At 37.7% G+C, this 121,896-nt stretch overlaps 6 protein-coding genes and 2 long non-coding RNA genes across 12 annotated transcripts; 2 read left to right on the top strand and 6 right to left on the bottom strand.

Annotated features, from left to right (window-relative positions):
• Nucleotides 1-652: 652 nt before the first annotated feature.
• LOC119792717 (alpha-internexin-like) lies at nucleotides 653-8,269 on the top strand. The gene is made up of 5 exons (XM_038299471.1): nucleotides 653-992; nucleotides 3,270-3,500; nucleotides 3,606-4,133; nucleotides 5,603-5,727; nucleotides 7,378-8,269. The coding sequence occupies exons 1-5, from the start codon at nucleotides 699-701 to the stop codon at nucleotides 7,568-7,570; spliced, it is 1,371 nt and encodes a 456-aa protein (XP_038155399.1). The 5' UTR covers nucleotides 653-698; the 3' UTR covers nucleotides 7,571-8,269.
• A 3,549-nt stretch (nucleotides 8,270-11,818) lies between these two features.
• On the bottom strand, nucleotides 11,819-21,329 carry pcgf6 (polycomb group ring finger 6). Of its 2 annotated transcripts, none has more exons than XM_038299479.1 (11): nucleotides 21,087-21,329; nucleotides 20,921-20,974; nucleotides 20,713-20,812; nucleotides 16,068-16,164; nucleotides 15,890-15,945; nucleotides 15,738-15,797; nucleotides 15,534-15,651; nucleotides 14,758-14,785; nucleotides 14,406-14,504; nucleotides 12,656-12,742; nucleotides 11,819-12,579 (listed from the first exon to the last, which is right to left on the bottom strand). In XM_038299479.1, exons 2-11 carry the CDS (start codon nucleotides 20,969-20,971, stop codon nucleotides 12,529-12,531), a joined length of 747 nt encoding a protein of 248 aa, XP_038155407.1. In that variant the 5' UTR covers nucleotides 20,972-20,974; nucleotides 21,087-21,329; the 3' UTR covers nucleotides 11,819-12,528. The 2 variants fall into 2 exon arrangements, with proteins under 2 accessions (XP_038155407.1, XP_038155406.1); XM_038299478.1 differs by having other exon boundaries at nucleotides 21,112-21,328.
• A 7,318-nt stretch (nucleotides 21,330-28,647) lies between these two features.
• Nucleotides 28,648-45,594, bottom strand: LOC119792723 (RING finger protein 122-like). 2 transcript variants are annotated; one of them, XM_038299481.1, is made up of 7 exons: nucleotides 45,435-45,567; nucleotides 35,936-35,972; nucleotides 33,008-33,164; nucleotides 30,949-30,991; nucleotides 30,613-30,654; nucleotides 29,371-29,453; nucleotides 28,648-28,799 (listed from the first exon to the last, which is right to left on the bottom strand). In XM_038299481.1, the coding sequence occupies exons 2-7, from the start codon at nucleotides 35,955-35,957 to the stop codon at nucleotides 28,679-28,681; spliced, it is 468 nt and encodes a 155-aa protein (XP_038155409.1). In that variant the 5' UTR covers nucleotides 35,958-35,972; nucleotides 45,435-45,567; the 3' UTR covers nucleotides 28,648-28,678. The 2 variants fall into 2 exon arrangements, with proteins under 2 accessions (XP_038155409.1, XP_038155408.1); XM_038299480.1 differs by lacking the exon at nucleotides 35,936-35,972 and having other exon boundaries at nucleotides 45,435-45,594.
• LOC119792725 lies at nucleotides 37,312-37,884 on the bottom strand. The gene is made up of 2 exons (XR_005282022.1): nucleotides 37,704-37,884; nucleotides 37,312-37,405 (listed from the first exon to the last, which is right to left on the bottom strand). It is a non-coding gene; the product is annotated as an uncharacterized LOC119792725 (long non-coding RNA).
• Nucleotides 45,595-45,861: 267 nt separating the features above from the next.
• On the bottom strand, nucleotides 45,862-46,344 carry LOC119792726. Its single transcript, XR_005282023.1, has 2 exons — nucleotides 46,187-46,344; nucleotides 45,862-46,088 (listed from the first exon to the last, which is right to left on the bottom strand). It is a non-coding gene; the product is annotated as an uncharacterized LOC119792726 (long non-coding RNA).
• A 13,107-nt stretch (nucleotides 46,345-59,451) lies between these two features.
• xpo1b (exportin 1 (CRM1 homolog, yeast) b) lies at nucleotides 59,452-88,621 on the top strand. Of its 3 annotated transcripts, none has more exons than XM_038299463.1 (25): nucleotides 59,452-59,837; nucleotides 61,269-61,400; nucleotides 61,555-61,656; nucleotides 67,961-68,033; nucleotides 69,478-69,539; nucleotides 72,558-72,602; nucleotides 74,023-74,204; nucleotides 75,432-75,480; nucleotides 75,589-75,708; nucleotides 75,802-75,930; nucleotides 76,015-76,173; nucleotides 76,269-76,466; nucleotides 78,265-78,403; nucleotides 79,310-79,491; nucleotides 81,580-81,736; nucleotides 81,827-81,990; nucleotides 82,079-82,213; nucleotides 82,299-82,482; nucleotides 83,233-83,339; nucleotides 84,009-84,203; nucleotides 84,464-84,632; nucleotides 85,071-85,205; nucleotides 85,318-85,477; nucleotides 85,567-85,663; nucleotides 87,213-87,359. In XM_038299463.1, the coding sequence occupies exons 2-25, from the start codon at nucleotides 61,275-61,277 to the stop codon at nucleotides 87,357-87,359; spliced, it is 3,216 nt and encodes a 1,071-aa protein (XP_038155391.1). In that variant the 5' UTR covers nucleotides 59,452-59,837; nucleotides 61,269-61,274. The 3 variants fall into 3 exon arrangements, with proteins under 3 accessions (XP_038155391.1, XP_038155392.1, XP_038155394.1); XM_038299466.1 differs by lacking the exon at nucleotides 59,452-59,837 and adding an exon at nucleotides 68,932-68,980 and having other exon boundaries at nucleotides 61,363-61,400; nucleotides 87,213-88,621; XM_038299464.1 differs by lacking the exon at nucleotides 59,452-59,837 and having other exon boundaries at nucleotides 61,275-61,400; nucleotides 87,213-88,621.
• A 2,341-nt stretch (nucleotides 88,622-90,962) lies between these two features.
• Nucleotides 90,963-113,310, bottom strand: kiaa1841 (KIAA1841 ortholog). The gene is made up of 22 exons (XM_038299469.1): nucleotides 112,814-113,310; nucleotides 112,749-112,783; nucleotides 106,083-106,234; nucleotides 105,755-105,929; nucleotides 104,115-104,211; nucleotides 103,767-104,005; nucleotides 103,507-103,565; nucleotides 101,791-101,951; nucleotides 101,299-101,385; nucleotides 101,092-101,202; nucleotides 98,093-98,216; nucleotides 97,851-98,003; nucleotides 96,470-96,612; nucleotides 96,294-96,390; nucleotides 96,175-96,207; nucleotides 96,000-96,099; nucleotides 92,998-93,083; nucleotides 92,803-92,831; nucleotides 92,641-92,714; nucleotides 92,425-92,513; nucleotides 92,262-92,344; nucleotides 90,963-91,477 (listed from the first exon to the last, which is right to left on the bottom strand). Exons 3-22 carry the CDS (start codon nucleotides 106,230-106,232, stop codon nucleotides 91,441-91,443), a joined length of 2,127 nt encoding a protein of 708 aa, XP_038155397.1. The 5' UTR covers nucleotides 106,233-106,234; nucleotides 112,749-112,783; nucleotides 112,814-113,310; the 3' UTR covers nucleotides 90,963-91,440.
• A 408-nt stretch (nucleotides 113,311-113,718) lies between these two features.
• On the bottom strand, nucleotides 113,719-118,106 carry pex13 (peroxisomal biogenesis factor 13). Its single transcript, XM_038299472.1, has 4 exons — nucleotides 117,933-118,106; nucleotides 116,120-116,829; nucleotides 114,730-114,852; nucleotides 113,719-114,592 (listed from the first exon to the last, which is right to left on the bottom strand). Exons 1-4 carry the CDS (start codon nucleotides 118,004-118,006, stop codon nucleotides 114,249-114,251), a joined length of 1,251 nt encoding a protein of 416 aa, XP_038155400.1. The 5' UTR covers nucleotides 118,007-118,106; the 3' UTR covers nucleotides 113,719-114,248.
• Nucleotides 118,107-121,896: the final 3,790 nt, after the last annotated feature.

The raw sequence follows: 121,896 nt of genomic DNA, 5'->3' as shown, positions 1-121,896 counted from the left end.
TCTACACTTTGTGCAGAATTATTAGGCAAGTTGTATTTTTGAGGATTATTTTTGTTATTGGGCCACAATTGTGTTCTCAATCAACCCAAAAGACTCCTTAATATCTGAGTTTCATATTTTTGGAAGTTGATGTGTTTTTTATTTATTTTTTATTTTTTTAGATTTGGCTATTTTATGAGGATGTCTGTGTGTGCAGGTAAATATTACTGTGCAGAGTTATTAGGCAACGTAATAAACAAATATATACCCATCTGACTTGTTTATTTTCACCAGATAAACCAATAAAACAACTCAAGATCTGTGTTATTTACTTTGTGGTTGCCTTTTTGGAAACAGGAAGGAGCAATAAGCTAAGTGAACTTAGTACTTGGGAAAAATCTTTTATTCCTTTTGATACAGCATGAAAAGTCAGCTGAGTACAAAACATAGAGAGGAAAACAACAAGAAATGGGACAAGAGAGGGGAAAAAAACATAGAACAAATAATGTCTATTCTATTAAAACTTATGTGTCTCTATATTGGGTCTATTTTATGTGTTGTCTTCTCAGTTCAGAGGGCCCCCTGCCTGTCTTTGCCCAGGGCCCCAAATGTCCTGAATCCGCCCCTGCTGAGCTGTTAAGGTTGGCTCCACCTGCTGCCCTCTAAACTAAATCAAAGCTCCTTAAGTCCAGCAGTTCTGCTTCTTCATCTCAGCCAGGATGAGCTTCGGAGACCGCTACACCGTGTCATCCTACCGCAAGATCTTCGGAGATTCTCCCAGATTCTCCTCCTCTGCCTCCCGCATGGGCAGCGCGCCTCCTCGCTCCATCCCGGGGCTCAGAGCCATGGCTGCGCCGCGCCACGGCGCGTCCTCAGTGGGGATGTACAGGCGGACCGGACGGTCCTCTGCTGCCTCCTCTCTGGTTCCCACCGGCTCTCTTGATCTAAGCCAAACCTCTGTGGTCAACAGCGAGTTCAAAGTGATCAGAACCAACGAGAAGGAGCAGCTGCAGGTATGTGAGACTAAAACCAACAGGAGAAAAGGTTGGAAACACTCTTAAACCTGTTCTTAAAACAGTTTTGGTTAATAATCTAAAAATCTAGAGCCCAAGGTGCTGACTAGTTTGTGTATGAAATGCTTTCAGTTTTGACCTTTAATTCACAGGACTTTTATATTATTAAATAATTATATTATATAATATTATTATTATAATACTGAAATAACTATTTAGTATAAATAGAAGTTGTCAAATTCAACTGTGAAATGATTTAAAGTTTGTGTACCATACACACACACATATATACAACAAACCTCACAAGATAAAATAAATATATACACATATAACTCTAAATTATATATACTTGATATATAGAATTATATCTATCTATCTATCTATCTATCTATCTATCTATCTATCTATCTATCTATATATATATATATATATATATATATATATATATATATATATATATATATATATATATATATAGATATAGATATATATATAAATATATACCTAGAGTGGACCTTTGGGACTCTTAATCTATATTAAAAAAATGTATACAGTATACTAGCTGTATTTATTTCTATATTTGGTAAGTAATCAAACATGTGGAATGATGTTTTAATATATTTTATAAGCTGCCACTTTTCCTCCCAAATATTTATTAATCAGGGACATATTCCACATATATTGGAATAGGGAGTATGTTGACATTTAATCCAAAGCTTACTGCTCATGTCTCTTTAATTTCACTACTTTCAGGGGGGAAACTAAATGCACCCATTGGTGTCCATATCGGACAAAATCCCAAAATGAAACAATTGCAATGACCTTGCATATTGTTTCATACCAACTACAAAGCACGGTAGAGGAGGAATGATGATTTAGGTTGATCTGACGTTACATTACCTTTAATCTGCCTCCTCTGCATGCCATGACAAGGAGGAGCTAAAACCTGACTGGGTCATCAATCGCATAATTATCCAAAACACAACATGAGATCTAAACCAGAATGCAAAATAATCCAGGTTTAGCGATGGTCCAGACCTCATCGTCTTTAAAGGAGAAGTGTGGTCAGCAAGGAATAATCAATGGATCATTATTTATACCTAAAAACTAATACATTCACTGTGATTTAATGAATTTAGCGTTAATCAGTAAAACAATAAAAACAATAATTTTCGTTGCAATCACTGAGTCTTGGAGCAGCCATTTTTTGCGCAAATATAGTAACACCTCAATCCTGACATCTAACGGGAGTGACGTCAAGGTGCGGTAAGCTAGTAAATCACGGGAGCTACTAGACACATCTGCAATCAACAAAAATTATTTAAGATTGCCAGAGGACTTCAGCATTGAAATTTGTGAGAGCTATAGTTAAACTGACAATGCCCACATGCATGGCAGTTGGATGTTGTAATACATCGGGTTAAAGTGAGAAAAAATTTGTTATTACACCTTTCCGATTAATGGTCCTCCACGGGTTCCTCGTTGGATTGATAAACTCGAAGAGGGAGGATTTGCCTTGAACTTCTGACCAGAGAAAAAACACGTCATATGTAGCAAACAAATTCAAAGAATTTTTTTTTCAAGATTATCTGTATAATAGCACGTTGTGAAAAACACCAGATACAGCATTGGGACTTGCTCAACAGCCGATACCGCACTGTGACGTCACAAACTGGTAGGTGGCAGTAGTGTTCTTTGAAACAGGGATCTCCGTTTATGTCTCCAGTAAAGTCTCAGGTAAAGCACATTCATATGAAAATTACTCTTAATCAAAACACTTATCATTTATTGAACAGTATGTAATAATTTCATATTTAAAGTACTTTTAAAAGTTCGAATTCTGAATATGACCGGACTTTTCCTATAAAATACCATGGTGGGAATACCAGAGAAGTGTGCAGTAAAAGTGTCTAAACATCTAAATAAGCTAAAGTAACATAACAACGATCAAATTTCCTTTGATTGAGCACCTCACTGATAGATTGATTATTATATCAGAAGTCACTGCAAAGCTGAAGCTGATGTCAGCCTTTAAAATTAAGGCAGCATGAAACAGTCAGTCCTGAAGTTTAGCCTACAGTGTCTAAGAATGTTCCCAGAGATAATACAGGAGGCTCAGTAATCCGGTCTCATTTTATCTCCTGGCAAAGTGAATTAACCTGTTCCCGTAACGTCCTTTGTCTCAGTTAACATCATGACACAAACACCATTTTTTATTTATTTATTGAAGAAGTAAAATGTTTTTGATTATGAACAAGTATTTGTTTCCCCATGCAGGGTTTGAATGACCGCTTCGCTATGTTCATTGATAAAGTCCGGCTGCTAGAGCAGCAGAATAAGGTTCTGGAGTCGGAGCTGGTGAGCCTTCGGCAGAAACATGGCGAGCCCTCCCGCATTGGTCTTCTCTACCAGCAGGAGATGAGAGACCTGCGCTCCCAGCTGGAAGAGCTGAACAGGGACAAGAACCATATACTGATTGAAAGGAACAACATGGAGGACGAGCTGCAGGTAATACTAAACTCTCTGTTCTGTTTTATGTACATTTAAACCAGTGCAGAAACTATAGTTTCCAAATCATCCTTTGTCCTGTCTGGCATCTCTTTCGGACCTCAGAAGCTCAGTGTGAAGTATGATGAGGAGGTGAGGGCACGGGAGGAGGCAGAGCAGACACTGAGGTCTTTCAGGAAGGATGTGGATGATGCAGCAGCTGTTCGCTTGGACCTGGAGAGGCGCCTGGAGTCGCTAACGGATGAGATCTCCTTCCTAAAGAAGGTGCATGAGGAGGAAATGGAGGAGCTCAGTACCATGATGGAGGCGCAGCAAGTCTCTGTGGAGCTTGAGCTCGCCAAACCTGACCTAACCTCTGCACTGAAGGAGATCCGCAGCCAGTACGAGTCCATCGCCTCCAAAAACCTGCAGTCGGCAGAAGAGTGGTTCAAGAGCAAGTTTGCAAGCCTTAGCGAGCAAGCAACCAGGAGTAACGAGGCCATGAGGGCGAGCAGGGAGGAAATCAACGAGTTCAGGAGGCAGCTGCAGTCTAAGACTGTCGAGATAGAGACCCTGAGGGGTGCCAACGAGTCTCTAGAGAGACAGATCACCGAGATGGAGGACACGCACAATGCTGAGGTCACAGCCATGCAGGCAAGTATCCAGTTTTCTCTTAATCTTCTTGAATTGTCATTATTCCAACAAGTTCATTTCATTAAAGAAACAGGCTTCATGTTAGAGTTCAATTCGCATTTACTTAAATACTAAAGTTTGCTTTCATTTTGTGGCGTAAATATCCAAAATGGGTATCTCCCTGTTGGGAACGTTTTCAGCTCAGCCAGAAACGTCTGGACCAGTTAACCTTTGACCTGAAGTCAGATCAGCAGGTCCAGCAGATTCTGCAACAGTTCTTCCCCACTGTCATCAGACTTCTGAACCGTTGAAAAAAACTAAAAATCATTTCACAGACTCTGCATCACACTGATAACACCAAACCAAAACTTCCATATCATTTTTTTGCATGTTTTTTTCTCCAAGACCGTTTACATTTGATCAGTGCTGCACTTTATGGAATTGAAATGTTCATTTACTGTCTAAAAAGCTGTACTAAACAAAATTCCGTTTTATATACACTCAGTGTATACAAAATGACAATAAAAGTTGTCTAAGTCTAAATCTAAGATCAGAAAAACACAACAGAAAACTCCTCTTTGTGCAGCTTTACAGCTGTAAATGGGAATCTCAACATTAAGACCCGGGAAGCACTATTTTAAGTAATAATATTACTTTGCACACCTTGAAATGGTTCTTAAATACATTATACATAATAGGAAAAAAAACAAAAACAACCCTAAATTACATGACTTGCATTCGTTAGTAATAAACCTGAAAGTAAAAAACTCCCATTTCATGAGTCTAGATCAACGTGGCAGGTAATTTGTCACAAAAAAGAACAAATCTTAAATAACTGATGCAGTATTTAATCAAATTATTTTCCTCCTGATTTGTTCTGAGTTTTGAAGGCGATGAATAAATGAGATAAACTTCTGACAGAAATGTCTGATTCAAGTTCAAGGTGAGGTCAAGATTCAACCGTCAGTGTTCGAAGGATTGTGTGACTGTGAGACGACTGAAGTGAAGCTTCATGTCTATTGGATTAATCTCCGACCTGCTATATATGGAAAAGCCATCTGGCTTTCGCTGCCTTCTTACAGAAGGACAAAGTTAAGCCTTGGAGGCTTTGGAAGACAAAAAGGAAATCCTCTAATAAACTTTAGAAGGCTCCTTTAAAAGCATCACAATACAATTCAAAGCATCAACTGTTGTGAGGTTGAAGGTTCCCCTTCCAGCAAGAGAAGGAGTCTGAACACATAGCCAGAGCTACAATGGAACGGTTTCAATCAGAAATAGTCATGTGTTGAAACAGCCCAAAATCCAGACCTACCGTAAATCTAATTGAGATTCAACATCAAGTCCTAAAAAATGATGTGCTTGTAACAATAAAGTACTTCAAAGGGGAGTGAATACTTTTCCAGGGTATCTTATGATACAGAAAAGCCTAAAATATCAACACCAAGGAATGATTTTGCAAACAGATTAAACTACTCTCTCATTATCTACAGGATACCATCAGCCACCTGGATACTGAGCTGAGGAACCTGAAGGGGGAGATGGCTCAGCACCTGAGGGAGTACCAAGACCTCCTTAATGTCAAGATGGCTCTGGATATCGAGATAGCTGCTTACAGGTGCCAATTTAAGAAAATACTTGTTTTTCACCTGCTGAAAAACAGAGGAAATTTGTTAATTCTTGTTTAAAAGTTTAGCTGAGGCATTTCACATCATTCAGCAGGAGTTATTCAGAGTAATGTCTATAAGATATATAAGTCTAAACTTTCCTTTGCATTTATTGGTCTGTTATAAGCTAAGTACCCAGTTGCTATTACTGAATTAAGGAGGGAAAGTAGGCAGCAGGAGAGACTGATAAAAGCACTTGGTCCAATCATCATCAGTGGGACGACCTCTATTAGAGCAGGAGATGGTTAAACACCATAAAGTCCTCACCCACTTGGGACGCTTGATCCTAACAAGCTTAGCCATTCCTGCCAGGGGAATATGCAAACAATAGGTCAATTCAACGATTAATCAAAAGTGTTAAAATCAACCGTTTAGATAGAATCAACCGTCTAAAAGAAACAATTTCTTAGCTGACTAATTGCAGTCAGACTAATTAAATTTCCCAGAAACTAACTCAACCAAATTGAAGTGGAATTTTTCTAACATAATGGAATATACAAGCTACCTATTATAGATAATTGTCGAATATATGTTCACTTTTCCTTTTTTTTAAAAGGACACATGATGTTTGCAGCTTTAAACAAGTTTTTATTAGCAGGACTGAAGACATATATATTTTTTTTCAATGTAAAAAATTACTTGACATAATAAAAAAATATGTTTTGACCATTTTATGAGGGGAATTAAAACAGAATTTAACAAACAATATTAACAATCTATAGAAAATGTATTCCTTTGCTTTTTTGCACGTTTTTTTTTATTTTTTTTAGATTAAAACCTAAAATTTGAAATGTTATTTAAAACGTATAAATCTCCTGTGCTAGTAGATAATATCTTGATGATATAATTGTGATATAATTTTTGTGGTTTCAAACTGTTTTTTTTTTATCTGGAAGGAACTTAAAAATGGGTCTTTATGTTATAAGAGTTGCAGACCCCTGGTTTAGATGGAAGGGAATATTACATTTTCTGTCTATTTGAGCATTTGCTCAGGTGGCATTACCTGTTAAGGTGGATGATTTGGGCAGGTTGTCCAATCCCTTGGCTACAAGAAGTACTATCCTGAACACAGCAGCAGATCAAAGGATATTGCAACAGTGCAGACAAAGTCCAGACCTCAGTCTGTTGTGTAGGGACCTTAAGACAGCTGAGAGGCAGCAGATGTCTTAAAAGACTTTCAGAAGCAAAATTGTAAAAGAAGTGGAGCAAAATCCCTTCCTTAGGAAGTGAGGGACTGATAAAATCAGACAGGAAGTAACTGCAGAGAGTTTCTGCTGCTGAAGGAGGTTCCACAAGCTGCTGAGTCATGGGATGTATTTTCCTCAAACCACATCTTTGTATTCTGAATTTAATAATTTGGTAGAGAATCGTTGCTTGTCTGATTGCTGTTTTAAAATATTTTTTCTATTTAGGTGATGATTTTTTTTTTACAGAAAGTGAGAAAGTAACTACTATTAAGGAGCAAGCTGAACGTCTGGTTCTTAAACCTGTAATACAGAACTAGTTAGTTGTAAAAGGCAGATGTTATTATAAGAAAATCTGCTTTTTATATCACTGTTTTCATGTTGTTATTTTATTACATGTTTTCTTTATGTTTTTAGAAAATTACTGGAGGGGGAGGAGACTCACTTTAACTCTGGGATGTCATTCAGCTCTTCAAGCTATGGCTACCAAACCAGAGGTGCTACCGAATCGTTCAAAAGCAGCCAAAGAGAGAAAGGAGGAGCCGCAAAGGAAAGCTTCAAGGACATCAGCGAAGACAAAGAAGAGGCTGACATTAATTCCAATAACTGAACATCTGGAGGGAGAGCAGATTTGCTCTGTATCAACAGCTCCAGTCAGTTTACACCAACTCATGAGCCTCAATGCTACAGTTCATCTTTAAATCAATAGTTTGGTGCAGATGTTTGAATTTATTGAATGTCTCTTAGCATGTTTAATCACATCAGCACTATTTCTGTAGCCATTAGCAAACTTCTGGCATAGTTCTGATGGATGTGTTTGGTTGTACTGACTTAGAGAGAGACGGAAAAACCTTCAAGCTTGTCTAAATGTGAAACGTCCTTCGTGGACGAGCCAAATGTCCTCTGGAGAAATGTTTCAGACAAAGACCTAAGTTACTGGCCACACTCACAAGATCAGATTGAGCACAGACAAGCCTAACATCTGTCCAGCACGGTAGTGGCTGCATCATGGTGTAGGGTCAGTTTACTCCCAGTGCTATGCAAAGATAGAAACTAACTAATTGAACTGAATATATTGAACTTTGCTGCTAACCAACAGTTAGATGGGTGAATGTTGATGGTATGGTATCATAATTGTTTTTTTTTGTTATTCAAGTTTTTTATTTTCCTTTAAACAATCAAACAAGTATGATACAAAGCTTGCATGGCATAGTATACAAAAAATAACAGCTTACAACACATGGTCAGACAATTAACATAACTATAAGGATAAAAGCAAAAATAGACGGTGTTCCTGGATGATGAAGGGAAAAAAAACAAATAATAATAATTAACGAATAAATAGGTGAAAAAGATAAAATAAAAAAGGGTTGCTACTGCGAAGTCAGGTAGACTTGAAAGAAATACCAATTATTTAACCCCACTGGTATCATGATTGTTACAAGCTCTGTCCTCCATCCGGAAGATGTTTCAAAAATACACAGCAAACCTGGTTTTGGAATTAACCAACCAGGCTGGTATTATCTAAATGATTCAGAACAACTGAACAGCAATTGCATTCATAAGCAGATGTGTAAACTTTACACTGGAACCATACTGGGACATAAAAAAAATAAATAAAAAAAAATCTGAACGTTAGGCCAAAATAATTTTATGTTGACATGTACCCTGCACTGCATGATACATAATGATAGATAATGATCAATATTCTGCATGACTCTCTTCTCCTTCTCCATAGCCAGAGGGCTCAGCTCTCTGGTTGCTCACAGTGAAGGAACGTAGAATAAAAGCGCAACATGCAGATAAAATAGGCAGATATAGAGAATGCTCTTCAGTTTATTACTGTAGCACCAGTTAACAACAAACATGGTCTCAGGGTTTTTTGCAAAGAAAGGACAATTTAAACCAATCAGCAGACGAATTCAGTCAGGTACATACATTCCCATCGACCATCATTATCAAACTATGCAGTCAAGTCCAATTTATTAATAGTTTTATTTCATTTGTATTTATTTGACAGTTAATTCAAAGTTTTCTGTCTAAGGAAACACATGAGATTGTGTTTAGTCAGACTTGCAATATTCACTCCTCCTGGGTGAGCTTTTAGCAGCATTAGACAGTCGCTTGTGTCGACTTTGCAATTATTGCTCATTCCAAACATGCATGTAGCGACAGTGGAGAGGAAAACTGATCTTCAATAGGAAGAAAGGTTCAGCAAAACCAGGCTTAGTATGAACAGCCATCTGCGATGGCCAACTAGAGTTCTAAAACACAGAAGCAATGACCTAGGAGTACATATTAAAGAGTTAACTGTTAGCTAATTGTTGCTCCTTCATCTAGCATATAAGTACAGCTAGGCAGGTAAGCATTGAGTCAGTTTTTAAGTCTACTGGATAATAGAGCACATGGTCTCATTAGCTATTACTGTGAGACATACCAATGGGATTACATTTTATTTTTTTTTAACCCATTCTCAAAATAAATAAAAATTGGATGATAACTATTCTTGAATCGTGACTTATTCTGAAAGGCTTCATTGGGACTCATGAGAAATTCTAAATTTTGGACTTATGTTTGTTTCTTTTACAGCTTTCAGGTTAAAATGTTAACTGATGTTTCCTTGCTCATAAATGATCATTTTACACTTACATTTCTGCCTTTGAAAAGATAATTCAAACCTTTCTATATATGGATTTGTTTTTCTCCAGACGGCAAACTGCAGGTCGTCCTGATAGATGCTTGTCAGGTGAACCAACAGGTTCAAAAGGACTGAAGAATAATTGATGAAAAATGACACATTTTACCCACTTTAATCTGGCTTTTAAAACTACTTCAGACAAATTAATTTTACTTTGTCAATTTAAATGAAGAGCATTTGTGGGCTCAAAGGTGGGGCAGGTGTTAGTGCTCCTGTGCTCTTCCAAGAAGGTTGTGGGTTTTGAATCCTTGGGTTCCTTTTTCTATGTAATGGTGGGGAGATTCCACCAATCCATGCATCGGCGGGATCTCTCCACATACCGCATCACAAATCAAAAACACGAGTGCAACTTTAATCGACTGCCCAAAATTTTCAAAAGTCTGTGGTTTTGTATCCCTGGGCTGTCCTGTGGTGGACTGGTTCAACACACACAAAAAATACACTTCAACTGGCATTCTAAAGCAAAAAGTACAAATGCAAATCTTGCTGCAAATAAAACGCCATCTAGTGGGCAAATCTTAAAAACGCTATTTCATGTTTGCACATAATTATACATAAACCTTTCATTCATACAGTAACATAGATGTCCTTTAGTGGGTTCCTAAATTGTCTTAACATCAGACTCATTTGGACTCGAGCTGAAAATCGTCCTACGCAAAGAAAAAAAAAGAAAAAATAAGGAAGTAACCCCAGAGGACATGTGTCTGAACAAAAAACAGACCAGTAGATGACAATGGAGAAAACTGTTTTCTCCACCAGTAACAGAATATAGCACATCGATGAATCAAATTTCATGAGATTTTGTCAAGATTATTGCATGAACAAATTACTTTAGTCCAGAAGGGATGTTGCTGAAAAGCAATCTCAGACTTGCTGAAACATAGCCTAAAGTTTTTACATGGCAATCTATGATATCATCTGTCCAATATGCATCTTTAAATGTTGAATTAATGATGGTGATTAAGATCCTTCAAATAACTTACCAACAAACAAAAAGCAGATTAAATAGAAGTGGTAGAATTTTAAAAGCAACAAATGAGGTCAGCATGTTAAATGCTGTAGTGATAGGAATGATTAAAAATGGTCCAAGAACTGAGCCCTGGAAAAAACAGACAGCCATTATGGCTGGGATGATATTTTGTGAAATCAGTTTTAGCCCTTTTGATTAAACTTGGCAGAATTCAAAAGCTTTAAGTCAAAATGGCTTAAATCGCTTAGGGTTCAAAAAAATCTCAAATAAAAAACCATTTAACCATTTCTAAAATAAAGAAAACTTGAGGCATTTTTTTAATACTTAAATTTATATGACAAACATAAAAAAGGGATTTACCTGAAACAGGTGATCACAGGCGAGTTCAAGCACTCATTTTAAACAAACGGAATGGTTCCATCAAATAATCAATCCATCAGCTAATCAAAAAATAGATCTAATCACCAGATATAAAAAACAGCATTTGGTCATAGCTCTCACTTAGCTTGCAGCCCTTTACACCAATATTAGCTTTACAGATCAAGACCAAAAAAAGTTTATTAATCAAACTAGAAAGATCTGCTTTTCTTGTTCATTTAGAGATACAAACAGTTAAAAACTAGTTTTATCAAAAGCAGCAGCTAAACTTTGTGGACTAAATGTCTGTATAAGAGAAGCTGGAAACAAAAAAAAGTGTTAATATTGTTTAATTTGTTTAAAGCTACAGTGTGTAATAATTACAGGGATATGCAGTCAGAAATTTAATATATTATACATAACTATGTTATTTATCATCATCTACGAGCTCAGCCTCTTAAACTTAATATTCGCGTTGCCTTAGAATTCGTTATTTATAATTACATAGGAGCGGGTCTCGCAGCCATGGAGGCAGACATCTTTGCGCTACGGCAGCGCAGAGCCAACAAACTTGCGACTGCGAGATCGCCCATTACGCTCGAAAGTAACTACGACAAGTTGAGAGAGATAAACTGAGACGGTACTGAACAATAGATGGCAGTATTATGCATTGAGAATACTATCTTTAAAATTATCTATGTAAACAAACCTCATCACTTGAGAAGGTAGGTGATGCGGACGTTGTGGAAGACATTTTGTCCCGTAACGCTCGCCGTTCTGCTGGGGGGGGGGGAGATGTTCATGTTGCTGCGGTCTGCAGTCTGGACGTTAGATGTCGCTAAAAATTACACACTGTAGCTTTAAAAAAAAAAACAACAATCAAGTCTCTATAGTGTTTTATTCACATTTTAAGTAGACAGAGGCTTTCCTGAACAACACAGATGTTTACTTCCACTCATACACAGCAGCTAGATTTGTGAAAAAAAGAAGAAAATTTTTTAGTTATTCCCTCTCATTCAGTCAAAATCATACATACAGACTCATAAATAAACATACAGATTTAGTAGTAGTGGTTGTATTTCCTTTAGCAATGTGTTTCCCTTGAGCTTGCTTTATGTCTTTTGGGATCTTTCTGTTGAAACGCTAATTCCAAACTTCAACTATTAATACAGAGGGAACCACTCTTAAAGGGTCATTCAAGCTCAACTCTGATCTGCAACAGCTGAACAAACTTTTCTAAAGTTCTATGGTGTGATGAGACAGCGATAAAGCAACTTGAGCATAAAGCAAAAATTGTATTTTGAGAAAATGAGGTAAGGCCTCTAAAGGGAATGTGAAGCAACCATGTTACAGTCTGTCAAACACGGTGGTGGCAGCATAATACTGTGGATTGTAGCACATTCTAACATTCTTGATTTAGTACAAAACAGCCGATTTGAAACCTAAATCACACCCTCTGAAGCTCTAAGGTTGACTGATTTCTTAGGCAATTTTTTGTGCCTCACTTTTGAGTAGTGCAGCTAACCAGTAAGAATCTTCCTGCTCAAGACTGCTGGGGTAGCACTAAGCCGAAGTGAAGCACCAACAGACCATCCTGCAAATGAGAGGTAAGTGTCAATTGAAAGGTTAGATACTGCAACTTTTATATGATCCGACAGTGGGTGTTTTACCTGAAATGCTTCGTTACCCACAAACTCCTTTATCTCTTTTAGTGACTGCTGTTGATCTAGGAGGTGATCGCCACAGACCAGATCTACCTGCAGGAGATGCATAAATATTTTAGACAAAGATGCAAGTAAAATAAAAAAAGGTAATGATAGTTTCTCTTTTTCTATGGAAACTGTGACATTCAGGTTTGTTTAGCCTGGACCAAGAAGGGCAGCTCTAAGACTAGATCCAATAAAGAAATCTCTTCTTTTGATTACAGATGGAGAGTTTTTTTTTATGAACATAGAACACCTCTGACTGTAAGCCTTATAGCTGTAATGATCAATCATCCAGTGCCAATAAAACTATGTGGAATAACTTCAGTAACATTACATGAGGATTAAGGTTTTACTATGATTTTTATTTTTACTTAACATGAACAAGAACAGAATAAAAGGTTGTTGCTTCGGGGACACTGTTCCATAACCCTTAGTTTAGTCTGATTTATCCATTCTGAAACAAATAGTCCCATTTAAAAACATCCTTTGATTTTCTAATTCTACTCTTGACAAAAATTGAGCTAAATGATTCAGGCATTAATCTCATTTTCAAGAGAGACCAGTTTTGAATCAACAACAAAAAAAGTCTAAAATTAAGCACAGCCTTTCATTTTGCTCTAGACCAACGCCCTTAAGCCTGGGTCATGCCGGTTGTGAAAGTTTTTTTTAATCTCCGATCCGATTTTTTTCCATGTCACAATGAGTATAGAGTGACTCCAATTAGGCAGGGTGAGCACATCTGTGAATATATTGTTTCCACTTCCATATCTGTGCCAAACTCAAACTAAGACAATTTTCCACATTTGTCATTTTAGCAAAGCTCTTCTGCATCGTGGATAGCTTTTAGCTATGACTTTTTAGCTGCATCTGCCTCACGTTTGCTTTTCACTGCTGCAGTGGTAGAAACAACATCAGAGTAGCGGCGCAAAGTTAAGGTTTTACAGCTTTGGCTGGTAAAGCGTACGGGACCAAACATTTTAAAGATGGAGCAGCTAATTTCACCGGGGATTTAGCTTCAGCCAGTTAGGCTGACACAAAATCTTTCAGCTGCTTAGTGATATTGACGCCTGTTGGACATCAGTGGGTCCGGCATCGCTTTTGATTCGTGTTGTTATTTTTTCCAGAAGCTGATTCCTCTGTTGATACAACCATAGATTTGCGTTTTAGCCAGCATTCCATATTTGGAGTATTTTAAAGGGTAAAGAAATTAAATATGATAACCACTGGTTTGCTAGCCAAAACTAAACTGTGCTCCAAGAGAAGAAGAAAAAAGAAAAGAAACTGAGCACGCACCAGTGAGAAGCAGAGATGTTTTTCTTTGTCTGAATCCGAAAATGTTCACATTAGTAGCTACATAACGCCATGATTTTTTTAAGAGGCAATTTCCCGCATCATAAAAAACGGATTTGTGGGGATGGATCAGATAATATGCTATTCTCGCTATGAATTTTAGGCCCCGAGTTTGTTAATGTATTTAGCCAATTTTTATTTAATGTTTAATCAAAAGAAAATATGCAGAAAAGCATCCTAACTAGGTAGAAGCAATGCTGATTCAGCATAATTTCTCACCTTGTGGAAAGAGGATTTGCTATCTCTTAACACAACTATGTTTAGGTGAGAAAGCAGACCAAAGACTGTCCTCAGTACTATATTTTGAAGCCTCGTGTTTTTGGTTTTCTAAGGAAATAATCAAACAGTCAAACTGCAGACTGACCTGGCACATGGGGCTGAGCTCCATCTTCCTCCGGATGAAAAGCTCCACATGGCGAATGGTGGCCTCTCCCGACACGCAGATGTACGGCCTTTCCAACGGCTAAAAACAAAGCCATGCAGGTCCAGATAGATGACAATTTTAACAGCATAGCAAAAACCCAAACAGCAACCAGAGAGCTGATTGTAGTAGGTTAAAGAGCAGCATTTGGCAGAGGTCATAAAGTCCATGTTGGTTCCATTTAAAAGAGAACAAAGCATTAAGAAAACAAAGTGCATTAATTGTTATAAAGCACCAATCATATATGTTTATATTTTAAACATTGTTATTAATATAGAGATCTTAAATCATTTACCTTAAAATCACTGATTCCATTTTCAGCCCTGAAATCAAAGCGGAAAGTCATGAGAAATAGGATTTCCTTTACTATTTAAAAGCAATAAAAATAGGAGGACATCCTGCTGGATTATTGAACTGTTCCATACATTAATTTATTCACTGTCCATAAATAAATTAATGACACTTTCACTACAGAGTCAGGGCTACAAAAAAAAAGAGAAAAATCATCTGAAATTGAGAAAAATTGAAATTGAAAAAATGTTAATGTGTAATTAATGTATAAAATGTGTAATTAATGTATACAGCACCTCACATTTTAATGACTTGCATTACTGTTAAGGATACTAAATAAAATTATGTCTTTTTTTAAATATAATTTAACAATGACAACTAAGGTAAGATATGTTTTATTATTTATAACGAAATATTAGTTAGATATGTTTTTAAAAAATGAATATTGGAATATCTTGGCAAGCCGATAGAAACACTTTTACCTACTACTAAAGTTTATGAAACCCACTAGTTAATACATGGTTCTGTTATTCTCATACCTGTTGTTTACTATTATTCTGCTTAAGTGATATCACTTAATCAAAGTATGTATGATTCATGCCAACATGCTATCGGGTGTATAATCAAAGCTGCAGTATCGTAAATAAAAAAAGCTGTATTGGAACGTCCCTAGTTATTGTATGATAATATGCTTGGTGTGAAAAGGTTGACATTGTGAATGTATTTCTACCCCAACAGTAGCTTTAGAGGACTTTGCAGTCAGAAAGGAAGGGAACCTACCCAACAAACTCCAAGAGGATAGACATATTCAGCTCCCGGGGAATGGTGAACACAGCTTTGGGAAAGTTTTCTTTTCTTTGCCTCTTTAGCACAACTGGACTTTGAGGTGAAACAGGCACTGCAAAGATCAAACAACACAGTTCATAAATAATTCACTTGTGCTGTATATTAAAATCTGATTTTAGACAGACTGGACATCCTCACCTGGTTTTGGCGCAACAAGTCCTCTTTCTTTGTAGAACTTACACATCCTTTCTCTTTCAACTGTAAAAAAAAGTTAAAAAAAAGTAAAAAAAAAAAAAAAAAAAAGATCACAGACTCACATTTCTTTTTTTTGTGTATTTCAACATTCTTACGTTCTTCCAGGAAGGGAACCATTTTATAAACTATGTCTTGAAGCTGTCGGTCTGGCCTGTAAACATAAAGTTATTATAAGCATCTTCTTCTACAGCAGTATTTATACGAAATACCAGTCAGATGCTTGGCTGACAGCTATAGAGCATCTGCCAGGTACTATTGGATGACATAACCCACCTGATGTTGTAAAGAGGCTGTGTCTCGTGCACCAAGATGCTGCATGTTGGACATCTGTTGCTGTAGAGGAAATGCCTCACAATACAGCTTTTGCAAACTTGAAAAAGCACAACAGAAATTTATGTTATTATATGCTTAGGCTTATTTTGTCAGAGTGACGGCAGATACATTTAATAGAGCCTTGGATTTATCTGAATATTAGTCAAAGGTTTTCTGCTGGGACCCAAATATTTCTTTTGATTGTTTTTTCTTTTACATATATACACTGAAACACAGTTAAAACATATTTCATAATTTGCACATGTTTTGATCAAAAAAGTCATGACTCTATACAAACAATGGCCGTTTTCACTATTTATCATATACAAACACATATGCACACATTTATGTATATATATATATATACACATATGTACATAAATATATATATATACACATACACATTAGGGGTGGAACGGTTCACAAAATCCACGGTTCGGTTCGATTCATGGTTTCGTGGTCACGGTTTTCGGTTCGGTTCGGTATATGTTTATTGTTACACCGAAAAATAAATAAAAAATAAAAATTATAAAAATTAATGTAAAAATGAAAATTTATGAAATTAATGAAAAAAATCCAAAAAAATTAATGAATTGTAATTATTTTTAATGATCCGCAGAAACCATGGATCATTTAATCATCTCGCGCATGCCCTCTACGATCTCCAAGGAACTCAGAGCGGGCAGGACGGGAGCCACAGCGGAGGCTGTATGCTTTGTTTTGTGCAGGCGGTCTGGAGCGCAGCGGGGCGCTTATGTGGGATTTTGGGGTTAGCCTGACATGTTGGTCATGTTGCTGTTAGCATAAACAAAACGTGTTGCACAATGCTTGCACACCGTTGCACTTTTATCCACAACTTTCTTTCCGCCGTCATCGTAGGTCACTCTAAATGCAAAGTGGTCCCATACAGCAGACCTATAAAGTGCTGCTGGCGCGTCTTCCAACTCCTGTTCTTTCCCACTCGCCATACCAACACAAAACTCCACAACAACTGATTTTTTTCTGCTACACCCGGCAAAGCTGCTTCGCTTCTTCTTCTTGTTTACTACTGGCGGTTGGCTTTGGTCGCAGTACCGCCACCTTATGCTCTGGAGTGTAATCGCTTCACCTATAAGAAAAAGGAGCAGGGCATGAACCGAAAGCAAAACATGCGAACCGAACCGAGACAGTCGAACCGAATAGTTCGGACGGTTTTTTCACAAACCGTTCCATCCCTAATACACACACATATATATATACAAACACATATGCACACACATATGTATATATATACAAACACATATGCACACACATATGTATATATATATACAAACATATATACACACACATATGTATATATATACAAACATATATACAAACACATATACACACACATATGTATATATATACAAACATATATACAAACACATATACACACACATATGTATATATATACAAACATATATACAAACACATATACACACACATATGTATATATATACAAACATATATACAAACACATATGCACACACATATGTATATATATACAAACATATACAAACACATATGCACACACACATATATATATATATACAAACATATATACAAACACATATGCACACACACATATATATATATATATATATATATATATATATATATATATACACAGTGGCGGCCGGCCCATAGGGGGCGCTGGGGCACCGCCCTCCCTGATAAGAAGAGAGAAACGTAAAATATATTTTTAGAAATTAACTCATAAATGTCAGTTTTACTCTCTAGACTGTGTAACTATAAGCAAAACAAATTATATAAACTACATTTCCCTATCTACTGTCATTAATTTGTGGATTTCCACAGACAGACTCCTACCGTCTCTGTTCTGGGGGCGCTGATCAGACTGACCCACATTTGCAGAGAATCTGTCAATCATGTACTATTGCTAGGTGAATTTAATGGCCAATCAGCGTCTCGGAACTTTATGATATTGGGGCGCTGAAAATACTGCGCTTTTACAGGCTTCTGAACCCAATGCGCAGGTGCAGGCAATTAGAGGGAAGATGGCGAATGTAACAAACGAGATGCAGCTTCCACCAAATTCGGTGAGATCCTTATTTATCTACCCGTTTGCCAGAAGAACATCCCTGTTGTATGATATGAACATTTCATGTCATGGTTATTGTGACTGTGACAAATCCACCTCGTCGCTTAAAACAACCTCTCTAACTTTGCGCGCCACACACACATTCCTGTTATACTGTGTTTGTGAGGACCAATACACTCGCGCTGAGATCAGTAGCTCTATTAACTTAAAACACACAAGCTGTTCCTGGTTACCTGCTGGCGTATTGAGGGTGCACACTTAATATTTCAGTGGGGTTAGCCATGTGTGTGTGTGTGTGGGTATGTGGGGGGTGTGGGTGTTTATGCGGGGACTTGTCATCTTCAGTCTGGCTGCGTCTTTGCTGGGTTCAAACCCAGTTTGGTGTAATTGAATAAGTCAATGAAAAAAGAATTGTGTAAAAGAATTGTGTAAAAGAATTAAGTTGTAAAAATTATTTGTTTTTGTACATCAATTGTTTGTGGAGGTAATATATGGACAAAACTGATTAATGAGAAGAAATCAGAAATAAGAGAGCCTGAGGGGAGGGGCTTAAACTATTTAATGAGGGCTGTGGGGAGAAAAGCGGCAATTTTTGTTTTCTGTTTCTTTGTTACATTGCTGGTAACTGGAGGGAGGCTGAGGCCCAGAGTATCTTGTACATGTTTAGTTTCTTTTGCACCCTGTTTTGAGTTTTTGAGCACAATAAATCACCAACACTGGTAACCCGACTGAGCCTGGATTCTTGGAGGCCAAAGAACCCCGTCACAGTGACCCAAATCATCACTGTTACTGTTATTATATAGTAAATTAAATCATTACTGTTAAATTGTATGTATTGTCCAATTGTTTATTTGAATTCTTATTCCGGGTTAGTTGGAGACATACACTAGGCTATATCAGCCCCACCAAAAATATTTTTCACCAGCCGCCACTGATATATATATATATATATACATATATATATATATATATCAGTGGCGGCTGGTGAAAAATATTTTTGGTGGGGCTGATATAGCCTAGTGTATGTCTCCAACTAACCCGGAATAAGAATTCAAATAAACAATTGGACAATACATACAATTTAACAGTAATGATTTAATTTACTATATAATAACAGTAACAGTGATGATTTGGGTCACTGTGACGGGGTTCTTTGGCCTCCAAGAATCCAGGCTCAGTCGGGTTACCAGTGTTGGTGATTTATTGTGCTCAAAAACTCAAAACAGGGTGCAAAAGAAACTAAACATGTACAAGATACTCTGGGCCTCAGCCTCCCTCCAGTTACCAGCAATGTAACAAAGAAACAGAAAACAAAAATTGCCGCTTTTCTCCCCACAGCCCTCATTAAATAGTTTAAGCCCCTCCCCTCAGGCTCTCTTATTTCTGATTTCTTCTCATTAATCAGTTTTGTCCATATATTACCTCCACAAACAATTGATGTACAAAAACAAATAATTTTTACAACTTAATTCTTTTACACAATTCTTTTACACAATTCTTTTTTCATTGACTTATTCAATTACACCAAACTGGGTTTGAACCCAGCAAAGACGCAGCCAGACTGAAGATGACAAGTCCCCGCATAAACACCCACACCCCCCACATACCCACACACACACACACATGGCTAACCCCACTGAAATATTAAGTGTGCACCCTCAATACGCCAGCAGGTAACCAGGAACAGCTTGTGTGTTTTAAGTTAATAGAGCTACTGATCTCAGCGCGAGTGTATTGGTCCTCACAAACACAGTATAACAGGAATGTGTGTGTGGCGCGCAAAGTTAGAGAGGTTGTTTTAAGCGACGAGGTGGATTTGTCACAGTCACAATAACCATGACATGAAATGTTCATATCATACAACAGGGATGTTCTTCTGGCAAACGGGTAGATAAATAAGGATCTCACCGAATTTGGTGGAAGCTGCATCTCGCTCGTTACATTCGCCATCTTCCCTCTAATTGCCTGCACCTGCGCATTGGGTTCAGAAGCCTGTAAAAGCGCAGTATTTTCAGCGCCCCAATACCATAAAGTTCCGAGACGCTGATTGGCCATTAAATTCACCTAGCAATAGTACATGATTGACAGATTCTCTGCAAATGTGGGTCAGTCTGATCAGCGCCCCCAGAACAGAGACGGTAGGAGTCTGTCTGTGGAAATCCACAAATTAATGACAGTAGATAGGGAAATGTAGTTTATATAATTTGTTTTGCTTATAGTTACACAGTCTAGAGAGTAAAACTGACATTTATGAGTTAATTTCTAAAAATATATTTTACGTTTCTCTCTTCTTATCAGGGAGGGCGGTGCCCCAGCGCCCCCTATGGGCCGGCCGCCACTGATATATATATATATATATACACACATATACATACATATACTCATACATACATACATACAACTAATAAAAGTTACGTGGTTTTGTTTAAAGGTAGCCTTTACTAACATGGGCAGAGAGTATCTGTTATGTAGTGGTGTGACAGAAGCTGTTCGGTCAAAGATAAACTAAAGGTGGTAACTCACATGTGTGAAGGCATTCTGTGATAGTGGTGGCATCAATGAAGAAGCCGCAGCAAAGTGCACAGCGGATGTATGGATAGAACTGGTTGAGAGGGAGCTTAGGCTGTCAAAAAAGGGAGGAAAAACAGTAATGAACGGGACATTTGTTTGTATTTGGTAAAGCGGAAGCAAAAAAAAAAAAAAAAAAGCCTTCCGATGATAATGTACTCACTTCGTCTGAGTCGCTGGTTGTCCCATCATTACTCCAATCACCAACTGACATACTCTATACTTCCGAACCGCACAACGTTATATATTTATTAACCAACTTTAGTCAAATTCAGAATTAGTTTATATAGTAAAATTAAATAGTAGTTCTCCGTTAAAACAGTTTGCACCCGGAGCAATTGTCTCCAAACTTACCCTTAGCCTGCAAACCGCGGATAGCACGTGGCTATAAAGCTAAAGTAGCTCCTAATATAGCGGAGGAGAAAGAGCCTTTCAATTTCTATATCCACGGACTGACAGTCTGATGCGTAAAAAGGGAAAATTATAGCACTTGTTCTGCTGTACTATATTTCCTCTAACAAAAATGTTCCCTCGCGGTAGGTTTAGAACATGAATGACGTCACACTTCCCGGTCTGGATTTTTCAAAATAAAGTAGTTCTTCTGCTTATGTGTTGCTTTTGCCGGTCGGCAAACTACTTAATGGCGCATTACCGCCACCTACTAGTAAGGAGTGCGGATCCGGAATTTAATAGGCCTACTCTTTTCAAAACAATATCAATAAACTAAATGAAGATATAAATAAGTTACTTCCTATTTAATAAGAAAGTATTCAGAAGAAAATGCTAAATTAAAAGATATAATTTCTTGTACCCTAAAACTTTTGGTACACTATAAAAGCTCAAAGTAACTTTCAACCTTCATGGAATATTTTCAGAACTTTTGTGATTATATATCACAACTAGTACTTTCATCGCAAATAAGCCACTTTTAACAGGGTGGCATTAATGTCTATGAGTAGCCCTGCCACACTTTACGTTACACGGCATACATACTCCCCCTTTCCCCATTCGTTATAAAGATTGTGCCGGTTTGATATGTATATGTTTGCTGGAATCTATACGGATGTTTACTGAGAAATATATTTCTAAATAATTGGTGAGAAATGATTAAAACTAGAACCCACTAAACAATTCGGTTGCCCTTAAAAATTTGATAATCCTAACACAAATGTGTTCGAATTTACTAAAGATGATTACTGTCGATATCGTATTTATATAGTAACTGAAACCTTAAAGCAGTGGTCCCCAAAATATGGCCCGTGGGCCAGATCCGGCCCGCCTCCACATTTGGGCTGGCCCCCTGAACAATACCAGGAGGAAATTTGAATATAAGTGTATTTTTATTTATTATTTTTTTTGTATTTGATAATAAAGTTGGACATTTGCAATAAAATGTTCCTTAATTATGAAGTTTTTTCATTATTAACTATTAGTAACTATTTCATACACGCATATAACGTGACAATGTTCCACCCTTTTGGGGTCTGTGCCCCTATCTGGCAACCCCCAGCAAAAAATCTTAAAACCACCCCTCTTAAAGAAATACGGAAGAGGATTAGGGCCATTCAAAAAAATAAAAATAATAGTCTATTCAATTCTGACTTTTATCTCAGAATTCTGATTTTAATCTCAAAATTCTGATTTTTTTTTTTGGTCAGAATTCTGAGATTAAAGTCAGAATTTTGACTTTAATGATGAAAAGATTAGATAAGAGAAAAATTGATTCAGAATGCAGGGCATTTAACCTGAATTGTACAAATGATTATTTTTTTTGTTCAATGCAAAGAAAAGGCTGTCTGTCTCATCTGTCAAGAGGCAGTGGCGGTATTCAAAGAATATAACCTGCAGAGACACTATGAATCCCGTCATAAAGACAAGTATGATAGCTTGCAAGGCCAAATGCAAGCAGACAAACTCTCAAAATCACTGATAGTGATAGTGATACTGGTTGTGCTGTGTAGGTGCTGTATCACTTAGTTCAGTTTCTTAGTCTGCTTGCTTTGTGGGTTTCCGAGGGAAGTTGATGAGAGATAGAGCTGTAAACAGTGATGTCCACAAGCTATTGGAACCTACAAATAAGGAAGGAACACAAGAACTTTGAGGGCCTGCTCATATGAGACATTTAAGAAAGAGATTCTGCTCTGACAACTAAGCTGAACTTGGACCTGTTAAGATTGTGCACGGCACAACAGAAAGTTTATGTTCCATGGACTTTTTTATGTGAAGAACCCAGAGAGTGTTTTTTGGTTATTATTTATTTCATAAATAGAGTTGTAATTTATTTCCTGACTCTTGCTCTGTGAATAATCCAGAAAGGGTTATTTGATTGTGCTTTCTGGAAAACAATACATTTTTTTATGTTTAGGCACCTTGCAATCGTTACAATTTTTCTGTTACAAACTGACCCCGGCACCCCATCAGAGAAGGGAAAAGTTATGTGGCCCTCACGGGAAAAAGTTTGGGGACCCCTGCCTTAAAGGTATAGTGGAGAATGTTCTTTTTCCAGGTGGATCATCAAAATAAGTGGTCCTCCTAATTATCAATCATTCTGGTTATATGTTTACGTACATACTCATCCCCATTTTCACTTACCGGTGGTGAGTCTGACATAGTGGAAAAATTACAAATCTTCTTTTGGAAAGTGAGCTTTTATGAAAGATGCAAACAACAACTTTTAAACAGAGCAAGCATGGGGAGAAACGAAGAGGGCTTGTGCATGTTTTTTTTTACCAAAAAAAAAGAAATAAGTGTAGAGTTTGCATAATAGATGGGTGTGATACATATGAACCGAATAATTATTTTATTTTCAATGATTATCAAATTAAACCCAAATGAATTTCTAGAGCTTTTAACATACAAATGAGTTTGAGTGTTTTTTCTGAGCGTTTGGATTGAATTTCCCAGGCTGTCACCTTAAGGAAGGATTATAAATAATCTTTCTCACAGTACGTTTATGAACTTCATGCAGTTTGGAATTGGTCCTATAACCTTTCCCAAAATTATGATGAACAATAAAAGCTCATTCTTCAAATAGGGAAACCTGGTTGCTCCTTTCCATCTTCCATACTTTAAAAATATCACAAGTGTGCTTATCTTTTCCCGTGGTAAACATTTTTATTAATGCTTCAGTATCCTGACCAACAACTATTTATAACACATTTTGTTATTTTAGAATCAAAAAGTAGACAAACCCCAGGAGATGGGAAAGATGATAAAGTTTTTATACCAGTTAAGACAGAAATTGTAATTTTAGATGGATGTATGCATCACATAAATGTCTCTAGTGTCACAGTCTTGATGTTTCTTGGTTCCTTTTATTTACATGCTGTTTATTTTGTCTTTACTTTATGTGTTTATTATATTTTCTTAACAATCTTGCCATACTTTGTTGTTGATATTACCATTAAAGTTTTACCGGCAAATGTGCACAATGGTATTTGGTAGGTACTTTGTAACTTAGGCTAAGTATTTCTTTTGTGTTTAGCTTCCTGTTAGATTTATTGCTAGATTTGTTCCGGAGTTTCTTTGTTTCTGCTTTAGTCTAATTAATTAGTCTCCATTGTTCAGCTGCCCTTCTTTCACTCATTCTCAATTTCTACTAATTAATTCTGATTTGCTTTCTGGTTTGTTTACCATTTTTCCATCCCTGCCTCTATATTTAAGTTCCAATACAATTTTTATAAGTTTATCTCTTTATCATCCAAACCATAACATACACATCAGTCAGAGGCAGTGTAATGTTTAATTCATCACATCAAAATAATCCACATTAGGAAAAAACAGCACAGTTTACCGTTTCAAAATGACACTATGAAAAAAAATTATAATATTGTGTTTTTTTGCTTTTTTATTACAAAAGTTGCTTTTTTATTTACACAGTAGTTTATATACATCATTGTACAAACTGATAATGATGTTCAAGGCTTACATCTCACCAACAAGACACCAGCGTTTTATCCTTAACCTTTTTATCTCCCCATATAGACAACAAGAAGCAGTGATTTTGTCGCAATTATTAAATAACATTTTTACCTATTTTACCAGGTATCATAAAACAGTTTGACAAATAGATTACATGATTTATCATCACTTACACAACCTAGATTTTACCGAAACCCCACAATTGTAAAATGTATTAATCTTTATTAAAAAGTCACATAGGCGTTAATGTATTGGAATGAGTTCTCATTTTTTTAATTTAAAAGCTTATTTTAACTTTTAACAATACAATTCTTTTCACAGGAATTTTGAATTTAAGGTGGGTTTGCACCATTTCAGACATGGTCTAAAATATTTACACAGGCTCACATTTAGACTTACAGAGCCACAAAAATGTTCCTAAGCCAGCTACACTTTAACCATATAGTGTAGTAGCAAGTGTGGTGTAGCAATCTGAAAGATATATATTTGACGCACGTTTCTGTCAGAAAGTTAATTTCGAGTTGCTCAGCCTAATGGCACAGAGATTGCTTTCTAAGTTTTTAGGCTTCATGGTGACAATCCCAGCATTTTTCTGACACATTTTTTCACATATATTTTGGCTCGTTTTCCTCAAATCTGATCTATGTTTTAGTCAAAATTAGGGGTGTCCATTCTGTAATAATAATATAACTCTTGAAGAAGGAAAAGCTGAATTATTGATTTTTATTCTTCAACCTTTACTGTGTTCCTTTGGATTTCCCCATTTAAAATTTTTGATCCAATGAGTATTGAGAAACAAGTTCATTTTATGTCAAAAAGAAGCCACCAGTCAATCATTTTCATTTGCCCAAAGCTAATAGGCATTGACCTTGCCAAAACAAACATAGAGCCATCCTATTTTTTTCTCAGTGTAAGTTATATTATGCATACAGTATATTTGACCTTGAATGTCTAATTTTAAAAAATTCTAAATAAATCACAAAATTTTTAGAAGACCTTTAAAGTTTGATGCCAAATTCTTGCTTTGAAACCTATTATTGATATTCTATTCCACTTTGATCAAAGAGTGGTTCAAATAATTAATTCAAACTTAATATTGATAACTTTCTCCTTAAACGTATATGTTACCCTCTTACCAGATATATATTATTATTTTAGCTAAATCTTAAGCAATGATTTGCAGCTAAACAAGCATGTTTCAGCCTAGTGCCCTTTCCAAATCACTCATCGCTTTGCTATTGGTGTATCATGTAATTTAGCCTTACTGCAGGATAGGTCTGTGAACGACACAAGGCACACAACCCTTTTGTTGGTTGATCATTTTTTTTTGTGAAATGAAAAAAAAAAGGAAGGTTTGATTTCATTAAAGACAATCTGTGTATCCTTCATTTATTGTGAAGAGTTTCATGAGACTGTGGGCCTGACCTCTTTCTTATGAATCACAGTCTTCATTCTAATAAGTTCACACTTTGTTTTCAAAAGGCGGCATGACTGCGGCAAATTTATCATGCAAATATTTCTCTGAGGCAGAACTGGAGATACAAAAAAAAGGTTTTTATTCATGGGACAGCACAGATCAGATCCAGCAGACCCCAGACATACACACTCAGTGATCATTTGGATCTTCAGTCTCCACCCTGCAATGAGTCCCATTCTGTTAAATACATGGAATACTGTATATCTGTATTTACTACAGGAGTTTTAAGGTAACCGGATTAAATTTGGGTTTTGTTGTGAATTAACCGATTAATACTGTTCTGGTTTTACCTTTGATGGTTTAAGAGAAAAAACAAATGTTGCACAGCTGCTCCTATCATAATAGCAAGGTTTTTACACAATTTCATATAAGATTTAGTATCTTATGCCAAGTTATAATTATCTTTAACAGTCTTCCATCCTTTATATACATACAGCAGCTTTAAACCACCCCACTGAATTAAACCCTTATATGATTTTCAAAGATTTGACATTGATTTACTTAGCCTTTACCCCAGTGTATTAGTCTTTGCTTTTTTAGGTAATCTGCAGGCAGTATTTGGTTTCCTAGGAAATGTGCCAAAATCTTCTTTCTATAAAATCATTGTGTAGTATGGAAAACCAGGAGGAACAAATTAAATTGGGTAAATGGAAAGAGCTGTTCTACTACTCAACCTGGATATGGTTTTGTTAAGGTGCTAAAAACCAAAAATACTCCAAAGCAAACAAAAGATTTTTTTTTATCCGTGCTTCCACTGTTAAATCAAAATTACGAAAATAAAATCTGGCAAAGATTTGAGCATGCAGAAAACCTTCATATATATCTTTACATTATCTGTTAGATTCATATAAAATTTTCCAGGCTGACCCCGAAAGAGCAAATAATTTATATTTCCCTTCCAATCCTAACCATCAACACATACTCTATAGTGTTTAGGGGTTAGACCTGCAACTTCCAGGTTTAATATCCCCATAATAATACTGTACTGTTACAGTATTGAACAGTGTAACTTGATGATTTGGCATCTGATAGCAGACCACTTTGAACCAGCCGACTGAGAAATCATGGAGTAACTGGTAAAGATAAGACCACATTCACCTTTCCAGAATAAATCCTACATCAGAGGACCATAAATACCTCTGATCTGGTAAGTGTTATATCTGTTCTGTTGCCTAACGACAACTTTTAGCTTAGTTAGTTCTCATTCTTCAGAGCTCTGACTGATGTAAAGCCGCTCTTTGGGTCACACGACTCATTAAGTGTTGGATCGAATCCGCTAAAGCATGGGTTTTCCAGGCCAAGGACCCCGCAACTGATGGCGAGATGGAGCGGGGACCTCTAATTATATTGTATGAAATTGTGTTATATCAAATTGGTCCTATAGTGACTCTATTACAGATGGTTTAACGAAAGTAATTACGCCCTGGAATTATTAAAGTATTTGTGAATCTGATTCCTTGTTGATTTTACAGGTGTTGTGAATGAAACGGTGCCCAGCTTGAAAGAGCTCCTGTGTGTCGCTCAATGTGTGCATTGATGACTGAAAGACATCTTCTGCCTCCTCCACTACAGTGTGTTGAATTCATGTTAATGTGTATTCAAAGACATTTCAATTAGTGGAAAAAATTGCAGGGGGGAATATAAAAAAAAGTCTAATCAATCGAAAGTGTGGCGACCCCCATGCTGTACCTCCGTCGACCCCCTAGGATTCGAGGACCCCCTGTTGAAGACCTCTGCTCTAAAGTTACACAGACAAGTTTCAAAGGAGAAGAAGCCCTCATGGAGTGTCGATACACGCAAGTGCTGTATATTGACCTGAAAGATAATTTGATATAATTCAACTTAAGCTAATAAAAAAAGAAAAAAAACACAGTGTTGCTTTAACCTCTTTGCTGGCACTAAACGGGTTGAAATACAAAATAATTTTAATTATGCTTATATGACTTTAAGGCACTTAGTATTAGCATTAGCCCATGTACTGAGAATGTAATCGTTCTCAATATTATAAATACCTGTAACTTGACGTTGACATGTACTTCCTCAAACAAAGTTCATAATTAGTTTATAGTTTATAATAGGGTCTATTCGGTGCACCTCAGTCATTTTTAGGTTAAGGAAACCTTTCTAGAGACACTGAAACTTTAGTTTGCTTAAAATCGGTGATGTTAATTTGTTACCAATCAACCTGATCAGAAAAAAATGAGATTGCAATGAACAAACTGAGGTTGGCTATGTGTCAGGTGCAATATTGGTCCCCTTGCTGACTTATGAGGCAGTCATACTTCGACTAATTTACTCAGATTAGAGTTTTGTTAAAATGTCTTAGTATCATCTCATATGTCTAACTTTTTTTTGGGGGGGGGGGGGGGGGGGGAATGTTCTTCTAATCCTAATGAGATTCACTTAAAAATCTCTGCAAGAGCAGCTTTACCTTAAAGAAATATTTGCATTTGAGAAATAATTAATTAAAACTCTGAGTGAGTCAGTTCAGCTGAATGAAGATTGCCCATCATTGCTCCTTTATCAGACCTCCGAGAGACTCTGTGGCTGCTCTGCTGTTTGTTGGGGTTCAGTTTGGACTCGACAAACTGACTTGTTGCACATTGGACACACACTCCGGATTTCTAACCATTTTAGCAGACATCTGTAAAAAAGAAGCATAAAAGCTTGCGTAAAACTCAATAAAAAAATAGATTAAGAGCATTAGTATCAAAGCTCTTTCTGCAAGAGATATGCAAATCTAAGCTACTAAAGATTAAGTAAAGTTTAGACAGCTTAGCCCAAGAAATCTGATGTAATTTGCCAATGAAAATATAGCAAAAGCAAATAGTTCATAATACTAAAACCTTTGTGGAAACTGTTTACCTTAAAGATTTTGCGTAACTAAGTAAGAATATTTAAGGTTGAGTTACTTACATGTTTTACATCATGATGTAGATGCTGTAAAATATATAAGTACTTCAAACTTACTTACTCAAAAACTTTTATTTAATCGGTCTCCACAAACATTTAGAGTATTCTGTATCTGAACTTATTCAGGTTTTTTAGTGCAATGTGGAGTGTTTTTAGGGGTTAGTTTAGTATGCAATGGACACTTAAAAAATATGTTCAAGTTAACATTATTTAGGCATGCAAAACTCTGTATTTAAGGCTTTTAAACAGTCTTAAGTTGTCACAAAACCACAACAGTCAACAAGCATTACAACAGAACTCACTTTTTGTGAAAAGCATGTGAACATGGGCACACTCCAAGCTCTTCCCTGCAGCGAAACTCTTCCAAACATACTGCACATGTTTGCTGAGAAGAGAAAACACAAGAAAACAATTCAGTGAACAAAAATAAAAGTGAAGCGTTAATCCCCAATAAACAGAAATAATAAAAGCCTAAATTATATCTATAAAAAAATTTAAGTTGAACAATCTGCTAAATTAGTGATCCATCAAGTCCTGTATTGGTGACAGTCAAACAAAGTTAGCCGTAGAGAGGCTGAATAGGGGAATTTTTGTGGACAAGCTCGCAATTCAAAACTAGCCGTGATCAAAGGCAAAAAAGAATGAAAAACATCCAAAGCTTAAAGCGGTCAGCAAAAAATAGAAATCCAGATAAAACTCCTCAGGTCAGCAAAACAGGTGATCTTAATTATTACCGACACCAAGTAAGAAAAACTATGCCTATCCGCCACATCATGTCTTCCTAAGGTGTCCTCCTAAGACGTGAATATGTGGTGACTTTCAGGCCTATTTCTCTTTGCTACTCTTTAAAACATAAAAGACATGGAGAACTTGTCGGGAGATGGGTGTTACTCTTTGTCAGGAAATAGCTACAAGAAATTACCTACTTATCTGAATTTGCTCATAAATAAGCCTGAGAAATAACTAAAAAGTTTAGATGTGTGGTTTTTGCTTATCTAAAATTCTTTTGTACAGGCTGAGCGATGATTTGAATTTGGAGTAGGACTGAAATTCAAACATGATTGCGGGGTTAAATCACTGCAAAACAAAACAGAAAGCAACAGAAATTGTAACAGAAGATCCAAAAAAGAACAATGAGTAACAGGGAACTTCATTACAGAGGAAGTTTGAGAAATGAGATTGGATGTGGGTGTGTTAATCAGAGAATTAGGTTGAGCAGCTGAGGCAGGGGATAAGCTGGATGACTTAAGAAGGAGTACTAATTAATATAGCCTTACTGAATTGAAATGTTAGACTATTAAACCAATGGGAAAAAGTAAACAGATGTAACAGAAATGGATTAAAAGTTGGAAAGAACTGAACACAAGAATACACAAAGAACTAAAAACAGAATGATAGGCTAATATAACAACACAGGGTATCGCTATTTTTTCAACATAGATAGACTGATAGACTTGAAAATAATGAAAACACAAAGAAACACAAAAGAAACCCCAAAACTTGGAGGACTAACATTTTTAGCTTGCAACAGGAACTTAACTTACACCAAGAAGACTCAGTTTCTTTCCTGCCCCTTTCAAAACCACCTGTAAATGACAAAAGACAAATACGTAAATCCCATTAGCTTACCTTACAGAAAAGTAAAGGAACACATATGTATTTAGAGACCAGGCAAAATGGCTACAGTAATTCAGTTCAGTTTATTTATATAGAGCCAATTCACAACACATGTCATCTCAATGCAATTTACAGTTCACCAGATCATCCAGTCAAATTGATTCAAAGTTTTCTATCTAAGGAAAACCAGTTGATTCTATCGACTCATTGACTCGAATGCAATCCCTCACACTAATAACTAATAAACACTAATAACATGTTACCTCATTGTAGCCATAGTGCTCTCTCGCACCTTGTCTTCTCAGTCTGTAAAGACACAACAAAATCACAGTGCTGTTTCAAGAGTTCACAATAGTTCACTGATGGCTGGCTTGCTTTCTCATTTCATTAACATGCCTAGCTCTGCCCTGTTTCTCATCACTCCTCATCTGATTCACCTGTTTCAGCTCCTATATAAACTCCTTAGTCCCAGCTATCAGTGCCAGATTATTCTTGAGTCTTTGGTCTTGAGAGTTCTCTAGTGTTTCTAATAGTGTTCTGATTGCCTGATTATCCGTTTTTGTATTTGGACCTTTGAGCCATTCTGCTCCTGTCTGATCTGTATGCCTGGCCTGTCTTTGGACTCCTGTCGGATTCTTCTGTGGATTGAACCTGGATCTTTCTCTTGACTTTGCCCTGTGGATTGTCCTGCCTTTCTTCATCAGCTTGGATCTGATCCTCTGTCAGCTCTGCAGCCTTCAAGGCTTCAGCATCGGCAACTCTTTGGCAGCGTCCGCTGCGTCATGTCATCCTCGTTCTCTGGGCATGGACTGAATTGTCAAACCAGGTTAGTGACTCACATGTTCATAATCATCCTCCGTCAGATTATTGTAGTCACTAATCTCTGATAGACATAACTCAGACGCCCTAGCCACTGCAGCCACTACCATTGCAGATCTGTTCCGTCATTGTTTGAATAAACGCTTTTTTAATTATTCCACTGTCTGTCTTGCCTGAATTCTGGGTCCTACTTTCTGAGCCGTTACAGAAGGCAGAGAAACAGAGAGATATGGTTGATAGTTGGAGGTGAAACAGACAGAAAGAGCCTGGTAAAAAAGTATAGTTGAAGTTAACAGGAAGTTGGAAGGAAGAGCAAGGTCAGAAGTAAAGATAGAGGAGAGAAATAGCAGGAAGTAGGATGGACGGAGTCTGCATCCATAGTGGAAATTGGCAACAGGCAGGAAGGAAAGAAAATGGATTCAAACCAGATTCTTGAAAAACAAAACTCTTCGATTTGATGTTTTGGCCTGTTTTGATTCAGGTGTTCAGTCATGACGGGTTCAGAGTTTTTATTATGCAATCTGCCCTCTCCTTTAAGCTCACACAGTGCTTTCCAGTGTTTCACCTTAAAGCATTCCTGCCGTGCAAACCAGGTTACATCTCTTTACTCAGACAAGTCTTGTCAAGCTAGGTGAATCAGCTGGAGGTGTCGAGTACTTCAAGCTTTCCTGGAATTTTTACAATGTCAAATTCATGTATCAACCTGTAAGGTAATTTCCCTCAACACGACTGGGCTGCAGCTGAGTCAGGAAAGTGTTAAGGAAAGTGTCTGAATATTAGCATTATTGTTATAGGATTATAGGATTATTATAGGATCATTTATTTATTTCTGTCATGATCCTGCCCTTTGTAGAACTTTTTGGGTTCTGTTTGAGTTTCTTTTTTAGTTTTCATTTGCATTTTAGGTAATTCTGTGTTTTCCTGGTTATTGTTTCTTTTCCGTTTTGTGTTATTGCAGTTGTTTTCTAGTAGTATTTATGCAGTAAGGTTTTTTGTGTTGCTCTGATTACCCCAGTCTTTGTTCTGTCGCAAATGTATACTCTTGCTGTGCAGTTCCTGAGTGCTGGTTTCTTATCATTGCTTTGCTCCCCATGTGTGTTTCTCCCTGACGTCTCCTGGGTTTTTGGTTTTCTGTTATGTTTTGGTTTTTGGATTTGCTTCTGTTGCCATCAGAATTTAAATTAAATCTGCAAGAACTCATCTCTGTCACCTCATCTCTACATTTAGGTCTTCAATTAACTTCCACCAATCCTGACAATTTCCAAGCTTTAAACACCAGCCATAAAAAGCCATGACATGGAAATACATATATGAATAAACGGAGCTTTTTTGGTACAATATGGAACATTTGCCCAAAGTAGGAAATAGATAATGCATCCTTATTTTAGAGTTATTGATAGCAAAAGATATATAGGCTGTCAGCTGTATTAAACAGTGAAATGCAAAGCCTAACTTTGTTTGCTCAAAGAACACCAAAACTCTGACTCTTCTGTAAATCTGTACCTGAAAAAGTAGCAGCAGAAGATGAGGCTAAGCATGAGGATGAAGAGGCCAGTGCCCAGGATGATGAGGTAGATGTTTAGTGGCAGGCTGAAGAGTTTTTCAGTTGTCATCTTGCAATGGGAGGCAGCGTCCTGCAGTCCAAAGTTACATAGACACCCTAGGAATGGGGAGACATGGGTAAAAGTTATGCATTTAAAGAGATTTAAAATCCCAGCAGAGTGGTTGAAATTTTTTTTTTTTCCAGTGTGCTTTTTATGTAAGAGAATGTGCTTCATGGGCTTTGATGATTTGTAGGGAACCAAATCACAAAGGAACAATTTCCTTTTTATAATCAAAATGACTGCAGGAAGATTTATTAGCTGTGAAAATGTCATGGATAAGCAGTGGTCGGTGCTGAAACCTTTTTGCATTAAGTAAGAGTATTTTAATAAATAATCAATCTTTATTGATCTCACATTGGAGAAAATTTTCTCTGCATTTAACCCTTCCCCATTGGGAGCAGTGGGCTGGCATTGAGCAATCGGGCGTTAAAGGTATTGCTCAGAGACCCAGATTTGCAGTCTGTGGGAGTGGGTCTCAAACCCAGAATCTCAGGATTCCAAGCTCTATGCCCTACCCGCTAGGCCACCACTTGAGCTTATGCTAATAAAACCAAATGAAAAAAAATATTCACATAGTTATTCTAACTTTCCAACCCACACCCTGCTTCTGATGATGTATCAAGTGCAAAAAAAAAAAAAAGCCATAGAGCACAATTTTTTAAGCACAACCCACCAAGAACAAAAATAACCATGTGTGAAAATATATAAAAGTGTGTGGTAATTAGCTAATTCATTCTGATCTATAATGAACTCATCAACTTTAAAGCCTCAAAACACACCTACAGTACATACATTGAAATGTGACTCAATTAATCTTTTCACCCTTATTTCTAATCTTTTTCAGCTAACTCTGCTCAGCATCTGTCTGTCTGCAATTTGGTCCTGAAGAGGAGAACTTTTCTTCAGCCTACTAAACACTGTTTTCTTTGGTTCTGGTGTCAATGATGATCAATTTTGGATTATTTTCTTTGTACAATTTCTTAGTAACTTACAATCACTGACTACTATTCCTTTCCAACTGTGTTGTGTTTATTTTGTTGCGCTTTTTAATTTTCCATCTATGTTGCTTTGGGTTTTCTGACATGTAGATGTCAATTTCTTGGTCTACCGACATGTCTCTGCCCCTTATTGTGTTTTTCAACCAAGACAATGTTTGTTTTTTTACGTATTGATTTGCTCCTTTGAAGGAGTTTTATAAACGATAGCTATCTTTTTGGGTTGTGTTTTACGTCCATGAGAAATGCAATAATGCAAAAGCTCCTAAGGCCTGCAGGTAAACTGTTACCAGCAGATTAATTTGCAAAGCTAAACTTGTGCAGGTTTTAATTTTGCATAAGTTAACTTGAGGGCGATTCAATTTTGTTAAATATTTTTCCTGCTTGACCTGAGATTAACTGTTTCTTTTTGTGGATATGGTCTCAAAAGTTAGAATGTGTAGGAATATTTTAGATATTAATTTCAAATGTACCTCATATCAGCGCTTTGCTTTGTTTTTGCCATCTGAATCAGTTATGATTCCCAACCCCCATCACCCTAACATGGTGAGCACAGGTTAAAAAGAGCAACTCTACACTGGAGCTGGTCTCTGGCTCAGAAATCCCGATTTAATATGCAAAGGTCACAACAGAAAGGTACAATGCTGAGGGCTGACAGGACTGTTTGGCAGGAGGTTTAGGTTAAAGAGGAGGCAACTGTAATCTTAGCGCTTTGTTAGTAAATCATTGATTGTGAACGACCAAAAGGTAGGCCACTGTGCAAATGCTGCCTGCATGGACAAGCCTGAACCTGAGCATTGTGAGTGGATCTGATCCTGCAAAATATCAGCTGTTTCTGGTAAATTCTTCCCCTAAAATACACAGTTGTGGTTGCTTAGTTGTAAAAACCAAACAAAAAAAAACATGGCGCATAAGTTTGTTGCATCATAGCTGTTGGTAACTTCAGTTCCAAACCAGCTTGTCAGCTTTTCACTTGGGTGTGTACAACAGGATATGTGTATACGTTTTGATCAAATTGTATCTCATGATTAAAATACGAGTAGTTATTTCACACACTATTATTTTAAAAAGGCAGTAAGAAATAAATTTACCAAAGAAAAGATTGCAGCCAAAAATTGCTGAAATCTTACGACTTTGAGTATAACAGATTGAAACCTTAAGTCAACAAACTCAAACAATTAACGTCTTTGTAAAGGTAGACCGATCTCTCATTGCAAAACATTTCAGTGACCACAAAAAAAAAAAAAATTAAATCAACAGATTAATTCTATGTTGTGCTTTACCTGTGAAACGATTGCATTTTGGATTGAAACAACAGTGCCAATGTAGAATTTAATGTAATATGCATGTTAAATACTTTGTCATATTCTTTCATAGTGAATTCTAGATTACTTAATGATAAATTTAATCTATAAACCTCTTAGGTTCGTAACTAAAAAGACTAAAAAACTGGGTTAATTTTGAAAGGAGAAATTTTGAAATATTTCTTACTTGGTTTGAGTCTAAATAGCTGGTTCCTTTGGGTATCAGCTTTTTTTTTAATGGTTGTACTAAGCTGAGGTTCCAAATGAGCCTCAGGCTGACTGATTCTAGGGGATAAGTTGACAACAAAGACTGACAGACACTGATGGGTTAGTGGTTTAAGTGACAGGAGGACACTGTTGCAACTTAGCGACTTTTTTTAGACCCCTGCAATATTTTTTTTTCTACAAAACAAAAAGAGACTAGAAAAAGGATTGAACACTTTTTGAGTTTCTTGGTGATTCTCTAATCACTCAGCACTTAATTCAATGAGTACCACTGTGAGCTCCCACCACTTCCAAAGCACTTACAGGTGTCTCTCAGCAGCCTCATCGTGCAGAAAACTGCCTGCATTTAAAGCAAAGAGGAGACCAACTTTACTCAATTTCTGCATAGCAAACATTTCATGCATGAGCAAAACTAATCTCACCCTGGGTGTGATCAGCTGCAGTTTGTATACATAACAAAGTCGCTGTGACTTTTAGGAAAGCAATATTTTCAGGCCACCTTGCTGTGACAGTCGAACCCACATTAAAGAAGTAAGCCATTGTAATGATAAAAGACCCTAATTGTGTTGACTTGACAAAAACTCATTTGTGCTTTAGCAAATACTAATGGAAAACAGGCAAGACTTTTCTAATATAACATTAAAAACAGTCATCTTGAAAAAACTAACTTATTTTTAATAACCTGTAAATAAGATATATCTGAATGAATAATATCAGAGGTGCAAGCAGACGTGCCTCCAAAGGCTAGCCTGCTTGTTTTGAGCTTGTAATTTACTTGCCCTGCTGAAAAATAAATGTGCTAAGTGTACTAAAATTTAGCATACTTTTGTGTACTTGAAGGCACACTAATCATTACTATACTTTAAGTGTGTTTATGATTAGTTAACTTGAAGGATGCTATTTTGGAACAACTAATTTTGTACTAAATATATTTTAATTGTAATTAAATTGTGGACAAGCTCAACTTGAAGTGTATTTAGTGTACTTTGATGTGCTAAAGTGGAACAACTTAAAGTATATTTTGTATACTTTAAGTATATGAGTTTATATGTACTAATATATGCTTAATTAGTCAAATTAAAGTGCACTATGGTTGTATTATAACTACATTAAAAATGATTTGTTAGTGTCTTAAAAATATATAAGCTTTATACTTTTAATATACTCTTACTGTGGTAATAATATGCTTAATTATACTGTTGGCTTATTCCAATTACTAAAAAAGCATACTTTGCAGTTAATAGTAAATATACTTTATCATTACATTGCTATACTACTTTCTACCTTGCACATTCTTGCAAATGTATTAACAGTATACTAAATGCTGAAAGACTTGTGGATATACTTCCGTGCAGATGAAAAAATATACTTTAATGTATTTGAAACATGTCCAAATTATAGTACATTACAAATAATATAACTTGTACTATCTCAGAATGTATAAACATTTACATATCGACGTTAACCATTTTCATTATAAAACTTACAACACATTTTCAAATATTGGTACTTTAGTACACTTTGTAGAAATATGTCAATTTCAGGCAGCAGACCTAAACATTACAAATAAACTTTAAAGAACGCAGAGGAATACTGAACAATGAAAAACAACATTCCTTATTATTGCACCCCTAAACCCTCGCACCATACAAAAACACGCCCACCACACATTATTTTCCTTTTTTTGGCTGAACTGCTCATTGTTACATTTTCGTCTGATGGCCGTGCGCACATCAGAGACACTTGTCTACGGAAACTCCAGAAGAACAGCGTCTGTTAACCAAACAGAGAGATACTGTAAATTCATAGTATTTTTGAGCAGTACATCAGAAAAGTCTGACAAATTGTATCAGTATGATATACCAGGGTCCATAAGTGCACCAGAAAAAAAAATTGTCCATTTCAGTTGAATTTAAATAAATCTGATGCATCAAGTGGTTTTATCAGATCTGATCAAAAAAATTAAACAAAGTAACAACAAAAATTGTCAGAGATCTCAGAAAAGAAAAAAATTATGAATCCGCAGAAAGAAAGGGAAGAAAAATCCTTAAGTTTCCTTGTTTTTTCCTACCACCCTCCAGGGAACCGGATGGCATTCACATTGGGAACATTCTGCATCAACATCTCTGGTGGAGTCTAGTCCAGTCCATACAATGAACCGCTCAGCTGTAACAGCAGATTCTGCAACTATGTAAAAAAAAAAACAGCCTGCACACAAATGTGCAGAGCAATTACTTCAATTGGAAAATAAATCATGTAATCACCATAATATAAATTGGTTTTTACCACATTTATACAGACAAAAATATAAAGTAAAATTATCAATTTACATGTGGTTCACTGTCTAAGAAATCATTATGGTCAGTAGTCAATACTTGTATCTGGAAAAAACAATCCAGGACACCTATGAAGGGTTAATTTTACGTTAACCCCTTGTGGGGGTTTTACAGCAACATCACACAAGATGTAGCTAGCTTGAAAGTGCATTTTCTTTTTTAGAAGAGCACATGGGGGGTGTGTTAGCCTCCTTCTCACTGTGCTAATGCATTCAATAAATCAAAAGAGCTAGTAAAATTACATATATTACAAAACATTATATCCTGACTGGTTTTACATCTCAAAAAATTTTAAATTTCATTCACGGTTCATTGAACTCACCGGATATTCTTCAACACAATAATACAGCAAATTTTCCCTGTAACCGATTACATCCCCGTTTCTACAATAAAATATAAAAATAAAATCGCGTTTTATACAGATATTTTAAAGATTTAAAAAACCAAATGGGAATGTTTTAAAAAGTTACCTCTTCCTGCAGCCCAAGGGCCCTTTAAAAAGAAAAGCACGCTACCCTTTTTCGGGAGGAGCCGTGCTAACTGCTGTGCAGGTGTGGGCATTCAAAGTCTATGGAATTTGATATCAGTACTAAACCCAAAAACCCCCCAAGCTAAAATTCTTGGGGAGTATACTTTACGCACAAGGCCAAAAAACCCTCCACATTCACTCCTATATGCTAAAGTGTGTCAGCGACTTTTAAATATGTGCACCACAATTGGTCTTGTTTGCAGTAGCCCCTGACTTTGATCATTAAACAATACTAAACTGAAATGTTTGGTTGCTTAGTTGTAAACACAAATAAAAAAACATGAGCGCATCAAGTTGTTGCATCATAGTGTTGGTAACTTCAGTCCAACCACTTGTCACTTTTCACTTGGTGTGTACAACAGTATGTGATACTTTGTCAAATGTATCTCATAATAAAATACGGTAGTTATTTCCACACTATTATTTTAAAAGGCATAAGAATAAATTTACCAAAAAAACATTGCAGCCAAAAATTGCTGAAATCCTAGACTTGAGTATAACAGTGAAACCTTAAGTCAACAAACTCAACAATTAACGTCTTTGTAAAGGCAACCGTATCTCTCATTGCAAAACATTCAGTGACCACAAAAAAAAAAAAAATTAAATCAACAGATTAATTCTTGTTGGCTTTACACTGTGAAACGATTGCTTTTGTGTGAAACACAGTGCCAATGTAGAATTTAATGTAATTGCATGTTAATACTTTGTCATATTCTTCATAGTGAATTCTAGATTACTTAATATAATTTAATCTATACAACCTCTTAGGTTCGAACTAAAAAAGACTAAAAACTGGGTACATTTTGAAAGGACAAATTTTGCAATATATTTTACTTGGTTGAGTCTAATAGCTGTTCCTTTGTATCAGCTTTTTTTTATAATGTTGTACTAAGCTAGGTTCCAAATGAGCCTCATGCTGACCTGATTCTAGGGATACAGTTACATAACATGACTGACAGACACTGATGTTAGTGAGTTTAGTGACAGGAGGACATGTTGCAACTTACGACTTTTTTTAACCCCTGCATTTTTTTCAAAAACAAAAAAACTAAAAAAGATTGAACACTTTTTGAGTATTCTTGTGTGATTCTTAATCACTCATGCACTTATCAATGAGTACCACTGTGAGCTCACACCATCAAAGCAACTTACGGTGCTCTCAGCAGCCTCAATCGTGCAGAAACTGCTGCATTTAAGCAAAAGAACCAACTTACTCATTTCTGCATAGCAAAAACATTATCTGCATAAAACTAATCTCACCCTGGGTGTGATCAGCTGCAGTTTGTATACATAACAAAGTCGCTGTGACTTTTAGGAAAGCAATATTTTCAGGCCACCTTGCTGTGACAGTCGAACCCACATTAAAGAAGTAAGCCATTGTAATGATAAAAGACCCTAATTGTGTTGACTTGACAAAAACTCATTTGTGCTTTAGCAAATACTAATGGAAAACAGGCAAGACTTTTCTAATATAACATTAAAAACAGTCATCTTGAAAAAACTAACTTATTTTTAATAACCTGTAAATAAGATATATCTGAATGAATAATATCAGAGGTGCAAGCAGACGTGCCTCCAAAGGCTAGCCTGCTTGTTTTGAGCTTGTAATTTACTTGTGACTGCATAACAATTCAGAAGATTTGTGAATTAAGGGCTTAACCTGTTAAACAACTGTGTTTAGTAACATTTTCAGGACAACGATGATCCCAAAATGCAGCATTTACCATAGCATTCCTAGGTGCCATACTTTTTCTCAGTTTTAAGATAACTTAAAAGACCAGTTTGATGTTATACATGCTTTAACATTTTGGAATGTGGTCATTTTAAAACAGACCATAATACCACTTGAGCTTCACATTAATGCCTGCTTTGGGGAGTGGCGGCCTAGTGGTTAGGGCATTGGACTTGGAATCCTGAGGTTCTAAGTTCAAGCCCCACTCCCACGGCTGCCACTTTGGGCCCCGGGCAAGGGCGCAGATAGCGTGTACGTCAGGGGTGTTCTGACGTACACAGATTCGAATGACCCTCAATCCGTCCCCCCCACTTTTATTAAAAAAAAAAAAAAAAAAAAAAAAAAACATACGGCGAAACTCACAGAAAAGCAAAAAGCTTTTTCTAATTTACTGCTTTGCAACAACAACATAAAACAGTCAGATCATAGACGGGCAATCGTTTTGTTTAACTGCAGGCTGCCTGCGTCGTAGAGATTCTAATCTAAAAGTTATCCTGTCTCTGGCGTTTACGTCTCGAGCCTGGTTTCCATGGTTACTCAGACAGACAGTAGTGGCGGGACAGTTCCCAATTCCGGAGTCCGGACATCAACATGAGGCCAGCCAAACCGAAAAAACAGAAAACAATTGCATCCTTTTTTCGAAAAGCACCAACTGTAAGTAAACTGTTCATCATATCACTTTGCATTTTTTTGGTTGTCTGTTCGATGTCGCCGTGGAAAAAAGAGTAGAGACGGTCAGTGAGAATAGCGTGAAGAGAGGTGCCAATGTTATAAGGCGGGAGGCAGGGGGAATCGACTGGCATTTATTTATTTATAATTAAATCGACTGTTCCGACTTTTTCTGGAGTTGTTGGGGGTCTTTCAGAAATGTGTAGGCTACAGTAGGCTACTTGAATCCGTATTTATGCCAAGCCAAATGGTTTAGGTTGTTACAGGTTGAATCATGAGAAAAACAAACTTCAAAGCTAGACAAATTCCACTACACAGGGGCGGATTTAGGAAATTTGGGGCCCTAGGCAAAGACAGGCATGGGGCCCTCTGAATTGAGAAGACAACATATAGAACAGACCCATTATACAGATACAGAAATTTTAATAGAATAGAAATTTGAGGATGTCATGTATCTTCAAGTTTGTCTATGTCACTGTAACTCGGAGGAAAGAATCTCTCTCTCATATATATATATATATATATATATATATATATATATATATATGTGTGTTTGTGTGTGTGTGTGTGTATATATAAATAAATAAAAGGTGCATGTCACAGGAAAGACTAGTGATGTTACAAATATGACAATTGCTTAAACTACAGAACAGTAAATTATTTAATATATAATTAACGTGGCCCTTAGCATCCCCAGCTGTACACAATAACACACATTAAAGCAATGTTAATACAAAGCTGTAAAGTAGAGTGAGACGTTGATAATAACTTCCTTATGTTTTTTGAATGTATAAATTTAATTATAAAGGACTAAAACACCTAAAACTTATGGGTGATTTTACAACATTTAAAAGCCTGAGATTTTACTGAAACTGGGGCTACTGGGGCTCACTGGCCTTAGATGTAATGAGCGAACTGGAAGTGCTGAATACATCGCTCCAAAAAAGCACCCAGACATTGGAGGGCATTGTCTCTGCAGTCTCAGTTGTCCAAGAGAGATTACGGGACAAAAAAAGCCAGCCCACTTTGAGGCAGTCTTTAAGGAAGCAGTGGATATGGCTGAGAAGCTGTCTCTAGAGCCCATTGCTCTATCTCGAACACATAGGCCCCCAAAGAGATATTCTGGGCCAGCACCTGCACACAGGCCAGAATCTGCTGTGGAGTACCACAAAGTGGAGTTCTACAGAGTCCTTGACAAAGTAGACACACAACTTTCTTCATTTGAGGCCATTTATTGAAAAGCCATGTAAAGTACTTATTTACAAATTTGTTTTTGTATATATGTAGGCTTTGCTGTTCGTGTTTCTGTGTGTTTACAGCCTGCACTTAAAGTCAGTCCATGTTTAAATAAAACCTTTTTTTTTCACACGTCATGTGGCATGTTTGGTGTGTACTTGGTACCAATACATGTTATTTTCTTGCAATGATGGGCAATTAAGACTGATGGGTTGTCATAGCTGAGTAATAGCCCGTAATAGGGCTCGGGATCCACGTTGCATTGTGGGACGTCGCAGCCATACTGACTGCTACGCAAACGTAAGCATAGCTCTGACACAACGTTGTTGTTGAAAGAAGAGACAGAAGTAGAGAGAAAAAAGATGTTAAAATCCCGAAAAGGATCTGGAATTTACCGGGACACATTAAATAGAGAAGCCAGGGACCGGTATGGTGACAAAATCAGCATTGTTAATCATTTGGATCCATATAAAGTTCCAAACAATGAGTGGAGCACCGATGAGTGAGCGCCTATACTTCAAAACAGTTCCCAAGCTACAAGTCCTTGGAGTCTCATGTGCAGTTCATGAATGGATGGGTTCAGGAGCTGCAGATCATAAAGCCAGCAAACAGTGCGGACACAGTAATCCGTACGAAGGTAAGCTGTGATCAGACGGGCTCTGGAACCTGCTAGTTTAGCAACTGCTAACCGCTAGTGCTAACAACCACTCACGCATGTAATGCACTTTTAACTAGCTGCTATGTGTTTCAAAGATGTAGTTAGTAACGTTAACTGCCAACCCTCCGGGTTTCTCACGTATTTGAGCATTTTCCCGCTGCCGTTTTTATTATTTTCCCGTAAAAGATCCCAACTTTGAAGGAAAGAAACAAAGTAGGCTATAAAATAAAACCGTGCATCTTTAACTTACCAGAATGAAAATGCAGGGAACACACTCTCAATGACATTGGAATACTGTGGAAAGTTATGTTCGGTCGTCTTACAGCTGCGATCCAAGCTAGCCGACGACTCTTTATCTCTGATGCTTGGTCTCCATGGTTACGCCTCCAGTCAGGAAAGCGGTGGAAAGTTAACCCATTTTCTATGTTGTTCCCATGGCGATGATGTGTTGAGCTGTTACAGCCCACAATACAGCAACGGTTTACCATGGTTGAAATCAAGTTAAGGTGAAATTAATCAAATTAAAACACGGCTGAGAGGGAGTACAGTATGCGGTAGTCATAGGCAGTAGTCTGAGCCGCTTTAAAAGACGCATTCAACATGGCGGCGACGCGAAGTGCTTACGTCACGACGACCAAGCCCTATAGTAACTGTCCCCCACAGTTTCAAAAACCTATCTGTGCCCCTGGCCCCGGGTGCAGCACAATGGCATCCCACTGCTCCCCAGGGGGAAGGGTGAAATGCAGAGAGTTAATTTCATTGCTCTGTACTTGTGACAGTGTAATGACATTAAAACACTGGGAAGAATATATATATATATTTCCTGTTCACAGACATTTTTAGGTTTACTGTTCCAAACATCTCAATGTAGAGGAGGAGAGTCTCTATTCCAAGTCTCTCCCAGGTGATCAAGCTCCTCATCCTATCTCTAAGGGCGTGCCTAGCCCCCCTGGGGAGAAAGCTGATTTCAGCTGCTTGTACCAAGGATCTCCCTCTTTCGGTCATGCGTCATAGTCTATGATGATAGGTGAGGGTAGGACCAGTAAATTAAGAGCTTTACCATTTTGCATATCTCTCTCTTTACCACAAAAAACTGGTTATGGTAACTGAACACATCCCTGACCGATGGCTCCACCAGACGAACCAGCAGACCCTCACTACTCACTTGTGCCCGCTGTATCTGTCCAGATTCCTCCACTTCCAGCGTATCCAGCTGGTGATCTGTGGACAGCTCCTCCCCTATCTTAACCCGACTGTCTTAGACATGTGGCCGAAGTTCAGAAGATATGACAACAAAGTCAATCATCGACCTCTGACCTAGGGTGTCCTGGTGACAATAGCACTGATTGACGTCATAGGCCTATATATGACTGGCACAGAAGTCCAATAATACAACTTTGGGTTCAAATTTGGGGGTCCTTTCCTCTCAATCACACCCCTCCAGGTCTCCCAGTCATTTCCCATGTGGATGTTAAAGTCCCCCAGTGGTTTGATGTCCCTTGAAGGAGCACTAATCATACAGTTTGGGTATTTTATAGTCATCATAAGGGAGTTTTGAACCTTTCTTTCCTATCACCCAGAGATGTGTGCCTTAGGAAACTACCAGGGGCATTTAAGCTCCAGTCAACATAGCTTCTGGGATCATCCAGGCACTGAAACCCGTCCACCATGTTAAGATCGCGGTTCAAGGAGGGCAGTCTTACAAACTTACAATTTAATAAGTAGGATGATAGAAAATCTGTCATAGAAAACGTTGTTACTGCCTGCAAAACCTCAACCAATACCTCAAACACAGTTCTGTTTCTGCAAAACAAATGGATTTAGCATATTTTGGAGGAAAAGCAAAAGCAAGGCTTATGTTAAAGAAAATCAAAATGCACAGCTTTAATTATGTTTTCTGCCATGGAAAATATACATTTGAATCCATTACCCTGTGAGACAATGGAGGGAAAACAATGATGCAAAAGTAGCATATATTGCAGGTTTTGTAGATTTTTTTGTGTCACATTTCTTTTACATTAAGTTAAAAGTAATCTAAACTGGAGTCTCGTCCAACACTGTTATTTTTCACCTTTGAACCTAATTGAAAATAGGATTTATCTTAAAATGTCTATGATTTTCACCTTTATTTGACATACTTCTAATTTATACACCACCAACATAAAACATAAAGAACATAGAGAAAGAAATCCTGCTCTGTGGTGTACTATAAAAGCCCTAGAAGCTAAAAACTTTTTCTATTTATTTATGTATTTCATAAACAAAATAAGGGGTGAAGTGTAACTCAGTTTTTTGCATAGTAAGATAAGGAATTGCGACCCTGCTTACCATAAAACCAGTGTTGAACACAAAAACTGATTTTATATATATAAAACTTGTAAACTTTGAAATCATCCTGTTGTCAAAGCAGTTTTTAGCTGCTCATACAAAAACAAAATCTAAATCTGAGATCAGACTAAGTTACCTCAAAAAGGTTGGACTTGTTGATTTTGCTTTTTCACTACATTGTTTGAGCCTCACTCTTCTAACTTCCCCATGGTCAAACTTTAAAGGGCAGGGGACCGCTGTTTGTGTGGCACGTGTGTTGAGCATGTTTGAACAGAAAGAAAGGCTGTGCCACTGATGGTTTTTAAGACACTTACCGTAACACCACTGAACCGGATGCATCCAACATGCAAATGTGTGACAAACACTCCCTGGAAGAAAAGTTTGATGTTATTACTCTGCAGTTTCTCAGAAAGCACTGTTTGAAGAAGTTCTCGAGAACTGCAAACTAAAACCAGGTTTCCTGTACTCCAGTTTATGTGTCGATGTGCAAAGAGTTTAGAGGCCTTCAGATAACACACAACAAGATATCCACTAATTAGCCGAATGTTCTTCTGAGCTCTATTGTCTGTTGAAGATTTATCCACACAAAGCGTTATACTCCCATCGACTTTTCAAGCATCTGATACTAGCATCTGAGTAATCCTTTGTGTCTTCATGTTCGATGACAAAGAGGGAAGGAAGACATTAAATAAATTCCAGATCTCTTCTAGGATTTAACCTCTGGCTGAACAGTCACTGTTGCATTTGCTCTCCTTTCTTCTTCCTCCTGTGTGTTCTCCTCTTAGATTCTTGAGTCACTCTTCTTATCTCTGGCTTCAATAGCCTGCCGTGGAGAGACAAAGAAAAAAGACATGGATGAATTTCCCTTCAGCTCAGCCTGTTATCTGTGAAGGCAGTGAGAAGAAGGCAGTCCCCTTCGTGCTCCTGTGGAAAGCGGATCCCAACACCTCCATCTGCTTTTCTGCTCCCTATGCAGAACACACAGCATTTGGTTTGTAACACAGGAAGACAACAGCACCAATCTTAATTCTGATCCAAGCTCTCTCCTCCTCTGTTTCCCTCTCACATTTACTCTCCTCCCTCGTCTCTCTTCTCCACTTCTCATCTGCAGCTCTCAGTTTGTAAACAGATCCCTGCTCATGTGATTCGCTGTCTGCATCACAGCTCTGCTTTCGCTGCCCCCTCCTTCCTTCCTCTCTTCTTTCTCTTTCCTGCCTGCCCTCCTTTCACCCCCTCACCCCTCTGAGTTCGTCCCCTTAACTGTTCCCTCCTTCCTTTGCAGCTGCAAGCTATTATTGAAGTAGCTGCAGAGCAGATGGCAGACAGGCAGATGTGACGCCAGACATGAGGAAGAGGCTGAGCAGCATTTGGAGGACCTATTGATCACTTTCAGGCCTATGAAGGAGGAAGACATTTGTTTCTTAAACAAAGAAATGCACGGATGATGCAATTACACTGATGAACCAGTTATTATTGAAAATAGATGGAGAGAATCAGTAAGGGGTAAAATAAGGGTTTGCAGAAAACAAAAGTATATTTCCTTCCCTTAAATCAGCTTTATAAGAAACTAAACTATTGGAAGAGATGTGAAGTTAGATATATTTTTTTTACGCCTGCTTTGTTTTAGGCCCCTAATGGACTACAAGAACAAGAGCAAAGAAATAAACACTCAGTGCTTTCATTCCAGACATAATTATCAGTGATTTTTTTTTTGTTATGTAAATCTAACTTCATCTGTATTACACAGCTCACACAGTGTAGTTTATCTTTAGAAAATAAATACCCTTGCTGTTTCAGTAGTATTTCATAGGAAAAGCAGCAGCGAGGTGCTGCTAAGAAAAAATAGTGTATCAGTATGAAATGACCACATATACAAAAGCAGAACTTCTGCCTGTGTACTGGTCTGAAGCATACAAGTGTGTGTTTAAACTATGCCAAGATTGATATGAGCAATGATCTCACCAACTGCTGCTGTCCATCAATCTGAGAAGAGTTTTAAGATTCTTTCCATATGTTTTTTTTATTATTATTTCTACAGTAAAAACATAAAACTCAGCAGTAAATCTTTTCAGAAGTAGACAGCCAAACAAAATGAATTCAATTCAGTCATGTACATAGCACCAAAATGCATGTCATCTTTAAACATTTTACAGAGACAGTATAATCAAGTTGAACAGACAGACTGGGTGGTTTTATATCTAAGGAAACCCTGCTGATTGTATCCGGTTATTGACTTAACAGCATCCGCTCTACCTGGATGAGCATGTAGCAACAGTAGATATTGGCGTGCATACTGTAGCGTTGTTGACTTTACAGGAATTCCTCACACAGCTCTTTCAGCAGATCCAGGCTGACAGACAGAGGCAGATGTAGAAAAAGAACATAGAAGCACTGATCCTTGCATACTTTCTACATTAGAAAATGTAATATAAATTAGCTCTATAGTTGGCTCCGTCAAGATCCAAAAAGTTAATCGGATGAGCTCAGAGACAGTTTTCAAATCAAAAAGGGTGAACGAGAGCACATACAATCAGTCACAGTTAGAGCTGTTTGATAAGGCTGAAAAATGTCAATGCAAGGCTTTCATATCAGTTGATATCAATGATTATTGGTTAGTTATTTTTTAAACAGTTAATTTTCACCAGATGTCACTAACAACCCATGCAATCCACAAATACAGAGCAATCAAACCATAGATGTCCAGAAATTAAGATATGTGTAGTAATGTGGAATAGCACAAGGAAAATGTATTGAACATGTGAAGAAAGGGAGGAGAAAAAAATCTTCTCAGTAATTAGAAAGCAATCCTGCCCCTTTTCAGTGCAAATTAATATCAGCTGGTTCAGTCCCAAATGACTATAAAAAGGTATCTTTGGTATCACACAAGAAACATCTCATCATGGGTAAAAGTAAAAAGCTTTTTTAACCCCATCACAACCTTATTGTTGCAAATCATAATGATGGAATTGTTTGCAGAAGGATTTCTAAACTTCTGAATGTTCCATTGAGTGCTGTTGGGCCGGTAATCTGGAAGAACATAATTTCACCATAAACGATTACAACCAGGTGTTCCTCGCAAGATTTCTGACAGAGGACTGAAAATAATTATATAAGAGTTGTCCAAGAGCCAAATATCACTTGCGGAGAGCTTCAGAAAGACTTGGAATTATCAGGTGCAATTTATTCAAACAAAACAAGAAGTAATGCACTAAACCGCCATGGCCTGTATGCACGCGCACCACGCAAGACTCCACTGCTGAAGAAAAAGACAAGCCTGTGAAATACTGGGAGAATATAGTCTGGTCAGATGAGACCAAAATTTAATTATTGGATGTCATAATACATGTCATGTTTGGAGGTCAACGGCACTGCACATCACCCCATAAACATCATAGCAATAGTGAAGTTTGGTGGTGGGAATATCATGGCGTGGGGCTGTTTTTGAGCATATGCTACTGGCAAATTTTAAATAATTGAAGGAAGGATGAATGGAAAAGTGTACAAAGACAATCTTGATAAAAATCTGCTGCCATCTACCAGGATGATGAAGATGAAACATGGGTGGACATTTAAGCAAGACAATTACACAGCCAAACACACAGCCAAGGAAACTCACAATTGTTTTCAGAGAGAAAATATATAGCTGCTAGAAAGGCCCAACAAATCACCTGACATGAATCCAATAGAAAATCTATGGAAAGAACTAAAGATCAGAGTTCATAGAAGAGGTCATTGAAACCTTCTAGATTTGAAGACTGTGGAAGAATGTGCGAAAATCACACCTGAGCAATGCATGCAACGCATTTCTCCATGAAGCTGTCATTGCCAACAAAGGCTTTTGTACAAAGTATGAAATACATTTCAGTACATTTCCCCTGCCGTTTCACTTTCTTACAAATAACATAATTTCTGGTCATCTATGGTTTGATTTCTTTGTATGCCTGGATTGCATGGATTGTTACCAACATTGTGTGAAAATATCAGGTCAATAGCACCTCTAGAAATATTTTAACTGAGAAAAGTGGTGGTGTGTTCAATACTTATTTCACACCCTGTATTTAAACATAACTTTTGATTTACAAATATAGGTTGGTCCTACTAACAACCTTGCTTAGTTTGGCCTTGAGAGGTTGAGAGGCTAAACTAGTTCCTCTGCAAATATACCCTAAAATGCCCTGGGGTTCTGAATCTAAGTACAGTGGAATTATTAAAATTTAATTGGATGCATTTTCTATTGATATTTGATCATGTGTGTATACATAAATCAATATATAATGATATTCATTAATTGCTTTGTCCTAGTCTCACTAAAAGCTTAGCCAATAGCTATGTCTAGGACAGAAACAGGACTAAGAAATGGAAAAACAGGCCGAACTGTATCATCTATACCTGAGGGTAATTGAAAGCAGCAGCAGGGCTGCTGCCTCCCTCCAGGATGGTGTAACAACTACGCAGAGTGCCAGGCTTGATGTGGTTACTATGACAAGAAAAAGCAGCATAAAGTTAAAAATGTAAATAACAGATAAAGCAAAAGTAAAGAATATCAATGGAATTTCATAGAGAGGGAAAGTGGTCCCTATGTCCTCCAGCATCACAAGGGCTAGTTAATGCTTGACACATCGGACTTAGACTTAGAGATAGACAAACTTAATTGTCATTTTGTATACACAGAGTATAAACAAAACAAAATTTCGATGCAAACAGCTTCTCAACAGTGAATAAACAGCTTACAGCAGTGACCAGTGAGGTGGTGTTTACAGTCCAGTTGAGGTCGTCTGTGATGTGCACCCCCAGGAATTTGGTGCTGCTGACCACCTCTACAGCTACAGCTTTTTAAACTCTAGACTGAACTCTGCATCACACTTAAATCATGATTTTGCACTACCAATGTGCTGAACAGTTATAATCCCTTTAAATAGGACACAACTTAAATGTTCTGCTGCATTTTGCACAATATTTATTTTTGCACTGCACTGAACTTTTTCATATCAATGCCCATTATTTAAACTGTTTTCTTTTATTTCCTACATTGTGTACATTCTGATCACTGCTGCACTTTATATTGGTAATGTTTATCTAACTCCAACTGCAACCTTTTAAAATGCTGTAAGCTGTATTTAACGATATTTTGTTTTGTATACACTCTGTGCGTACAAAATGACAATAAAGTTTGTCTTAGAGGTATAGTGGAGGATTTTCGTACATTTTTGAAAAGACCCACACTCTCGAAAAATGTACATGCACAACCCTGTACCAACTCCCGAGCGGGAACACCTATTAAACGTGTGTGAGAGCACGCAGTAGCCCATTTCTCCTTGTGTTTGCTTTGTTTAAAAGTTGCTGTTTGCATCGCTAATACACAACCTTACTTCCCAAAACAGATTTGCAATTTTTCCACTTTGTCAGACTCATCTACCCAGCTACCTGGGTACGAGCACGTAGGATGTAGGATGGCCTTACGTAAAAATATCACCAGAATGATTGAAAATTGGGAGGACCACTTATTTTGATGATCAACCGAGAATAAAAACATCCTCCACCTTTAAGCAATAGTGTGCAATCCTCATAAATCTAAATCATGATAGACTCGTATGCATTCAACTTCTTTCAATGATATTGAGTCTCAGATATATATTTTTGATCAGCAAAAATTAGATGATCAGCTAGAGCGAAGACTTTCAGTTTCCAGCAAGCAGCTAGATATATTCTCCTGAGGAGCACACATCTAAATCCTGTTGCAAAAAAAGCATGATCTTCATTTGCAAGACAAACTGAAAAACCTAAACAACAGTGTGTTGCTAAGAAACACAGCAAAGTCCAAGCACAACATCAAGGAAAACAGAAAGTCTGCAAAAACTAGAATGTAATATGGCAGAATAAAGTGCTTTTTATCCTCCATCACAGAAGGATCATATAGCTTCAACACAGGAGTGAAAAGGAGCTTGAAATCACAACTTCTAAATGTTACACAGGCTTGAAAACGAGCGCATTTCTGCATATTTAATTGACTTAGTTTTGATGCATTTTGAAAACACTAACTAAAAACAATATACCTGTTTGGAAAATCTTTAGGTGGATTTGTATATGTATCATTAATTTGATCAGATGGTTTCGGTAACATAGTTAAGTAATAAACTCTAAAACTCCTGCTTGAGAACGCAGAAATACTGAAACCGATGTTTTTGCTGTTATAAGGCCCTGACATGTATGACATTTGTTTAACTATAATAATTCTACCACAGAAAAGAAAGTCATAAACATTTACGCCAGATGCAAAAACATTTTTATCACAGCTCACAGGCTTCAGCTATGTTATTTTTCACATTTTAGAATCAAAATAATCAAAGTAAGGAAACTGGTATTTTATGTGATGCACAGCATTATGCAGCACAGGATTATGAGGTGGCGGGACTTTATAAGCATATTTGTTAAAAAAAACTTAAAATTCTGGTCTACATTTGTTTTTAACTCTTATCAGACTAAGCTTTGCAGAAAAGCCCTACCTCTGCATATGGGGTTACCAGTTTTGCACATCTGGAGACTAAACCTTTGCTCCTTCTCTATTCTTAAATAGGTCAGATTGGATGGAAAGTTTCTTTAAACAGAAAGTCTGGACCCTAACCACTGATTTGGAATTGAATATAGATCTAGACTAACAAATATGCTTTAGTCTAGCCATTAAATGTTCTCTCTGGATTTAAATTTAGAGTTATCTATCAGGTATATCAAGCCCCGACCCTATCTTAAGTCACTTGCAGTCGGATACATCAGCCATAACCAGTTTCCTTCTTCCTGCTGAAGAAAAGAATCTCTGCAGCTAGATGCTGCCACCACGTTTCATGCTGGAGATGGAGTGTTCAATTCAGAGTTAATTTTCCTCCACACTTTTTTTTTTTTTTTTTTTTGCATCTAGGCAAAAAGGTTACATTTTGCTCTGGACTTTTGGGCATTCTAGAAAAAATGGCTTTCCAAACACTAATTTCTGAATAGAAGAAAGTTTTCTGAGTAATGTTTTCTGCAGCTCATCAAACTTTGCAATCAAGCTTGTGGATGCTCCTCTGGCCAATGGGGTTCTTGCACAACTTGCCATTTTACATTGACTTCCATGTCTTGGTTGTGCCTAATGTTTTCTATTCTGGAATTATGGATAAACAGAAATCTGTTTTTTAATTTAACCTTAACCTGAATATGACTTCCCCATGTAATTTATGACTATTTTCTGTTTTTCTTGGTCTCTGTTACGTTATCACTTCTAACAAACCACACGCCTCCATAGAAGAGCTGGATCTATTGTGAGATTAAATTAAAAAGAGATGAACTCCAAGTACTAACAAACGTCTGGAAGCAGTTAGGTGTGCTGTTAATCATGTAGTGCTATAAAAGTTAAGGAGCTTAAATGCAGCTGCATTCCACACTTTTTGGATTTAAAAAGGGAAAGCATCCTTTTCTTTTAGGAAATGTGATACTTTTTGTTGATCTGTTACATCAAATCCCTATAAAATTTCATAATGTGGCAACATTCAAGTTTTTCGGCTTAAATGATATTTGTCTTACATTATAGAAGATGTCGCCATACATTCATGGGCAAACTAACGCAATACTGCCTGAGTCATGTATATATTGTTTATTACAAAAAAGTTAAAAAATAATCCACTGGATTTCCAAGTTTGAAGACGTTTCGTTTCCCATCCAGGAAGCTTAATTAAAGCTTTTTTTTTTTTTTATTGAAAAAGCCTCCTGGATGGGAAGCGAAACGTCTTCTAACCTGGAAATCGAGTCCAGTGGATTATTATTATTTTTTTTACTTTTATGGAATAACTATGACCTGGGTGACTGAGAACCTTCGCCAGATCATATCTATTAGGTTCCAGCAGAGGGCGCTGTAGGATTAAAAATCAGAAGCATCCCTGTTATGCTTTCTGGTAGCAGAAGGAGTCGCTGTTGTTCATTTTCATCACAGACCTGCTAATTGAGAGTGGGTTTACAATCTTTTACAAGAAAAAGAAAGTGAGAAGGAAGCTGAGTGCTTTTCTTCCACAACAACCGTGTGTGAGCCAGTTAGTTGGTTTGTCTCCTCTCACCATGCTTTGCCAAACGACCGCTCCGGCAACAGGATAAGAGCAGTTTGAGCCAGCAACTTTTTTTTTTGGTGATTACATCACTGAGGTTACCCCACCACCACCACCACCCACCACCCTACAGTGTGATGCAATAAGAATATATGTAAATGGCCTACTGAGGTCCAACCAGAAGGAACAAGATTTAACCAGTCTGCGCCTGACTTAGAGTTACTTACTCACAAACTTCACACATGTCTGATGATGGATTCCAGCAGTGCACTGAGAGAAAAACTGTGGAGTAAAAGAGACAAACGAGTAGAAAAACTACTATTAAACTACTGATTTTTTACAGTACATTAATATAATCATGCCATTAGGGCATACAATCAGACTTAAAAATGTTTCCCAATATGTTTACCTCAGTTATGTTAAGTTTTTCTGTCTCTACAGAGTACAAAACATTTAAAGTGGGTGATTATTGTTTGAAATACATTTACATTAACAGATTTGTATATATATCCTTAACAGACTTTTTATTCTGTCAATATATTTATAAAAATGCTTAAAAGATCACAAAAAGGGACCAAATGATGGTGCAATCGCGTGAATACTCAAAAACATCACACAAAATTAGATATAACTCAGTTTAAAAGGAAGCTGTTAAAGAACATTAAAGGTTTTCCTGAACAAACGTGTCTTCAATTACAGTTTTATAAAGACCCTGTTCAATGATGTCCAAAGGAACCTGTTTCAGGGGGTGGGGGGTCATGATCACGCCAGTGTTAAGCTTGGTTCTTGGAATAGGCAATAAAAACCGACTCGTTGACCCCAAGGACCTGCCGTACAAACAAACCCGTAAAAGTTTGAATAAATGTGAAATGTGCGCTAGGATTTGAAAATAAAGAGTTAAAATTTGAAATCATTTCTACAACTAACAGGAAGTGTGTAGAAAACAAAATTGGGTGATTAACCAAGTTACATAAATAATAGATATAAGATAAAAATGAGGTAAAAAATGTCAGTACCCTATTTGTTTCTCACACCAACACTTAGGTTAACCTTTACCATTAGTGGTGGACTTTTAAACCCATTCTAGCTTTGAATAGGAGCAGAAAAGGTCCTAAAATAGGAAGCACAAACAAGTACACACAAACACAAAACAACAACATCCAGGTCTGTGGATTTCCACCGTACTGTTCATGCATTCATATCTTTTCTCTTTAAAGTTGTTTATAATAACAACACCCTGTAAGACACTCCAGTTTAACCTGTGCATTTCTTTATTTGCACAACCATTGACATAGTCCAAATCACATGTAAAACATAAACCGCTACACTTACTGAGGAAAGCGCGTTCTGTGGACATGTATGAAAATGTCTTATCGCACGTACGATAATGAAAGGGACTTTGGTCAACTTTTTTTTTCTGCTAGACTGATTCCTGAAAAGTGGAATAGCCTGTTTGTTACTAGAAACTATTGCCGTCACGTTTGCCGCAGGCAGACAATGTCAGGAATGTAAAGGAAGGAGGGAGAAATCTCCTTGGAAGTCAATGCTTTCGTTTCAATATAGCTTGCTGGGAGTTGTATCGGAAAAACAATAACAGGTAAAACATTGCAAGGGCGTACCCCTCCTAGGTAAGATTAGTATGGCTTACAGTTCATTAAACCCCAAACATTAGTTTCTTACATTTAGAGTATTGCATAACACAAACTGCAACAGATTTATTACAGAAATATAATCATATGATGAACAGATTCACAGGGAAGCTGACTGATCTTCAACTTATGTAGCAGATGTAAACCTCAAAAGGTCACATTGAATAAGCAGGCTGACTGCAAAGTGTATATTGATAGAAAGTTGAGTGGAAGGAAAAATCGCACAAGCAGCAGATAATTGTAGCCTTGAAAGGTGAAAGGAAAACCCCATTTTAAAATATGGGGTAGAGCAGATTATGTGTCTTCACAAAACTTCATCCAGGGCTTTCTGATATATCTTTTCATCAACACACCTGATTTATTTTACACCTATTTTATTTAGTTATTTTTTTAGCCAAGTACTGTAGAGCTTAAATGCATGCTTGTGAGACAGTTTAACCATTTATTCAGCTTTATAGGGCAAGGTTAACATCTCAAAGTTCACCAGCCCTCAAGAATTTAAGTTTGAGATGACTAGTCTAAACCCTGTTGAGACTCTGTGGAGTATTCTCAAGAGTTGTATGAGAGACACCGGAGGCAACAAAAACATAGATGTACTGCTAAAGAAACCTGGTCTTTCATTACATTTCAGCAGAGCCACAGGCTGCAAAAGGAGCCTTAACCATCATTAAATGCATATTCTATATAAAAATACATTTCCATTGGTCACAAATATTACTCTAATACTCAGTCGAAACAAATTTTGATCAATTATTAAGTATAACAATCAAAATAACAAAAATATATGTCTTTATATATGTTTATTGTGCGTATAGCTTCACTTACGGATAACATTCTCACTTGTAGCACTTATCAGTGACACAAAAAGTTTAAATTTCAACTATAGACAAATTCCAGACAAACCCTTGTTATGTTAAAGTGTACCAAAATAAGGTCAAACTGATTGAATGGAGTCAGACTTTTCAGCAATCGCTCTGTTTTATGAGAAACAGAAGGGCAACAATCAACAAAGCAATATATATATATATATATATATATATATATATATATATATATATATATATATATATATATATATATATATATATATATATATATATATATACAAGAACAAAGGTCCAGAATTACCTTCTATGCTACAGAAAAAATCAATTTCACTAAGTGGCCTGCAGCAATAGCTCCATTAGGGGATTCATCTAGGAGAGAAACACAAATAAACAGATAAACCATGAGCCAATCTACAGTTTAAAAAGAGAGAACACATCATCAGTGGCTCTCACAATGGCTCTGTCCAGGAAAGATAATAGGCTTTGAAATCTTGTTTATTAATAACAAAGGCTCTTGGATATATAGGCCAACTGTCTGGGATGGGGTGGGTGATTGAGACTGATCCAAGGACTCTGCCACACTAGAGGTGTTCAGACAAGACAGGTAAAAAAAAAAAATCTTGGTAAGAAGGTGTGAATTAAGCTTTCCCTTTTCTTCTGAAGCCTCAGTTACATTTAAGTTGCACCTTCTTGAGGAGGTGGAAATGTGCACCTTTGACATATGGTGTAATCTAGTTGGAAAACACTAATTTACATCAAACGGGCTTTAGCTATGCATATTTTTTTTAAAGAACCCTGCAGGGATGATTGAAAATAACAACAACTACTACAAAGCTTTAAATGTGTAATAAAGATTGAACCTTAATATTAAAGTAACTTCAACTCTAGATTACTCAATTTTTACATCAGTTTAATTGGATTACAAATAGAATTTGAATTTGATTTGGAAGCTCTAGACACATCGATTATCAAAATACAGCTTTTAATTAAATCATAGTTTCTACCATAGTATCTTTTCAGACCAAAGATTATATATGTATAATGAGATTGTTTTGTCTTAAGTAAATGTGTTTAACTTAAAATCATATTTGCAGCTTTGTTTAAAATAACAAATCCAAATACAAACGAAAATAATCCAAATTAAATTCGCATTACAATTAGTATTTATTCCTCCATCTTGGGAAAATAAAGGTTAAATCCAAATTTTGCCTGTTAGACCATGCCTTTTAAAGCTGTTGTTTATAAAGTATTGAGATTTTCTATTTCACTATACCCTATCACATTTCTTTACTGGTTAATTTTAAATGAAAGTGTAGTTTTGAAGCATATATCATGTTTTATGTGCTATAAAAAGTGTTTTCAGTCATCCCCTGCATTGTGTGTTCTGCAGGTCTTGAATATATTTGTCTTTATCATGATTGCAAAAAGTTCTAATTCACTCAAAACACCTTTTAAACACAGTCAAAAGGTAATATTATCATATAAAAGTTTGCAGTTTTCATTATTGTTCATTAAAGACAAATATACATTAGTGAGGGATGGACATTGACTTTATATCCAAACATATGTCACAACCAGGTCTATGTCAAATAAAAAGGTTGATCTCTTTAAACATTCACTGCTGTTCTTTTTGATTATTGTAGCTTAAACTCATAAAAAATCCTAAAGTCTGTTTCTCAGAAAAACTACAGCACCTATTTTGGCATAGATTCGTAAAAAAAAAAAAAAGCTTAAAAAGTAAGTGGATGTACTGTACAGCTTATGCACTTAGTACCCTGTTTGGTTTCCTCTTGCATGAATTACTGCATTAATGAGGTGTGGCATGGAGGACATGAGCCTCTGGCTGCAGAGGTGTTATGGAAGCCAAGGTTGCTTTAGGAGAAGCCTTGAAGTCATCTTCATTTTGACCATACTCTAAAGAATCTCTGTAAGGTTTTAGGTCAGGAAGTTTGCTGTTTTATCAGTCACAGCGATCCAAGGTCATTTGTGCAGGTATTTGTACTTTTGGCAGCATGGACAGCTTCCACTGCAGACCCAGTTCAGACACTTAAGATGTTTCTCTTTTTCAGGAATATCTAGACACAGGTAATACATTGGCTGCAGCATAAGTCATTGACAAGTCTCTGTGGTAGCTCTTAAAGCCCAGACTCTAGTCACTGTCCACACGTTGTGAATCTCCTCCAAAATGCCGAATGGAGTTTGCTTTACAATTCCTTCAAGGAAGCAGTTTCTTATTTATTTTTTACATCCTTTTTAAACCAATTTCGTTTCTTCAGCTTAATTTCCATTAATATGCTTGCACTCTACACAGCGTGAACAAGTAGCACTTTTTGTGTGTCTTCCGTCTTCCTGGTCAGTGTGCATATCAAATCTTTGGTAAACAATACTCCATCAGGATAAAATCAGAATCCCTTTAAAACTCATCAACATAATGCAACAGTTGCAGCCCACGTTGTCAGTACATGTGTGGGAGGTTGCTTATTAAACATTTACTGCAGTCCCAATAGTGTCTCGTAAAAATCTTAAAACAGCAAAACCCTATCCCCTGGAGTTTTTCCCTCCACTCAACTTTCTGTTAATTTACATAAATCTACCCCTTTGTGAACTGCCAGCTTTCTTAGCAATTAGATTTTAATTAAATATTCTTTTTATTGCTAGTGATTCGGATATTTTCATTTATATGTTTCATTTTAAGAACATGATCAATACATTTACAGCTCATCTTTGACTCCTATAGATGTTAGTGCCTTTATTTTTTATGTCCATATCAAAAAACTTGTATTTGAGTATATGACTACACCTTTTTTTCTATTTTTGGCTAGAGATCAACACATATGTAGTCTATTATAATACATTGCACATATTTGGATAAAATGAAATGCAAATGACAACAATCAGGCATAGAGAGTGTTGCTGGGTAAATGACATTTTGAAAAAAAAAAATCCTTTCCAAGTGACTGCTGGGTTGTGTACACGCTCCCCTACACACTAAATCCCAGTATTTTTCCATCAAGAACCGCGCGGCACCACGTGACGACAGCGCATGAGGATGAAAAAAAACACGCTGTCATGTTTGCATCCTCTCTATGCATTAAAATATACTGATTTACAGTAGGATGCACAGAGTGTCGCAACACGTCCTTGCTGTAACATGTGCTGCAACCTCCATCTCTGCAGGTCTGTCACTCATTTAAGAGGGACAAAATCTCCTTGAGGTCGCTTTCTAACCCTGGTGCCGTTCATGATCGCGTAACCACTCCCACTCGTGGCTGGTGGAAAATTACCAGCTTACAAGCAACACGCAAATGAATGGCGCTTGCGGTTCATCATATCATTCAGCCCCTCTAATGTTTCCTTATGTGACAGTTGCTGTCATTGAAGGGTATGTCGCCTTAAAAAGTAGTAGAAGATTCACTCTTGGCAGTTATAATAGCTAAAGTGGCTTTGTTTTGTTTATAGAGTAAAGCCTGTATGTGTTTTGATATATTTTGCTAACTTAATATTAGCGGAACTAAGTAAAATCACAGATTTAAGACGAATATGTCATTTAAAGGCACTGAATCGTGCAGAAGTCCACTCTGCAAGGGAGTCTGCCCTCTTTTTCTCTCCGGGCGGAGAAGTCGCGTGGGCGCTTGAGCGAATTGAAATAGAATGACAACTCATTGGGCCAATAGGAGTCCGCGAAGGGTGTCTCCGTAATAGTATTGACCAATCAACGCACGTTGTGGGCGGAACATTGGTCCAAACTTTTACGCGGCGCCATCGGCTGAAAACTAAACCGAGATGGAATCTCCCAGTCTGAACCGGTTTCAACCGGTTGTGAGTTAGTTGCTTGAGAGAGGAGAGGAGGCGCAGGCACCACAACCTTTATACCGCCCCGCTGGAAAAATCACTAGAGTAACGAATTAATAAGTGAATCAAGGTTTTACTTTTATTTTTTCGTAAAATGTATCGGAAAGGAAGCTTTCTCGGTTTTCCGTAACTGTAGTTTTGGGAATCCAATATTCTTAGCAGCAAGGCATCATTTGCTGCTTGAGCTGGGGGATAGTCAACGCTGAAACAGCAGCAATAATAGGAAATCTTTTCAAATTAACAGTGAAGTCCTTCACTGTTAACCTTGTAGCTTCTTTTGGCAAACGCCGCTCTTTTGAGTCAGAGCCGTGGACTTTTAGGTAGGTAACCAGGGTTAAGTGCAAATCTTTTTAGTATTATGATGCATTTATTTAGTAGGGAAACGTGTATTTTCTATTTAAAAAGCTACATTTACTGTCATAAGTGTTTTTGAAAACCAAGTAAATTTGGGTGACACTATCAAGCATCGGTGGATAACCCAGCAGCCATTGACTGACCGCTAGCTATCGTTCGCCACAGTATTAGTTTAAGCTAATGTTAGCTGTCAAATTAAAAACAAAGTGCTGTAACTTTTTTCTCAGGTAGATATATTGTAACAATATGTGCAGAACAGCACATGAATGAGTAACCATGTGCTTTCTGGTTAAACCCTTGCCTCTCCCACTGAATGGAGCAGCATCACCCTTGTGCGTGATCTGAGATGATGGTTAAGTTTATGTTGCTAGGTGCTCATCAGTTAGGTCTGCCATCTGTATCCAGGCTGTAAAGAGCAACGGATCTTCCTGTTGTAGCAGTATTGAACGCCAACTTCATTGAAGTGATGATGCCGTTAGATAGTAACGTGTTTGCAGGGGCGTCCTCAGTCCTGGCATCCTTGGTGGGAGTGGTTGTAGTGAGCAGTGAAAGGACCTCATGTGACCAGTTCGTATAACACGCTAACGACTAGCTGCAAATGGAGCGTCATTTGCAGGCTAATTATAGCAGCTTGTGTGCATTGTTTACACTCGCCTTGAAAGAGATGATGAGAATAACTTTTAGCTGAGCTCTAGGTCAGGGTTTGTGTATATCTCCAGTTATGTTTTTCTTTATATTTGAGCTGAATTCTGTTTTGGGGTTTAACTTTTTGTTACAGGCAGATGTAAACATCTTGACGTCGTTTTGTATATCCAGCACGTGGCTCATTGCAGCCGCAATAATGTGTGACTTTGGTCTCCATTATGTTATAGTGAGCTTATTTAATTGCAATGAACCTGCTAAGGAATCAAATTTGAGGAAAGCAATGATTTATAGCTTTCTGTGGTTTACTCAACTTTACTAATCAGTTCTGATCTTTCTTTTTTTTAAACGTTTCTAGAGTCAGATGTAGCAACCAGAAAGCGTCCTCTTACCTGTTGATTTTACACCTTTGGTGCTATTTATTATTAGTCTAACTCAGAATATGGGTTGAATTGAATGTTTATTTACAATACTTGAACATGGGATCAGTATATTGAATGACACTGTCCATGACTTTTGTCTGTTTTAAAAATTTGACAGACTTACTCCCTGTTGTTGTTTTCACTGAAAACATCATCAGCCATATGACACCATGAGTTTAACTTCTCCAAATGACAGCTCTCTGGTGGGCCTGAATTATATTTGTGACACGGTTAGCTGTTTGGACTCCTTTCCAAATGCACAGTTCACATGACTTTGTCCAGTGAGTGAGCTCTTTGCATTCATGACCCCTCCCTGTGCTGTCCTTGTTACAGAACTCTATGCCAGCAGTTATGACAATGTTAGCCGACCATGCAGCACAACAGCTGCTGGACTTCAACCAGAAATTGGATATCAACCTGCTGGATAATGTGGTGAACTGCCTCTATCATGGTGTGGGGCCTCAGGTATGTCAGTGGCTTCTCATGACTTTTATTGACCCCATCCTGACATAGAATAATCAGCATTCTACACCCTCTTTCTGTGCTTTTTTTGAAATCCCGTTTTTTTTTTTTTGTATGAATCCTAAAGTGCCCTTTTGTTGTTCTTTTGTTATCACAGCAAAGAATGGCACAGGAAGTGTTGACACACTTAAAAGAGCATCCAGATGCATGGACACGAGTGGACACCATCCTGGAGTTCTCACAAAACATGAACACCAAAGTAAGCAAACCTTAACCATAAAGTGAAATTGGAGAAAAAAAGAAAAAAACTCCAATAAAATTTGCTTTTAGGAAGATGTCTTATTTCAACAGAACACACATCACAAGCTCTTAATCATATGATGACAAAGTGATATACCGTACACACCCTGCTGGAATATCGTGACCATACCCTGAATTGCAGTTACTCAAATAGACCAAATGGACCTGAACCACTCAAACAAAATATTCAAGTTGAATAAAGTAACAGCTAAACATATATATACACAAATCTGGCAAAATTGGACTCTAAATATTTTTTCCTTTTTTTAATACTCTCATTGATATGAAGATTATTTTTGTTTTTCACCCCGTGCATAGGTGAGAGTAAAAAAAATAAAATCCTATTAAGATATTGTATTCTACCGTGCATTACTAATGATTATAGATAAGACAATGGACAGCGCTCAGTAAACCAGTACAGTATCCCAGCCCTGACTGCCCTGCAGTTTTTGAGCTGGATCAAGATATATGAAGATTTTTGTAACTTTGAAGGGATTTAACTACAACTTCCTTAAAGTAATTGTGAATATTCATTGTGTGTAAACCTTTTAGATTTCCTATAATGCCTGACAATAAATCAGTAATGTCTGACCTATATCTATAGTACTTTTCTATGGTTAAATCTGTTATCTACCACATGAGTAGATGCTCTAGAGGGGGAAAAAAGCCAAGTTTCAACACATTAAATTATCTTGATTTGTTTATTTAAATAGTGCTTAACTGCTAAGCACTTACAAAATTCGGTGTTTGGTCTACAAATACAGGTATTGTGATATATATAAATGTATTGCGTTCAGATTGTGACTTTGATATTAATCTCAATGTTCCATTATGTTTATGGCTTGTAATAGGAAGAAAAAGGGTGTGTCATCCCGTGCATCTTGACACAGCTAGGCTTTGACGGCAGGCCTCCAAAAGGTCTACCTTTTTTTTAAATTGCTTTTGATTAAATTCTGTTCATTTTTATCCCTGCATCTGTTTCACTGGACGAAGGGGTAGTGCAGGCTGCAAACAGTAGGATCATTGCACTGAGACAATTTAAATGATTTAATTTCAGCAGTGGGGATCATGGCTCCATTCCCGACTAGAGTCTCTTCTTTCGTGCTCATCTTTCCTTATATCCTTCTTTCTTGCGTTTACTTGTTACAAAGGATATAGCAATGTCCCTCCTTATATTTTGTGCTGTTTTTTGCACTTAGAGTTTGAAGGTGAAATTAATTGCATCAATCAATGTGTTCTGACAAAGTTGACTCAGTTGACGTCTATGAGCATATCACTGCGCCTCTAAGGAGATTTCACCTTTAATCTCTTAGCATCTATTGTCTGTAGCACTTTGGTAATCCTGCTTCAATAACAACCTGTTCTATGTGTGATTCGCTCATTTTTTTCTCCTCTTAATTCCACATTCTCTTGAACCGGTGATCCCTACCGTTGAAACAGTCTACTAAAGGAACTAAAATGTTTTATTAAACTATTCTTCAGAAAACTTAAACTGTGGTTTGTCTCGCTGTTCCTCATGATGCACCAGATAAAGAGAAGTTGGTTGGGTTATAAAGGATAACATGTTAACCTGTGAGAATGTTTTTATTTTAAGGCCTAATCTTGGATTGGGTATCAAAAACTTTGCACTGATTAGACTGTCACCCATATTAATATAATATGCAATGTTTTTCTTGCTTGGAAAATGTGGTGATCACAGATGTGAAAGATGTAAATATTCTTGCAAAATGTTGCAGGCATGTAACCTCTGTGTGGTCAAACACCTGTTCATCATGGTTTGAGTCTGAAACCAGTTGTTGTTTGGTCTGTCCCATTTTGTTTGGTAGTTTTTTAATGCCAAGAGACCCTCCCTTAAATCACATTTTGTTATGAGCGGCCAAACCAGGCTGATTTCTGTTTCCGTTATCGTTATATGTAAAACAGGACTTTACTTTGGATTTGTAATGGATGCTTTACATGGTCATTGATTGGGGAAAAAATACTTTGCTGTTGCATACATAAATAATTGAATAGATAACTACCCAATAAAAAGGAAAAAGTTTTAAAGTATTCTCCTAAGGTTACCAAAACCAACTTTGAGATAATGGTTTTGTGAATCAAAGTATCTGCCCCTATATGATTCGGTGATACAGTGAACATGCTGATATCCCATGTGAAATTTTTTAACCTATGAAAAGCGTTTGTTGTGATGAACAACAGACTTGTTGCAAACTGTCACCCTTCTCAGGTTGACCAACATTCACAGCAATAGAAAAGTCTAATGCTTACTTCCGCTGATCTGCACCTGCTAAATTGGGTCCTGGGCAGTTTGCAGCCCTCCAACTTCTGCGTCTGTTTCTGTGATTGCGTTGGCTGTGCTTACTGGTGGAGACAATAATCCAAAACAGAGTAGTGGGGAACAAATGGATTGTAAGTCATACAAAGAGTCCAATTATGAGCAGAAGAAGAAATGTTAATATAACATACTTATGAGATAAATGGTGAGAAAAAGATTTCTTCTAAACAAGTGCACTATCAGTCCCCAAGGCCTGCAGTAAAAACTGTTTATCGGGGAGTGGAATGCACCTGTTGAGCTAAATATATGATAATTAATAATATTGTGACTAAGTGTGCATTTAGGCCCAAAATTTCCATCCGGCCCTTGTGCACCGAGAGTTTTGTCAAGAACTTTGCAAACTTGGTGATACTCCTAGGAACAAGAAATTGTGTTTTTACACAACTTTGGCACCATGAAGGCTCAAGATGACCATGAGCTGGACATGGTTGGAAAACCATTGTTACTGGTCACAGAAAAGACAGTTTTACATAATTATGGGCTGAGAATGTGACGACTAGGAAAGATGGCCCTGTTATTTTCCTATAATGACAAGTATGTGGAGACTTAAGTGAAGCTCTAAAGCCTAATGACACTGCGCCAACTGTCATGTATGATGGTGATGGCATCAAGCTCCTGGCCTTTTTTTTTTGCCATTGGCCTTGTGTGTAGAAAAGCTGGACCAAATGAAGAAAGAATGTAGGTCTTGTTCAACTTGACCTCAAATCGAAAGCTAGATGGTTTAGAATTGGGAACAAAAGTTTGTTCCAGCATGACAGCAATTGCGAAGGCTTGTCAAATCTGGTTTTGGAATGGATAAAGCTACAATACACTACAAGAATTGCATTCCTTAAGTCCCAACCTTGGCCTCATTGAAAGTATTGTTTTTTGTTGTTTTTTTTTTTGACCATGCTAAGAGGCTAGATGATATGACCAAAACCACAATGTTAATATTGATATCACAATGTTCTTCCATATCAATATAAACAATATGGAAGTCTAAAAAAAAAAAACTGCTAAGAATGACCTTAACAGATGCCATAATAAACTTTTTACATTTTTTACATGTCTATGAACGTCCTCCAATATAACATTTTTGAAATAATAATAATACTAAAAGTAATGGAAAAAAGAGATCTAACTAGTTATATTTGGATTTAAAATGCATAATTAACCAGGTCATTATCTCTCTGTCCTCATATTTCTCAGGCATCTCTCTCATTTGTCCCAACCCCCCCCCTTCTCTCACTCATGCCACAGTTCTGTTTATTAATAAATGTTTGGTTTATGTTGCAGTTTCAGCTTTAGTAAAACAAAACCCTGTTTTTAAATTTTTTTTTATTTTTAACCTGAGCACAGTGAAGGTCACAGCTAGGTACAGTCTACAGCTTCAGCCAAAGGCTCCAGCTCTACGATCTATGTTACTCAGGTAGCCCATGTGTTTAGCTCTTACTGTTCGGATTCAATCAGCTGCGCCCTGAACGTCAGTCAGTGACGAAAGCGGTAAACATACAGGTACTGGTCATAAAATTAGAATATCATGAAAAAGTAGATTGATTTCAGTAATTCCATTTAAAAAGTGAAACTTGTATATTATATTCATACATTACATACAAACTCATATATTTCAGATGTTTATTTTGTTTAATTTTGATGATTACAAATGACAACAAATGAAAATCCCAAATTCATCATATCAGAAAATTAGAATATTACTGAAGACCAATAAAAACAAAGGATTTATAGAAATGTTGGCCAACTGAAAAGTATGAACATGAAAAGTATGAGCATGTACAGCACTCAGTATTTAGTTGGGCCTCCTTTGGCCTGTATTACTGCAGCAATGCGGCGTGGCATGGAGTCGATCAGTCTGTGGCACTGCTCAGGTGTTATGATAGCCCAGGTTGCTCTAATAGTGGCTTTTAGCTCTTCTGAATTGTTGGGTCTGGTGTATTGCATCTTCTTCTTCACAATACCCCATAGATTTTCTATGGGGTTAAGGTCAGGAGAGTTTGCTGGCCAATTAAGAACAGGGATACCATGGTCCTTCAACCAGGTACTGGTAGCTTTGGCACTGTGTGCAGGTGCCAAGTCCTGTTGGAAAATGAAATCTGCATCTCCAAAAAGTTGGTCAGCTGCAGGAAGCATGAAGTGCTCTAAAACTTCCTGGTATGTGGCTGCGTTGACCCTGGACCTCAGAAAACACAATGGACCAACACCAGCAGATGACATGGCACCCCAAACCATCACTGACTGTGGAAACTTTACACTGGACTTCAAGCAACGTGGATGAAGTGCCTCTCTTCTTTTCCTCCAGACTCTGGGACCTTGATTTCCAAAGGAAATGCAAAATTTACTTTCATCAGAGAACATGACTTTGGACCACTCACCAGCAGTCCAGTCCTGTTTCTCTTTAGACGCTTCTGACGCTGTCTGTGGTTCAAGAGTGGCTTGACACAAGGAATGCGACAGCAGAAACCCATGTCTTTCATACGTCTGTGTGTGGTGGTTCTTGAAGCACTCACTCCAGCTGGAGTCCACTCTTTGTGAATCTCCCCCACATTTTTGAATGGGTTTTGTTTCACAATCCTCTCCAGGGTGCGGTTATCTCTCTTGCTTGTACACTTTTTTCGACCACATCTTTTCCTTCCCTTCGCCTCTCTATTAATGTGCTTGGACACTGAGCTCTGTGAACAGCCAGCCTCTTTAGCGATGACCTTTTGTGTCTTGCCCTCCTTGTGCAAGGTGTTGATGGTCGTCTTTTGGACAACTGTCAAGTCAGCAGTCTTCCCCATGATTGTGTAGCCTATAGAACTAGACTGAAAGACCATTTAAAGGCTTTTGCAGGTGGTTTGAGTTAATTAGCTGATTAGAGTGTGGCACCAGGGGCCATCAATTTTGAACCTTTTCACAATATTCTAATTTTCTGATATGATGAATTTGAGATTTTCATTTGTTGTCATTTGTAATCATCAAAATTAAACAAAATAAACATCTGAAATATATTAGTTTGTATGTAATGTATGAATATAATATACAAGTTTCACTTTTTAAATGGAATTACTGAAATCAATCTACTTTTTCATGATATTCTAATTTTATGACCAGCACCTGTAGACTGTAATATTTTCAACATACAGGAAATGTGTTTAAAAGTCATGTCACTGTTATTGAGAAAAATCTTATCATGATATATACAGCTATTCATTATCATCCAGCCCTAACCTTCCTCCAACTTAATATCAGATATCCAACAGAGAGAAATGCACCCTGCTCTATCTTAGAAGAAGAGTACTTATCTAATGATTGAAGTGTATATTTATTAGTTTTTATTCAAAGAAATATGCTGCTGTCTGTATTGATAGATAAAGTTTGCATTTAAGATTTTTTTGGAGGTGTCAGTTTATAACTATGCTGTATGTAGTTAAAATCAAACTAAGGTCATCTGCTCATCAGCTATTGTGTTTTTAACTTCTGTTTTGTATTTGAACTTATTAGGAACTTACTTTAAAAGAAGGCAATTTAGAGATGATATTCTGTGATTGTCCAATTTTATTTATAGTAGGTTCTTGATGCCCAACCTGAGATTTTCTGCAGCCTTTTCTGTGGAACATTGTACACAAACACTAACCTCTCTTTGAGGAGTCATTGCTCTGCTCCTTTAATAGGTTGGCATGAGGGGTTTATTTTCTTTTTGCTGCCTTTTGCTTACTGGTGCAATGCCAGAAGAAACAGCAGGACATCTGCAGTGTTTTAACTTAATGCTGTGTAGAGAGTTTCATTGGTCAAATGGAAATGTGTAAAATCTGCATCAAGTGTATCTGTCAAATATTTTAGAATCTAGGCCACAAAGAATTGTTTTTGGTTTGTATTAAGGGGACAGTTTTTGTTCATAAGACTAAATAAAGGTTTGTTTTTGTTTTTTTCTGACGCTGCTCTCTTTTTGCAGTACTATGCTCTTCAGATACTGGAAACAGTTATCAAAACAAGATGGAAGATACTACCCCGAAATCAATGTGAAGGTAAGAGTTTATTTAGTGGTTGATAGAACAGTACTTGGTGACTCAGTGTTAGTGTGGATTTAAATGTTGTGACGTGTGGTTGCCATGCTGAAGAGTATTCCCCTACTAAGCATGCTGGACCGTTTCTGCTCCACTGGCTTGCCATTAATTTTGAGGCTAGCTAAGAGAGAAAAACAACTAAAACACTCCAGCATTTTTTATTTTATTTTAAACTTTGTTTTGTTTGCATCTTTTGAAAGAACTAGATACATAACAACATCTATTGTAATTACATAGAAATAAAGAATCCTCGCTTGTAGTGTTTTGTTTATTAGTTGAGACTTTGTTGAAAATTATTTCTGCTTGTAGAGAAAAATAATCTGTTAACTTGGATCTGCTGCTTTGTGCCTTTGGTGTTTTAGGGAGTGAGGAATGGGTAGTTTAAATTTACTTCCACTGTGTCCTATAATAAGATCTACTGTTCATACACTCAAGTTTATCAGAAATCTAAATACTCATTAGCATTTAGGCCTTAGTGTGTAGTTTAAATAGATTTTTTTATTTTTAAAGGAAAAACATTAGATGATGCCATGTCTATGCGTTGTGTTGGTTGAGTAATTTCATGTGCTAATGAACACATAAATGGTTAAATGCTCGGGTTTTAATTTTTGCCTAATTTCCCATCAGTTTGCTTTGTAAGCACATACAGCTTTAGGCAAGTTGAGATGTGTAAGAGCTTCGAATAGGAGATGACTGATAATTGCCCTCAATTTTATTGTTTAAACAAAAAGAAATGAAAGTGAAACGAAATTGGTAATCAATGTGAAATCAATTGATTCTGCCTCCCTCCATTCTTCTATAATTTTACTAAAAATTCATTTTTCCCATTGACCTAAGACTTACCTGCTTCTGACCGTAGATGCCTGAATTTTGTTCAAGTGGCAAACCCAGTGCAGGGCGACCGGCAAGTATGTCTTTTCCCCCTTGTGTCAGAGTATTGCCTCGTTTTCGGCTCCTCTCACCACACCCCAGCACATAATTTCCAGTACAGCCACAGTCGAGAAGCAAATGCGAGGGCGCTAAAACTAGTGTTTCTTCCCTTTTGTTTTAATATGCTCTGCTCAGATTGATAGTCTTTTCTGTAAAAAGGAAAAAGAATGCAAAGGAAATGTAACTTCCACTGAACTGATAAACGTTTTGCCCTGTTGCAGTTCAGTGGTAGTTGCAGTCCACATTCGTGGTTTACAATTGGCTTTTCATCAGTGTGAAAGTGGAGGGCCACACCTTTTTAGTCTTAATCTGGGAAAAGTTGGAAAGTTAAGCTAGTTTGATGCCAGCAGATTGACTGATTGAGGTTTTTTTTGTAATTTGCTTCAGGCAGCTCGTCATGTCAGGATATGTTGGCATAAATGTTCTTAGAGATAATGCTAACACTTTTCTTCTGATGCCTCTGTGTATTTGCCAGGTATAAAAAAGTATGTTGTTGGGCTCATTATTAAGACTTCCTCTGATGCGTCAAGTGTAGAGGTAAGTTAACTCCTAAAGTAAATCTCTAATTGATGTTTATATCTCTTCACTTTCTATTGTAGAAGTTAGTGTTGTTTTTCTAAGAAATTAGTTCAAGTTCAAAGTGAAACCCTAGATACAAAGATCCATTGTTGAAGAAGGAAATGGCTTATTAGAAATACAAATGTTTTTGGTGTTTGCCAGTTCCCTATCTACACATAGGGCCCTTAATAAATATAATCTACAAACTTCTTTGTAGTTTATCATAAAAGTATTAGGGCCTTAAACTTCATTATTATTTCGAGAATAAAGCTATATTACAAACACAAAGACAATATATTACAGGATAATATGAGCTTATAGTTCTAATATATGAAGAAAAATCTTCAGACGTTATTGAGAAATGAGATGATGTGATCAGTGAAACCAAACTGCAGCATTAGCCTGAGTCAATTATCTAAAATGGTGAAGACTGCTCTTTCTCGTGAGAGTTTGCATATCAGAATATTACCTCATAAGTCTGGTAATATATTATTCTTGTGATGTTACACTTTTATTCTCATAATGTTACTGCTTAAATTTCGTAATATGACTTTATTAACATTATATTAAGACCTAATTTTCATATCGTGTCTAAATTTTAGTTATATTACAACTTTATGCTCTTAATATCACTTTATTCTTGTATTTAAAGAAAAACATTTTCCTAGTATGGCCCCACTACTATGCTGTATCGTTGTGTGTGATGAATCAACAAGGAGTAGATCATAACTGTGATCAAAGGGATTGATGATTTACAGCTGATATTTATTAACATACTTGATAAGTTTGCATGAAACCTTACCTTGCTTTGATATCCCAGTACATAATGTAGTATAGTTGACTGCCCCCAGAAGTCACCTAATTATTAAATTGTGATTGATTATCTGAAGATACACAACTGTTCTGTAAAACCCTCTGAGGATTTTTGCAGAAAATTAGTGCACAAAATCAAGAGCAAGGGGCACAGCAGACAGGTTGGGAAAGGAAGTTGTGCAGATTTGGATTATGAGACAATATCACAAGCTTTAAACTAGGGCTGGAAAATTAATTACATTTGCGATATAATTGCAATTTAGCTAAATGCAATTTTCAAATCGCAGAGGCACTCAATTTTAGAGTAAGCGTAAGACAAGAGTCAAGAGTAAGACACTAAATTTCTCTCTTAGGTGTTTGTAATATGATTGAAGTGGGTCGCACAGAAGGGAACAGGGAGTTGAAGCTAGCACCTAGGTCAATGCAATATAGTAGAAGTAAGAACCTTTTCATTCAACTGTTACAGCAAAGGCCTGCAGCACTGGATTTGGGAAAAGCAGACTTTCAAGGTCATGGAAAAACTGAAACCCTAGAGTAAAAAATTGACACAGTTGTGCTTATTGCAAAGGAAAATCACAATCGCAATATCGGTTGAAAATAATTGCAATGTAGGTTTGTGGCAAAAACTTTCAGCCCTACTTTAAACTTATTCAGGAACTTGGTTTAATTCATGATCTAAATATGGTAAACATATAGCATCACGGCAGATCTAACAAGAAAAGACCAACTAACTAAACTGAAAGGAGATCAACAGATTCTCAACAAGCCTCGCTGCAAAATGTGGAATATTGTGCTCTGGTCAGGATAGACATAATTTGAACCTATTTGCATTACGTCTGAAAATATAGAAAGCTACCATTTAATTCTACACTCACCATTCCCACGGGGGAATGTAGTCACCACATAATGGTGTAGGGCGCTTTGACGGAGATTGAGAAGCTAGTCAGAGCTAAAAATAAAGCAGCCCAGGAAGAACAATCCTATACAAACAGCGAGAGCTATAATGGAATATGGTTTAGATCACAGCACATTAATCTACTTTTTGATGATAAATCACATATGTAATACAGTAGTGATAAAACTTGGAACAGTCACCAGTTATGAATATTTCAGCTATGGTTGGAGATGATAGACATCCGCTAAAGAGACAGGAAAGGTTGACCACTTGGTTGCACATAGAGAACATAGAGTCTGACGGAGGGTCCATGTTGGGCTCCAGAGGTTGGGATTGTTCTTATGTAAGAACATAGCAAAACATTTTCTGATCTTCCTTTTAAGTTTAGATGTAAAAAAGAGTTAAAGATTTTGGAGATCTTAACTTTAAAGTGAGCCCTTTTAAAATTTATTTCATTTTTATTTATTTATTCATTTTAATCAAAAAGCTAAGATATAAGTTCTTAATAAGAGATTGGCAGAGATTAGGACTCAGATATCTTTCAGATAGCACAGTAATAGTAGGGCGTTCATGATGCCAACTGGAAGCTTTTTACTGTTTGATGCTTTTTAACTTCCTGAAGAGCAGGAATGAAAACAAGTTTGGAATTGCACATCAAACTCAAGTTATGATCATAAAACTCTTGTAGGCACTTTATAATGCTGAATAGACCTTCTATAAAGATTTTTAGGTCAATTTGGCTATTTTTATAATGTACTTTTCTTATATTCTTTATTGTCTGATTGCCGGTGGTTTAATAATTGATTGTTGTCTCTTATTTTTTTCATGGGTCGTTTTAATGTCTGGTTTATTATTTGTCCTTTTTGTTTTTAACCTCATAAAACACTCTGTTGCAAATGGTTGCATGGAAAGTACATTATAAGAAAATTGATTGAGTCAACACATTCGTTAGTGAATTGGAATTTTTTTTTTAGTAAAAATGTTGGTATAAAAGCTAAAGAGAACCAATATGACTCACTTAACTGAAGCTTGTAATGTCATCATCGCTAAGGTTCATGGTTAAAATTAGCCGCTAAACATTTCGTTTCTAAAGAAACAACATGGATGTTTTAACCCTGTTTTTTTAAGCAAATGACTAATGTATAAGCCTTGTCCAGAGAATAAACGAGAAACATTTGGACAAACCTCCGAATAGTTTTGTTTGTTCAAACTTAACACGCTGAAGTTCATTTCTATTGCCTTAAAGGAATGTTAATGTTTTTGTTTCATTTTTTTTTTCTCTGTTAAAGAAAGAGAAAGTGTACATTGGAAAGCTGAACATGATCCTAGTTCAGGTAAGTTTCAGCAGAAACATCTAACAGTTTTCAAAGGGTCAATATTGTTTAATTCCTAGCGTGTTTTAGATCTACACTATCCCAATTTACAGTTATTTCACATAACACTGTTTCCTTTACAATTCATATGTACTATTGCAGAGCATGCATGTCCATTATGGAGCTGGACCGAATCAAACATCTTCATACTCGTAGTTACACCAGCCTTTAGAAAAACCCTCTTAAACTAATGTTTTACCTCACAGTCTTACTGTGTCTTACTAATATTTGCTTACTAAGCAAAAGTCAATCAGTTTGTTTTTAAGGCATTTTCAATGTATAAATATTAGTGTAGCAGTGATATATCCAGCTTTGGAGAGAATGTGTCACACAGGTTCAAAGAATTGATAAAAGATGTTATCAACATTTTTAAGAAAGAACAAGATTACCTGTTATCAGTGTAAGACAACTATCACGAAATTTGAGTTGTTTTAGTTAGTTGCTAAATAGGTCTTAATTTATACTACATCTACTTTCTGGGGTTTTGGTGACAGAAAAGTGATACAGATCAGATCACAAACTGTTTTATCAGCTTAAATATTTAAAATTACAGGTTCTAGTGAAGATCTTTTTCAAGCTTTTTCAAGATAAAGAAATAAAATGACCCTTAAACTTTGTTATTCTAGTTATTTTAAAGCTACAGTGTGTAATAATTACAGGGATATACAGTCAGAAATGTAATATATTATACATAACTATGTTATTTATCATCATCTACGAGCTCAGCCTCTTAACCTTAATATTTGCGCTGCCTTAGAATTCGTTATTTATAATTACATAGGAGCGGGTCTCGCAGCAATGGAGGCAGACATCTTTGCACTACGGCAGCGCAGAGGCAACAAACTAGCGATTGCGAGATTGCCCATTACACTCGAAAGTAACTACGGCAAGTTGAGAGAGATGAACTGAGACGGTACTGAACACACAGACTAATGAAATACTATCTGTAAAATTATCTATGTAAACAAACCTCATCACTTGAGAAGGTAGGTGATGCGGACGTCGTGGAAGACATTTTGTCCCGTAACGCTCGCCGTACTGTTGGGGGGGGGGAGAAGCGGTGGGGGGAAGATGTTAATGTTGCTGCGGTCTGCAGTCTGGACGTTAGATGTCGCTGAAAATTACACACTGTAGCTTTAATATATTTTATTTCATCATATTATATCACATTCTTAGGATGGTGATACAATATTAACTATATTTATTGGCCTTAAGTACATGTTCATCACATAGATCTTCATTTATAACCATATATAGTAGCAAAACCCCCAACCTCTCAAGTTTTCTATTTGAGCAGAATAAAGTGTCCCTTTTATTTATCTTTACAATGACACAACCTTAAGTAAGCCTTGTCTAATAAAATGCAACACTTTCTTCACAGATCCTAAAGCAGGAGTGGCCCAAACACTGGCCCACCTTCATCAGTGACATTGTAGGTGCAAGCCGCACCAGTGAGAGCCTCTGTCAGAACAATATGGTCATTCTGAAGCTGCTCAGTGAAGAAGTCTTTGACTTTTCCAGTGGACAGATGACTCAGGTCAAGGCAAAGCACCTGAAGGACAGGTGAGAATCAGAGATGGTGGTGCCGTTTGCTAAACCTGGCTGCATCCAGAAACAAAACCAGTTTAACAAACCTTTGTTTTTTTGAGGGCCCAATAATAATTTACATTAAGACCAGAGGTGATTCATGCCTTTGTGTCTTCTTTACTGTAAATGCTGTTTTTGCAATTAACTAACTACTATTGTTAAGTAGGGGTGTGGGAAATAATCGTTTTGGCGATATATCGTGATATTCGGCTGCCCAATATAATATCGATCTTTCACTTCTTAGTATCGATTTTCAAATAAAAAAAAGGGTTACAAAAAACATTGATGGGAAAATGGGCCACCTCTGCACCAACACTGGCAGAAAGCGCTGTGGAGCCCTTTAACTGTGCGTGCAGCACCAAATCTGTATTTGCGGCAGTCACAGTGGAAGAAAACCCCAAACAACATGGATAATAATACCTAATCAATATTTTCTGATGAAAACATACAGCACTTGCTGTTTTATCTCATCATTTGATTTTGATAGCTGGGGAAAATATGGCAATATATAGTGATACTGCAATATTGTGATAATATCGTATCGTGACCCAAGTATCGCGACATGTATCGAATCGCAACACTCATGCCAATACTCACCTCTATTGTTAAGGTGTATGTGTTTTCTTAGACTATACATATTTTTTACCTTGTGGCCTTTCAGCAGGCTTTTAGTATTTAAAACAGTTTGTTTTTCCAAATAATCATCGTAAAAAACTTCCATTTATACATTCATGGCAGTAAGCTGTGTTGTGTTCCCTCTATAAACTGAAACATCTCCAAAGAAGGACATGCTGAGCAAGCAAGAGGAAGACTCTCCCTCCTGGCTCATGTGACACAATTGTCCCTCAAGAAAATCCAATTATTTAAACACCGTTTTGGCTCTGATAAAAATGCTGTAAAATTGGTTAAATAAATGAATGAATAAATGATTATCCCAAAAGCTAATCTGAAGGTGAATATGAGAGGCTGATCCTACAGTGGTAAGAGGTGTCATTCATTAAGCTCTGCTAACAGACAATACTGGAAGGAACTGAAAAGTTGCACCCAAAAGTTCTAAACGTACATCTTTGATCTGGGCTTCTCTATCCCTGTGGAGGCCGTCGGATAACCACAATAACCCAATTAATAAAAAAAAATAATCCAATATTACAAATATGGACTATAGAAAGGGCTAAAATGTATGTGTTCTTATTTTTGTTCCAGCATGTGCAATGAATTCTCCCAGATATTCCAGCTGTGCCAATTTGTCATGGTATGATATTCACCATCTTGTTTTTTTTCTCTATATATATTCATTGATTTGTAATCCTCTTCATACCAATTTGGTATTCATGTTTTTTTGTCTTCTTTTGTCCTAAAGGAAAATTCCCAGAATGCTCCTTTGGTCCACGCTACCCTGGAGACGCTACTCCGTTTCCTGAATTGGATCCCACTGGGATACATCTTTGAAACAAAATTAATCAGCACATTGGTGTATAAGGTGTGAATCATAAGTTAACTCTTGTTTTTCTGTCCAAATGCAACTCAATCATAGATGGTTAAATAACTAATATCCTGCATGTACCCTACGCAGTTTCTGAACGTTCCCATGTTCCGCAATGTGACGTTAAAGTGCCTAACAGAGATAGCTGGAGTAAGTGTGAGCCAGTATGAGGAACAGTTTGTTACCCTCTTCACACTGACAATGTGTCAGCTCAAACAGGTGGGTCAAACAAAGCTTTTTCACACATTTCTCTCCCATCTTAGAATCCCAGTTAAACTCTTAACATGAACCGTTTCTATCAAGATGCTGCCTCTGAACACCAACATCCGACTAGCCTACGCCAACGGGAAGGATGACGAGCAGAACTTCATCCAGAACCTCAGTCTGTTCCTGTGTACCTTCCTCAAAGAGCATGGGCAGCTCATTGAAAAGCGTCTCAACCTCAGAGAGACGCTAATGGAGGTGGGAGGAAATCTCATTAAAAACGGTTTCCTTTCTTTCAAGTTGCTGTGGAAAAATGATGTATTCTCTCTATCTCACCTCTCTACCTCTATCAGGCTCTCCACTACATGCTCCTGGTGTCAGAGGTCGAAGAGACTGAGATCTTTAAAATTTGCTTAGAGTATTGGAACCACTTGGCTGCTGAGCTTTACAGAGAGAGCCCGTTCTCCACATCTACATCCCCTCTGCTCTCCGGCAACCAGCATTTTGATGTGCCGCCTCGCAGACAGCTCTATCTCCCTGTTCTGTCTAAGGTACCAGCAGCTACAACCCCAAGTTTTGGGGCTTAAAGTGATTTTAACTGATATGTCCATTAGAAATTAGCCCCTCGATCACATGCTTTATGTTCCTGTAAAATAAATGTATGTGGTTTAATTCTGGCTGGATATTTGCCATCCCTTCTAGGCAGTCTTTTAGTTTGTCTAAATTGACCGTTTTCCTGACACAGACTTGGACTTCAGGTAAAACCCAAAGGTTAATGTTAGACGGCTTTATCTGCTCCAAAGTCATATTTGCTCTGTTTATGTCAACATATCAACCTGCTAGTTGTGGATTGAGGTGGAGTTGATTTTGGAGGTAGTCTTCCTTTGTAATATTACGCCTACTGCACTAGTCCCTCTAGCAGCAAAACGTCATCATCACCATGCATTAAGGGCGAATTATACTTCTGCACCCGCACACATCAAATGTCCAAGCATCTGGTCGCAAACCAGTTTTGCTGGTGTGCTTCTACAACGTTGGTCTGGAATTTCTAAGGACGTACAGCAGTTTCCTGCCAAAGCGCAAAGGGGAGCCTATTTGAGAACTCGCAAGAACTTCGGCGGATGGTCACGAGAACTTCTTCTCCGGTGCCTGCAGGAGTGTTTATTTTTCAAAACATCATGTCTGAGGCATTGTACAAGTGGTTGTACTTCCAAACCTCCTCGATCAAACTTTCGTTGTGGTTATCCATTGTTGTTATTACTCCTCGGTTTTTAGAAATGGCGTAGCCCGGCACTAAACCGAGTAGGGACGACCACACAGACAGCCGGAAAGGCATACCAAGGACCAATCACAGCTGCTTTTGTCGGCGAACTTTCTCTTGAGGTCTGCGAGATTTTAATGCAGATAATTTTGCGATAAGGCACAACTTGCTTGCTTTTGTCTGAAGTACTGAAGGCTTTCGAAGGCCAATTTCCTAAAATTCCCAACATGCCCTAGAATTTCATAGGCCATTTCTGTAAGACTGGTTAAAAGCCAAAAGTGGCTGGCTGACTGTGTCCATCTCTGTATTTATTACAGTTTAAACATCTCTTTCTAATGCTGCATATAGAAAAGTTGTCACTTATTTTACAATCTCAGATCAACCCAAACATTTTGTTTCTGCTTCCAGAGGTGAGATATGGATCAATATTAGTGGGACCTCAGTTTCACTCAGAGGAGCAAACAACTGAACAACATTGCTAAAACAGCGGACATTTTCTCCAAATCCTTGAAATTAGAGTTACAGCACTGATCAGGTGGTTAAAGATGCAGTAGATTGAAGTTCAAAGCCTCAGTGTTAAATGCACAAAATTAAATCAGACTCACGGCCATAATCACTGTAAAACTCTGATCACCGAACATATGATTCAACTAGTTTGTTGCTGTGAGGTTATAGACAATTAGAAAGTTGGAGATTTTTAAGACATTGACAGCGATGAATTTTCATACCTATCATTTCATTAATCAATGGTGACATGGAGCAGATGACATGCAGGGAGCTAAGCTGTTTTTACCTGTTGGATCCAGGGACGTCTTAGCTCACAGTCAGGCTAGAATCAGTTGGCAGCTTTGTAAGACATGTGGCTGCGGAACTGCTGCCAAAAAGTCACTACTTAACCTGATACTAATAAATTAGTAGCCACTAAAGTAGTCTAAATAATTTCCCCTCTGCTGAATCCTAATATGTCATTGATGTGGGGTATGTGAGTATTAGCAAAAGTAAGTTATACATGTGAACAATGAGTATGAATATGTTTGTGCAGGTGAGAGAATTGGTTTACCTGAAAGAGGATTTAATTTCTTTTGCAGGTGCGTCTCCTGATGGTCAGTCGGATGGCCAAACCAGAGGAAGTCCTCGTGGTGGAGAATGATCAGGGGGAGGTTGTTCGAGAGTTCATGAAGGACACAGATTCCATCAACCTCTACAAGAACATGAGGGAAACCCTTGGTAGGAGTTAATTATGAGGGCATCTGGAGTTAACATTTTCTCCAGAGGATCTTATGGCCAGATTTACTATTTCTCTGTAGTCAGGTCCTGCAAATCTAATCCGTTAGATTATTATTGCTGTTATTGTAGGAAGTCTAATATTTGTGTTGTGGGAAATGTTTTCACTGTATTCTCTACAGGGTCCTATATGGCCCAGTCCTAATTTGAAGGTCGGTGCAGTCTTAGAAACGAACTGTGACATCAACGATGTAGGTGATTACCCATACTCGCGCTAATTCACCCACATCAGTAAATCTGGCCTTAAGCCCACAGCTTCTTGGTCAGTACCACAAAAAGCATTATGTTGTATTTCATGCATAGCTCCTTAATTAATGCATCCATAGCTGTATTTATTGTCTCTGAACAATCACCCAAGAGCCGGTGAATTTGTCTGAGCACCACTGTAATATTTAAACATTGTAGGAGAATCGGCCGTTAGCACTGCCGGCTGGCTGGAGCCTTTCTGTGCGTCTGCGTGGACTTCCTCCCGGTGCTCTGGTTTTCTTCCTCAGTGCAAAGAAAAGCAGGTTAGATGGATTGGAAACTCAAAAGACTGATCCAGGCAGACTTCAGATCTTTCTCTAGACGAGGATAAGATGTTTTAAATTCTGGATGCGTTTAGGGAAAGATGTAGCTTTTATAGTAATATTGACAAATAGGTGGTGAGGATCATTTCTTATCTGTTTGGCCTTAGTAAGAGTTATGATGAGTGCCATGCAGCACTCTGACCATCAAAAGTTCATTCACTCTTTGCTCATTCGGTTTCTATTTTTTTCATACTTTTTTGTTGTTCTGACTGATTTAATTTTCTGTTAGAAAGATGTTATACTCTGGCTAATCATTTGGTTGTGTTTCACCCTCCCCTAGTGTACCTGACTCATTTGGATTATGCGGACACAGAACGTATAATGACAGAGAAGCTTCACAACCAGGTGAATGGGTCCGAATGGTCCTGGAAAAACCTTAATACGTTGTGTTGGGCCATCGGCTCAATCAGTGGGGCCATGCATGAGGAGGATGAGAAGAGATTCCTTGTTACTGTCATTAAGGTAAGGTAGTAGAGTTGCTGTTGAAAATACTTTTTATATTGAGCATGAAAAACGGTTGAAATGATGTGCTTTATGTATTTCATTTTGGTCCAAATTTGAGCACATGAACTAAATTAACTAATGCTTCATATGGTGCCTTTGAGGCGTACATTCTTGGCTGTTTGCTTAGGGCAGTTGTCCTGCTGGAAGGTAACCCTTTAACTCTCAGTTCTTTAGCAACATCTACCTGGTTTTCAACCATAATTGTCTTGTATTAAACTCATAACATCCTCACATTAATTCATTTCAGAAATATTTAATTGACCCCAAAGTGAAATTAACCATAATTGTTTCTAAGTCTGATGAAGAAAAACATTCCAACTTAGGCTGCACTATGGTTTGCAACACGCTGTTGCAACATCTGTGTGTTCAATATGTATAGCACAAAGGGCTGTTTGAAGTACGATAATTGTTGGCCAATATGTTTAAAGTGTTGCAAACTTGCATTTTACCAACTAATGTAATATTTAGTTAGTTGCACAGAGACTTGCAGTGGTAGTTGCTCACCGTAGACCTGAATAAAGCTGCACTAGATGCCTATGGTTGCATAGCGTAGATGGCACAGATTAGAAAAGGGGGAAGAAAGGGATAGCAATTATCTTTGCGTCTTTCTCATAGCTTTATGCCTCTGGACCAGAATGCTCATTCTCATTGACCAGAACACCTTCTATGGTTAATTGTTAACTGCATCCCTAACATGGGTTATGACATCTGCTAACAAATCTTCTTAGAGTTTTCTTGTGTGACTGCATAGAAAACCAGTCTTTCTGCTGTCAACAGATTCTCATACCCTGAGCTTTTATGTCTGTAGGTACTAAATAGTCCTCTTGGCTGCTCTTGGCTTTAGTTAAGATTAACAGCCATCCTGGGCTGTTAGTTGTGTAATAGTATATATTCGCAGATGATTGATTGAGGAGTTGCGTGATTAGAAGACTTGTGAGGGTAACTGGTTGGCCCAGATTTCGTTTTGTGTCATTTGAATAAAAGGGGCTAAAAGCAGATGGATGGAGTGCATTTCTGATTTTTATTTTAAAACATAGAAAAGCAAAAGAATTGTAATAAAAAAAAAAAAGTTTTAAACACATGACTATGCATGCAAGGTGCTGTAGGACATCCCAGAAAAGTGTGAATGACAATGAGCGTGAATGGCCTGTGTAGCATCACCTTAATGGTAGCTTTGAATAAAATAGACTGATTAAGAGTAGAAGAATGGTCTCAGATAAGGTTGGGCGATATCTGGACATTTTCAAACTGGTATTTGTCAGCCCTAACAAATGGCGATGGATGATATATTTGCACAGGTGACTTTAGTGGCAAAGACAAGCACACCCTCAGTGCGCCTCTTCTGCACCTCTGGTAATGTTGTTAACCACCAGCGCACACTGCTGAAACCCAATAAGTTAAACATATTTGTTTTCCTGTCAGAAATGTATGTTTCATTCAGTGGAAATGGCTTCCTCTTTTCCAGTTGTTATGACTATATTATTTGACATTAGAGTTTTTTGGTCGTTATATATTAATCTGAATGTGCAAAATTAAACAGACTGGAAAAAAAGTTTTTTTTTTATTTTTTTATGGAAAGCACACAGCTTCATGGATACATTCACACCGGAGGCAGTGGAAAGGGCCCTGGCGGTGAATTCACATAGAATTCCTATACAAATCGCGCGGCAAAGCAGCCAACAGTGAACTCCACGCAGTGAGCTGTTAAACTGCTGGAAGGAGTTTAGTGTACCCTTTAAAGACTGCATTTTTTTTCGTAATGGGCTGCGCTCTTATAAAAAAAAGTCGTAGAAGAGCTGAGTCTATTGCTGATGGTTGATAGATTCGTCCAATTGCCCAACCTTATTGTCCAAGCTTTAATCTGCAAATCACACTGCTAGCAAAGAACTAAAAAAGATGATCAGGTTTGGTAAAGAAGTTTTAAGGTAATGGGAATGGTGTCCTAGTGATTAGAGCATTGCAATAAACACAATGATTGTTCTGGAAGTGCTAAAATTGCTGATTAAAAATGTTTTTTGTTTTTGTTTTTTTTTGTCACTTTTGCAGGATCTGTTGGGTCTGTGTGAGCAAAAGAGGGGAAAAGACAACAAGGCCATCATTGCTTCAAACATCATGTACATCGTTGGCCAATATCCACGTTTCCTCAGAGCCCATTGGAAGTTCCTGAAAACTGTTGTCAACAAGCTTTTTGAATTCATGCATGGTGAGTATTAACATATGTTGTTGTTTTTCATTAGCTAGTTTAGCTAATTTTATTTTTTTTAACATTATCATATGTTTGTTTTCCAACCAGAGACCCATGATGGAGTTCAGGACATGGCATGTGATACGTTCATTAAGATAGCGCAGAAGTGTAGACGTCACTTCATCCAGGTGCAGGTGGGAGAGGTGATGCCATTTATTGATGAGATCCTCAACAACATCAACACCATCATTTGTGACCTCCAGCCTCAGCAGGTTAGCAGACCTCAGGTTAAATCCAATGTTAGTGGGGACCTGAAAAGGTCAGTCTTTCATGCACGGCTTTTTTCTTTTCTTTGTGCAGGTTCATACGTTCTATGAGGCAGTGGGTTATATGATTGGAGCCCAGACAGACCAGGCTGTTCAGGAACACTTGATAGAAAAATATATGCTGCTGCCTAATCAGGTGTGGGACAGTATCATCCAGCAGGCAACTAAGGTGAGAGAACTTGAGTCCTTGTGACATGTTCACTTTACAGAGAAGGATTTTAAGGATTGGTAACCACTGCCTTGCCTGTCCTCAGAATGTCGACATCCTGAAGGACCCAGAGACGGTCAAACAGCTGGGCAGCATCCTAAAGACCAACGTTCGAGCCTGCAAGGCTGTGGGTCACCCTTTTGTCATCCAGCTGGGTCGGATTTATCTGGACATGCTCAATGTCTACAAGTGCCTCAGCGAGAACATCTCTGCTGCTATTCAGACCAACGGTAATGAAGTTGTTCTCATCATTTACTCATTGGTTCACATTAGCAGTAAGCTGAACAGGAGGAGTCCTAATGCTGTTTTATAAATGTCCTTCCTGGGCATATGGCTGCTGGAAACGAAACAAGATTTGTTTTTATCCAATAAATGTGAATAAAATAAACTTTAAGGGGAAATTATTTTATTTTTTTAATCGATTCTGCGTATGTTGATATAGATGTGACCTTCTGTCAGCAGGTGATAGTTGGGATCTGTTTATCATGTTTATCAGTGATGACAGCACTTAACCTAGTATACTCTGGCATGTTATCTGTGCTTTATGGTAATGCCTATGTAAATGCATCTCTGTAGCACTGTAAAATTGACAGGAGGTGACAGAAGTGCTTAACAATCAGTTCTAAACATTTAAATATTGAGGCAACAAATAAAGAGTTATGCCAGACTATCAGATCTATTAATGTTTCATATTCTGCTTCAGTTAAAAGATCTGATTTCAGCATAACGTTAAAACGTTCAACACTCAGCAGTCCTGATTTTAGGTTGTAAATATTCCAGCAGTTGTTGTAATGAACTGATTGGCTTTAAACTTCTATATGGTGACACAACTTCTGCCACTACCTGTTTTGTTTTGTTTCCTCTCCCTCTTCAAGTATATTTACTTTTAATTAACATTGTTTAAAAAAGAAGCGAATGTCTTTTTTGTTGTTACACAATGAAAAGAAGCTGTATGTGTGAACCGCTTCTCCGTGGTGCAGGTGAGATGGTGACCAAACAGCCACTGATCCGGAGTATGCGAACGGTGAAACGGGAGACGTTGAAACTGATATCAGGCTGGGTCAGCCGATCAAACGACCCACAGATGGTGAGATCTGGCTTTTGATGATTATCTTTCAAAAGTATTTGAAACCTTTAGGGTTTTTTTTTTCTGTATTTTACAATAACTACCTGACGTTTTTCCTGTGTGAGCTGGTGGCTGGTATCTGGTTCCCCTTTATCTGATATCCCTAAATAACATCCCCAATAAGCAAATGGAGTACACTGGTGGATAATTTAATCTGTGTTATTTGATCACATCTGTTCAGAGGTTTATATGAAAATAACTTTTTTTTTAATAGAAAGGATGGGTAAGGTGGTCGACTTGGATAGAAGTACGGATGCAACGAAACGGGACAATCCTGTCAGAGATTTCGCGACAGGACTGAGACGAGGCTGGATGTTGATGTTTCCGTAAAACATGAACAACGTGATAATTTAGACCAAAGCACAGTCCTGTTAGGGCGGCTCAGTTTTTTAGCGTGATTAAATTCTAACTTTCTGATAGGCAGTCAGAAAAACAAAACTGGTTTTGATGTAAAAAGATAAGTTAAATTATATAAGCAGAGATCCTTGTTTATAAACAAATGTTGATGCTTTAAATAATTGTGACCTCTAGTAATTTTATCTCTTGTGCGTCGTTTTTCATGGGCAGACATGTTTTTCTTGTAATGTTGCGTTCTTAGTCCGGTGAACTGACTTTCCCTTCACCATCCAGGTCGGCGAGAACTTTGTACCTCCACTTCTGGATGCCGTCCTCATTGACTATCAGCGCAATGTTCCCGCAGCCCGAGAGCCTGAGGTGCTCAGCACCATGGCAACCATCGTCAACAAGCTGGGAGGTCACATCACCAGTGAGATCCCACAGATCTTTGACGCCGTCTTCGAGTGCACGCTAAACATGATCAACAAGGTAGGAAAAAATACTGATGATCTCCCTGAAATCTGGTTGATGTCCTGCCTTTAGGATCATGCTGTCACTGCAAACTGTTTAGAAATGATACTCTGACTAATTTAAAAGTTTCCAATGGTTCTTTCTATCATTTTAAATGAGTGGCCTCAGCTTGTACACATCTAATGCATTATTAACAGACATTAAGTTTTGAGCTGCAGAATGAAAAGGAAGCAAATAAAAACCTGATGGTGTTTCTTTTTTTTTTTTTTTGTAAACAGAACTTTGAGGAGTATCCAGAGCACAGGACCCACTTTTTCTATCTACTGCAAGCTGTGAACTCCCACTGCTTCCCTGCATTCCTGGCCATCCCTCCTGCCCAGTTTAAACTGGTCCTCGACTCCATCATCTGGGCCTTCAAACACACCATGAGGAACGTGGCCGACACTGGTACGGTTGAAATTTGTTTTTATATTCTTTATAAAGATGGTTCCATCTTCATGGTTTGACTCTTGAGTCTAGAACCTGCAAGAAAAAGAATTAAGTTGATGAAAAATAATGTTTTCGGTGTGGAGCACAGCCGGTTTGGTGTTTTTTGGGGGGTTCATCTGTATTTCCTACCTTTTCACCAGTCATGCCCTGTACTGCCCCCTGTACCAGCGTCAGCAATAACACCTGTAGTGCATGTTCAGGCTTGCTGGCGGTCCGCGGAGACCTGCTAGGCACCCATAAGCATTACTATAACTCAGCTGTATCTGTGCAGACTCTTTCTTCCTCAGTATTTATTGACAGCTGCAGCTGAGTTCATGTCAGAACACGCAACATAATGAAGTAAGATGCAAATGTTGCTTTGATCAATGGTGAGAACTGTGTGCGTGTTCCTATCAGGTCTGCAGATTCTGTACACGATGCTGCAGAATGTGGCCCAGGAGGAAGCTGCTGCTCAGAGCTTCTACCAGACATATTTCTGTGATATCCTGCAGCACATCTTCTCTGTGGTCACCGACACGTCACACACTGCCGGTGAGCTCACCCAACATTTTAAGGAACACGACAAAAAGCAAGCAAGCACAAAGAATCAAAGGGGGACGGTTGATATTAAAATAAACTGTCCTGTGTCTGTGTGTGCATGCAGGGCTGACTATGCATGCATCCATCCTGGCCTACATGTTCAACCTGGTAGAGGAAGGAAAGATCACTGCAGCTCTGAACCCTGGAAATCCCAGCAACAACCAGGTGTTCATCCAGGAGTATGTGGCCAACCTGCTGAAGACTGCTTTCCCCCACCTACAGGAGTGAGTCTAAACACCACACACGCTCTGATTCAGTGACCCCACAATCATTCTCCCATGTTTATGGATGTTTGTGCTTCTGCCTGTCTCAGTGCCCAGGTGAAGGTGTTTGTGACAGGGCTGTTCAGTTTAAACCAGGACATTCCTGCATTTAAGGAGCACCTGAGGGACTTCCTCGTGCAGATAAAGGTGAGCCTCCTTTGCATACACCAGCTTTATTTCTCTCTCACAGAAACGGCTAAAATCAGTGCTATTTCCGAGGTGTCTAAATGTTTGCTGTTGATAAATGCGAACTAACCCCAGCCCTGCTGCATACTGCTGTGGAGGCAGAGGTGTTGTTCCCTCTCACAGAGGTTATCAGAGACAACATAGCTTCCTGCTTAGCTGCTGTTTCCACAAATAACCAGGTTGCTCTTGGACGTTTATGGAAGGGCATCTCTTTACCTCTGCTAGTTTATTGTTAGAATGGAAACATGAATCAAATTGCCAGAATTTAAATTTGTCCACAGACTAAAATATGTTTGATTGTTAACTTTTAATATATTTCAAAGTTTTGTGGCTGAACCGGGATGGGCTCATTTCTGTTGAAAAACTTTAACAGCATCTAAATATTGTACAGCCTTCTGCAGTCAGCGCTCTGTATTTGAGTGATTTCTATTTGGATTATATTGCTTTTTCAACTCACTTTATGGAACCGATAATTAAACAGATTCAAAGTCAATACCTTGCTCTCTATTTTTGGCTTTATTAAAACAAAGCAGTCCAGTTCAGTTGCATATTTCTGGTAAAGATTGAAGTTTTCGAGCTGAGGGAACCCAGCAAATTACATAAGGTCACTGAATGCAGCAATCTCTCCTCCTCATCATAGAAAAAAGTGAAAACATTAAGCAATGAACTTTGCAGCAATCCCCCATATATTAAACGATTTAGGTGGTGCAGACATCCTGACCAGTCTATTTCCGGTCAGAGCCGATTCTCTATTGTAAGAAACTGCATGGCATTCAGATTCTGTCATATTTTTTTTTTTTTAACACTGAAAAAAATCACAACATGAGGGAAGATGTTCATTTCTGGGTTTGACCTGCCAACAAAGGAAAATCTGGTTTTGGGTGCTTCCGTAATTGGTCAGATCAGCCACCATAAAACATGGTCAAACTATTTTTAAAACAAAAAGTTCATTGTAAGCAATTCATAGTCTGATAGAGATAAACATCAGCTACTTTATTTATTTCCTCGTGGAGTTGATCTTCGTTTTATCTCCTAAAAGCTCAAAAGGATCAAACAGAAAACCTCAATCAATCATCTGCTGCTGAAAATCCCTTTTGGTTTTGAGTCGTGGCAGCTTGACACGCCTCGGTGAAAATACGCCTCCTCAGGCTGTGATACTTCACACATTACAGTATTATATGAGTATTGTAGGAAAACTTAAAATCAAGGTTTGGAAGTTTTTGGGATTCTCTTAGTAATATCTGAGTCTGCTTTAAAACCTTCACCTTTCTCTGTTGGCTTGGCAACGGTAACTTAAAACCTTAAAAATGGAAAAAACCTGTAGCGAAAATGTTTTTGCTCACCAGAGCTCACTTTCTGACATGTTCAGCTCTTCTGTCCCTGTCGTTTTCATTCTGGGTTAGTGGGCAGATGGTTCAACGTCCTGCTAGGCTAACCATCAGCTTATGTATGGACAACGGTGAGTTCAGTGGAAAGCTAACTGCCATGTTTCCTTTGTTCTGTTCTTCAGGAGTTTGCAGGGGAGGACACGTCAGATCTGTTCCTGGAGGAGAGGGAAGCATCCCTCCGTCAGGCTCAGGAGGAGAAACATAAGATCCAGATGTCTGTGCCAGGCATCTTGAACCCTCATGAAATCCCAGAGGAGATGTGTGACTGAACCTCCGCTCCAGCAAACATGTACAGTATCCCAAAAACAAACCAACCCCTAATCACAACAAAACCTAAGAGAAGCACTTGGTGGAGTATGGTGGGAGGTAGCTCCGCCCACCCTCTGCAGAGCGGGCTGTCCCTTTGGATGTTTGTTGACCAAAATAATGCCAATATCATCATGTAAATGATTAGCGTGTCACTTTGTGGCCCTTTTTACATACTGTGCGTTTTGTATGGAGACCTTTTTGTGTATTTCCTTTCCAGCGGTAATGTTTCGGTGGTCTTTGGTCCATCCCAGACCTGCATGATAAACAAAGTTTAACCATCTTGATTTCTGTTCACATACTTATGTTTCCCAGTTCTTCCCTTTCTGAAATGTGTTTATATGTAAATATCTTTAAACAGTCTGAGCGAAGTGTTTGTCAGGTCAACAGAGGCTTCATTCGATTGGGGGGGGTGTTTGTGCCACAAACGCTCCTATTCTGTTAGTGTCCCATGATTCTGTGGGGGAATGTGAATCTACCGGAAAACGAATGAAGGCTGAGAGATGCTGCTTTATGCTTCTGCATCTGTTGCTCACAAGTTAACAGTTCATCTGAAAACTAACCTGCTGTCAGCAGGAGGGTTTTTTTTTTTTTTTTTTTTTAGGAAAAACACAACCGGATATGTGCATATCATCCCGATTGTATAGCATCCTGATACTATGGGAACACTTTTTGTTATTCTTATATTCTGTCGTTTGTTTTGTCCTGGATGTGTGCGTGTGAGTGCTGTCGCTCAGTCGACATCAGCGTTTTGTTTTCCTCTAAGAGGATTGTTGCTCATGTGCGAGCCTTCATCACTGGGATGTTTTCCGGACGAGGCGGGCGTATTTATGGGTTTCTGGTTGGTTGCATCTTTATAATGACTCCTGTTGAACTCGGATGGATTTCACCATTTTGAACTCTACTAATTTAGGTTGTTTACCATTTAGTTATGTGTCAGGACACTACCTGATAGAGCAAATTTAAGAAAATAAATATGGGTTTACATTTAATTTTGTATTTTTTTTTTTTTTTTTGCATTTCATTTGTATCTGTTTTAAGTTCTGTTTAAATAAACAAATAGGCTTTTTGTCCTGGTAGAACTTTATTTGCCAACGAGTTTAATTAAGAAAGAATGTATAAATCCGATTAAGTACCCGATCTCTAATGGCTAATTTCCCTTCTCAAGGTGTTACTTTGTTGTGAACTTTTTGAACTGATTAAAGTTGAGAATTTTATAACCACACCTTGGACCAGGTGTCTTTTTCCTTGTTCCTCTGTTTTTTTTATCTACTTACTGTCTATCCATTCTATCTGTCCTTTTCCTCCTTCATCCCTATGCTTGTCCCATAATTTATTTTTTGTTCATCCTCTGTCCTGACAATCAATAACCAACAACCATCTATCTTCCAGTTATCATCTATCACAGGGTTTATACAGGAATGATTAACTCTTAGAAATAATTTTAATGCCATCAACAAATACCCATGACTCTCATATATATACATGGCAAATTCCTTCATCTTTTCCGTCGGCACGCTGCAATTCCTCAATTTCCAGCCACTTTTGTTATAATTAGCACTTTCCCCATTCTCTAGCCTTTTCTCTGCAGCAAGCTTCTTTTCCAAACATACGGCTTTACGATCAACCGGAAGCAGTTCCACGCAAATATATTGCGATATATTTGCAAATATATATATTGTTTTTTATAAACTTTTTTTTTTTTAATAAGGCATTTTAAATGCCAAAATCATTGCATTTAATGACTTTTAATGCCAAATCAGGCTTTAATTTCATAAATAATTATTTAATGACCCGCGGAAACCCTGTATCAGCCATCTGTTTTACCTTCCATCTATTGTGGCTTTGGACCATCCAAACTTTCTTCACATAGTATTTAATCCAATATTCATCTGTTATTCCATTATTTATTATTGGACCCAAATTGCACATTAAGTTGTGGAAAAGTTAGGAATTCTGACAAGAAATGAGAGTAGAAACCCTGACTCCATAAAGGTTCGTAAAGTGAGCTAAAGGACCTCAGCCTCTCACAGTGATGCAAAAATAAGCATGAGATGATGGATGTCCCCCTTCGTACGCACACCGCGACATCCGACCATTTCCGCTTGGTCTCATTTGGCCCAGGTTGCTGCTGTGTAAACTAATCCTGCCTCTAATCCCTGTTAACATACTGGTATTACATCAAAGCCTATGGTGACACTCCATGCCTGAAAGGCAAAACTTTCATCTTGACTGAACCCTGTCAACCTTTCATCTGTGATGCAACTAGACACAGCTGCTGGACGATGGGGTGGGAAGAAAAATTTTCTGCTCACAAAGAAATAAACAGTCTCTTATTTTTGTTGTTAGTTTTATTTACACTTAAAGAGGAGGTGTCCATTTAAACCTCAGTGTGCAGCAACAGGTGGGAACAGGGCGGGGCTAATTTACTCTGCTACAAGCTCCCCAATTCTCAGTCTCTTCCACATCTTTAAGTTATTTAAATCCTCTAAACATTTACAGACCTTAATACCAGTACCCTATGTGCCAAATAAAGACAAATGTTGATCAACAAGGTAACAGAGGCATCTTAAATTGGCCTCAGCACATCAAAATCAGCGTTGGCGGACTCCAGTCCTTAAAAATGGTGCCTGTTTTAGATGTCCTGTTGGTTCAAAACACCAGAATCAAATTGTTAAATTATATGGTCTCTGTAAGGAGGTCATGAAGCCACTAATTTAGCAGCATCGGAACAGGGACACGTTTTTTAACAGGCAGGAAGTGAATACTGCTGCTCTTAATGGTTAAGAGAAGCATAGCTGTCCACTAAAACCAAAATTTTAGAATTTTATGTCTTTTTTTTATGAAGACATAAAAAGTAAGTCTAGTGTGTTTTTAATAATTTACAAATATATATAAAAACAGGACATTAAACCTCTCTTGACCAGAACCATGATTAGACCTATAAACCTGCTGGTTTGTTTTAGGGATTTTATTTTGGTTCTCCTCTTGCTCATGTTTCCGGTTGACGTGCTTACATCTGGGCCTCTCTGTGGGACCCTAAATCAGACCTCCTGTAACCGGACCTCCTGACCCACATCCACAGATCCCCAGCCATTCTCGGCATCCGCTGTCGAGGTTGAAGAAGAGACAGCTGGGACGGCCTCCACCCACCCCCCCTCTGTGGGGTTGGGGAGTAAAACCCTGCCCACTCTGCTTGTTCATGTCCCCTTATGCCCTGGTGTGTAGCAGAGATATTAATACCCCTGTGAGCAATCCTAATAGAAAGAACTGGGTATGAACACCCGCCAACAGAAACTGCTGGCCTGAACCTCCACCCAGTGTAGCAAACCAGCTTTGACCCAAACAAGAACCCGTTTCCAGCGGATCGGACCTGTCTTAAAAGCATCCCCACTAAGAGGTGAAACCTTTGGCCGAATGGTTGGCAGCACCTGGACCAGTGTTTGGACTGAGGGGACGTGTTCTGTCTGGGCAAAACTAGGACAAAGTTGATCACTCACAACCCAGTAACCCCTGCCAGGGTTATACTGCCACCTATAGGACAAAAGGAAACTTTCTGAATGTGGCTCATTTGTATTGTTTTATGCATGTGTTTTTAATTCAGAACAGTTAGTGGTATAAGCATTTACATCTTGACCAGAACTGGGAGAAAATACAAATAAAGAATCTGTCTCATCACATCCGATGTCCGTTAAAATAATAAAGCTTCAGCAGAACTGATCACAAGCAGGAACTGTTCAGTCCTAAAAAAAATCACAATTGAGGTCCAGCAGCAGTTTTTCTGATGTTTAGGAGGTCCTGGATTATGCAAGAAGAACCGAGCGGAACCCAGGGGTTTGCCCTTGTTTGTGGAGAAACGGCCACAGCTGCACAAACATGCAGCCAGCTGAGCAACAGAGAGGACAGTTGATGGAGCTCCACATCTACACAGACTGGAGGGAGGATGGAGTCCAAACCAGGCTGGGAGAATAAGCGTCTATCCTTCCTCTATCACGGCTCCTCATCTATCCAACAGCTCGGAGCTTCTTTACCGCTTCAGAACCTCTACGTATTTCGGATCTGGGCGTAACGCATCTTGGATCTGTAAAGCCACACAGATGTTTAGATATAAAATATTAAAAACAACCTCTGGAAGAATATAAACACAGCTAGAGAATTATGCTTACATTAATTAATTCCTTCTTTACCTATTAAATAATTTTTTGTTAGAGTGCTTTCTAAAATAACTGAAGATTAGACAACAAACAACCACAATATTTTTACAAGCAAAGATTTAGAGAGAAAATCTGAACTCATAGGATTTTCACGATTCAATGCAGATAGGAAATCATCCATCACGGTTCAAATTAGCTCTACATAAGTACAAGTTATTTAAATGCACCTTTGAGGTTTTACCATAAATATCCAGCGACCCCAAACTGACGGGGAGAAACATTTTTGATGATGAGACAGATTATGGAGCAATTGGAGGATTAAGAGCGAGGCTTTCAAACCCAAAGACACCAGATGAATTGTCAAGCACGGCGAGGGCAGCACCATGCTTGCTGTGCTGCCAGTACTAAAGAACTCAGGTTGTTCTTTTCGCAATATGCACCTGCACCACTGACAGCTATAGAGCCCGCAGCATGGTGCACCCACTGCCAAGCTTGACATTTACAGCATTTCAAGTCTAATTTTTATGGTAATTTTTTTACCCTGAATAATAAGACAAAATGTAGTAATTCAAACTGATTCGACCAGTTTTTGTTCTTAAAAATCTTGGTTTGCTGTGTAGTTTCCTAATTTAGAGGGGGAAAAAAAGCCAAAAATGAAAGTTTGGGATGACAATGATGTCGAAATAAAGTTGCGGTTCTTATAAAACGTACCTGGGAGCTTTCTCTGGCGTGGGCCTAGTCTGAGTGCCGCCTTTAAACTGCGCTTCCAGCTTGGCGTAGATCCCTCCTGAAGGCTGAACCAGCAGAAACAGATGCAGACAAGTTGAAAAACTACCACATAGCAGAAAAAAAAAAGAATCTCAGTAAAAGGCACCTCTTTGGTATCCTTGGCTTTACTCTGTTCCTGGTCTCCAAACCTCATCTTGGTCAGGTGGCCGATGATCTCCGCCATGCGCCGTTGATCTGCTCACACAGAAGAAAAAACCCAAAAACTTAGCTGTAGGGGGTCAGTGGGTGCTTCGTTTTTCGATGCATCTAAGAAAACTAAAGGACTCAAGGAGTATCGGTGACTCTCTAATGAGTCATTTACCTTCTTCTCTCTGAGCGTCCTGATTATAACGCAGGGAGCGAGTGCTGTCCCACTTATTCTTCTGGAGGCTAACTCTACAACAACACACCCAAACAGATTAGTATAGAAAGTTGAAGATGTCCTTAAGTGTTGTACATGGTTTAGTTTTGATTGGCGGCTTACGTGAAAGGTGTCATGTCTCTGGTCTGCGACTGAGGAAAAGAAATAAAAATTCAGTTTTTTTGTTACTGTTTGGCAGGCGAGCACAAAATATTTGCAAAAGTAAAGTCTTGGTTGGAAATGATTCACCAGAACTTCTATGTTCTGAGGCCTCGCTACACTGATGAGAAGTTTACATCCATCAAACCGATGACTTACTTTCTCAGATTTCTCCTTGCGTTGAAAGTTTGAAGAGGACAGCTGTTTCTTCAGGGGTCTGTGCGCTTTTTTGGCCTTCTTTGCAGCTGGGAACAGAAAAACAAAACATGAGCGGTATAAACAGACTAGGACCCGTTCAGGGTGTAGGCCGCCTCTCGCCCAGAGACTGCCGGAAATAGGCATCGGCTCCACCGCGACCCTGACAAGCACTAAGCAGGAGAAGATGGATAGATGAATGGATGGATGGATAGAGAATAGTATAAACAGATGCATCAGGCGCCATCTGCAGGCTAAAAGGAGAACTGGCCCTGAATAAAATCCAGAAGGCTCAAAGGATAAAAAAAATAAATAAACAGGAGACAAGGGGTGGCTGGAATGTTTATCATCAGTATATGATCCAATTTAAAGGTTATAAATAAAGTTTTAAAGTGTTAATGACAATACTGATTTCTTTTAATTATGCATTAAAATATTGCAGCAGGACATACCAAGTAGTTCTGAGTTATTATGATTTAAAAAGGCTTATTTTTAACACAGTTATCCTATATTTAGTAGCTCCACAGCAGCACTGTGATTAATAGCTAACGATAACCCATATCCGTGTGGTGATGTCAGATGGAAAACCCTTTTAGAGCTAGCGCAATATGCTATAATGGAGATGGATGGAAACATGGATGATTGTTCCAGAACATCTAGTCCAGAAATGGTTGGTGTGGTTGAACCATCAGCCAGTTAAAGCTCAGGTAGTGATGCTGTAGATCATGGCTGCATCAAATCTTCCAGGTCAGAACCATCCAGAACGGACTTCTAGCCTGCAGAGTCAGACTCTGAGCTGGAGGGTTACGGCTGATATAACCGCAGCAGCCCTGGTAGAAAGCACACAGCTTGCTATGCCTCTGGTCCAGATAGTATAACCAGTTATTAGTTTATAAAATACAAATTAGTATATAATAATTAGCTTTAAAAACAGCATGAATTCCTCTGAACCTTCTGTTAAAACCACAAACCTATAAAAAAAACTGACACAGAAGGCCACATTATTAACGAGAAGTTAGGCTCTGACTCCAGTATTACAGAAGCTAATGACAGTTAGCTTTGGATTATCACCTGGGATAACAGCAATTTACGATCTAAGCTCCACATCAGCCTCCAGTTCTTTTCTGTATATTCTTTTGCAGAAAATAATGATCTCAGCTTGGATGTGGAGCTGGAAGTGCTTGGAGTGACATTGGCAGGTTCTTAATAACAATCTGACCATGTCTGACTCAAACACTGGGTAATGTTCTCCCTCTCCCCTGGCAGGGGAACGCTGTAGGTACGGCCGGTGGAAGCTGCTTAAGTTAGATATTCACTGAATAACCAAACAACTCTCAACGAGGGACGAAAATAAAAAACAAGTCCTCAAAATGTTCCAAGTGCAGTGGAGACGACATGGAGTGCTCCAACTTTTCCCGATCTCATCTGTCTTGCTTTACCCACTTTGAAAGCAGCTCAGGATCCTTAGGAAATTTAAATAAGATGACACCGCCCCTTATGGTGGCTAAAGCAAAAAAAACAGCAACACAACACAAGCGCATGTAAACCTCAGCAGCTGTCCATAACAACACTCAGTCGTTCTCTTGCATACGTCATTTTCTCTCTCAGTCACTGGGCAGCACTAGAGTCCTTTAAATCACACAGGTTTTTAGATAAAAATTAGATCATGTGGGCGTGCTTGAAATGATTACATTGATCATCTGTATCAACATGTTGATCTACAAAAAATACTAGAAAATGTGCGTTATCAACACTTTAAGTAGGAGTTATATATTAACTGAGTCGACTTTAAAAAAAACCAACAGATCTCTGTTCCAGCCATCCTCAGGTTTCTTCAGATTATTGCTGCCATGTTCCTTCATCGAAGCAAAAGTTTCTACTTTAAAATGTCCAAATAAGCCGTTTTACACCTTACTGTTTAATCACAGATGACAGGTAAGGTGGAAACGTCGTTATAACCATCCTCATGTTTATGTGCAGCAGATGCTTTTCTAAGGTTACTGATGACGTCTTTTCATTTTTGTGATGATGAGCAGTTAACCGAGACGTGCAAGTAGCAACACTTAGCTACTACTTTCTGTGATGAAATCTATAAAAACTCCAATAATATGCTATGTAGAATAGTACTTGATGAACTGCGTTTTAATAACTGCTTGTGAAATTCAAAGTTTAATTATTGAGGTTTAAAAAAACAAACATCATCTGGAGCCCTTTCTTCCACATAAATGTCTGTAGTGTCTATTTTTAACACAGCTTGACATTTTAATGACTGTCACTAAACTACAGAGCTGATTTTATATGGTGTTACCATCTGAGTGAATTTTTAACAGTTTTTCCAAATCTGCAGACAGAAGCTTGAAGCTTGAGCAGCACTTTGAGGGGTTGAACAATTATTAACTCCATCTTGTCCCTGAACATCTGCTGCTAGATTAAAAGTACATAGTCACGTTATTTGTCTAAAACAAAAAGACCAGAATCCAGTAGATTATGAATAAATAAGGCAACATACATCAAGCGTCCGTCCTGTTTTAATCTTCCTTTTTGAGCCTAAATAGAACCCAAGCACCACATAAACAGATGTGGTGCCCTCTACTGGCAGTACTGCTGAACTACCAGGAAGCCAGATGGCCATTAACGCAGCTACTAAATAACTCCTAACCAGCTGACTGTGGTGTAATGCCCGGTAGAAAAACCAAGTGCTGGGAGGATAGGGTTTATATAAAAGCATTGCTAACACCATTAGCGCTATTAGCAAAGACACAGCGACATTAGCATGCTTCCTGAGCTTTAGCTCCAGTTTTAGTTTCCTCCAACGCTCAAAATGTCTTCCCACTTTTATCCCTTTTTGAATAAAACTGTAATTTGCTATAAAGAAAAGTTGTTTGCAATCAGTGAGTGAGTTATTTGTGGATATATTTAAATTTAAAAAATGGTAAATAAAGTGACTCTATCTACAAGACTCTCACCTTGTTTCTTCGACAGCTCTTCTTCATCCCCAACCTCGTCTTCTGTGACCTCTGACCCTGTGGTGTACTCTTCCTCCTCTGACAGCAGGGACTGCTGCTTCTGGAAGGGCAACAAACCCAGTTTTAATTTTCTGATGCAACATCTGTCATCAGACAGACCAACGAGTCGCCCTACCAGCTGAAGAGTCCAGTTCTTGAAAAGGGAAAACTGGATTTTGAAAAAATGAAGAGAAGAGAGTAAAAAACATTAGACAAAAAAGGAGAGGCATCCAATGACGACTGGGAGAGACCTACAGGGCTGCCATCTCTTCTCAGGGAACCTAGGAGCGATAGTTCCATGAGATCTTTGCAGTCTTGGGCTTTCTCTGCGCTTGTTGAACTGTCGTCAGAGCTGGAAACAAGTGAAGGTGGTTTTTATAACTCATAAGAAATCTGTCAGAAGTCTCGAAGGTACCGGCCATGGTACTGACCCGTCTGCAGGTGATGCGTTAGACAAACACACAGCGTCTCTGTGCAGCAGCAGGTCATTTAGGACTCTGGTCTGAGCAGCAGTTGCCTCGTCACACTTCTCCTCATCTGGTAAATTCACGATGTGATCCCGCATCTTACAACCCTGGATACAAACAGACATTCAATAAGCCACAGGCAGATAAGCCTCAGACGTTTCTTTAATATGATTCAGCTATAGCGGCTTCTGTGGTTTATACCTCCATTTTTTAAAAGTTGATCCAGTTTAAAAACGTCATGCCTCACAAACTGATAAGGAATGTAGAGAAGGTGGAGGGAAATCTCTTCTATTGGCCCAACTAAATTACATTTTTAACACATCTTTACCAGAGCTGCAAACCAGTTAGAAAGAAGGTGTATTCATTCATTATTATCTAACAATAATCAGAAAGCAGAGAGCATTTTTTGTGTGTAGATTGTGCCTCAGGAATAATTCAAAGGCTGCAGGCTCTCCTTCAATCTAATTTCCACTCAGACTTTTGCTTTGCATCTTTGCGATGTGCTGCCAGGCCGCCTGGATCAGTAGGTAGAGAACTAGTTAGCTTCCAATAAGGCCTGGAAGCATGTCTGTATTATTCCAGGATGATTCAGAGCTTAGCTATTGGATCTTTAGAAACTCTCAAGGAGAAACCGGCTCCGCCTGATTCTGACAACACTGTATCAGTGAACAGCCTTTATATGAAGAATGCAGTCAAATATCTATTAACTGTGTAACTCCTAGGTGCAAATTGACTTCTGTTAAATGTCTGATCAGGTTTTGGGATCAGTGCTCACTCAGAAAAGCATTCTGAGCATTAAACCCGTTTAGAACAAATCTGAAACGACAGAATTTGGCTGAATGCAGATACACTCCAAAAACCCGGAATGCAAACAACCAAATCCCAGGATACTTTAGATAAACCTTTAGGAGTCTACACTCTCTGGCTAACTTAATTGTTTGTTTTTCATATTCGATTATTTTTTTTTTTATCTCTCTAGTTTTATTGTTCCCCTACGATGGACTGGCAACCTATACAGGGTGAACCCCGCCTCTCGCCCGTAGACAGCTGGCACCAGCACCCCTCGTAACCCCATTTGGGATAAGCTTGACAGAAAATGGATGGATGGTTTTATTGTCTGCTGTTTTCAACAGAGAAGCATACAACTTCCTCAGCACTAAATTAAGCTTGGAGAAGCATACTTTATGTTACCTAAAATCAAAACCACTAGAAAATGTCACCTATACCAATAAAGAAGGTTGAAGCTAAGAAGGAATATGAAATATAGCCCCCCAGAGGAAGATTTTAGAATAGTTTCCTGTAAGAAGCCAGCTTCTGGTTTGGAGGTGTTAGCTAAGATGGATACCTTTGGTATTTCGATGGGGTCAAAGCGCAGAACCCTCTGGTTGCAGCAGGGGTATATTCCAGCATCCTGCCAGCCTTTCTCTGCACCCATGCCAGGGTACAGCACACCATCTGGGTGGTATTTGCAGCAGGTCAGCTCTGCACAAACAAACACCTGTAAAAACACACAGCAGCTGTTTCAAATAGACATTTCATCATGGTAAATTAGCAGAATCTCTCCTCCTTAACTGTCCTGGCTCTGACCTGCTGACATCGTGAGCAGGTGAGGTAATTGATGGTACCCCAGATTCTCCAGTAAACCAGGACCCAGGACTTGAGCTCTTCATATAAAGCTGTGATGTAGTCATGCACATCCCAGCTCTTCTGTCTGTAAACGAAAAGGGGAGATTATTACTCACTAAAAAGAGCAAGCCCACCCTTGCTGCGCCTACAGGATTTTAAAGGGAAAGTAACAGCTGGTTGCTTCTAATTAAAAGTACTTGATTAATTAACCATCAGAAGAAAGTGAAACAGCTTCTCAGCAGCTAGTACTTGAGGGCAGCACGGTAGTGGAGGGTTAATGATTTGGGCTTCCTCTTTCATCCACAGGAATGGGGTATCGTGGAGTCACAGAGTCAACCTCAAACTTCTCTGTATAGCATAGTCTTTTATACAAAGGAATCCATCCATCTAGTATAGCTTAAGCCATAAAACAGGACGATAATCCAAACACAGGAGCAAATCTATAAGGTGTTGCAATGGCCTAGTCAAAGTACAGACCTCAATCTGACTGTCAGAGCTGTATCAACATTAATGTTAGCAGGCACAAAGAACCGCTGCGCACAATAACCTACAACTACCCCGAAATCAACACTGTATTCATGAAACAAGCATTATTTTAAGAATTTGATGCACATTTGTTAAAATCCTGCTTCTGTCTAAAATAGATTGTTTGTCGCCCCCCTCTGGTTAAAAAGGGTTAATGCATCTGGGATCTACACTGGGCAGCAGGGTTACCTGAGGGACTGTCAATGAATTCCACAGAGGTGTCAAGTAACAAAGTACAAATACTTCGTCAATGTACTTAATTACACTTTTTAGGTATCTATACTTTACTCCATTACTTATTTTTCTTCCTTCTTCTGACCTCTACTCAAGACATGTTCACACAAGTATCTGTACTTTCTATTCCTTACATTTTTAAAACAAACATTACTCGTTACTCTTGGCTTCGGTTTAATGTTTATAAATATTTATTTTACATCATGTGCACCATTCAATGCATATCACTGGCGCCATCTGCATCTAGTGAAAACTAGTATAGTTGGATGAGTCATATAACGTAAACACTCATTGGTTAGCTAAAGGAAATCATCAGAAGCAAACAGGTGTTCTTCAAATTGCAAACATGAATTGTCTATACCATGCTACAATGTCTGATTCAGAAAAAGATGTAGAAATGTCTGAAAGGTCAGACACAGGCGAGAGGGTATCGTCCTTGGCCCTATGTCAAAGTCTATGTCATATCACTTTACTTGGATTTATCACTTTACTTGGATTTTCACTTTATTTGGATTTAGTTTTTACATATGCATAGATATACGTACATATATATATATATATATATATGTATATACAGAAGAGCTATATGTGTATATATTTGATCTCTTTTTATTCTTATTTTTTATCTTTATTATATTGCATAGTTGGATGTGTGGATATATTATATAAAAATGTAACTGGAGCGTGTAACAAAAGTAATTTCCCTCTGGGATTATTAAAGTATTTCTGATTCTGATTCTGAAAGAATTTTTCAAAATAGTCAAAAAATTGAGCTTTCAATTCATATAGTGGCATCTGGCTGTTTTTTTTTATGTTACTTTATACTTTTATGCTTTAAGTAGTTTTTGGAGCACATACTTTTTCCCTTTTCTTGAGTAAAGAGGTCAAGTTGATACATCAACTTTTACCAGAGTGTTTTCAAACTGCAGTATCTATACTTCTACCAAAGTAACAAATGTGTTTACTTTTGACACTGCAATTCCATTTTATAATAATTGCAAATACAAATAATTTATGGCTTTCTCCATTTTAAAAGTGAACAGTAATTTTGTTTAAATTTGATAAATATAAATCTGCATCATCTGTCAAGTGTAGTATAATAATTTGCCATTAGTTTTGTGTCAGTTGGTCACATGACCTAAAGCTATTGGAAAACCCCCCCCACTACTTTTAAGTAGAAGAATTACTACAAAATATAAAAAAGGAGTGTGCCTCGTCTTTCTAGTCTAAAATAATGATCTGGCATTCGATTTGTGCCACCGGATCACAAGATAAAGTCAATAATTTTGTTTATCAAGAGTGTTTGTTTCAGATATTTATGGCTCATTTCTGCCAGCCTCGTCCACCTTCTTATCTGATGAAGACGTTGAAGAAAGAGATCCGACCACAACGTCTCAAAACTATTATCACTGGGAATTATTCTGCTTGCTATATCTGTGTGACCTTCTAGTCTGGGTAGGCCTTTAGGTTGAAGCAAGATCAGATATTAAATGTGGATGGAAATGCGGCTCTGGGGTGACATACGCTAGCCTGACGTAGTCCGACTCAATTCTAGTCAGAATATGAGTCTGATACTGCTCCATAGAGCTGTGATTATGGGGCGTGTTTCGAACGAACCAGGAAAAAAAATGCCTCTCCGCTCAATTGGATAGACCTACAACCAATAAGAGCAACGGAGTGCGTGACGTATGTTAAGCGAGGCATAGTTGTTGTCCACAAAAATCAAAGCGTGCAGTTTCACGCCTAGAATAAGAAGATGAGACTTGATCGCGTTTCTCTGTTCCTCTTTTAAAATTAATTTGCTGTCGATATCTTCTAGAACAGACCTAATAGCAGAATCTACTCACCCAAACTCTCCAGCGGCAGCCATTATTCTTGTCACCCTAGCGCGCTTTGGTCACGTGGTTGATTACGTTACCCTTGATCATCTGTCCATCATCGTATAAAGTCCGCCCTGACAATTTGATTGGATCGCTTGACAGTGGGCGATAATACTCGCGCTACTATGGAGCAGAGCCAGACCGAACTTCCCCGAACTCAAACCTTGTGGGCGGGACTAAGTTCTGACTGGTACCCAGGCTAGACATGCGCTGCATTTTTAAAACCAAGACCCAGCATTTATCATTAATTTGGAGGAGTGAATAAGGAAGCGCATGAATGTGGCCGGGTAAACTTATACGGTAAAGTTCTTGCCGTAGTACCTCTGGTGAGTATAGATAATCTGTCCGCAAATGTCCACGTTAATTTTCCTTGGAACGCAGGAAATCTTCCTCTCTGTCTCTTTGGTCAGAAGCTTGAGGCACAGACGACACCTTCATTATGGAAAGAAAACAAACAAAAACAGCATCTTCAGTTAGTTTCCAAAAAAGAAGAAAAGATAAAATAGGAAAAGTAGAGTTCATAATGACCTGTAGAGCGTCGAGGCGTTTCCTGGTGAATCTTTGTTATGGTGCTTTGGATCGAGAAGCTGCTCAATTTTCTTCTGAAACAGTTTACTTTAAGGTGGAAAGGTGAGGAAAGCAGGTTCAGTAAATTAACAAAAAACCTCAGTCTTAATTTAGCTTTCCTTAAATTAGCCAGATATCATCCTAAAACAGACCAGAGGTTAACAAACTTTTCAGCTCGAGAGCCACAAGACAGAACCAGAATGGACTCGCAACCCACACTACCGGTTGGAATACAAATGTTTAAAAAAAGACATCTATGAGGCATGATGGTAATAAAACAGCTCTGTATTGTATTTTGCCCATTACCAAGTAATGCTTTTATATATTCAAACACATAAATGTCTTCATCATTATCATTTACACTTAGTTAAATTTCTTTAAAGGATATAATGGAGATCATGACAGCAACTTTTAGAATCACCGCTTTAGACCAACAAGCTTCAAACCTCTAACCTTTTGAATTTATCTTTTTTGTCCCTGATGTCGTCGGCCTCATTGTGGTTGAAGAGATCAGCGATCCGTGTGGCCAAGTTGCTGTTGATGCAGTTCATGTTGCAGGGAGTCGCAACAATGGCGCTCATGTGTTTGTGGCAATACTGGATGCACTCTTCTACCTGAACATGGACAAAGATGTTCACGTGCCTGCAGGACTTCCTACTGCTTGATAAATATCAGTAAATCCACCAAAGAATAACTTCCTAAACAAAGTTTCACCACAGCTTAAATTATGGCTGTTTTTATAAACCAAAATACTCCTACCCCGTCACTGACCAGCCCCTACAGTAAATATCTATAAAATGCCTTCATAATAAATTAATCACAGTAGCATAATATCACTAAAATAAAAAAATAAAAAATGAAAAATCTAATTTAAGCAAACAATTTTATTCTGTTTGAAAAAGTCAGAGATTCTCTGATTCTGCTGAAGCAGCAAAAAGGACATTTTCAATTTAGAGCCAGTCCAGGTTTGTTTTTCTTATCTCATTAGAGTTTGGTTTTTAACCTAAAATGCCTTTTCCCTTTCAAACAAATATAGGTATATCCTAAAACATAACATTTAAGGTATAGTAGAGGATTTTTTTGTGAATTGTTGAAAAGACCCGCCCTCTCCACTACAAATGTACAGCCCTGTACCCACTCCCGAGAGTGAACGCCTGTTTAACGTGCAACAGCATTTACACCCATTTCTCCTCATGCACGCTCTGTTTAAAAGTTGCTGTTTGCATCGCTCGTGCAACCTTACTTTCCAAAAGAACATTTGCAATTTTTTCCACTGTCAGACTCACCACCGCTAAGTGAAAATGGGGACGAGCACGGTAGGACAGCATTACGTAAACATATCACCAGAATGATTGACAAGTAGGAGGACCGCTTATTTTGATGATCCACCTGGAAAAAGAACATCCTCCACTATACCTTTAAATAAAATAAAAATAGAAATAACTTAGGAAGAGAAATAAGGTCAGAAAAAAGAAACCTTAACTTCCAGCTTTAGTGCTCTTGAAAGGAACTGCACTGTAGAAAAATGAAACAGCCTCCTCTGTGCTTTGGAACCTGACAGGGGGGCTTGGACCAGCAGATTAAAGGCAAGGCCACAATCACCCCTGTTGATTTAATTCTATGTCAGGGAACCAAAAATATGACAGATCAGGAGTCACATCTATTTTGTTGCTGAACAACTGTCAGCTTTAATATAATCATGAATTACTACTTAAAGGTTCCAAGAAAGTGTTGATTTCCTAAAAATTACTTGTGATGACAATAATTATGCCATCCATTATTGTATAAAAGAGAATTACTACCTAAGGTGCTTTTTGTTGTTTTTATAAAAATAAAAGGGCAAATTAAAGTTTTCATTCTAGTGTGAAATTATGTTATGTATTTTTCTTACACATTATTGCTGGTGTACAAATCAATGTGGAGGGTAAAACAAACAGAATGATAAACGACTCTAGTTAAAAATAAAGTCCTGATAAAACCATATCCATGCAACAATAAGCACAGTTCTGTGTACAGGCCTCCTTTTTTCAGGAAATGACAAAAAAATCAGCCAAAAGCTTTAAATCAATAAGTTAGAAATAAAGGTTTTAGTTTTGCTTTTTGTTTTATCTGAAAAAACAAAAGGCATGAACACATCACCCACTTCTCTTCACACACCACAACACTTACTAACGTATCCATCTTCAAGAACTCGGAGGAGATCAGGATTGAGATCACATTGCTGGGCTCTGAAACCGACAAACACCACATGTCCAACCAACCAAGCAAACAACACAGAACAGGCAGCCAAGGACCCACCATACACACATCACATTTAGTGAGCCGTAAACCGAGCGCCACCCACGGTTTACACAAGCAGGTGAACAGCTCAGGCTTTACCAGGTTTAATCATGTGAGCTCTAGAGGTGATTTTATTTTAACAGATTTACCCAGACGGGGTTTGTCTTTGTTCCCCTCTCCGACAGAGTTCCTTCTGACGTACTTCATGAGCCAGTCGAAGATCTGCACGTCGCAGTGAACTGAGATGTCCAACTCTTCCCACCTCTGTTGGTCCACAGACAAATACTCTGCAAAGTAACGCATCTCTTTGACAAGAAGATCTCTGGGACAGGTGAAATCCTGCTTCAGGTTCTTGGTCTCGTCACACACATGGATCACCATATTAAGACTGGGGATAAAAAAAAAAAAGTTTATTATTTAAAAAAAGAAATGCCTACGTTTTTATGTGAGGTGAAGTATCTTCTTCAGGTCAAGCACTTTTTAAAAGGACTACTTACTCCCGTGGCTTTTGAGGTTTGTCATCGGCTTCAACGGAAACTTGCCTCTCTGTCACCTCCAAACTGCCACTCCTTCCAGAGAGGACTGACTTAGACCCTTCAGACATCAGGAGAAAAAAAAATGTTAAAAGAACCTAAACCCAGAACAGAAGTATAGTCTCCTTCCACCCGTAACATCTTCACATTTTGTCATGTTCAAACCACAAAAGTCAATGTATTTTATGGACACTAGAGGTCAACGAAGAGGAGTGCTTAATTTAACATCTAACCAAGATAATCATAAAAACAAGGTTATATATAGCCTTTTTTAGTGGTTCATCAGTCTCCAACTCCGAAGAATCTATTTCAGCACTGAGCCAGGTTACATATGGTTCTGCCTATGGTTCTGCCTACATATGGTTCTACAGTGCAAAACTTACACTGATCGCAGCGTCAGAATTGCAGAGTTAATTTTACTTCACATAGTGTTCATTTTTTACAAGTGTTAACAATTGTCAGAGTAATTCTTATTTTACTCTATAACTAATATCGACTCACATTCCCCTTCTTCTTCTCCTTTGACTATTTGAGCTGATGTAACAAGTAAATTGCTCCGCTGTAAAATCAATAAAGTCAATCAATCACTAGAGTCAAATTTTACACTGTATTGGGCAGGACCATATGTATCCTGGCTCAGTGTTGAAATTGAATATTTAAGTGTTACATTAACATTGCTAATTTTACTGTGAAGCTGTGGGTGAACCGTTAGCATAGAATGACTCATGCATGCAAAGTTACTAGGTTGAGAGTTTTGTTTATTAGCGACTACAGCAAATTGAGTATACCACACAATACAGTCACTGCTTTAACGATCATACGGTTAATTAGTTTGAGCTTTTTTTCTTCTTTTTTTTTATTCATCATTAATAATGTTTGGATCTTACAGATATTTATTGTATTTAAGATGCACCCTGAAAAAAAAAAAGATGGTAAAACTTATTTTTGTCTCCCAGGAATAAGACCTTGTGAGCCTAGCTGCAATTTGGGGTTGTGCGTCCTTCTAACCGTTACAATATCATTCTCCTGTGTCCAGAAAAAAGCATTGTGATCTCTATTTTAAACTACATTGAACATGATTGTTTTTCTGGGGTTTTTTGTCAGGAAAACAACACACTGGAAAAAAAATTTAAATCTAGATAAGTAATTTTTTCTTAAAATAAGTGAATTTGTTCTTGGATTAAGGAGGTAAAGGAGAAATTTTGCTAATGGAACAAGACAATTTACAATTAAAATAAAGGAACACAAATTGCATTGTCTTATTTTAAGTGCATATTATCTAATTATCTTATTTTAAGAGTAAAAACACTAATTCCATTGGCAAACTATCTAATTTACCTACTCAAATTAGGCTTAAATACACTAAATTTAATTTAAATTCTTCTTGGATGAAGCTGAGAGCTTTACTATGTGTGGACTTTTGAGCATATTCAAAACAGTCTTACATGTAATGGAAAGAGCACTACATTCTTAATATGAACAAGAAGACATATTTAATACCCTGTAAAGATTCTGGTTGATTTTATTCATCATGATTTCATCCTATTATTCAATTTGAATATATCTTAAATGTCTGAGCACACTATAGTACGGTACTAACCGACCTGTAACTTTACCGTAGCTCTGATTGCTTCCTTCTCTCTTGACCAGATCTTCAGCCTCCAGCAGGGTGCGCAGCCTCTCAGATGGTGAGACGCTTCCCCCCATCAGGTCATTACATTGATAATCCACATGGGGAAACCCAGCCGTGGTTTTCAGCTCCTCATATCGGCGGGCGCACTGTGAAAACCAAATCAAAGCTGGTGATTTGTTCTCATAAGCAATTATTGTACCCAGAGTTGCTAAGCCGTGCAGAAAAAGATGGGCATAATGGATTAACTGAAGAGAAAATGGCTGATGGAAGCATTCATAGTTACCCAGCACTGTGGTTACCTCATTAGGAGTGAAGCCTGGCACCAGTTTGGCCACATTATCCCAGTTTATGGGCTGAGGCACTCCCCACAGAGACCCCAATACCATATCCAACACCAGGACATTGTTGTCGTAGGGGAAATTATTGTTGTCCGAACAGAAGCCGCTCATCTCTTTACGGACACACAGTCAACAACAAAAAAGATATTCAGTTAACACAAACAAAGCCACTGATCCAGTTTTGAGATTTCTGCAAGAAAAGCATTTGGTTGGATTTATAAGAACCTGCTTAATTAAAGATGCACTTTAAGCTGTCAGAGTTGAATCTGATATTTTTTATTTTCTTTTTTATGCTATTCTATAATGAATCATACAGTTTAATTCTAAAGTCAGGGTCTGTTAAACATAGACATAAATTTAGTTGAAAAGTGAGTGAGCAGTAACTAGAGCAGAAACACTTTAAGCTAACTTAGCTCCCTTTTGCTTTTGACAGTTTATTCCTCTAGTTTGGCAGACAATAAACAAATGTGAATTTTTGCTTGTCTCCTGCTGCGGAGGACCCTGTTGCTCTGGAGAGAAAAAATAACGGGCCCACTCAAGTGAATGCTGGTCCTATTAACAGCTCCTTTATGGCCCCAAGGTTCAACCAGGCTGACTTACAACAGCAAATGAAACAAAAGATTAAAATAATAATTAAACTACAAATAACTACCATAAATAGTCCTAAACTAATGCCCAATACACATGAATGGGGAAAAGTGACGTCATAGTCCTAAACTTAGGACTATTTATGAGGTTACCGAACTATAATTATGACCAGTAACACTTGGATTACAGAGATCTGAAATGCAATTTTAGACATCCAGAATGTTTATTCCCGATAGGAGTAATGTCATTTCAGATATCTGAAAGTAACGGCCCAATACACATGAATGGGAAAAGTGATGTAATTTGTCCAAGTTAGAATTACATTTCAGATATCTCAAATGTTCATTTCAGAAAAAAGGAATATATTTAAAGATATCTGAAATACAAACAAATATATGTTAAAATAAGTAAAGATTTGTAGATATCTGAAATGTAGTTCTTACTACTACAAATTTCATTCCAGAGTACTTAAAATTTTATTTCTACTGGTAGAAATGTAATTAGGAATATCTAAAATACAATTCTGACTAGGAGTATTATAATTGTTACTAGTTAGAATGCTTTACTGCTATCTATAATAGAAATGTAACTAGTCAGCCTGCATATTTTATGTTAAAACAGCGCCCCATTTCTTTTTTGAATGTTAGTCAAAATATGTTTTTAAGTTTCTAAAACTGTATTTTGGATAGGCATTATTAAGATGTAGATATCAGCAATTCAAATTTAACTAGTCATATATCAATAGTTGATATCTGTAATTATATTTCTACTAGTAGAAATATGTTTTAGATGTCAAGAATTGAATTTCTGGAGATCTGTAATGTTACATTTATTTTTCGCTATCTGAAATAGTAATTATGACCAGCAGCAGAGATGGGAAGTAACGAAGTACAAATACTTCGTTACTGTACTCAAGTAGATTTTTCTGATATTTTTACTTTACTTTACTACTTATTTTTATGGCGACTTTTTACTTCTACTCCTTACATTTTTACACAAATATCTGTACTTTCTACTCCTTACATTTTAAAAAATTGGCTCGTTACTTTAGTTTTGAATCATTTCAATGGAGTTACCGTTATTATTTTTCACGTCACTGTGAAAACGGAGCCGTTTTCCCCCTCTGTTCCCAAAGTGTAGCCGCTGTCTATCACGCACAGCGTCACATCCTTCACTACATTTCCCAGCATGCACCACAAACCGGCCATCATGGCGGCGGCAGTTCCAAACAATTCACCAGGTAATTTACACTAGTTCCGAAATTACAACGTCACCTTTCATTCAACACTTTACTTACTCACCAGCGTAGCAAACTCTGAAGGTACCCACTGCGACAGCTTTAATATACATTCCGTAGTCGGTAATAAAACTTCCCAGTCAAATTACACATTCTCTTCCCTTAGTCCGTCAGCATACTGGTCCGTGTGGAAACACGTACCGCATCGGAGCCAGTCTCTTATCCATTGTCCCAGGGCATTGAAAAAGACTATTAGGGGGCAGGGGTGTTAAGTGGGATTTCAATGAATGTAATAATTGTTTGCATGGTAATAAGTAGGTGAAATGGTAATGTTAGCATGGTTAAATTATTTCATTAATATGTATGTTTTTGTATGAATGATGCTATTGTCTGTATTTATTTTTCTACAATGTTTTTTTTTTTAAATTAACTTTATTTAAACAAGGTGGGTAGAAACAAGTTCGGCAATAAGAACATTAGAATTCTAATTATATAGAAGGCATAGTAGAGGCAGATTTCAGAATGAAAATACAAAGTAACTTTGATGAGGAAAATAAAAAATGCGTGAGTAATGCTAATAATACAATAAAATAACATAAAGACAAGGGGATTCATATGTTAGGATTAATGTACATCAGTGGGCAGTTCCATTAGTATTTCAGTCAGGTATTTGTAAGATTCGATACATTCAAGAGATGTCAAATATAAATTAAATTCAGATAAAAAAATACTAAAGATAGGGGAGGATCTCAAGACTCTGTTTATGAATAAAGAATTTTGCTAAACAAAAAATTAGGTTACAACAGAGTTCTATTGTTTTGTCTTTCAATAGTATTCCAAAAACTACCATATCTCTAGAAATAGAATTAGGGAGTGCAATTTTTGATTTGATCCATCTTTCTAAACAATTCCAAAATGTTTTAGTCTGACTGCATTCATAGAAGAAATGGTCTATAGTTTCTACATCACTTTCACAGAATGAGCATTTATTGTCATCAATATTAAAACGGATTCTTAGTAGTTCTTTTGATGGGTAGATGGCAGTTTCTTTAGCTTTTGGTTGTATAGGAAGTTTAAAAAAAAAAGGTCTTGGTATTTCAATTTTTGTTCAAATTTGCAAAGAATGTTATTTTTATTTATTTTCCCAGGGAACAAAGTTTCATTTAGATAGTTTCTAATTGTGTGGTTATTGAATTTTTGATCAGTGATTGATATTCAATTAATAGATAAATCGGGTAGTTTGGGGGTAATTGGATGATATATTATTATATTTTGAATCTGATTAATAAATTGTTCTGGCAAGGCGTTAAGTAATCTTGTAAATTCATCTTTTGGAGGAAGGAACTGATATTTTGTACAGAATTGTTCGTAATTTAATATGTAACCATTAGTGTCCATTAAGTGTATAATAGACCAAATATTCTTCTCCATCCAATCTTTGTAGAATAATGACTTATTGCGATGTAGAATAAATCTATTATTCCATATGATAGAGGAGTGTGGCGAGTAGTTATGAACATATATCATTTTCCATTTTTTCTACAATGTTAACTGTGCTTTATTGGGGATTTCCCTTCCTGTTTAGTTGGGCTGTCCCAATTGGCTGATTATTGGTGGGTCTATTTAAGGGGCACTCCCAATGGCTTAGGGGTCTGCTTGGAGAGACTGGTTGGAGAAACTGCTCTTCAAGGTCTGCTTAGAGAGACTATATTTAAAGTCAGCTTGCTGTGAGGCTGTCAGTGTTTTGTATTGCCTGCAATGGCCGGTTTTGTTTTCTTTATTTGAAAGTATTTTGTTTTTTTTTGTCTTCACCGTCGCACCAGTAAACCGCTACACGCTTTTGAACTGGAATTTTGTTGTCCGCTGGTTCTTACCACCTTTTTGCAAGTCATCTGCTTACTCCTCCTCTGACGTGAGACGGGAGCTGGTGAGCCGTTTTCTCACAAATACCAAATTCAGTCTAATTGGATGGGAATCTACGTTGCATTTGACGCACCACTACAAGATGAATCGACAGATTCGGCGGTATTCATTCGCTGCAAATCATTGCAGCTTGGTGGCGGTGGCGTTAGCATAGTAGCAGTGGCGGCTGGTGAAAAATATTTTTGGTGGGGCTGATATAGCCTAGTGTATGTCTCCAACTAATCCGGAATAAGAATTCAAATAAACAATTGGACAATACATACAATTTAACAGTAATGATTTAATTTACTATATAATAACAGTAACAGTGATGATTTGGGTCACTGTGACGGGGTTCTTTGGCCTCCAAGAATCCAGTCTCAGTCGGATTACCGGTGTTGGTGATTTATTGAGCTCAAAAACTCAAAACAGGGTGCAAAAGAAACTAAACATGTACAAGATACTCTGGGCCTCAGCCTCCCTCCAGTTACCAGCAATGTAACAAAGAAACAGAAAACAAAAATTGCCGCTTTTCTTCCCACAGCCCTCATTAAATAGTTTAAGCCCCTCACATCAGGCTCTCTTATTTCTGATTTCTTCTCATTAATCAGTTTTGTCCATATATTACCTCCACAAACAATTGATGTACAAAAACAAATAATTTTTACAACTTAATTCTTTTACACAGATTCATTGACTTATTCAATTACACCAAAGTGGGTTTGAACCCAGCAAAGACGCAGCCAGACTGAAGATGACAAGTCCCCGTAGCATAAACACGTACACCCCCCCCCCCCCCCCCCACACACACACACACACGGCTAACCCCACTGAAATATTAAGTGTGCACCCTCAATATGCCAGCAGGTAACCAGGAACAGCTTGTGTGTTTTAAGTTCATGGAGCTACTGGTCTCAGCGCGAGTGTATTGGTCCTCACAAACACAGTATAACAGGAATGTGTGTGTGGCGCGCAAAGTTAGAGAGGTTGTTTTAAGCGACGAGGTGGATTCGTCACAGTCACAATAACCATGACATGAAATGTTCATATCCTACAACAGGGATGTTCTTCTGGCAAACGGGTAGATAAATAAGGATCTCACCGAATTTGGTGGAATCTGCATCTCGGTCGTTACATTCGCCATCTTCCCTCTAACTGTCTGCACCTGCGCTTGGGTTCAGAAGCCTGTTAAAGCGCAGTATTTTCAGCGCCCCAATACCATAAAGTTCCGAGACGCTGATTGGCCATTAAATTCACCTAGCAATAGTACATGATTGACAGATTCTCTGCAAATGTGGGTCAGTCTGATCAGCGCCCCCAGAACAGAGACGGTAGGAGTCTGTCTGTGGAAATCCACAAATTAATGACAGTAGATAGGGAAATGTAGTTTATATAATTTGTTTTGCTTATAGGTACACAGTCTAGAGAGTAAAACTGACATTTATGAGTTAATTTCTAAAAATATATTTTACGTTTCTTTCTTCTTATCAGGGAGGGCGGTGCCCCAGCGCCCCCTATGGGCCGGCCGCCACTGCATAGTAGTATGGACGACGAGATGATTGAAAATGAACACAACGGAGATCTAGTCCTATTGGCAGACATCCATTTAAAATGTAGGCAACGGCATGAAAAAAGTGGTTTCTACTTTTACTTTTATACTTTAAGTAAATTTACAAGCCTGTACTTTGTTACTTTTACTTGAGTAAAGAAGTTTAATCAGTACTTCCACTTTTACCAGAGTATTTTTTAACACAAGTATCTGTACTTTTACTCAAGTACGGAAAGTGAGTACTTTTGCCATCTCTGACCAGCAGTAACTCTATTATGGAGAACTGAAATTAGAATCAATCCTCGTCAGAATTCATTTTAGATAGGAAGAATGTTTTTTTAGATATCTGGAAGTAAAAGCCCAATACACATGAATGGGAAAAGTGATGTCATTTGTACAAGTAAGAATTACATTTTAGATATCTGAAATGCTCATTTTGACTAGGAAGAAATGCATTTGAGACATCTGGAATATTTATTCAGTCAAGCTGATAAATGTCAAAAGGGTCACTTAAAATTTGTAAAGATTTCTAGGTATTTGAAAGTTTATTCTTACTATTACTATTATATTCTTGGCAGCCTGAAATGTAATTTTTGCTAGCAAAAATGTATTTTAGGATATCTATATGTACATTTTTGTGTAGTAGGAATGTCTTTTTGACTAGGAAGAAACTTATTTTAGAGATCAACAAATAGAACAATAGAGAGAACAGCTTCTAATAAATGTCAAAACGGCCTGCCATATCCACCATGACCTAAGAAGATTGCTGTTGCTCCCAAACTCTATAACTACCCTTTTTTACTATAAGGATTTGTGATACATTGAAAGATTTAAGTACTTTTTAAAATTCAAGCTTTAATACAAGCTAATGGGTTAAAATCAAGCTATTTTTTCTTTACTCTTAGCTTTTTGCTGTTATTTTCACTTAGCCAGTTTATTCTAACATACTTATTTATTTCATTATCGACCAGGTTTCTATATTTTTATGAGATTGAAATACCTTCACAACCCTTTAGATTTGAAAAGTGCTCTATAAACGAAGGTTAAAAAATAGATTGACAGGAAACGTTTTACAATTATTTGTATTGCCCTTTTTCTTTATATTTCAGAAAAACAATTAAAATATATCGATCATTTCCGAAGTAGAAAGTTGTCTCAGCACATATAGGCTGCTCATGATGCAATATAAACACCAAATATATAAAATGACGGCGCAGAGGGAGGTGATGCTACCGCAGGCCGAGTCTCTTGGTAACTGTAACATCAGATGCTTTCAGGTTAAATCAAATACATAGTTATTTCTGAGATGAAACAAAAAAATGAGCGTATTGATGTAGTGAATAGCCCATACCGTCGTAGCAGAGTCAAAACCGCGGATGAATCTTTTCCGCCATTCGTGAAAATGGTGCTGATGCTGCGGTCCAACGGCTAACTGCCAGAGGAGCTAACTTTGCGGGATGGCACTATTTGCTTCCTTCAGGTAACCGTCGGAAATTTAACTTCCGAAAGTCACTCTTACGCAGTTTATGCTTTTTATGCCTTTCCAAGTTAAGGCATCCATATATATACAACTTACTTACTTAAAAGGGCACAGACAAAAACGTCCACATATTTTCCGTAAAAATTAGATCAAAAAGTGAAACTACCTCTCCAAAGCAAACGATTTCCGACAGTCCAGAAAGGCAGCAAAACCTGGATTAGTTAGCATGAGTGCTAATCATAAACGAAGGCGTCCGCGTCATTGTCTTGTTTACGCATTAAACCAGAACCCACGAACCATTTAGTTTAACAATAAAACAAACGCCAGTTAGAAAACCTCTGATATACGTGAAAAGCTGTAGTTAATAAAGCCATCCCAGTTGCCGCACTGCAGCACCTTGAGCGTCCTGTTGCTATGAGACGAGAGTCGTAAACCAGGTGTCGTCAATTGTTTCGAAAAAAAATTCACAGCAGCATGGTCCAGTTCCAAATAAAACGGCATAAAAAATAAAGCTCATGTGCAAAACGTATGCAATTAAAAAAGTATATTAATACAAAGAAGAATAAAAAATAAAAGCTGAAAGAAAGTAGAAAGCTTGGGTTTGAGAGCATGTTTAGAACATCAGCTTTGAAAAACAAAAGAAAGTCATTATGAAATGTATTAAACTTTGACTGGATTTTAAAAATGTGGCCTTATGAATGAAAAAAATTCCAGAGGAGGACAAGAGGAATTATAAGAAAGCCTTTGTTTGGATTGCTCTTTGAAAAAAAAATTCTTAAACAGTGTCAGCTGTTTTAGTGTCAATACAATTAATAGGTGATGGTAACAACTGCACAATAAAAAAGCTTTGAAAATATTTATTTCCAAAATATTAATATTAAATATTTACAAAATTACTCTGAGACTGATAAAGTGAAGAAATTAGGCAGATTGCACTTCTCCAACTCTGAATCATATTTGTTCCAGACAGAAGTCAACACAGAAGACGGGGAGGCCATCAACAGAGAGCCCAAGCTTCACAAGATAACATAATCACATTATCAAACTCCTTTAGCCTAAAAACTGATAACATACCAGATTCTTTCATGACCTTGCAAAAGAAACTTGCTCAAGCATTTATTGTGCAACCTCTGAATGAGAAAATGTAAAGATATCCTAATACTTTTATTTAAAAGTTTTCCATTAGAAAACCTGAATTCTGATTTTGATATTTTAAATTAAGAACTAATAAGTCGTTTATGATGAGCTTCTTTGTGAATACAACTGCTATTGTATGAATTTTAGTCAACTTCGAGAGTTACAGATTGCAAACAAGCACAGACTGAGCTATTCATTGTTAATTATAAATCCCTACACATGAAGACATAGCCTTCAGAGGTCAGTCTTGTCAGGCACGTTCACCACAGTGGTAGATGGCATGTCGGAGCTCGACGTGCTCAGATCAAAGGAAGCAGGAGTTTCTCTGTATGCAGACTCCAGGAGCTGCTCTGCAGAGGCTGTGGCGAGGTCAGAGCTGAAGTCTCTGGCTGCAACAGACTGTGAGGCTGTCTGGGATGTCTGCACACTCCCTTGCTCAACCTGAGTGAGCCTCTCCATCTCTGCGTGCTTACGGCCTCTCCTTTTTCCAAGGATCTTGACGTAGTTTGCGGGGACGAGTCCAGTGGTCTCACCGTCCAGGCTGGCCAGCAGCCATCCACGCACCCGGGGTTGTTGCTCTATGGGGAATAATATATAGGGATTTTAGTCTGACACTTGGGATGTTAAATACAATTAATATTTGAAAACTCCAGCCCAACTGTACATTTTAACCTAATATGTAAGATTCTTCTAGAAGATGTTAAGGACATGTCACCTTTAGGGGCCAGATTAAGCATGTCTCCAGCCCGCAGCGAAACTTCCTCCTCTGAAGAAGCCGTAAAATCGTATTCTGCTCTGGCCACAACATGGTCGTCCTCCCCGCTGGCCCAGTTAGTGGCTAAATACAGAGGGAATATTTAAATTAACTACATTTATTTTTATTTTTTTTTAAACACTTGACATTTTTCCCATTTATTTTTACATTCAAACTATAAACTTCTGTCTATTTTACTGGACTTTAATGTGACATACCACACAAAGAAGTTAATGCAGAAGAAAATGTGGGAATGAAACAGATGTTTTTCAAGCTTTATTTAATTAATGAAAAATAAAAATTGTATTCAGACTCTATTTTGATAGCCTAAATTAAAAAATTGGTAAACTAATGGCTTAAAAATTGTAATGCAGTCCATCTGAATGAACTTTGGATAACATGACTATTGATGGAGATAAAATAAGCAGGGTTCCTGCAGGTGCAACCAACACAAATATGTGATATTTAAGTAAAAAATTTAAGACATAGGTCTTAAGTTTCTGAGTGAAAGAGTAACTTTAAAAAAGTACTTTTATGATCACTTTATTGTACGTTTAACTTAGGGAATATAATTTATCCAGATGAGTAAAGTTTAAGGCAACCAAAAGAAGCCTGATGCAATAGAGACTTTCTGCCAGAAAGACACCTAAGGTGCATTCGCACTGAACGTGGTGAATTTTCTCTTTGGTTCGCCTGACATTCTGCTCGTCTCTTGCAAACACCCCAGGGAACTTCCCAACAGCTCGCTTCACCAAAAAGGAAAAGTGTCTGCCTGCTTGCTGGTGTTGCTATATATACACACAATACATATACATATGTTACTTACTGAAAGGGTTGCTTCTAAGGTTTAAGGTGAAAAACTGGACTTAAAAAGAACAAAAGAAAACATTTTTTTCTAACTGAATTTGGTATTTTTCTTTTTTTTTTAATAAAAGGTCTATTATTAAAACTTCCACCTCACAATTAGAGACTAATGTAAGCTGGTCTCTGACATAAATCCTTTTATGGATGTTTGTAGCCGTCACATGATTTACGTGCAAAGCATAAACAAAGTGCAGAAGTAACTGGGAACTTTAGTACATGTGTGTTTTGATGTCTTAGCACATGTTCTCAGTTCAGGTAAATGTAACCCAAATCTAATTTTTTTTTTTGCCCCTATGCAACATATGTCCAACAACTTAGTCTGAACAACCCAATTTTGATCTTTTCACCTCCCAACTAATCCAAATCTCTGATTTTCATATGTGGAACTAAATCAGATATGTTACTGTATCAAACTCTCATATCATCCAGGCTTCAACTAGCAACACTGCACCAAAACAGGTTCTAAACAGCCAGACATTAGCCTTACCACTTTCTTCAGAGCCTGCAGTGGAGCTGAGCAGCTTCCAGATGAGATAGGGTCCACCAAGAACTACAGCAAAGAAAAGGAAGATTGGCCAGGACTTTACACTCTGATCCTCAGCCCCTGCTCCATAACCCCTGGATGAAGCTGTAGCCAGGGCATCCGTCGTGCTGTCAGCCCACAGGTCTTCAACATCAGTGTCTGACCTTCTACCCAGCAGTCTCATCAAGCGTCTGTAGAGGTAGCGCAGCGTTCGCACCAGAGCGAAGGCTGACAGAACCCTTGTGAAGTGAGCACGCAGCCTTGTTAGGTGGTTGGCTACATCCAGCACAGCGCGGAAGCTGTTGTACACTGCTGAAAAGGTGGCGTCCAGCATCATGCTGACCGAGGTAAAGGCCTGGACGATGCTTTCAATGGACTGGAAGGCACCGCGGCTGCTTTCCTCCGCCTGCTGTACAAAGCGGCTGGGAGGGACGTCCTCTGTGTGTGGGAAGCGGCTGTACCCTCCCATGCCGTAGCCGCCGCCATAGCTGTAAGGACTGTAGCCACCATAGAGGGAGCTCCCATAGGGACTGTAGGAGGAGGTAAAAGAGCTGTAGGAAGGACGATATGACTGCTGCGTGGGGCGGGGAGGCACTGGAGGAGCCATTCTGGTTAGAACAGGTGGGCCTGCTGGTGTGGAAAGGCCCCCAGCTGCTGGTCTGAAGTCTGTAGATCTGTTTAGTTGGAAAAGAAGCCAATAGAGTTTTATAGTGAGACAAGGTAGCTCCAAAAGGAAAGGGTTAAAAGATCTGCTTAATATAAGGAGCATTTGTTGTGATCATTATGAGAACAAAGTGCCTGCACTTTGGGTACTAAGGTGTCAAATAGAGAGAAAAAAAAAAAAAAGACATTTTGTAAAATAACTGAACCTCAAAAGTAAACAAAAAACAAAACACATCTCACTATCTCTTTAACAAAATGCAAAGGTAGCATGTGAGTAAACAATACTATAAGGTTCCCTGAGATAACATGTGTTGGGAATTGGCAGTATAGAAATAATCTGAATTGAATTAAATATCCAACAGCTTTTAAAACAGTCTTCTGCAGGAGTAAAGACACTGCTGCTGTAAATCACTATGGAAAAGATTTAGGTCCATTCAAAACTAGTGGAAAAACTTTGTTTAAAAACTGTAAGTTTTAAGATTAAAGCACTGGTGAGCTTATCTATTTTTATCCAGTTCATAAAGACATCTGGTTCATTTTAATGACTGCACATAATGGGGAGGATGAATTATCCACAACGATCTTTAAACACTAACGACGTCTTGTCATCATTTAAAAGTGTATTTAGTCTTTATATAATTATTTTCTATCATTATTATGTTTAATAAATAATAACGGTGTGGAATATATTGTGTATTTCTGATCTATTTCTAGGACTATATCCAAAACCAAGAATTTGACAGCTGAAAAGAGCTGGATCTAATCTCACTGAAAATCATTTTTGACTCTTTAGAAGGCCAAAGCAACAAATTGACTCGTATTTAGATGGTAATTTATCCAGAGATGCTTGAAATGTAATGTAAACAACAGGCCGCAGGCAGCGAGGCCTTAGCTTAAATTGATCAACCACAGTTTAACAATTCAGAGGAACAAATATACATTTGACAAATTTAGCATAGATAAAACTTAAATATCAACTGTTCGGCAAACTCTAGTATGTTTGGTTAGAAGCTTCAGCTTCTGAAACAAATGTAGCATCAACTAGCTAACAACATTAGCAAACGTTTTGCTAGCAGCAAACCCCGCCAACATAAACTGAATAAATGCGTTTTACCTATAATTTAAAGGTGCGCCGATAGCTCCTGGAATACGTCTTTCCCATGGTTTTGGTGGAGGTTGGGAATCCATCGTAAAATATAAAACTAACAAAAATAAAAAGAGCGTAGTGTGTCCCTGGCCTTTGACCGCTTTGGTAGTGCTGCTTTCGTGTGCTCCTCGTAATTTCAGGAATTACAAATTGAAAGTCACATAGCCACAATCGATAAATACAAAATAGCGTAACAATTGTTATGAATAACGTTTATAGCAATTAAATGACGGTATTATTCCTTTATCACCCATATTTATCATGCGTTTTCTCATAATTTTATTTAAAAAAAAAAATCCCGACGGTCATCAAACATAGCACTTGTTTATTGAAAGCCCAGAATAATCGATAATCGATTGCTATTGTTGTGATGATAGATAGATAGATAGATAGATAGATAGATAGATAGATAGATAGATAGATAGATAGATAGATAGATAGATAGATAGATAGATAGATAGATAGATAGATAGATAGATAGATAGATAGATAGATAATTTTCTGGTGACTCTGCAATAGTCGGATATATCAAAATGGTGAGGAGACTTTGTCAATTGGTGAGAGCAGAACCGTTTGTAGCTCAACATGGCAAAGACCAAGGAACTGGTGGTGGATCTGAGAAGGAGTAAAGCTCCAGTGACCCCCGTGTCTTTCTGTGGGGTCAAGGTGGACACTGTAGGGGATTATAAATACTTAGGGGTGCACTTGGAAAATAAACTGGACTGGACTTAAAACACAAATGCCCTCTACACGAAGTGCCAAAGAGATCTCTATTTTCTGAGGTGGCTGAGGTCCTTTAACATCAGCAGTGATGCAATGACAACAATGCTGATGTTTTATGAGTCTGTGGTGGCCAGTGCCATCCTTTATGCTGCTGCGTGCTGGGGGGAGCAGACTGAAGGTGAAGAACGCCAACAGACTTAACAAATTCAACTGCAAGGCCAGTCACTTTGTTGGAGAGGAGCTCGACTCTTATTGCAGTGTAAAAAGAGAAAAAATTTGGCCTGGATAAAATCCATGCTCGACAATTCTGCACATCCTCTTCATGATGTGCTGGTCACCCACAGAACCACCTACAGTCAGAGACGCATTTCATCACACTGCACCACAGAGCGCCACAGAAGGTCTGCCTGTGGTCATCAAACTGCACAATTTATCTCTCTGAGAGTCATTTAATTGCATTACTTATTATTTATTTCATTACTTAACTATGTGCAATAACACGGTCATGTGCAATAATTGAAATTTGGTACTGAGCAGCATTGTAAATAATGTCGATTATATTGTGATCCTTATCTTATTCTATTCTTAAAGCTTATTTATACTTACAATCTTGTTTTTCTCTCTTTTGTAAGACAAATTTTTTTTTTTTTAATGAAACAGTAATGATGTAACAACTGCCTCATGCCTTTCTTTGATGTATTTCAAGGCTACCCCTGCCCCTGTTTCACCCTCAGTACACCAGAATCACCTGCGTATGTTTTTTTTTTCCCATATTTAGATTTAAAATCAACTCTTGTTTAAAATTGGAAAACTAAATGGAAAACACTATAAAATAAAATCTATTCAAACTAATAAAAAAAAAATTTCCACTACAAAATGTCCAACTTCCTAAGTTCAGTTCCAACAGAAAAGCATCTCTAGCTTGATTAATATAGTCTAAATGCGCTTTTACCTATTGTCCACCAGAGAGCGCTGTCGCTCATCACAAAAGGAGGTCTTTAAAAACGGCGCATTGAACGCATTAACTGAGCAAAAAAAGAGTTAAATAATTCTATTTTTATCAATATTTTTACACTTTTTTTTTCTAAAACACAAAGGTGTCAAAAGTGCTCGCATTCTTTTTTGAAGTAAAAAAAAATGTTAAAGTAGAAGTACAGTTTAACAGGTTTATCTACATTGTACTTAAGTAATTCAAAAGTAATTCAAGTAAAGATTTAACCTTAAAAATACACAATAGCCCCTTCACTGCAGACTTCTCCATCAGCTCCCAACACTGCCCCCTTCAGAAGTTCTCGAATGGCTCTGTCATAGTTGGCCTCATCATAGATAAGGATGACTCAGAGTACAGACACTGGACTCAGGACTTTTAGGACTGGTACCAGCAGAACCACCTTCTGATCAACCCAGAGAAAACCAAGGAGCTGATGGTGGACTTTCGCCCACTGACACCGGTGGACATCCAGGGAGCAGAAATTGAGATAGTGGACTCTTATATATACCTGGGTGTTCATCTAAGCAGTAAACTGGACTGGACTCATAACACTGAGGCTCTCTACAAGAAGGGTCAGAGGAGGTTCTTCCTGCTGAGGAGACTGAGGTCTTATGGAGTCCTTGGAGCATTCCTGAAAACCTTCTTTGACTGTGTTGTTGCATCAGCCAACTTCTATGGTGTAGTCTTTTGGAGCAGTGGCTTATTTGTGGCTGAGAGGAAGATGCTCTGTGATTCAATGACCCCTGGACTCAGTGCAGGAAGTTGGAAACTTAAAGGACTCTAACTAAAATAACTTCTCTGTTAGATAATGTCTTCCAACCCATGCATGAAGCTGTTGCTGAAGTGGAGAGCTCCTTCAGACTGCCTGCCCTGACTTTATAACCATCACCGCTCCCTAAAAACTTAAAAGGTATTAGATTCAAGATTATGTTTGCACATTTTCTGTCTCAGTCACGTTTACTGCTTACATTTACTGTTTCTGCAATTTCTATACCTACTTTCTTAATTTATTAGTTGTTTATCCTTCTTTTACTGACTACACATTTATATTCAAAAATTCTTTCTGCTTTTTTTGCACAGTATTTATACTTTTATTTCTAATATTTTCAATTTACTATGTTTTTTTATTGTTTTATAAACACTTTTTAATACCTGTGTGACCGTTTTATATTGCCTGTATCTTTGCTGCTGTTAAAACTAAACTTCCCCATTTTGGGACAATAAAGGGATTTTCTATTCTATTCTAAATTATTTTCTCTCTGTTTTTTTTTCTAAATGCATAGAATCAACACAAAATGGAAAGAGCAGAAGGTACAGACTTTTTTGTTCAAAACTCCTCAGAAAATTACGTACGCAAGTAAAGTACAGATACTGGAAAAAAAAACAACTAAGTATTTCTACTTAATCATTTATACTTCATTACTTGACCCCTCTGCAAGATTGAAGTCATAGAGCTACATAAATTAATAGGTGTTGATGGAAAGCATGAAAGGAGCAGATTTGATTATCTTACTTTGTAAGATTATAGAGCATCGCACCGCTGAGTTACTTGTTTCATGATAGCTTGACACACCTGTTTATCATTACAGAATATCGATCTGCAAAGCTTTACAATCAAGACGCATCCTTTAAATAGTTAACATTAAATCAGATTTATTAAGGGAATTAATTTTTACAGATATACCTTATCTATTGAAAAAAAAGAGTTCCAATTTTAAAGAATTATTTTTATTGAAAATAGTTTGTTTTGTAGTTAGATTATGATAGACAACAACTCTATTTCTGCAAAGGTTTATGACAGCAAATCCCAAAACAAGACATCCCACAAATCTTTTGGAATAGAGAATAAATATATATCTTTCAACAATTTTTTAATGCAAAATTATTTTTATTGGAACATATAGGAAACTATAAAATTACCCTTTTTTAATATCACTGCAAGTCAAAGTACTGAAGAGTTTCAGTACAGTCTTAGTCTATTTTATTAAGACCTAATGTTGAAAAAAACCACCGATTGCAGACCCCTGCATTTGGCCGTACCACCGCATCTGCTCTGATGTCAGCCTTCTCTACAGGGGAAAGAGCAGATATGAGACGATGCTTTCAATGCCACTAAGATCAGATATGTAAATGTAGTCCTTACTGCTCTCACAAACGTCAGTCTCTGCAGGGGGTGGCTGCTGATTATACAGACGTGCAAGTGCGAGGTTGCTCTTC

This window comes from Cyprinodon tularosa, unplaced genomic scaffold (assembly GCF_016077235.1).
Source record: "Cyprinodon tularosa strain WSP-4 unplaced genomic scaffold, ASM1607723v1 ctg43, whole genome shotgun sequence".
NCBI classification, from domain to species: Eukaryota; Metazoa; Chordata; class Actinopteri; order Cyprinodontiformes; family Cyprinodontidae; genus Cyprinodon; species Cyprinodon tularosa.
Note: the sequence above shows the minus strand (reverse complement) of the source record. Positions and strands in the feature narration are given on the sequence as shown.

Coding starts and splice junctions, on each gene's coding strand:
- LOC119792717 (XM_038299471.1), top strand. CDS start 699: ATGAGCTTCGGAGACCGCTACACCGTGTCATCCTACCGCAAGATCTTC. Junction 993..3,269: donor ACGAGAAGGAGCAGCTGCAG/GTATGTGAGACT, acceptor TTCCCCATGCAG/GGTTTGAATGACCGCTTCGC. Junction 3,501..3,605: donor ACATGGAGGACGAGCTGCAG/GTAATACTAAAC, acceptor TTCGGACCTCAG/AAGCTCAGTGTGAAGTATGA.
- pcgf6 (XM_038299479.1), bottom strand. CDS start 20,971: ATGTCAGTTGGTGATTGGAGTAATGATGGGACAACCAGCGACTCAGAC. Junction 15,798..15,889: donor GGTTCCCTTCCTGGAAGAAC/GTAAGAATGTTG, acceptor TTTTTTTTACAG/TTGAAAGAGAAAGGATGTGT. Junction 12,580..12,655: donor TGGGTAACGAAGCATTTCAG/GTAAAACACCCA, acceptor TCTCATTTGCAG/GATGGTCTGTTGGTGCTTCA.
- LOC119792723 (XM_038299480.1), bottom strand. CDS start 45,459: ATGCATCCGGTTCAGTGGTGTTACG. Junction 30,992..33,007: donor TTCTGCTGCTACTTTTTCAG/GTACAGATTTAC, acceptor GTGTCTTTACAG/ACTGAGAAGACAAGGTGCGA. Junction 28,800..29,370: donor TCACATGCTTTTCACAAAAA/GTGAGTTCTGTT, acceptor TCTTTTTTACAG/ATGTCTGCTAAAATGGTTAG.
- xpo1b (XM_038299464.1), top strand. CDS start 61,275: ATGCCAGCAGTTATGACAATGTTAGCCGACCATGCAGCACAACAGCTG. Junction 69,540..72,557: donor CTGATGCGTCAAGTGTAGAG/GTAAGTTAACTC, acceptor TCTCTGTTAAAG/AAAGAGAAAGTGTACATTGG. Junction 79,492..81,579: donor TCCTTGTTACTGTCATTAAG/GTAAGGTAGTAG, acceptor TCACTTTTGCAG/GATCTGTTGGGTCTGTGTGA.
- kiaa1841 (XM_038299469.1), bottom strand. CDS start 106,232: ATGAGCGGCTTCTGTTCGGACAACAATAATTTCCCCTACGACAACAAT. Junction 101,386..101,790: donor AAAAAAGATAAATTCAAAAG/GTTAGAGGTTTG, acceptor TCCACCTTAAAG/TAAACTGTTTCAGAAGAAAA. Junction 96,391..96,469: donor AACGCATCACCTGCAGACGG/GTCAGTACCATG, acceptor ACTTGTTTCCAG/CTCTGACGACAGTTCAACAA.
- pex13 (XM_038299472.1), bottom strand. CDS start 118,006: ATGGATTCCCAACCTCCACCAAAACCATGGGAAAGACGTATTCCAGGA. Junction 114,853..116,119: donor TGCAGGCTCTGAAGAAAGTG/GTAAGGCTAATG, acceptor CTCTGTATTTAG/CCACTAACTGGGCCAGCGGG. Junction 114,593..114,729: donor GCTTAATCTGGCCCCTAAAG/GTGACATGTCCT, acceptor TATTCCCCATAG/AGCAACAACCCCGGGTGCGT.